Source organism: Takifugu rubripes, chromosome 20 (assembly GCF_901000725.2).
Source record: "Takifugu rubripes chromosome 20, fTakRub1.2, whole genome shotgun sequence".
Classification (NCBI taxonomy): domain Eukaryota; kingdom Metazoa; phylum Chordata; class Actinopteri; order Tetraodontiformes; family Tetraodontidae; genus Takifugu; species Takifugu rubripes.
In genome coordinates this window covers 9,468,546-9,579,282 of record NC_042304.1, presented here as the reverse complement: position 1 = coordinate 9,579,282, position 110,737 = coordinate 9,468,546, and the positions used below count along the sequence as shown (strand labels likewise).

The 110,737-nt window shown below is 47.4% G+C and overlaps 4 protein-coding genes and 3 non-coding genes across 14 annotated transcripts; 1 reads left to right on the top strand and 6 right to left on the bottom strand.

The window, feature by feature from the left end:
* Nucleotides 1-4,601: 4,601 nt before the first annotated feature.
* On the bottom strand, nucleotides 4,602-46,149 carry insrb (insulin receptor b). Of its 2 annotated transcripts, XM_011614866.2 has the most exons (23): nucleotides 44,846-46,149; nucleotides 31,983-32,531; nucleotides 13,791-13,999; nucleotides 13,562-13,695; nucleotides 10,989-11,128; nucleotides 10,700-10,844; nucleotides 10,394-10,608; nucleotides 10,177-10,303; nucleotides 9,803-10,053; nucleotides 9,049-9,216; nucleotides 8,767-8,965; nucleotides 7,880-8,006; nucleotides 7,581-7,731; nucleotides 7,326-7,474; nucleotides 6,813-6,969; nucleotides 6,623-6,719; nucleotides 6,418-6,485; nucleotides 6,107-6,336; nucleotides 5,905-6,015; nucleotides 5,652-5,814; nucleotides 5,436-5,565; nucleotides 5,229-5,363; nucleotides 4,750-5,104 (listed from the first exon to the last, which is right to left on the bottom strand). In XM_011614866.2, the coding sequence occupies exons 1-23, from the start codon at nucleotides 44,937-44,939 to the stop codon at nucleotides 4,750-4,752; spliced, it is 4,104 nt and encodes a 1,367-aa protein (XP_011613168.2). In that variant the 5' UTR covers nucleotides 44,940-46,149. The 2 variants fall into 2 exon arrangements, with proteins under 2 accessions (XP_029683612.1, XP_011613168.2); XM_029827752.1 differs by having other exon boundaries at nucleotides 4,602-5,104; nucleotides 6,107-6,485.
* A 6,868-nt stretch (nucleotides 46,150-53,017) lies between these two features.
* use1 (unconventional SNARE in the ER 1 homolog (S. cerevisiae)) lies at nucleotides 53,018-56,630 on the bottom strand. 2 transcript variants are annotated; one of them, XM_011614865.2, is made up of 8 exons: nucleotides 56,478-56,630; nucleotides 56,178-56,227; nucleotides 55,991-56,069; nucleotides 55,735-55,887; nucleotides 55,611-55,623; nucleotides 55,491-55,512; nucleotides 55,235-55,397; nucleotides 53,018-54,976 (listed from the first exon to the last, which is right to left on the bottom strand). In XM_011614865.2, exons 1-8 carry the CDS (start codon nucleotides 56,598-56,600, stop codon nucleotides 54,794-54,796), a joined length of 786 nt encoding a protein of 261 aa, XP_011613167.1. In that variant the 5' UTR covers nucleotides 56,601-56,630; the 3' UTR covers nucleotides 53,018-54,793. The 2 variants fall into 2 exon arrangements, with proteins under 2 accessions (XP_011613167.1, XP_029683517.1); XM_029827657.1 differs by having other exon boundaries at nucleotides 56,178-56,245; nucleotides 56,478-56,615.
* An 835-nt stretch (nucleotides 56,631-57,465) lies between these two features.
* On the bottom strand, nucleotides 57,466-95,683 carry myo9b (myosin IXB). Of its 6 annotated transcripts, XM_011614864.2 has the most exons (45): nucleotides 95,102-95,683; nucleotides 83,349-83,567; nucleotides 82,922-83,141; nucleotides 82,290-82,799; nucleotides 75,187-75,281; nucleotides 73,981-74,043; nucleotides 72,863-72,962; nucleotides 72,463-72,563; nucleotides 72,200-72,329; nucleotides 72,026-72,115; nucleotides 71,781-71,897; nucleotides 71,512-71,646; nucleotides 71,040-71,161; nucleotides 70,818-70,959; nucleotides 70,533-70,728; nucleotides 70,064-70,139; nucleotides 69,612-69,704; nucleotides 68,357-68,470; nucleotides 67,734-67,773; nucleotides 67,530-67,652; nucleotides 67,372-67,452; nucleotides 67,017-67,127; nucleotides 66,757-66,882; nucleotides 66,534-66,683; nucleotides 65,796-65,956; nucleotides 64,584-65,711; nucleotides 64,398-64,464; nucleotides 64,200-64,318; nucleotides 63,668-63,786; nucleotides 62,999-63,192; nucleotides 62,816-62,923; nucleotides 62,558-62,728; nucleotides 62,441-62,482; nucleotides 62,243-62,354; nucleotides 62,070-62,143; nucleotides 61,752-61,944; nucleotides 61,541-61,669; nucleotides 61,318-61,423; nucleotides 61,075-61,206; nucleotides 60,877-61,000; nucleotides 60,649-60,699; nucleotides 59,924-60,033; nucleotides 59,576-59,715; nucleotides 59,404-59,455; nucleotides 58,698-58,834 (listed from the first exon to the last, which is right to left on the bottom strand). In XM_011614864.2, exons 2-44 carry the CDS (start codon nucleotides 83,504-83,506, stop codon nucleotides 59,442-59,444), a joined length of 6,387 nt encoding a protein of 2,128 aa, XP_011613166.2. In that variant the 5' UTR covers nucleotides 83,507-83,567; nucleotides 95,102-95,683; the 3' UTR covers nucleotides 58,698-58,834; nucleotides 59,404-59,441. The 6 variants fall into 6 exon arrangements, with proteins under 6 accessions (XP_011613162.2, XP_011613163.2, XP_029683516.1 ...); XM_011614860.2 differs by lacking the exon at nucleotides 59,404-59,455 and having other exon boundaries at nucleotides 57,466-58,834; XM_011614861.2 differs by lacking the exons at nucleotides 59,404-59,455; nucleotides 60,649-60,699 and having other exon boundaries at nucleotides 57,466-58,834; nucleotides 95,102-95,682.
* Nucleotides 95,684-98,018: 2,335 nt separating this feature from the next.
* On the top strand, nucleotides 98,019-100,320 carry s1pr4 (sphingosine-1-phosphate receptor 4). Its single transcript, XM_003974200.3, has 2 exons — nucleotides 98,019-98,137; nucleotides 98,590-100,320. Exon 2 carries the CDS (start codon nucleotides 98,707-98,709, stop codon nucleotides 99,943-99,945), a length of 1,239 nt encoding a protein of 412 aa, XP_003974249.1. The 5' UTR covers nucleotides 98,019-98,137; nucleotides 98,590-98,706; the 3' UTR covers nucleotides 99,946-100,320.
* A 5,417-nt stretch (nucleotides 100,321-105,737) lies between these two features.
* On the bottom strand, nucleotides 105,738-105,816 carry mir24-1 (microRNA mir-24-1). Its single transcript, NR_105373.1, has one exon. It is a non-coding gene; the product is annotated as a microRNA mir-24-1 (primary transcript).
* A 1,096-nt stretch (nucleotides 105,817-106,912) lies between these two features.
* Nucleotides 106,913-107,012, bottom strand: mir27e (microRNA mir-27e). Its single transcript, NR_105375.1, has one exon. It is a non-coding gene; the product is annotated as a microRNA mir-27e (primary transcript).
* A 306-nt stretch (nucleotides 107,013-107,318) lies between these two features.
* mir23a-1 (microRNA mir-23a-1) lies at nucleotides 107,319-107,406 on the bottom strand. The gene has a single exon (NR_105374.1). It is a non-coding gene; the product is annotated as a microRNA mir-23a-1 (primary transcript).
* Nucleotides 107,407-110,737: the final 3,331 nt, after the last annotated feature.

Sequence of the window (110,737 nt, the reverse complement as noted above, 5' to 3'; positions counted from 1 at the left end):
TTTAAAGGAGCCTCGTGGCGAACAGTGAAGGAGCGCGAGAAGGTGAATCTTTTCCAATAATTTTATTCATAATTTTAATATAAACAGTTAATTGTTGAATAATTTACACACAGCAAGATTTTTTTTTATTTTCATATCATTGCAACATTTTCTGTACGTCACTACTTGGCTCTCCTTTGAAAACATAGAAAAAATAAATTGTCAAGCGTTCATTGAGTCATGGCACATTTTTGATCCTGTACAATATGCATGTATTCATGTGTGTGTGTGTGTGTGTGTGTGTGTGTGTTGATATACGCGGTACATAAAGATAATGGCACATCCGGATCCAGTGTGAGGGATGTAGCGCTCTCCGTTGGGTTTGGACTGTACATACACACCGCTGGAATCAGCGTTTTCATCGGATTTACATCGATCAGAGGTATCCTGGGGACCGCGCACGGCGTCCTGGGGACCGCGCACGGAGAAGGAAGAGGAAGAGGAGGAGCGATAGGTGAAGAAAGCTGCTGTGAAGAGAGACGGGGCAGCGGTGCAGACCGGAGCAGGTGAGTAAACTGGAGCAGACCACTGGCGAGACAGGTGACATCCTCAGGGTCGCCACCCCCCCCACCCCCCCCCCACCCTGCAGAGGTCAGCACATCCTGGTACAGCTGAAGCCCCCCCCTCCCCAACCCTACAGTTTAAAGACCACTGGCTGCCCAGCCACCAGCTTTTAGCTTATTTACCATTTTATCAGTCGTTTCCTCTTTCAGGAAGAAAAAAAATAGATGTGCAGTGGTCTTTTCCAGTTATTCACATGAAAAAAAACAACCAAAAAAACAAACACATTTGTGAACTAAAAACACACATCTGCCATCAGAACACCACCACGAGTCGGGGGGGGGGGGCGATATGAGAGAAGGCTGCTGTGATCTGAGACTCATGACAGACAGCATTCTGAGCATGCATCGAACTGGGAGCGCGCACAGGGGCCGGGGGGGGGGGGGGGGGGGGTTACTGGTTTTAGGCCACGACAGTTGGGATTAAAGTCCTCAGACTGGAGTTGAACGCAAGTGGGAAAAGTTTACAGCGAGGAAAAGCAGCCGCCCTCAGACTTTGGCTACGACTAAAGGAACCAGCGTGGCTAAAATGTAACGCTTTTCCTTTCCAACAAAAGAACCCAGACCAGGCTTTGTTCTCTCACCGCTTTGATGTGACGCGCCCTCTGCCCCGCCCCCTTTGATCCTGCTCTCCAGAGTCAGAGACCAAAGGAGCTTTGCTTCCATCCAGTCCAGCGCCTTCTATTTTTCTGCCATTTACAGTTGCGATCTTATTTAACCCGTTGATTTCACATCCTTTTTTTTTTTTTTGCATGTGCTTTGGGGCGTCGCTGTCAAAACAGTGACAAATAGAACAAAACAACAACAACAACAAAAAGATTAGCGCATAACAACCGAGCTGATACAATTCATTCCCCGTGCACGGTGCAAGGCAGAGCTTAGCAGAGGAGAGACGCAAGTTCGACATTTTCCTTTGGTTAAAAAAAAAAAGAAAAAAAAGAAAAGAAAATCAGCGTTATAATTTGGAAATTAAATTATCATTACAGTATTTCTGCAAACTAAAAAGACTTGAATTCATACGAACATATCTCCTTGGTTTTTTTGGGGGGGGGTGGGGACACATCAGTCAGGGGTGGGTCTGCTCCGGGGGGGCGGTCAGGAGGGCTTAGTTCCAGCAAGGCACTGTGGGTTCGGGTGGGTTTGCTTTGCCACCCCTGACCTGCCAGTACTCCCATCCGACCGGTAGAGGGCAGTCCAGGCCAAGTCACACATAGAAGAGGTGGGGTAGGGGGGCCCCGGGTATCTTTAGAGGGGGCACAGATTTGAGACTTGGGGCTTTTATTCTATGATTAGTTTTTTTAAGAAAGGGTGGAGGGTAGTCCTTATCTCGCCTTTGCCGTTAAAAGGTACATAGGTAGCTCTTCATCCTCTTCATCCTCCAACCACAACGCATCGGGCCGCCTCCCTGAGACAAAAGTTACAATCTAGAGTTCATGTCTGTTAATATGGCACACGGGATTGTCCTCCTCCCCAGGAGCTCCAAACCAGCCCACACGGACCCAAATCCACGGTGTTGATAGAAAATAAAGGTTATCTGTTGATATTCACAGTAGAAAATATATATATACAAAAAACATCGGACACAATGACGGCTATCTGGAGGGGAACTGTTCAGATCACAAAGGAGAGGAGGGAAAAACGCGTCTGGAGCGGAGCTTTACTGTCGTGTTTGGCGCGTTCAGAAGCAAAATCAAACACTCCCCGTGAAGCCAATTAAGTTCTGAGGTCCCAGAGAAAACCCACAAAGAGAAACAGAACTCACAGGACTGGAACCGAGCTCGTTAAGACGAGATAGGACCGAAATATGATGAGGGGCGCTCCCAGGAAAGAGCTCTCTGAGGACAGAGGAGCTGTGAAAATCAAGCAGGAGCCAGACGGCTTCAGTCAGCAGTGGAGAACGTCAGAGAACAAGATGTTACTTTAAATGGGGGGGGGGACACGGAGCCGCTTCAGGAGACGATTGGAGAGTCTTTGGACTCCTTCCTCCATGAGCACTGAGGTAGACTCTGGCCAAAACACAAAGACGACTAACCAGCTAACTAACCAACCAACCGAGCCGCCAACGACGACACCAGCGGTGCTAAAAACGCCGTAAAAACACGCCACTAAAAACTGCGTTCACCCCACGGCCACCCACTGGATAAATACCCGGGCGTGTGCACGTACGGGCACCGTTTTCATTAAAATTGCATACGCCTGTGAGATGCGTCCCGCTTCCAAACCAACTCTGAAGTGTGTTAGTGTTTCATCTGGGAAGGTTGGAACCACAGATGCGCTAGAAACAGGGAGTCCTGAAACAGAGCTGTGTGTGTGTGTGTGAGTGTGTGTGTGTTTCAGAAGGCACTGAGAGGAGATGGAAGCAGCATCTCGGCCATCTTCCGCTCTGATTCCGTGTTCTCCCTGCTGACGGAAAGCGGTCCAGGATTTTGGCGATGCTACACCGACAACTGCACCCACGCAGCGGTGGAGGATCAGGCCCGTGGGGGGGCCGCTGCCCTCCGAGGGGGGGCCGCTGCCCTCCGAGGGGAGGGCGACCTCTGCAGGAACGGCCGAGAGTCATCGGAAAGTTTCCACGTCTGATCTTTCAAAAGCCGGCGAGGGAACCAGCCGGTCTGACTAAATGCTGGAATGTGGGACCTGAGTAAAAGAGCTGCTGCACGGTGTAGCGGGGGCTGAGAGGATTACCGATGGCTGACACCCCCCCACCCCCACCCCCTGCTCAGGGACACGGTTGGAATTTTCCATATATTCCAAACATCCGCAAAATGTGGAAATTCCCTACAGTGCGTGTTTGAGCGGCGGGGGAGCTTAAGTGGCTTCGGGGTGGCGGACCTCCGAGACCCGGTGCCGGTGCCGCCCTCTGATCAAGCACGAGGTGCTATCAGACGCATCTGAGGACGCCAGGCCACGTCTACCTGCAAAGATCTCACCCCCCCTTCACAAACCTATTCGTTTGCCATCCTGTGTAATGTCGCCCCCTCCTGGTGGGTAACTGAAACAACCGCTGCAGTCTGGGGGTGTGTGTGTGTGGGGGGGGTTCTCCTTTGCCATCCAGACAGAAGCAGGGACACAGAGAGCACTGATGGTAGATTAGTGTGATTTCTGGGGTTATAAAAGTAAGAAAATAAAAACCAGACAGAGGGGGAAAAAACCTGGCAAATAAAATACCAGAAAAGCTCGAGAGGAAAATATTACAAATGTCAACTATGTACAGGAACATCAATATGTCATATATATAAAACATTGGTACAGACGCACCAATATTCCATATATACAATATATATATTATATGTATATATTTCTATTCCCACTAAAATATATCAAAGCAGCAGCTATTGGTCAGTTTGAGGAACTCCAATTGTTTAAATATCCTTCAGGCATGTGGTGAGGACATTGAGGAGAAGAGTGAAACGACATTAAAAGCTAATAAATTAAAACCTCTCACCAAACACCCTCTGAATCTGTGTGTGGTTTGGAATTCTGCAGGAAAAAAACCCAAAACAGAAGCGTTTCTGTAGGAATAGACGTTTGTTCTAAGACCCAGTCTCTTCAGGTCGTCCCACCGCTGGGAACTGGTTGAGCTGTCGTTGTTCAAAAGGGAACGGGTTTAGGCGCTGACAGACACTTCTGTTTGTTTATAGGCCACATACAGGAAGGCCACCATCTGTGTAACAAGATTTACCTTAAAAAACCTCAAATAAAAAAGAGAGCGTGGAGAAATGCAGACTGTTGAGGAGAAGAGGAGGGAGCATAAGCAGCCTTCTTAGTCGTCTAAGGTTTGATGCGTTCACAGGTTTCTCTGTGTTTCTCCGTCTCCCTCGTTAGGAGTCCAGGAAACGTGGCGTTAATGAGACACGCCAGTCAGGTGAGAGCAGGTCCGATGTGTGTGGAGGAAGTTCAGACGGTTACGCCCAGTCTGTATCCGCCGCTTGCCTTTTTTTTTTTAATTTATTCTTTTTTTTTTGGCAGCTGTGAGAAAGAAAATGTCCTGAGATCTGTCGAGGTTTTTTTTTTTTTCCTTTTTTTTGTCTTTTTTTTAAAGGTTTCTCTAAGAAAATAATGAGAAGGATACAGAAAAAATACGGACTGTGGACTAAGAAGCACGGGAATGGGGGGGGGGGGGGGGGGGAGTCCTTTTAGAAAACAAATGTTAGGAAGGGCTGGATCTGGGCAATGATAAGATTCGTCCGTTTTTCTTGCCACCGTTCATGTGTGTGTAGGGGACGTGCTCCTCGTAGTTCCCCCTGAGGGCCACCGAGGGCCCGCTGTCCCTGCCTAAGCTCTCCTCTCTCTGCGAGTAGGACGAGGGGTCCAGGGGGATGCTCTCCATGTTGTCCAGGTCCAGGTCGAACTCCTCCGTCTCCGGGACCTTGTTCTCCTCGCTGTAGAAGAAGGACACCTCGTGGAAGGACGGGTGCAGGTCCTCCCGCAGCATCTCGATGATCTCGTGAAACACCGGCCGCATCTTGGGGTTGTACTGCCAGCACATCTGCATCAGGTTGTGCCTGGAAAAGAAATCACAATCATATCACGATTAGCTTTCAGGATGGATATTTCTGCACCAGAAATCTAATAAACGGTTCAATAAAAAGGTTCCCAGGCGACCTCGGACCGGCCGAATCTACTCACATCCTCTCGGGGCAGTTGTCAGGTCTGTCCAGAGATCCCCCGTCCATCACGAACTTTAGGACCTGTTCGTTGGACAAACCCTGGTACGGCTGCTCTGCTAACGTGCTGATCTCCCACAGCACGACGCCAAACGACCTGAGGACACACGGCCGCGCCGTTAGAGCAGCGGGCACAGAAAAGAACCAGCCCGAACACGCGAACGCTCACCAGCAGTCGGAGTGGGCGGTGAAGACCCCGTCCTTCAGAGACTCCGGCGCCATCCACCTGACGGGAAGCAGGCCCTTCCCTCCCTTGCGGTAGTAGTCGGTCTCGTAAATGTCTCGGGTCATACCGAAGTCTGCAACACAGTGAGGCTCGAATTCAGCCGTGCCAGAACACACGGAGGTCCAAATACCCAGGGGATAAACAAACAAGGTCCGGCACCTCCGATCTTGACGGCGTAGTCTTCGGCCACCATGCAGTTCCTGGCCGCCAGGTCTCTGTGCACGAACTTCTTAGCGTTGAGGTACGCCATGCCGTCGGCGATCTCCGCGGCCATCTGGATCATCTCCTTCAGCGTCGGCGGCGGACGGCCCGTGGGGTTGTTCTGCAAAAGCACGCGCCAGTAGGAGGAGGTCAGAGGTCACCGTCGTGTGTGTGGGAGATGGAAATGCCGCCCACTGTTACCATCACACACCTCAGAGTCTGGCCGGAGGCCACGCAGGTAGCTTTTCAGGTCACCGTGGGTCATCAGCTCCATCACCACCAGGGTCGGCTGACCTTTGGACACCACACCTAACAAACGTACCTGCACAGAACACCAGAGAAAAAGGTTCAGGAGGAGGGCGGGGGCGGGCGGGGGGGCTCCGTTAGCTATGAGAGTCTGTTCTGGGCCGTACCACGTGGTGGCAGCTGAACGCCTTCATCACAGACGCTTCGTTCAAGAACTCGATTCTCTCTCGCAGGCTCGCCGACTCATTGACCGTCTTGACGGCCACCCGTGTCTCTGGGTCTCCCTTGACGATGTCCTTGGCGATTCCCTCGTACACCATGCCGAAGGAGCCTTGCCCGAGCTCTCTGAGCAACGTGATCTTTTCCCGGGGAACCTCCCACTCATCGGGAACATAAACTGCAGCAAGCACACAGCAGGTAAAGAAACGTGAGCTCCGATTACAGCCGTCTGCTGCGTGTGTGCTGACGGTCGTCTTACCGTCGTTGGCACTGAGGTACTCAGGGTTGGAGGAGGCGATGAGAGGTCCGGTTGGGCCTTCGGTCTGCCTGCAGCAGCACCACAGGAAGAGTAAAGAGTCAGTCTTTATGGAACCGAGAACATTTCTGTTTTATAAATGAATCCGACAAAAATGTTCCTTCTAGACGTTCTCCAGTTTGGGCCGAACGAGAGATAAAGGTCTTACTTCTTCTTGAAAATCACAAAGACTCCGATTCCCAAACACAGCAGCAGGATGAAGCAGATGACCGGACCCATGACGATCCAGATGAGACCAGGATCGGCTGTAACACACGCACACGTCGAGTATCAGTGTACCTGAGCAGCAACACCTGATCTGCTGGAAAGACCGAGACGGGCAAGAACCCGGGCCTTACGGCTGGGCATGAAGAAGTAGGTGATGTTTGTGAAGGAGCCGTTTCCTGCCAGGGAGGTAGCGCGGACCCTCAGGCTGTAGTTTCCAGGTTGCACGAGGGACAGTTTTGTTCCGCCTGTTTTCTGGTAGGCTGGCCGTGACACACACGCTGTGTGAACCTGCATAAACACAACAGAAGCGTCAACGTGACAAATAAGAGATAATAGTGACAAATCTATTCGTTCTAAATCCCCCCACGGTAACAAGGGACTGTTTGTATTGCGGTGCACTGGGAATGGTGCACTTCCTGCCTCTGTAACTATGGTAACGGAGTTCCCTAGGTCAGGTAGTGTAGCAATGAATAGTGATGAGGAATGAATTCATACACAGTAAATAAATAACGATAACAAGACAAATGCACATACTGCAGGCATACACACACGTGCACACACACGTGCACACACACCTACACACAAACAGTGGCTGCAGTGTTGGGAAAGGGGCTTTATGCCTCCAGTAGTTAGTCAACACTAACCTCTGCGTCTCCAACCTTCCCGTAAAACACTTCATAGAGGATGATGAGGCCATTAGGGGACTGAGGTTCCTTCCATTTGATCAACACATAGGGGGGCTCAGCTGCCACGATCTCGTGCGTCACCTGATCTGGAATGTCGTCTGCTTTCTCTGTGCACACAATCAATACACATGACATCCTTGTCACACAAATGTGGACCACCCAGAATGTTGTACGCGTCAGGCTGGGAGGCATCGGCCGTGTTACTGTCCGTACCCTCTGGCATGGTTCGAGCGCTGACGTAAGTAGCTATGCTGCAGCGTTTCGGATCGGTGGGATGGTTGCAGGCCATGATCTCTATCTTGTAACTGGTGAAATGATGCAGGTTGGAGATGACAGTCGACTCCTTGTCCACCTTCAACTCCACCTGTGCAACAAAATCAGAGCTCAGTACCCCGAAATACATTCAAATGTAAGAGACTATTTTAGCATCCAGAAGAAAAAAAAAAAAGCTAAAGGTGACTAAACTTGAATTACACAAGAGGATGACACATAAGATGATCAATATTTCTTACCTTTTCATCTTCATCTTGATTTGGAGTGGCAGTGGTGGACCTTAACAGCACATTAGGGACAGTGGGGAGGAAAAACGAGGGCTGCGTGGCATTGGCAACTCCCACAGACCTTCGCCGTCGAGATGGTCTGAAAGAGCAGGGTAGCAGGTGTGGTCAGTAAAAAAGTTCATAGTCAAATGTGGCAAAAACCAGAATAAGATTTGAGTAAATGATTGGTCATCTGGTGGGTAGAAGGCGGAGGAAGGCTGCAGGCCGAGGTATAATGTGCACAATTGCAGAAGGAACCAGATCCAGCAAAAGCACCCTGCAGTTCCAGGTCTGACCACTAGATGGCAGTCGAGCGCTCCTCTTTACCAACGTGTAAAGTTGGACAAATACACCCCAAACACAGGCGACAATGGAGTTCAGTTCTGTGTGAGGCGAGGCTGAATTGCCTTTCTAAACCAATAACCAGATAAATCTACCACAGTCTCTATTATTACATCTTCTTAAAAAAGTCAAAGCAACGCTTTTCCCCACCACAGAGGGAGGAGGAAAACAATGTTTCCTGCCTCTCTTCCGCGTGACTGTTGTCCTTTAGTGCTTGAAGCCAATGCTGGCCTAGCCCCATAAACGGGCCCAAACTGATGCCGAGGTGTGTGAGAGCTGGAATGTTTGTGGAAATGACAGTCCGCATGACTGCACCCCAGATGGGCATGAATGGTAATGGGTACAGCAATCACTGCTCTGGGGAAGCACAAGCAGTCTGTGGGTGTTCGTAAGTGTGTCGGGGGGGCCACTGGGGGTACAGAGGGCCCAAACAATCCCTACTCCCCCTGCCAAAATCAGTGCAACAAGAAGAAGGACGTTCATCTTTACACACACAAAAATGAAAATAGCTTCTATACCTGATCTCAAAGACTTTATTGTGGAGATAATTCTCAAAGGTCTTGCGGTATTCTATCTCCTCCTGCTCCTTCTTCAGCTGGTTGTCAGTCTTGGGGCAGGCACAGCACCTGCCCCCAGAGGTAGGCTCGTCCGTGTGGTTCCACTTCTGTTCTTCTTCGCTGTCCAGGTGCGTCGGTGTGCGAGACGGTAATTTCATTCCTTCAAGAGAGAAATGCGTCTATTAGGGCGGCTGATTTGTTGGCAACGAGGGCAAATGTGATTGAGGCGGCATAGATCAGAACCTTGGAGGCAGTAGTCAAACTTGTACAGGTCGCCGTCCTCAGGCTGTTTCCGACAGATGACCTGGTAGTGGGTGATGTTGCCGTTGGGGCTGGTGGGAGGTTTCCACTTCAAGATGATCTGAGAGGAGGAGTTGGAGGAGGAGATGGGGTCCAGAGGCGCAGAGGGATCTAAGATGGATAAAAGGAGATAATGAGAAGCAAATCGGCATTTTAAAAATCGACTTCAATGAAGAAAGAGTGGCTGAAGACAGGCTACCGCAACTGTACATTGGGATGTGGAGAAGAAAAACAAGAAAAACAAGAACTGACAGCAATAAATAGAACATGTTAGTAAATTCTGTCTATGTTCAGCAGCCTCAGGCTAGAGAGAATGAAGAACGTGGAATCTACGGAGTCTCCTTAAGGGCACATAGAGGCATTAAGGGAACCAGCCAGGATGCACTTAAGGGAACCAGCCAGGATGGTTTTCCCTTTTTCAACCACTCACTTTAACTTCCACTGATGCTTTAACAACCCAAACCAGGAACTACATGTTGATGTGGGTATGAAGCCATAAGAGCTGCATTTCTATATCCCATCAGTACACAAACTAGATGAAATAAAGAACCACTACTGGAGGATCTGGATGTTCAATTACTCGACCAGCAGACACATGGTGCCTCCTGCGAATTTCCTCTAGTAGAATGAAATGATCTCTGTCAATAATATTTTGAAGTGGTAAAAAAACAAGCTGTTTTGAAGCAGCAGGACTTACTGGATGCATTGGTCAAGATGTAGATGATCTCGCTCTTGGCTCCGTGCACCTGGTGTTCGTCAGACGCGGACAGCTGGGTTTTGACCATGATGGCGTACTGGGTCCAAGGCTTCAGTGGTCTAATCAGGTGCTTTGGGTTTTCCGGCTTCTTGCCGTCCGTGGGGCGAGACGGCGGATCGACATCAGCGATGGTCCAGCTGTTCGAGCCGCACGCGTCCTGTCCGTCAAATTCCGTGACGTTCCTGTATGGACTGGAACAGAGAGAAGAGCACAACTGTTAATATCAGCTGACAGAGCTACGTCTCGAGATTTAAATAATACGAGTGATGCTAAAGGGTAAAAATTTCCCTTTGTGCTTTGGCGTGAGCACTTACGCCTCTTTGTAGAGAACCATGAAGCCCAGCAGATCCCTGAAGTCCGAGGGCCAGAAGGTCTCCCACTTCAACATGATCATATTGAAGGTTGTCTTGATCGTTGTGAACTTCAGCAGCTTGGTCTCACCTACGACACACAGCAGAGGGTCACGGTGAACACGGTGAACGCGTGCTTGGACCAGAAGATGCAAAACAAAGCTCCTTCTGCTTAGCTCACAGGATGCTTGGTCCCCGTTGGTGCGTCCGGCAATGTCGTTCTTTTGGTTGCGATTCTCGGCGCCCGTTATCGCTACCATTTTCTTGATTTCCGACATGCAGAGTTTGGAGTTGTAGTGGAAGAACGTGCGGCCGCGTTGGATGGTGAGGTTGTGCTTGGTCCAGTCCCACAGCTCGCGCAGGTTCTGGTTGTCCAATGCGTAGAACGAGTAGGTGCTATCAGAGACAAGAGAGCAATTAAAATACTGCCTACATCATTAGTGATATAAATGCATCGACCTGCAGGGAGGAATAAAAGAAAACTTACTCTGCTTCCAGATGTTCCCCCTTAATGACCCTCAGTTTGCGTAGGAAGGACAGGGAGACGAGGGCGTACGCTCTGCGAACAGTCAGGTAACCTGTGATCTCCTCAATCTGGCCCAAGCTGGCCTCCAACTCAGCTGCAATGTTATCTGCAAGAAAAATACACATTTAATCACGATTACAGACTGCATGGCAGAAAAGCCCTGATAATAGGAGACAGACACCAATCTGGGAAACTCAAGCAGCGGAGAATCAAAAGTCCACCACAGGAGGTGAAGTACGGTAACACTCACTCCCGCCTCGGATCTTGATGATCAAGTTGCCCTGGATGACAGTGCAGCCTCTGAAAGCCTGAGCTGAAGTTACGGAATCAATCGTGTTGTTGCCCAAGCAGAGTTTAGGACACAGGCCTGCACACGGAGAACAGGTCAACCTGCACAGAGAGAGAGGGACAGATCAGGGGAAGATGGTTGCCTCGAAGTGTGATTAGCGGTGATAATTAGTGATACAGAGGAGAGAATTAGCAGCATCATTACAGCAGGATGTGCCGATATGTTCCACACCCTGATGAAGCGTTTAGTGACCCACTGTTGGTGTAGGAAATGTCACGGTCAAATTCCAGAACAATCATTTCATTTTCGTGTTTACGTGTTTGAGAGGGGAACAAAAAAATCCACCAGGAATATTTCTGGGTGCGGATATCAGAGGTGGAATCAGGCAGGACCGTATGGCATGAGGAAGGAATGCGCGCTGACATAATGGCGAGGCGTGGGCCGGAAGACGTGGCGTTTTTGACAATGTTCGATCTATTCTGCTCAACTTCACTGGAAAAAAAAAAACTGTGAAATAATCTCTTCCGATTTTAAACAGGCGGTAGCAGCAGCTGAAGAAGGGTGAGGGAAACAGACGATGTGCTCGAAGGGAAAACGGCTGCGTGTGGAATTTTCAATTGATTAAATGCTTCTTATGCTCGCTTAAACACAACTGGCCCAAACATGAGTTGCATTTGTCAACAGCCTCCCAATTCTCCTCCTCTCGCCTGCACTCAGGCACGTAATCATGCACGCACGCACGCACACTGAGGCCGCGATGGTTTGGCCTTTCAGGAAATTCATTCATAAAAGATGGGCCTCTTTACACACAAAGGCATCACTAACGAGGGCCGTCCTTCCTCTGTGACATAATCCAGCTCTTTAAATCCACCCACCCTGGAATTAAAAACAAATGAAATGCTTCACACGATGCCAGCTACCTCAAGGTCTGAACTCGCTACTCTTACTTTGGAGTCTGCATGCATCACACAGCTGAGATGACTCGTGCTGTTTTGAATCAGCTCTGGTGCCTGGGGAACAGTTAACAAAGGATGCTGTTGTTCACTGCAAAGACCAAGCACGTCTGCCTTCCAAACACACCCTTACAAAACCTTGTTTATGAAACTGTTAATTATTATTGGATTGATGCTCTCTAGGAACCAAAACAACATAGAGACAAATGATGACCTGCCACAGGTTGTATATATATTAATCCAAGACTCCAAATCCTTCTTTTCGCTGTGATTTCAGAGGAAATGGAAACACTGTGATGATCCCTGGAAAGAAGCCTCTCTGGTATGGAAAATCCAAAGTACTGCTCCAGTTACAGAATAAGAGAAAAGTGTTTTGGACCGTGGTACTGAAAGACACAGACAGGCAGGCAGACAGGCAGGGTCGAACAGCAGCTCTTAAACAGGGACAGTGTTTATCTGTCCAGCTGAACTCTGTGACTCCAGCTTCAAGGTCTGCTAGAACCATCCAGAACAGCGGCTGTGGCGAGGCTGTCGGAACCAGATCGAGTGATTTGGCAGTGTTCTCCTAGAGTGGAGAGCCCTGGAATGATGAACACGTGACATGTTTTGAATGGACTGGCTTACACACAACTGTTTACCTGAGGAATTGTGACAAACGAAGAAGCCAATGTGTCGTTTTACACATATTAAACATCACCAGGCTTTGGCGATCCTCATTAGGTTCCGTCTGTCTCACTCTCACATCTGTCTGCCTGTCTGGGTTTAGGTTCAACCTCGGCCAACATTCATGATAGGTTGCCCATGACAAAACCAGAGCAGCAGAAGTGACTCACAAAGTCCCCGATGTTGGAACCGCAACAGAATCCCACTGGAAAAAAGTCTTTTATATCACATCTAAACATTTATATCCAAGCAAACACCAATGATGCCGCTCTACCTAATGCCTCCGGGTGTGTGACTGAGACTTAAAGCAATGTTCTTTTCTGTCTAAGCGCCCCATAATCCCTGCAGGCTGGCAGCATACACGGGAAAGTCAATCACACACACAAATACACACACAAACTCCTGTCAGGCTGAAACGTCCGCCTTGAAGGTAAACTCACATGAAGCGAGCGCGCGTTTACCTCACCATCATATCGACATTCTAAAAATTTTACTCCACGGGATATTTTTCAACAAATTTGTATTTTCAATGAGCAAAAACATTAATAGGCTGCTATTTCATAGGAAATAACCTAAAGTGAATAAAAGTAAACAGGCCTTGGACAGACTGTAAAGAGCCCAGTGAATAATCAATAGGAAACTAACTGCCTATAAAGGAGGCATTAAGATCTAGAGGCATTATAACTCTCCAGTGCACCTTTGAAATAATCAGCAGTTAATTAGAGAATTTGTCTGAAGCCTGTGAAGATAAAAATAGCTCAGCCATCTCTAACCACTCTTATTTATAAATTTAATCCGCATGTGAAAAGGCTGACAAACCGTGTCCGTCTGTGCGAGCACAGAATGTGATGAATTAGCAGTGTTCACTTCCTGTCACGTGTGTGTATGTGTGTGTGTGTGTGTGAGTGTGTGTCTTACGTGGTAGAGTTTACGGTCGTGTATCCAGAGGGACACTCTGGAATACAGGCTCCATCATGGATGACATATTCAAAGCAGCCTGGCTCAATGTCCTGGTTCAAATTTTTCATCCGTTTACACTGGTTGTGGAGGTCCTGGACAAAAAGACACATTAATACAGAGTAATACACACAAACATCTCTGTCAGACATCTATGCTGCCACCTTAAAGAGTTCCAAATTTTACCAACCTGGCAGAAGGAGAAGCTGACACATCGCCAGCCCCTGAAGATGTAGTACCCGGGGGGGCATTTCTCCACACAGGTGTTACTGTGCAGAAGGTTCCTGCAGGCCACGCAGCTGCTGGCGTTCCCTGGCTCAGAACAGCCACCCAGGCACTGGTCATGGCAGCACTGACCCTGGAGGCTACATGTCCCGTGCTTACAGGTCTCCGCGCACACTAGAGAAATAAAAGGGGGGAGAGAGAGGTTAAAATCAGAAGAGAGAGACCTGAGACCGTGACAGTAAGACAACACTGACACTAGAATATGGTTCGCTGGTAACTTGTGTTTTCATCGTGTCGCCATTACAAGGACCCTGCAGGTGAGCGGCCATGTTTGAGTACAGCTCGATGGCACTTGACAGATGGGAAGTGAAATTTTACCGCTGGGGTAATCTCATTTTCCACAATTAGATAAACACCATAACCTGAACTGACAGGCAGAGACAGGTGAAAGAATCCCCAGCTATAGCGCGAGGGCCAACGGGGTCCTCTCTTTAGCCTGGCTAATACATTAATGCAGTGCTAATGAGCTCCAATATCAAGTACGCTATGTGTCCCTGTCTGAGGTGACATTGGATTTATTGTAAACACTGATCATGGTACGATGAGGCGTCGCAACTGAACTGTGCACGAAAACGATTAAATCAACTGCTCCACTTCCTTGTCCGAGTGTCAGGAGAAACTGATTAGAGTTCAGCCTTTACCAGACGCTGACCTTTACTCAACTGCTCATGCTGCCCAGGCGCTCACACATTTGGAAATCACAATAGGTTACCGAATGGTAAACGTCTACTAAAGCCCAAAGCAGCTCTTTGTCGGCACGAAAATGTGCAAACAAGCGAGACTTTTGGAAAGTGTGCACAGATAACCCCTGTGTACATTATTAACTAATGACGTATGCCAGCCGTCCTCGCATGCCACCACTCTGAGGACATCACATGAGCTCCTACTGACAAAGGTATGGCGAGGACGCCGCCCCCCCCGCGGGACAGACGGGGTTGTTGGAACAGCAGAGGAGAACATCGGATAACAAGGGGAAAGAAATTAACAATGAGTGAGGGGACCGGAGGGACAGAACCACAGAGAGGGTGAATGAATGACGTAACAGAAGCAAAAGCCCCACTAATGAGGCGCTCGATGCAGAGCTCGCTTTACAACTCGTGCTAGAACACCCACCGCAGCACAAGCTCTGATCCTGAGAGAAAAACGACCTCTTCTCCAGCCCCCCCTCCCCTTGTGTGTCTGCTGTGTGCGTGCATGCCACGGCCACTACATCACACAACAGAGCAGGATAAGAGGCGATGCCGATCCAGCTCCAGCTGAGAATCCATGCCGGAGTGCAGCTGCAGCCCCAGATCCACCCTCAGCCTCAGCCAATGTGTTGGCTGATAGGGGGAGGCAGCCATTCAATGGCCTCTTCCATGTCTGAGAGGAGAGCCGCCCAGGGTTAACACTCGCCTTGCTGGGGCAGACAGGGGGCAGACAGAGCCAAGTAGCAAACACATCAGGTAAGATGATTTTCCGGCTTCAAGGAGGGGTTTATTACTTGCTAATAGGGGCATCTGGAGCTAATTCAGGTCCGATTTGTTTTGAAAATAAATGGATCCGCTATTCCAATGTTATTGTATTCCATGTATTAGTCTTTATAGTGAATTGTTAAATGACTTGTTCCTTTTCTCTTTTTCACTCTCCCATCCCTGCAGGGAGAACGGCGGTGGCACTGTCGCACCACAGCAACACAAATCTTCATTCTACTCACACCAGCACCAGGCTACACAAGCTAGCTGATATGCCAAACATACTCCAGCCCGCTCACTCATTCATTCTTTCACCCCCCCTCCTCCTCTCCCTCCTGCGCCACTCTTCTGTTCGTCTGTGCCACTGTGCCTCGCCATGCCCTGCACCAATATCTCGATCTATGTGCCGCCTGCCTTTCTAGGCCACTGGGCCCCTCCCACTTTCATTCATACTATGCCTTGTGTTGTTTTCATGCTGGCTCGGTGGGGGGATGGAGTCATAGATGGAGGGATGATTTTATGCTTCAACAACAGAAGTGGGAGGAGCAGGCGGCAACATCCTTGAGAGCTTATCTCTCATTAAACTGAACACACACATCCGCACTCACACACACAAACCTGTCTGTGTCATTCAGTAATTTTCTTGCTATTATCCTACACACATACACGGTTCCAGTAAGTGTTTTAAATGCAAAGCCCGATCAAAGGCGCGTTTACCTTTCATTTGGCCGTGCCAGTGCAGAGTGCAGGCTGCTTAGTCCCCGGGGAGCAACACGGGAGAAGCGGGACAGCCAATAGTGTGCAGCCACACATGGCAACACTTCCTGCTCTTAACACATAAAACCTCCCCTTTAATTGGCAGTGTTGTCTACAGGCAAAATGCTGGGAACAATAACAAACACATTTTTACCCCAGAGCCATTTACTCAGGAGAACACATGAAAGCACACACACCATAACCCTCTTACACACACAGACACACACACAAAGCTGCTGGATTCAGGTTTACTATATTTGGCCACGGTGGGAGACCTAAGCTTCAAAAGCTTTGCTATAAATGCTTCGAGTGATCTGATGTAAGACATTCGCCCTGAGTAAAGAGACGGGGTGATGTAAACAACACGCGCTCGTCGCTGCGAGGGGACGGCGAGACATCGATATACTAGCAAACAAGCACGTAAGCTGACTAACACAAACGTGCACTCAAACAAAGGTGCAGGTCTGTTTGTGTTTGGTGTGAAGGCCGACAGGAGGGTAAGACGGGAAGAACCAGTGGCGAGGGGACAGAACTCAGAAGGCCACATATTTACTCAGGTCTCCCTGCAATTAGCAGGAAAATATGCTTTTACACTGAACACACGATTCCCCTTGATTTGAACCGAGGCCGTCTTTCTTCGTGCGGCCTGGCTTTTCCATCTTAGTTCTGGTTAAAGGGAAGGTTTCACACCTGTAATTTTGGTCTGGATCAGACAAAAGTGCTCCAGACCACAATGATTAGCTCTTAAAGCACGCTGGGTTTCTGAGGTCAACCTGTGCACATCAGACATCTATATATTGCATAAATAGCCAAAGCTCTCTTTTTAATGGATGTGAAGCGCGGATCACCAGCCTGCACGTGTCAGACGGAAAGAGTGTGTGAGCTCATGCAGTCACAGGAGTGTTCACACGACGTGACCTGTGATACAGAGCCTCGGTTATTTTAGGATCAGGGCGCAGTGGTAGTCACGTCTTTTCACCTCTTCTGTCTGATGCATATCTGCTGTCAAAATAACCTGCAACTTTATTTGCGACTATATATGAATGCTTTTTAAAAATGGAGCTGTTTTTGGAAATATCAAATTAAATGCAATGATACGCCGACATTAGCGTTTCATTAGCATTGAGCTAACAGACTAGCAGCACGACAGTAGGGATAAAATGTCAAAATCAACCCATGTGTTTCCTGAAACACTTAAAAAAGCTGTGGTTGAACTTTTCCCAAGCAGGGTGGCAGGTAGAGACGCTCTACTGAACAGTTGCAGCCTCCGTCGCTGCAGGGAAAATGAATTACAGTCCCATTTCTATGGCTTTGGTACTGATGTGGCATCAGTGGCGATGACACTACAATTCGCCGCAGAAGGTCAATAAACAACAGAGCCACACATATAGACACCATTAAAGGGTGGGCCTGGCTTAATTAGCACGGTTTTGCTCCCTTCAATGTCTGCCTGTTCATTGATTTCCTTGTCTGTGTCTGTGTGTGTGTTGGCCAGCTCTGCTGGTCCATCTTGTTACCATGGAGATGAGTCCAGACATAGACAGTCTGTAGTAATTAGTTACACCCTCCCAACAGAATTTCTCTTATATTCCCCACTAGTAATCATCCGTGTCTTGTCTTTTCATCATTACAGGCATACTTCCTCTCTCTCTAAGCTTGAGGTGCTCCTCTCTCCCACTTCACTCCTGACCAGTCACCCTTTCTCATTCCCTCCCAGTGAGCCGTAGAGTCTAGCCTCAGGTGTTTGTTTCAATAGAAAGCTACTAGATCAAATGGCAGATGTTCAAAATGGAGCTACGATCAATATGACCCACCAATGAGCCACCTGGCCACTCCTTTATTATTTGCCCTTGCGAAAGATCAATCGTTATTACCCTCTGCACTCGGCCATCATCGTCTCACCTCCCCAGGCCCTCTCCTGGTCACCCCCCCTTTTCACCACTCTCAGCTCGGTCTCTCATCCCTGTTCTTGTGCCTGCACCATTTCTGAGGTATAATCAGAAATATACGGGCAGAGATCCGATGTGACAGAGCACAGGATGATGCAAACACTTGTGAAAACCTCCCCATACTTTCAGACACGGATGTGGACACACTGCAGATGTGTGCACACACACACGCGCACGCACACAAACACACAGCTCCTGCAGATTTTGCTGACTGGATACGCAGCCGTGCTCTGCGTCATCAGACTCCCCTTCGCTCCAGTGTCCTCTAACCACTTGGATCAGGAAGCCTGCAGCTCACAGATGAAGCTGCCATCGCCAACACGTGTTTGCGTGACCAGGTGACCACCGCGGGCAGACGAGACCTGCTAAAGACACACCGGCGCGCGTTTATCTGAGACGCTCACAGAAAGAGACCAACGTCTGAACGCTTCGGAACCTGATAATGAGAAAATTCCCATTGTAATATAACTTATATTCAAAAAGATTTGCACAGTGATTTGACAGATAATTGCATCCAACATTTCTTTATTTGTGTAATTTAACTGGAGCCAGCCGTGACTAAGGTGCTTCCCTGTCTGCCTCAGTGGTCCATTATCTCCTCATATTAACCGGAGAAAGACAGGCAGAAGTGAACCCAGACTGCTCTCAGTGTCCTCAGATGGCACTCTTAGAATGTTTCTCAAAAGGCTGATTGTAACAGATTCCTTCTTCTCCTCCTCTCCTCTTCCCTTCATTCATCCCTCTCCTCCACCTCTACCTCTGTTGCGCCGCCACAACTCTCATGTTTCAGGGGCTTTGAGTTCAGACAGCCCCTACAATTGTACTCACCCATGCAAATTCCCCTCCTACATCTGTGGCAAGCAAAGCAGATGTTCAGCTAGCTGCTAATGTATATCGCTAAATGGGTTGAAGCTTTTTTGTAGTTTTGTGCATTTGCATATGGACACATGCTTAAATGCTCAAAAAGCATATCCCTTTTTCCTCTAAGGGGACTATTTATGCAAAAAAGAAACTGGATCATGCAAAATGATAGTATAGATTTGCTTTTCTCTGACAAAAAAAAAACTTTTTAAAGAGGTGTTTGTAAAATTAGCATATGTGGTTTTTGATTAGACAAACAATAGAGAATTAGGGGACGATAAATAATGCAGCAACAAGCACCTGGATGCACGGGAATGGACAAAAACGCAACGATAAAAGAGAGTAACAGACAGGAAAACAGAAGTTGTCTCTTAGACACTGAAACCTGGAGATGCTGCACTAGTAAACTTAAGCTTTTCACATTCTAAACACACACACACACACCCACACACACACACGTCTCTGCAGGCTGGCCAGATGCACAGAGAAGTAGGCACAATGAGGGGGCCAGGGAGCTGCAGCTGCAGTGCAGATGCTCATTGCCCTATTTCATATTCACAGCACAGCACAGAGCAGAGCCAGAGTACACAAGCAGGAACAAACACATACATGTAGACACGTGTGTCAGGACAGCGATGAAACGCGGACGCCGAAATAAAATACAGCTTCGGCGTTTCACGCATCTAAGTCCGAGCTCTCACAAAAATCGTAAATACAACTTTAACTATAAAAGCAGGAAGTGTAATCAGATAAATCTGAGTGTCTGTCTGTATCCTGTCTCAATTCAGACGGCTGTTGAAGGCTGTTTATTTTCAGGAGGAAGAAGGGAAGCTCTTCATCATTACTGGGAAACAGCGGCTTGACGTGAGGGGCCACGTTCATGGATCCTCTGATCTGTGCAGAACACACAGAAAACCCAGAAGAGAGGTCGTCGGGACCTCAACACGTGAGCCTCAAGCAGCCCTTCCTGAGGGGCAGCCTCAACCTTTGACCCAGAGAAAACTAAACATCACAGGCAAGAACCAAACTGTACTCACCGATTACGCAATGCAGCGCACCCTGACAACAGACACACATCCAGGTAACCCGCTGTATTCTCTTGATATCAGGGCTTCAGCCCGAGTGACTTTTCCATCCACTCGCACATCTGCGAACGCCGCATGTTTTTTAAATTATCACGATTAAATGTTTTGGTTACTGACAAACTTCTGCTCCACACGTCACCCCAGTAGTTGGCGCTAATGCACCAATTATCTGCCATTAACTCCAAAAGCAGGAGGAGACGGGCCTGTGTGGGGGGGGGGGAGTCTTGGGGTCATTGACTGAACCCACAGGTTTCACAGCTGCTAAACAACGGCCAAGAGGACCGTCACTGACATTCCCCTCAGTGGACCCAATGTGCCAGATGAGACAATTCCTGATAGTAAATCAAGCTCAGATTGCGAGGAAAAGGTGGTAGTGAAGAGGTGGAGGCGAGAAGAAAAAGGCGGGAACTGGTGTTTGTGCGAGGAGGGGCTGCCTGAGTGGACCTGGCTGGGGAACCTCAATGACCCTGCTCTTGATTCCCACAACATGCAGGGAACGCAGAAATCTGCTGATAGTTCTGCTAATGATACCGGAACTACGCAATTAAAACACAACCCACTGACTTGTGTGATAAACCTTCACTCCCAGTTGTGTTTAGGAAACAACACGCTGCCAACAGTGAAGCGAGGAGGCTTAATTGTTACTAAAGTCTAAAAGCCCTATTCTGCTGCCAAAGAAGAAGTGTTTTTTTTACTAAATTTAAAGGCCAAATTGATCTAAGAAGGGTGTAAACCTGAATGCTGTGTCCAATAACTGCACAGTTGGCCGGCGTCATCGCAGACTAACCACTTGCGTAGCTGCTTGTTATCTGTAGTGCAGCCTGAACATTAACCTATTATAGAATTGAATTATTTTGTTGGCAAAGTATGAATCCGTAAAACAGTGGAAATGAGATCGGAATATTTACGTTGCAGGGCGATTTACATGGCGCCCCTAAAGTTAGTGGCCACTGTGCTCCGAGGAAAAAGTTGCTCTGGATCCGACGTTGAACTATTCAGCAGGAACGTTCCACAGACTGGGTGCTTGTTATGAGGGTAAATGTCAGGTACACAATGTTCTGGGGCGGTTAATAACCCCCTGAGACGCCGTCAAATGTGAGTGCCTGGTGTAGCACAGTGGCACCGGTTTCAAAGGCCAGTAGTCACAAGATGCACAAGGTTATAAAATCTAAAACAGGCCTCTGTTATCTGCACCTGAGAATCGTTCTATGGAATTATGGGCGGTGATGCATCTCTGATCTGCTGAAACATCAGAATAAGCTTCTTTTTTTTTTTTAAAAAAAGGAAAAATTGAAATGCTGCAAAGTGACGCTACATTAAATCATCGTGATTTAACGTGATTTCTGTGGAAAGGTGATGTCATTTTCTGCGAGCAGCCCCCGACTGGCTCGCGTCCCAGTCCGCATTCTTCTGTGACTTTACTGTTTTATAGTTGAGGGCGACTCTTGATGAGAGCTCCACCTCACCGCCTGTTTAGATAAAGGATTCCTGCATGTTCTCGCCATTATTGTCTCCAGCGTGGGTTGGTATGCTCCACACACCCAGGAAGAGTTCGAAAATAAAGGTTCACAACAAACGCTGGAGCAGGATCTGACCCCCCCCCCCCCTCATGTTTGAAGTGGTTGCATTTGACTTCAGTTGTGCTAAATACTGGAGCTCCAGGAGCATTTGGTGGACTCAAGAACGTCCCCCTGCCACCTCATCAAAACAGTAGAGAGTCCTTTTCATTAAAATAAAGAAAAAGCTGCTCCGGACGCACGTGAGGGAGTTTCCTTTGGTTGTTGTACAGTAGATGAAGGCTGAACGTTTATTGCCGTAACTTTGGGAGCAGGAAGCGTATATTCCATCCCTCCAGATCGCCGCGCTGGGTTGGCTGCAGACAGGGAATACAGTAGGAAGACCACGCACGACACGTGCATCCATACAGATGCACCAGTGAACGGAGGAGGGGGAGGCATGAGCGAGGAGCGCTGGGAGAAACGGAGGAATTCACTGGGGAAAAAAAACCAGCCGCGGGTGACACGTGCACGACAGTCGAGCACGCCGGCGTGGAGGAAAAAGGGAGGAAATATCTTAGTGTCAATCTGAGAAGGTGGATTTCACAGTCCGGGCCAAAGAGTTCCCCGTTTGTGTCCTCTTGGCTCTCATCCCTCCCTCGCTCTGTCTGATCAGTTCCCGTTGAATAACGCCCCTCCCCCCAGGCCTGTTTTTCTCTCCTGGTACAGGAATTTGTGGGGCGTCTCCTCAAAAACAAGATTAAGCACAGTTACCTACGGAGGGTCATTAGACGGAGGAGTCAAGAGACGCGTATTCTTACACAGCGTTTACTGTTAGAGTGCCATTAGTAGAGTTACTAATGGAAACATTTGTTAGAAATGCAAATATTACTGTATATGATAACAATCCAGTCCAGAGTTCAGAAGCTCTTCCACAGGCTGTGAGAACATAATGATGACAAATAATAACATTAACCATGATGGGCGACTATAGCTGTATTTTGAAGGCTTGCTTAAAGAAAATTAAGCGCAGATGTTCTTTATTTTATGCATGACGCTCGGGCACATGGTGCACCCCTTTGGGGCCTGAGTGAAAAACAAACCAAGACTGTAAATCCCTCTGCCACAGAGAGGAAGGGCCAGCCACAAAAGATACAGTATGTGGCCAGATTTGTTCACGTCTGCACATAGATAATGAGTGCAGTCTATGCCGGGGACAAAAGAGTATAAAAAAAACAATACGTACATTAAGAACAGTGATATAATGAGAGGGTGAGGTTGCTGATGTTGTTGACAGAGGCCCTGCACATGGGTGGCACACGAAGAGAAAATATCCCATTGAAGCAAACTTGAAGTCAATGTAGATGATGAGCTCTCAAAAAACCCCTGAACCCCCAAAGGTTTCACCCCTGAGCTTCATGATGACTAAACCAACACCCCTAATTTAAGCGTAAAGGTTGCCCAATGCTACACAAGCGCTCCTTTATATTGCACTTTGTTTTAGAAGCTAGCAGAATATGTAATGAGTTATTGTTGTATATTCAATGTGGTGGCCTCGGGCAACAAACAAACAAAACACTCCTAGAAAGATTCAAACAAAGTGCAAGAAGACGTCTATCTCTAAAACCTGCCTAAGCAACCATAATGAATGAAAGCCGATGTTGCCTCTGGGTCAGCTAGCTACCAGACAGCTGTTATTCTAAGAACTGCTGCTTCTGCGTGTGTGAGAGCGAAGAGAAAAAGATTAATGAGCATGGAGCTGTTTGTGGATCAGTATCCTTTACACCAAATGCTTTGCATATAACCGGAGTGAGGAAAAATCTGCACTTGCTGAAAGGACGGCGTGTCAAACGGTTCAACGGGTCACAAATGTTGCGCAAAGTGGGGCGATTCTGCGAGTTTCTCCCAAGTATGAGCTGAGCTTTAATGCCGCTCTGAAGAAATGGCCGTCTGCTGTGGAACAATGGACAGCCGAGGTCACGCGTGAGTATTAGTAATAAGATTTCAAAAAGGAGAAGAAGCGACAAATTGAATCAGCGTGGACGGGAAGAGCTTGGCCGTTAAAGGGAAAGCGGCTAACAGGAGACGGTAAACAGGTATTAAGAACCGACGCTATCAGCGGTCGTAGTTGCTTTGAAAATGGGGAAGCGTTCACTGGGGGAACCTTTAATTTCAGGTCAACCGAAACATTCAAAACTAATTTACATTTTAAAATTAGGAAGGACATACCAGGCTGGCAGTCATGTGAAGAGGAGGCTAACAGGAAATTAGCAATAAACACAGCTCTAATTTTGTTCTCTGGTGACATCGTTTTGGTTAAACTAATACCTCTCTGATGACTGTGCTGAAGTCAGTTCAGAGAGGAGAATATGGCAGAGAAACCATCTATTACCAAAGCTATTTTTCCAGTCTAGAAGTGCACAACTGGGGCATTTATCCCTGTGAGTGGCACACATGAGGTGAAGAGCCTCGAGCAACATACTGTCCATAGTATGGAGTCACAGAGTGTCAGACAGTTCCTGCTACAGATATGACTCCAGCCAAGAGGACAGGGAGCTTGGGTTTGTCATCCAAGCTGCTATCTGAATACATTCACAGATTTCCTGCCATCATGGCAATGGACGCACACAATAACTCGATTGTTACCACTGAAAACATTCATTTGGTGCGTTCTTGGAGGCCTTTGTCCTTTTCCGTTATCTCCCAGTGTGTCTTCTCAAGTCAAATTTAGCGTTGCCAGGCGATGCTATTGCCGATGACAGTCGATGATGAAAAATCCCGTTTTTAGTCGATATGATCTTTGACATTCCTACAGAGGACAGCGGGATGTTGCGTAATAAGTGGATGAAATAGTTTAACTGCATCTTTTGTGATGCTTGCTGGTTAAAAACTCAGCGACAACCGGAGAAATCAGACACGTGTCATGTATATCGTAGCACTGCTAACCTCGCATTACTACTACATTACACCTGATCAGTCACACACCTGTGGACAAACAGCATGTTTCAGCTAGAAAGTACATTCCCGAGTTAATCGCACAGAATGAGCGTTTGTTAGCCAGGTTAGCGGTTCTGTTGCTAGATGGTGTCGATGTCATGTGTCTGCTAACGAGCGTGATTGCTGGTCATTACAACTGGGTCACATGCGGGTTGAAGCTGATCTTATTAAACTAATTTAGAGTAGTGTTGAGTCTGACATTGGCACGCTGCCAATCTAAAACAGGAAAATGAGCGTCACATGACGGCAAAATTTCTCAAGGGAAGCCGAGACACAAAGGCGTAAATGCAAAGACGATCGCGCGCAGGTGCGCCGCAGTTTATCAGGCGCGAGCAGTCAACGGTTCCCAGAGCCGTGTGTATCAAGTGAATGCGAGTGTGTGTGAAAGCCACAGGAGAGCGCAGTGCGGTTGGCTGACAGGCCGCGAGCGGAGCGGAGCGCAGCAGCACGACCTTATTTAGTTGCAACAATGCCATCACAGGGCCTGGAACAGGAGACACTGGAGAGAGGAGGCAGCGGCCAAGGCATGCTAAATATTAGCTGGCCTGGACGTCATTCTGCCTGGTGACACAAACAGGAGTCGTAAGAGGGGGGCTCGCTAGCTCATGGTTTATTTTAAGGCTGAGCTACGGGTGCTCAGAGGGTGCAAATATGAGAAGGGCATGTGTTTTGGTAAAGAACGAAAGCTTTTAATATTGTATTTCTTTATATTATATCGGTTTTTATCCAATATTTCAAACTAGGCGAATTGATGCAAAGCACATTTAATAGAAGAGGTACAGAGCAGCGAGCAATAATGCATCCACCAACGACGCGGGACAGAAGAGATGTGCTCCCTCAACTGCCGGCACAAACACAAACTGCCCCACGAAGAAGATTTTTTTTTAAAAAGTGGCGCGGACGAACACGAAAACACCAATCACGCAGAGCGTAACTCAGGCGTTCACCAATGGCAGGCGAGCACAGTGGCGAGGCGGCCATCTTTAGTAACAGGAGCCAGAACTGACAAGTTTGGTCTATCATTTTGAGGCCTAAATTCCTGCATGTCTGCATACCACAGCGTGCAAGAGGAAAGAAGTGGGGGAGAGAGGGAGAGCACACAAAGCAAAAGAACAGAGGGACAGAAAGGAGAGAGTAGAGGGGAGAGCGGAGGGAGGATCTTTCCCATTAGGTGGAGCAACGGAAAGACCCAGGAAAAGGAATGGATTAAAAAAAAAGAAGAAGAAAGCATGTGTTCCCTTTGGTCCGGCCGTTAGGAGGTTTTCACAGATTCTGCCCACACAGGAAGATACGCGAACCCTCTCGGAGGAATGATTAACTGCAGTTATTCCATAATTTAAATAGCACCACTCCAGCTATCCACAAGACAACGGAAGGCCGATGTTTTATAGTTTGCTTTGGTGTCACAGGAAATTGGCGTAATTCCCTGGAAATTCAGATTCAAAAAGGCGTCCTTCAACAACAATAAACATATTACACAATAAGGTCAGGAGAAACATGGAGGACACACACACACACCCCTCTCCACGTAGGTGTTGAGGTTGGAATGTGTGTCTGTGTCCCAGCACTCCTGCTGGGTTCTGCCTCCCCTGGAGCCTCTAACCAGCTGACCTCTGACCTCAGGGGTTCAGCTCAGGGTCACATTCTCCCAATAATGCTCAGCAGTATTTGCCCAACATCGCCCTCTGCCCACCTAGCGTCGCAGGGATTGCCTTAAATAGACAGAGGTCACAGAGGAGGAGCGCTCATCAACGCTCCCGTTTACTGGGAATGCTGCTCTTTTCCCGGACATTTAACAGATTCTGCGCAGGGCGGCGCTCCTGTGAGGTCAACAGCTCTTTTTTGGGACTAAGAGAGACACATTAACTGGTTTTTAACATGACAGGAAGATGATTGGGAATGAACGCTACCACGTGGAAGAATTGGGTTTGGAAGGCACTTCAATGATCGGAAGGTCACGTGAGAAAAAGGTTCGTGCAGGAAGAGTGACTTCGGAAATGTGACGATTCCCAGCGCTGAATCGGAGACGAATGTAATCTTCAATAACTCCTTCTGTCCGTCCTCGCCTGACCCGCGTGCTAACGGCAAGCAGAAGACGTGCGAGTGAACGTTAGATACGAGAACCGAAGCCACAGCTCAACCACTGCGGCAAATTATTTAACTGCGGGAAAGGCTGCGTTTTCTAAGGTGGCGTAATGACAGAATTCCTGGGAATTTTAAATGTCCACACGACTTGTCCCACCCTGACAGCAGAGCCACTGTAACACCTCACGGCTCTGCGGTCCTGCATGGACGTACACACACCTTCCTAATCGTGGTAATACCAACGGACCCGAACACTCTCTCGAGGCTTTGTGGGCTCGGTGTCATGACTGGAAGCAGGAGGCCACCTGATCTGGCCAAATACCTGAAAAACAACCCTCCGTTCCATGCGGGAGGAGGGTAATATTTTCCTGCCTCACACACGCTGTGCGATCTTTAAACTTCACCTCTTGTCTCTGCTAATTTCCGACTACACTGGCTCACGACTGGGGATTACATTTTTGCTAGAGGCTCACGGGATGATTAATGAAATCAGCGTTTGCGGCACTGACGGAGCTTGGTATTTCTGTCACAGGGCTGCGGATCCAGACAGCTGTAATCCATATTTTTCCCCCCAGCATGTAAATAATATCCTCTACACTTCACTCTCTTCATCCATCAGCCGTTCCCCAGGGCCCGGTTCTACAACTTGGCAGTAGGAAGTGCTTTGGACAAAGCCAGGAAGCAATGAGGAAGTCCATTTAGACAGCTCATGCTGCAGCTACAATACACACACACACACACACACACACACACACACGACAGAGAAAACACACAGAACCAACCACGCACGGAGGAATCACTTATCCTTCTCTCCCCTTGTCCTGATATCAGGGTAGAACCTGTGTTTTTCAAAAAGAAGACGGAAAAAAACCGACTTGACGCAAAGCAGCGGGACAGAAGTACCCACGGTATAGTCTGTTTACATCTTTACAAACAGCGGCGTGTGTGTAAACCGCGGCTTGGATGCGGTAGTGCTGGTTCATTCATGAGCTGCAGGAGAGGGAGTGTTTTCCAGATCCCCCGGGGTGCCGGGATCACGCTCCCCGCCTGCAGCAGCAGCAGCAGCACGGGCAGGGTGGGTGGAGGGAAAGGCTGCGTATAAACACGCGCGCCCATGCCAACTCGTCAAAGTTAATTTGGACTTGTTAACAAGGATGCTGGCTTACGCCGGAGAAAACACGTGAGCACAATAGCCCCAACTGTCTTCTCCATCTGTTTCTGCTCATGCACTCCTGTTTTTGGGTGCATGCAGGCATCGATCAATGCGGGACAGAGCTGCATCGGGATCACAACACGTTGCAGCACCATCCCGTCATCCTGAAGGTACTTCTCCAAGTGTAAAACAAGCTCGGGTTATTCCGGTCAGGGAGGAAGTAAAGGATTAGGTCTCATGCTCCTTTCTCCCATCAGATGGCAGTAAACTGTCCATCACAACGTCATTGGATCAGAGTAATGAGGTACTTAGACCCCAGTCAAATTTTCTTTTTTTTTTTTTAAAAGGTCTATTACATATTTCACAAATAAAAATAAGATTGAGATCAAGTATATTTGTCTTCAACAAGAGGGCCAGACAGCAGGAGTGATACAGACTGACCCATTTAGATTAGCCAGAGCAGATTTAACCTGTTAGAAAAGTGGTACACTCCATGGACTTTTCTCTGTTGCCTTTGATGGTAGGTGGGCTGGGGTGTGTGTGTGTGTGTGTGTGTGTGTCTAAACAATTGACGCAAACAACAAAGTACTTAGGCGCAGCAGGGTGAACTTTGACCCGAAAAGCTTGCTGTGGTCCTGCTGGTGTGTGTTTTTGTGTGCGAGTTGTGCAAGCACAGCACTAGCGGTGCTGTGAGGCTGAACACGCTAACACGCTGCCTCGCTAACGCAGCCTCTTATCGAGACACCACATAGAGCGTTAGCTGCCGTTCGCTCTCATATGTGCACATTACACATACGTCGAGATCTACAAATAAAAACTGGAATAACTACACAACATATGACATGCACAGAATTATTAACTATGTGCCTGAGATAAGTCAGGACTTTACAAGAGGGACTTCCTAGATTTCCTGGCAGTTTGGCTCAACCATGAATTAGTAAGGGCTGCAGCATCATTAAACATGACATGACCGTGTACATATAAAGAATGTATGCACACACACACACACACACGGTGGTATTCCTGCATTCTAGAAACACGTGTATGATCACAGGAAAACAAGCTCTCCCTTGGCTCTTTCCTCAGGCGGCTGGAACCCAATAAACACGCAACAAACACAACCCCCCAGTTTCCACTCGCACTTTAATGCTCCATCTAATGTGCTCCGATACGACACGTGTGTTTGTTAACTTTTTATTCACAGAGGCCCCTGGACGCACAGCGCCACCCAGCACGTGTTAAACTGTGTGTTGCCGTGTAACCCCCAGAGAAAAACAGGTTCTCTCTCCAGGTTCAAGTGCGTGAGGGGAAATATGGCGCTATAACTAACCTAAAGCCGGGCGTTCATGGATAACCTGGTGGCATGAGAGTGTGTGGGAATGTGAAGCTGTGGCTTTGGACCCATAGGAGAATGGCACTAAAGTACACGTACATCAAACGCACAAACATTTACACATACTGTACACGTATGTGTAAATGTTTGTGCAGCTCGCAGCCATTGCATCACGCTCTAGAAACGGCTGACGTACGGCTCAACTCGCCCCTGTCACACGGTCAAACCTGTTCCCATGGTCTCGGCACGGCAGGGGCGATACAGGTCGGGAGGCCGGCTCATTTCTACGTTTCTATAAACAGAAAAGCTGTAAATGTTGTCCACTCTATCAAGGCCGACCCTTCAACGTAATATGGGCAGAGCTGGAGGCAGAAACCCAAACAGAGACATGTCATGTTTTATTTTCCCTGCAGGGAGACCTCCTAAAAAAAAACAGAAAAACCACGCAGCAGCCAACGTTACACGGCTGCTGCATTAGTCCATGTTGAGTGCCGTATTTTCACGACTATAAGGCGCACCTAAAACACTGAGATTATCTCAAAAATCGACGGTGCGCCTTGTGTGTGGACCGAGTTCCAAAATCTGCTGTGCGCCTTTGGTGGGTGCACTGCAGTAAACGCTCCGCCCATCGATTAGCGGCACACCTACACGTAAGGATCCCCTAAAATGGCGCCGGTCAAGCAAGACGCGTATGAATGAGGCTTACTTTAAACTGCAGGCCATCGAATATGCGGCTGAAAATGGCAATCAAGCAATCTTAGTGTTTTCGCTTTATGAGGAGGCGGCATCTCTCGATACGTGCGAGGACAACTGTTGCGCAGCGGCTACCCGCGGATTACTTTGGTAGGCAACATTGGAGAGGGCGGCCATCTTCCCTAACCCTAACCAGGAGAGGGTGGCCATCTTCCCTAACCCTAACCAGGAGAGGGTGGCCATCTTCCCTAACCCTAACCAGGAGAGGGCGGCCATCTTCCCTAACCCTAACCAGGAGAGGGTGGCCATCTTCCCTAACCCTAACCAGGAGAGGGCGGCCATCTTCCCTAACCCTAACCAGGAGAGGGCGGCCATCTTCCCTAACCCTAACCCTAACCAGGAGAGGGCGGCCATCTTCCCTAACCCAAACCCTAACCAGGAGAGGGCGGCCATCTTCCCTAACCCTAACCAGGAGAGGGGCGGCCATCTTCCCTAACCCTAACCAGGAGAGGGTGGCCATCTTCCCTAACCCTAACCAGGAGAGGGCGGCCATCTTCCCTAACCCTAACCAGGAGAGGGCGGCCATCTTCCCTAACCCTAACCCTAACCAGGAGAGGGCGGCCATCTTCCCTAACCCAAACCCTAACCAGGAGAGGGCGGCCATCTTCCCTAACCCTAACCAGGAGAGGGCGGCCATCTTCCCTAACCCTAACCAGGAGAGGGTGGCCATCTTCCCTAACCCTAACCAGGAGAGGGCGGCCATCTTCCCTAACCCTAACCAGGAGAGGGCGGCCATCTTCCCTAACCCTAACCAGGAGAGGGCGGCCATCTTCCCTAACCCTAACCAGGAGAGGGTGGCCATCTTCCCTAACCCTAACCAGGAGAGGGCGGCCATCTTCCCTAACCCTAACCAGGAGAGGGCGGCCATCTTCCCTAACCCTAACCAGGAGAGGGCGGCCATCTTCCCTAACCCTAACCAGGAGAGGGTGGCCATCTTCCCTAACCCTAACCAGGAGAGGGCGGCCATCTTCCCTAACCCTAACCAGGAGAGGGCGGCCATTTTCCGCACCTACTGCCACGACAAGATAACCGCGCCCAGCCACATCACCAACATGGATGAGATCCCTCAGACTTTTAACATCCCTTTGACTCACAAAGTGGAGAAAAAGGCACCAGTGCGATACGCACAACGGGGCACGAGAAGTCGTCGTTCACCGTGGTTCTCGGCTGCCACGGAAACGGACAGAGCGCTGGATGACGGAAGGCGAACACTCCTTCACAAAGACTATGGGGCAGCGGCAGGCAAGTTATGCCACCAATGCGGGTGGATTGTAGACGCATGGGCTATGATACCGTCTTCATGTATTGGAAGAGCTTTCACAAAATCAACGCTGAAGCGGAACCGGTCGTTGAGTCCGATTCAGATGATTAAGAAGAGGAATTCGGGATGTTGGACATTGAAATAGTGCAGCTGTTTAATTCAGATACAGAAGATGAAAACTTTGATGGTTTTGTGGCGGAAGAATGAATATTTTGTTCAATAAATGTGTCGAAACTCACTGTTTTACTTCCGTTGTCATTTTTTACTGTATGTTTCAGCATGCGCCTAATAATACGGTGCGCCTTATGTATGTTTTAAATACAGAAATAGCACCCGTAACTGAGACTGCGCCTTTTGATACAGTGCGCCTCTTGGTCGTGAAAATACGGTATAAACATGGCCAAGGCCGTCCACTGACGTGATTGCTTTTCTGTCTGTGAGAGAGACAGCGAGAGTTCTCCAAGAGTCCTCTCTGTCTCACAATAGACGCCATTCTCTGTGTTTACAGTAGCAGAGGAAAGATTGACTGACCAACTGGCCGACACACAGGCAGCTGGCAGCAGCACAAAGCAGAGCCGCAGCGCCCTGTTTACCCAAAAGAGGGGAAAGCTGGAACATTTACACCAAACAGGACCTCTGCACCGTTTGTCCTCATTAACGCACCTTAAACAAAATCTTTTAAAGATGTTTACCTACCTGAAAACGCTGGTGTGGGTCTCTTAACGTTAAAAAGCTACGGGGTCTATACTTACGGATCTTTTATCCATAATGAGCATCATTAAATGCTAATGAAGGAGACATTCTATTTTGATGCATTCCAAAGCACTATTCTGAATATTCCATTTATTTGCTACTTGAATTTGAGCTGTGTTATAGTATCAGGAGATGACGACTACTCGAGTACGAGCACTTACTTCTCTGGCAGTGGTTTTGTGACCAGCACCGTCCCCTGAAGTGTCCGTTGATGGTGTTCTGCGGGCAGATGGTCTGGCCGTGGGCGGTGCCGGGACAAACGTCTCCGCACTCTCTCTCGTTCTTATTGGCCACGATGTAATTATCCTCCACCGAGTCCAGGATCTTGGACCAGTCCAAGGTGGACAGGTAGCAGAGGTCTGGGTTCTTCTCGATTCTCACGGCACCTCGGGTGATGTTCATGAGGCTGTGGAGGCCCACCTCCTTCAGCTGGAGCATCTCATAGAGCACCAGGGCGTAGTTGAAGAAGAGGTTGTTTCCACGGATCACCGTCAGGTTGGGGAAGAGGTCGCCGAGGGTCTCCAGGCCGTAGACCCTGAACAACAGCACGTAGTCGGTCACCACCTGCAGCTTCGGGTAGGTGAGGCCGTGAAAGTCGTCCGGCTTCGTCTTAAACATGAGCAGAATCTTCAGATAGCCTTCGATGATGGTGCAGTTCTCCAGAGACTGGAGGTTGGTCACATCATTGCGGATGTCCTTGCTCTGACAGACTGGAAATCCACAAAACAAAGCAGGCGTTACAAAGCAGATCATGCAACAGGTCAAGCACAGACAAACTCATTTCTTAATTTTTATGGCTGTGTCTAAAAAGAACTTCACTTATTTGCTTCCTCTACATTTAAACTACAAGTGACCCGCATGCAGCGTCCCCACTATAACCCCCCCCCCTCTTCTCATTGGCTCGATGGCGTTACTCCACCGAGGAACGGGTGTACGCCACCGTCTGATTTGAATGAAGCAGACATTAAGGCATTAAAAGGAATAACGTCCGGGAGCAAAAGGCTTTTCCACGCTCATTCATATTCTTTGGGAGCTGCTGCACACGAGCACAGACCAGCAAATGTGCATCCAGCTCAGAGGAGGGGGGAATTCATTAGACGGTGCTGAACTAGATGTACAGACAGAAAAGGTGTGATTCTGCTGCTGAGAAGAAACACCACTGTTATTTCTAACGTTTTCAACTGCAGAACGCAGCAGTTTCATTAGGAGTTTCAGTAGAACACTGCAAGTGTGCTGCTGCAAAGCTGCTCTTAACTATTTAACCTGGTATTAGTTCATCCCTGGGAGCTAGAACACACACAACGCCAGAGTTCAAGTTTCAGATCATGCCTAATATTGTGACTTCTGTGCCATTTTAGTCCTGAATCTGAGGCAGATAGGTGTATTTGTGGCTACGACTCACTACATACAAGGGTAACGTTCAGTTTTGTTTTTTTTAATCATTCCCAACAGAAAAGACATCAACGTGACCACACTTTAAATTTAATCACATGCCAACGGTATGTTTGGTCTGTGTGGGGTCCAATTTCCTCTGGATAAACTCTTCTCCACAGCACTAATTATTAACGCGAGGCTTCGAGGCAATTTAGGACGATTTTTAAGATTTATCATCAGGCTGGCTTGAAAAACTCGAGATATGGAAAATGGAATATAACCTCTTTGGAATAGCAATGATATCACCTGCTCGCGCTCTCCTGCTTCTCAATGAAGGAGATACAAACACAAACTCATCAGGCTATAAAACTCTAAGTGTCTCCAATGTTGTGGCCAGTTTTGCCACTAACGTGTCACCTGAAGACTCACTTTTAGATAAATCCCTCTGCATGACATTCCAAAAACACACTGAGAAATGATATAGTAATTGCAAAGGAGATAATGGTTGAAGTCATTTTCAGGTGCGAGCTAACCATTAACATCTCCTGGAGTTAATGGTTAGTGAGGCGTGCGTGTCAACCATCAGGGTTTAAACTCAGATCAACAGCACATCAGTGGAACACTTTCACCATCTCGATAGGACGGTAAATCTGTAGCAAATGTGTCCGTTCTCAGCGTTGGCTGAAGTCAACTCGTGTCATCAGATAATGGCATTTGGAAACAACAGCCACGAAATCCTGCCAGAGTTGCTGTGCTGGCAGTGTCTTAATGAGATACAAACTGTATCAACCCGTTTGCTCCTCTCTTGTGCGGCAGCTGATGGCATTCCCAGTGATAAGAGCAACCTTACACCGATCTGTCCCTTCGTCTTTATCTGCTGGACACATCACTTCAAGGCCTGCAGGTGGCCCACTGGCTGCCAGCCCGCCGCACTAACTGGACACCTATTGTGCAACACAACACACTATGTAACAACATCAGCAGGCTGAGGAAGAATCTGGCCGACTGTCGACTTCAAGGCAGGCAGAGAGCGGGTTGTTGCTTTATTGATGTGTGGATCAATGTGGAAACCACTCGACCTCTGAAGACAAGACTGGGAAGGTCAAGTTTGAGCCATGTTTTTGGTGGTCCGTGACAGCGGCAGCCTAGTTATTAAACAGGACTGTGCTTTCTTTTCCTCCGTTACACACATAAACACTGTGTGCAGGAGGATTTATTATTAGAGGCATCTTTAGGCCCAAAATGGTTTGTGACCGTACTCCAGCTTTCAAACCAGTCCAGCATTTAGTTGTAAAGGAGTCGTCGGTGCGGGTGGTTTAAAAAGGGGGGGGGGGGACGCTTTCTGGGAAAGCTAAAAAGCTGGCGAGGCAAAAGCTGCATGCAGAAACCAAGCAGAAAAAGGAAGGTGTGGGAGAGAACTGGGCAGGTTCTATCCTGTCCTGTTAGGAGGCTTCTCTGTCTGCAGCGTCGCCACGACCAGTCGGAGCAGCCCCGCTGTCGCTCCTCACGCTCATTTATACAGCTGATCAAAAATAAAGGAAATGTTGATATTTTAGGGCCGGGCTGGAGCTTTTACTCACATTCGCCTGCAAACTGGGATGCTACAGGTATGTTAGAAATGTAAACGTAGCCGGTAGCTTAGCGCAAGTTAGTAGCCTAAGACAAAGAAAAAACGGGGTTAGAGAACCGATTGAAGGTGAGAGCAGGGAGAAACTGTAACCGAAGCCCTGGGAGCAATGCAGAGTGATGTAAGGGACCTTCAGGACGGTTGGCGATCATTTGCATGAATGGAGAGCTACTATGGAACCCTGGAACATGACTGACAACAGACACACAGGCCCACAGGGGGAGGCGGGCTTTGATTCTTGCTGGTCAATTAAAAACAACAGTGAAAAATACAAGAACACTCCAGAAATCTACATCAATGGGTGCACAAGATACTTAGAATAAATATCACACCATAGAGAGGGGGCTGGTAAGTGTGCAGTTAGTTGGGAGAGTTCTGGGGACAATGACTGTGACCCCTCGGCAGACCCACCACCCACTGTGGACCACCCATTAACAGAGAGCGTGATGCTCTCGCTGGCTGCACAGAAGCTCCCGATTAGAATAACACACCAATCAGCCACTAATGAGCCGGGATGGGAAGAAAGAGAGTGAGGTCTTAGGGACAAGATGAGAAAAGAATAACAGGCCACCAACCGAAACATACTGTACTATAGTGCACCTCTATATAGGAGAAATATGGGCCATCCACCCTCCTTTCCACATTGTTTGACACTTAATTTAGCAGCAGGAATTAGAAAAAGGAAAGGAGGACGATGGAGAAAGGAAAGGATAAGAGGAAAAAAACGTGCCAGGCAAATGTAACGGGCTTAAAACGCAAACATCATGTGACAGCGGCCGGATCAATTGCACAATTTTCCTTCACTCTCGCCTGGTCACGTTGGAAGAGTTTAAAAAAAGAAGAAGGTATAACTAGATGTTATCATGATATGATGCAACCGTTTGGATGCTATAAGGGGAAATGTTACAGCTTCCTATATGAAGCAACGTGTTTTGAAATCCACGCTGAATGAATAAATGCATTTAAGTCGATGACGGTTTGAAGAAGTACAGGTGAGTCTCGGAGTTTCGGGCTTCTTTGGTAATTGAATCACACGGTGGTGCAAGAAAAGCACTAAAGGCACAGAACAAACTGTACTGCCAGCCTGGAACGCGAAGTGATCTACTGATATTAAAGCTGCTGAGAGTGAGAATACATTGCCTCAGTGTCAAGAGGAGAAAAAAAAAGAATTTGTCTGTTAGTATAACTGTGGAAAGTCCTGAGAAGTGGAGCCAGCTCCCCAGCGGTCGCTGCCAAACTGCGGCTTCTACAGTGAAGAATCGGGCTGAGAAAACGCACGCGGAACCTTTTGATTTACGTGTACCGACTTGTGGCTCCAAAACAAAGGGCCAAAATAACAGCGTGTGAGCCACAGAGAGACAGAGAGGGGGCAGCTTCCAGAGTGAAAATGAGCCAGCGTGCTATTAAAGCGCACAGGTAACACTTTTAAAAAAAAAGAAATCTTCGGTTGGCAGCGAAAAGGAACGCGATGAGCCAACCCGACGTGCGCGGGAAGGGAAACTGGACAGGAAAAGGGGAGCGCAAGGTTTGAGCAGCTGTTCCCTCAACCTCCTATTGAAAAGCATGATGAAGAGCTGGCTTACACTATTTATACACAATACTGGGTCCTGTTACGGCCGTGGCACAGCGCCAGGCGGTGGCAGATTGAGAGGGCAGAAAGGAGCAACATGCAGGTCCCCTGACAGAGTCACATGCCTGGCTGAGAGAAGACCGAGGCCGGGCTCAGATCACCCTGGCGATCTGGCCTCACCTCGACTAATCACTGCCGTCTGGCGCTGATGAAAAGGTGACAAAAGTATTTATCCAAGTGCAGGCGGGGAGGGTCGCCACGTAAACCAAGGGTGAGCTGAGCTGAAAAGAGGGGCTGGTCTGACCTTGAAAGGGGGGAGAACAGGAGCGGGATACGTGCACGGCCGTGTTTGTCGCCGTCTTACACTGTGTTTACATGCACACAACAACCAGGTCAGTGCCCCTATTCTGAAAGACATCCAGACTGATGTCATTTACACAACTGCAAACAGAGTTTAGTGTTGCCAAACCTGGGAGAAAGGCTCTAATCTAGCAGGTATGCGTTCACACATTCAGGGGCTGTATGGAGACAGATTAAGGGAGCCACCAATAGGACCCGTAACTCTAATAACGTGTTACAGAAAGAGAAGGAGTGCACGTGACCTGCCGCCTAAAGCTGGGCTAGAAATGAGGGACGACCCCGGCACAGAGCGAACCAGGGTTGCTATCAGAAATCAGAAACGTCTACATGGGGGATTTTTACCATCCATGTTCAGGGGCTCAGGATTGAACCCCTACTTTTTGCAGTAGTACAGAGGTCGGTGTTTGTTGTTCCAGAAAAACCCTTTTTAAGAGTGTAAAGACCCGAGAATCATCAACACGCTGCGGTCTGTTGAGGGAAGCATCTTTGAGCTTTGTTCGGGTGAAGTGTTCGGTCCGGACCACAGCCGAGAGGCCATTGCTGAAGGGCGACTTTCCTCCTCACGTCACCATCCAGCCACTCCTGGACACACTCGCCACTGCTAAAACCTCTGCCAGCTGCTGCTGCATAGCTAACCCCCATAACGAAGGAGAATCCCAACACCGCTGACATCTGCACACAACTTTGCAACAACACTCGTAAATAAAAACAATCGTTTTTCACCTTCAAATAACATAAAAAACAATGTTGCCTACCAAAGTACATTGATCCCATACAGCTAGCTAACTGAGGCAGAGGCCTCTCTCAGTTTCCGCATTCCTTCAGCCCTGTTCTCTGCCTTCTTCCCCCTGCCTCACATGACCCTGCAGCAGAGCAGCACTTTAACCTTTAAAGCCACATGCAAGAATTTACAAAATGCAAACCCGCTAATTGGAAAATCTACTTCCACCATCTCGCGGACCCATTACATGGTTCTGACACGCGGAACGTCATAATCTGCAGGAGCAGCCGGCACAGGCGATATCTGGACAGCTGGGAAGGACAGAAAATCTGAAAAATCTGCGCCACGCCTCGCTGCACAGCTAAACCAGGTGGTGCTGCGAAGAAATAAAAAAGCGTGTTGGGGGGGGGGAAGCATTCCTGACATAGTCAAAACGTTCGGGAAGAGACAGAAGACGATGAGACAAGAGCTGGTTATCGACTCCGCTCCAGACGGAGCCAAACGCAGCGCAAGACAGACTGAAACACACACGGGAAATGAGTAATACGCCAAACATCTGACGCTCCTTTTCATCTTCCCACGTTAGCGAGCGCGGCGTCTTGGTGTGGTGAGTGTTGGACTGAGACGGAGGCAGCCGGGGCTCCACTCGCAGCCACATGGCAGCAGCTGTAGGGCTCGGCCCCGCCGGCGCTGCGGCCCACAGACCAGATCCACACGCTCTCCTTACGGCCCCACCAGGCAACGCGCCGTCCTTTCTACTTCCACACCTCACATCTTCCTACACAGGACCGCTAGGCAGCTACCACTCCGAGGCTGCGCTGGGGAGGAGTTCCTTCATCCTGATGCGGCTGCTGTCAAACACAGCCACGTGTTTCCTGCAGAGCCGCTTCAGGGATGAAGCTGAAACGTGTTTGCGAGCGGACGCGCACGGTGGACTCGCGCCGCTGTGGTGAGGATGGGGTCACCACGGTGGGCGCGTTCAATAATTCAACGTGGCATCCAGGGATGGGATAAAAGTTGAAATGCCTCCGTCTAGTAAAATGGTTCTTCCCAACTCTCCGGAGGTGTTCTGTCCTGTAGCATCGGTATTATTCCCTGTGTGATAACTAGATGAGTGGGAGCGTCTCAACCACAGCAAATCCCATCGATTTGATGCGCCACGTTTAATAAAAGTAAGAAAAATGGAGGGAATTCTGACGTGAAAACGTATATTTGAAGTCTGCGTGTGAACAATGGGGAAGGAAGGTGTTGAGGAGCTAGTGGGGAGAGGCGCCGGGTGGGAGAGCTGCCGGGCCGGAATGGAAAAGAAGGAGCAGCGAAGGGGAGGAGTGAGGGATGGAGAGAAGAGAGGCCAGGTCAGTTTAATGGACTGTTTGTCTGTGCTCTTAGACCACCGGCCCTCACTGGCTGCTGCACAAGAAACACACACACACACACACACACACAAAACCTTTCCATGCCCCTCTTTCCATATCTCTCCCTCCCTCTACCGTTTCCATTGCTTAGACCCACAGCTTCAGTTCATTCCATAAAACCTAAATTAAACACTGTTCGTCCATGCCACACACACACACACACACACACACACACACACACACACCCACCCTTGGGGTTTTAATTAATTCCAAGGAATGTCACTTGGATTTATCACATCACAGTGTGACGCTAGCAGGTAAATAAAGACGCTCCACAAAAGAAAAAGGCTTTAAACGCCGACGCCGGGATTCTGGTCGGCAGACGTGCGAGCGGGAGCGCTCGTTTCACTCTGCAACCGTGGCTCGCCGAACAAGTCGCCCGACAAACACTCGCAGGAGAAAAGTGCGGTATCAGTTTACAGACTTTGTCAAACCTCGGGCTTTAACACAAACAAGGCATTGGAGAATATACACAGCGCACCTCTTATTGACGTGATGACATTACACACGAGGCAGCAAAGTACATTGAACGTCACCTGACCCACAAACAGTCAAGGTTTTTTTTTTTTTTTTTTGATAGCGGACAAATATTTGTTTTTCTACAAAAGGCGTGTTTGCAGCGTCACGAGGACTGGCGATAACCGGCATGGACGGAATACTGACGTCACATAGATGTTCAAACGGGGCCCGTGGCCAACAGAGTGCTGGCTGGTAGCTGCTGGGTTCCTGGAGTGGAGGTTCGAGGAGGGGGAGGGGGGGGGACCACAAATATAAGTAAATTAAGTTAGCATGACACGGACTAATAAGCTAACTCTGTCCGGGGTCTCCATAAATCACGGGTCATCCCCAGATCAAGGGTCAGCTTTCATTCCGGTTTGTCCCGTTCCCCTCACGGAGCTAATCATAAAAGACCAGTTAAAGGCGGCTGCAGCAGCAGCTGTCATGTGACGCGCGAGCCAGCGGGCGTCAACAGCCACGGCAGATCCGACCCGACCGCTTCGTGTTTTACCATAACAGATGCGTGCGTCTCGACTCAGACGCTTTGTTTTCACTCCCACAGCGGACAAGCACAGAGAGGAAGATGAGGGGCGGTGCCTGATGTCGACGGGAAACGAGCAAACGCCCACGGAGCCTGCAAACGTTGGACGAGAGGATCCGCCGTGCTAAATATAAAAAGCAGCGCGATTTGGCGATTTGAAGTCAACGGCGGTGATAAAGCGAGCATAAAGTTCTCGGGTGGACGCTCGGTTTGCACGCTCGCCCGATTAGACGCCGGTTTGTTTTGATGGTTTCCTTTGTTTGTTTTCTTTTTAACTGCGGCTTTTGTTGTTAAAAAAAAATAATGAGGAAGCTTGAATTCTGGATGTCGCTTTGACACAAAAGCAGCGTTTAGACACGGGCTGTGCTGCGAGGTCGGATCAGAACGTGTTACACGACGACTGTGTCCCAACAAGCGTCCTTCCCGTTCCCTTGTGCATCGGTGAGTGTGTATAAGGCCTTAATGCAGATATGCTGAGGTGCGTTCTGAGAAGGGAGGGAAGCTCTGTATCCCACTGTGAGCACAGAAAGTGCTGTCACCATAGAAACCCATCTCAGCCAGTTGATCAGGACAAAAACAGAGCACCCCCCCCCCCCACACACACACACACAAATGCACGCCCCTGCCACGACCGAACACGTTACACACACAAGCGTGACTGCTCATAAAAAGGCCACACGGTGCAGAAAACACAACATAATCGTGAAGCTCCGTGTGACCGAGCGCTGCAGGTGCACGTGCGCAGCGTCGCTCGCGATGGTTCGCTCCAGACGGGCCTAATGAGAGGAGGGAAACCAAAAAATAAAGAGGGGGGAGAGGTGTCAAATGGATGCCGCTCACACCTCTGAGAGGCTGGAAACAGGAGGCTTTCCCACCCTGTACATGGGAAGATTAGCAGGTGTGTGTGTGTGTGTGTGTGTGTGTGTGTGTGTGTGTGTGTTCAGGCAGGTCCACAGGCTGTGCAGAGTGGAAGAAAAACAAATCAGTGGAAGAGGGTGAACTCCCTCACCCCCGAACATGAAGGCAAACAAGGCAGCGTAGGAGCCATTATGGCTCCTACGTTGTTTATGACGCTGTAGATCTCCTGTAGATCAGTATGTGACAGGCTATTGGAGCACGGCGGCGTGGAAGTTTATTAACTTTACGGGATTTCAACTCGTGTCTGCGGCTGGAGCCTCAGCCGGCGTGTTGTGATTACCGCCGTGGACGAGTGAGTTGGCTGCGATGTCCAGGAAACGGGTGAAAACAGACCCGCTCGGCTGAAGAACGCTTCTAATCTACACGCATGAAACGGCCCCGGCGCTGCTTTCTGTCCCCCACCAGGATCAGCAGCTCCACAGGCTGTCCCACGCTGGCTAAAATAGGCCATGTCGCAACAGCGAGGAGGGCCGTCATCAGACCGTTGCTACACGGTGTAACGGCTCTGTGTGTGGGATGACCCCCCCCCCCTCCCTCTAATCCCACCCCCCCACACAGCCGAGCCAAACCCAGCTACATTTCTGTGCGGTGAGAAGAGGGTTCGCGCTCAAAAACAAAACACGGGCCTCTATCGAGGAAATACAGTCGGAGAGAACTAAAACAAGAACTCCCCTGCGTTCCCCTAAATTAGAGATTACGCAATGCTGCCCCCCCCCTCCACACACACAACAAAGCCCCCTTACTTTTGAACACTGGCCCACAGGTGTGATTGAAGCTGGAGTTGGGTGCTATAAAACAACACGGCGGCTTGAATGTAATGCAACTGCCCCCCCCCCCCCCCGCTGTGCCGCTCACACCACAGAGCCTTTAAAAACAAGCACCGCGGTAACTGTGTAAAGGCAGTTGATTATCCCACGACCCCTCATTAAGCCGATGTTTCTGCTGCCGCGTGTTCGAGGTGCTTCGACGATCTATGTCCTCCCAACCGTGGTGAAGAGCTCCGTCCGACGGCTTTGGGCTGAATTATGCTACACGAGAACGCTCCTTCTCGCTCCGAGAGCTGCGGCGATTCTATTAAGCGGACGCGGGGAAGCTAAAGGCTAATGCGCTGAATTTCTCCCTTTTGATGGGAATATATCGGTTTGCTGTGTGGAAGAAGCAGATTACCGGGATTAAAGGTCGGCTTCTCCTCCATCTCGTAGGAATACTTGGGCCCAAACGAGCCGTAAAGGGCGCTTGGCTGATAAACGCAGAGGAGGAAGCCTCCGTTTGCTGCACTGTATATATTGTCTTCCTGGCTAACGCTCAAAAAGCAACACGCAGCTGGAAGCCCCTCGGTGCATGAACCCCCCCCCCCCCACCCCCACTGTCTGCAGGCTCTGAAATGATGGCAATCAGCAGTCGGGCTGTATCGGGCAACATTAAATGACTGGCATAAGGGCAACCTGGATAAAATAATGATGGAGTCAGGTCAGGAGCTCAGAGGCGAGGTCAGCAGGTCAGCAGAGGGTGGCTGGGGTACACACCGATGTGACGGACACGCAGACACATGCAGACCCCCCCCGCCCCCCCCCCGATGACGTGCTCCACTACAAACACATTCCACGGCATTGTCAGAAAATTCCCGAGCGCGCCGATGAACGGCGCCCTGCAGACACACACACACACACACACACACACACACACACCCCGACTCTTATCGAAAGAGCCGGAGTTAAACCCTCTCTGTGTGACACAGGTGGCGTAAGCAGGCCGGGGAAGGCGTACATAACAGCACATGCGTGCACACATGCACGCCACCAGTTTCCAAGAGAGCTGTGCTTACAAGCCCAAGAGGAACCGGGGGGGGGGGGGGGGGCAAGGCTCCTGGTTGCACAACTTGTTTTGTCTTTCTTTGTGCAGTTTAGACCAGGATACAGCTCAGCAGTTCCTCCACAATCCTCTCTTCTGATAACCACGACTAACCCCCCCCCTCCCAAATTTGAGGAAAAAACACCTCGCCATCTCCAGCACGCCGTCGGCAGCTCGCCGGCCGAAGCGCCGTTTATGTGTGGATGCAGCTTCCTCTGGACGTCACGCAGCACGAGGATCCGGGACCAAACGCCCCAGAGTCCTTTGGTTGCTCTCCATCGCCACAATGGCCGCCCCGCTCGGGGGGGGGGGGGGGTGCACAGACCGAACGAGTGGCGAACATGGCTGCCTCCCAGGGAATCTGGTGGGTCCCAGACGCGTAGCAGCCAGAGACGTGCGTGTACCTCACGTCCTGGAGGGAGCGGAGGGATAGCAGCAGCCCCCTTCAGAGGCCTCTGCTCGGTCGGCCTGTGTGAAGCAGCCGCAACACCTCAACTCAGAGGAGTCACATTTTAAGCTTTGGCAACACTGGCAGCTCGGGGGGGGGGGGGGGTGTTAGTGGCTTCATCGACATGTATGAACGCAACACTACAGAATGTAACATTAAAGATGCTATGTTTGTCTCCCCGGAGGCTGCTTAAAGGCAACAGCAATGGTTGACATTTAAAGGCGAGGTCGTTTTACACCAGGATCTTTATCTCTGGAGACGCGTCGCGCCGCCGTTTGGGCTACGCGCTTTAATGCAGAGTTTAATCTCAACAACAACAACAACAACAAAAAACACGTTTTCGTCAATGCAACAGGGGGACGTGAGGAGGAGGGAGTCCTCGCTGTTCAGATGTGGCGCTGAACAGCAAAGTAGGCTAATCCTCCGGCTCTGGACCGTCTGCAGCACGAGGATCCGGGACCAAACGCCCCAGAGTCCTTTGGTTGCTCTCCATCGCCACAATGGCCGCCCCGCTCGGGGGGGGGGGGGGGGGGGGGGGGGTTCACAGACCAAACGAGTGGCGAACATGGCTGCCTCCCAGGGAATCTGGTGGGTCCCAGACGCGTAGCAGCCAGAGACGTGCGTGTACCTCACGTCCTGGAGGGAGCGGAGGGATAGCAGCAGCCCCCTTCAGAGGCCTCTGCTCGGTCGGCCTGTGTGAAGCAGCCGCAACACCTCAACTCAGAGGAGTCACATTTTAAGCTTTGGCAACACTGGCAGCTCGGGGGGGGTGTTAGTGGCTTCATCGACATGTATGAACGCAACACTACAGAATGTAATATTAAAGATGCTATGTTTGTCTCCCCGGAGGCTGCTTAAAGGCAACAGCAATGGTTGACATTTAAAGGCGAGGTCGTTTTACACCAGGATCTTTATCTCTGGAGACGCGTCGCGCCGCCGTTTGGGCTGCGCGCTTTAATGCAGAGTTTAATCTCAACAACGACAACAACAACAACAAAAAACACGTTTTCGTCGATGCAACAGGCGGACGTGAGGAGGAGGGAGTCCTCGCTGTTCAGATGTGGCGCTGAACAGCAAAGTAGGCTAATCCTCCGGCTCTGGACCGTCTGCAGCCTGTTTGTTTACGTGCGGGCTGCGTTGTGTCGCCATCACAGGCCGCGCCGCGCTCCCGGGGACGATCCAGCCCCCGCCGCCGCCGCAGAGCGCGCTCTCCCGGCCGCGGCCAGCCAGTGTGGGCCCCGGTGGCTGGGCCGCTCAGAACACCGACCTTAGTGGGACAAGAGGCGGGGAAATACCGAAACGGCCGCTCCACGGGGGGGGGGGGGGGATCGAGTATTAGCGAGCGCGCACATGCGACGGCTGAAATATCAAACCCTTGGATGAGACTCTTTTACGCATGCGCCGAAGGAGGAGGAGAGTCCCCGTGTTTAGAATGTGGTTTTTTTTTAAATTAAGGAATAAAATATCTGGGTAAGATCTCTTCAGATAGTCTTTAAAAATTAAAAAAAAATAATCATAAAGTGAAAAAAAAACCTGTGATGCCTTCATGGCCCGATAATCGCTGCAATAATCTCACACAAATGAAACTCACCCGGTCGTTGAACCATCAGAGGAACACCCCCCCCCCCCCCCCCCCCCCCCCCCCCGCATACAAATATAAAGCTTACAATGCAAAACAATAAGCCTGGAAACAAGACTTACTTTCTCCGTTGATTAATCCACACTGGCAGAGGATACAGGTGCAGATGATAAAAAACACCATCTGCGCTCGCAGCTTCAGCGTCCATCGTCTCATGTTGACTCCTAGTTTCGCTGTCTCGGTGGGGAAGAAACGGGAAGAAACCACCCCGATCCCAGCACAGGCGACCGGACGAGCAAAAGTGACAAAGTCTTAAAAATATAGGTCCGATGAAAGGATTCAACGCTGCCCTCCGTGCGCCGGGGGGGAGGTGGGTGGGTGCGCAATTAACGTGCGTGTATCTTCCCAGCCACGTTTGTGATTATGTCAACACTTGAAAACACGCAAAAGAGCAAAAACAAAGAAAAAAAGAAGGGCGCAGAGCACTAAATAATGTGATCTTGGGTCGCGGAAACACACGTGCGAGTGAAGATCTTCATTTTCCACAAGTGGAGGCGACAGTCGACGTTCATTTGGTGATTGTGGTGCTCCGAAAAATAGAGAAAAACAATAATATTGTTGTTGACTGATACGCAGAGGGCTAGTTCGGAGGTCCCGGGAAGAGGTCCGACTGACCCGGTCTCATTTTTCCCAGGAAAGAACCCGCTCCAGGGGGGGGATATCGATGGAACCAGGCGCAAAGACGCGCAGCCTGGAGCCCCCGGGTCCCTTTTGTGGGTGAAGTCCACCGGTGCTGCTTTTCAACGAGCCGGTTTCCTGCTATCTTCCCAGAAAGTCGCCCTTTTTAAGCCAGATGGGAGCACATCCCAGGAAACTCAGCTACGTGCAGGAAAACCGTGCAGCTTTGCCCACTGCGACCTTCCACTGAACTCCTTCGCCCCCGCTGACCACCGCGCCACGAACGAGCAAATGCCCATAAAACGAGGGGGGGGGGACACAAATCAACGAAAGGGCAAAAACTCGGGCAGAAATTACTTATTCCCCATCCGCTTTAGGAGACTCACGCACGCTGCTCTGAAGGGGGAGAACTCCGCCGCGCCGCCCGCTCCTTTTTCTCGGATTATCGTTAGCTGAAGGGGAAAACAGCTAACGTTAGCTAGCTAATCCAAAACAAACGAGGTTTCATTGTCGGCGGCAACTGAGCGTAAAAAAAACACACGCGGCCACGCGTAAAAGCCCGATCCCGTCTCCGGTGGTCGGAAAACAAAAATCCCCGATGAGGTGAAGCAACATAAAAGGCGAGTCGAGCGTGAAAACTTGGGTTCCCGTTGCGTTTAGCGAGTCGCTCTCCCTCAGGTTCCCCTCGTCCGTCGCTCTTCTCCGCGAGGCTCCACCAGTAAACAAGTCCTGCCAGTCACCTCAGCTGAGCCGCGCGCGGGCGCCCGGAAAACACGGACCGGATCCCGTTGTGAGCAGCGAGCGGGGCGCGGATCCGGACTGTCTGACGCGAGGCTGCCCCGCTGTGAAAACACCGGCGCTCTTTGTCAGGTAAACACGCACACGCACACACACACACACACACACACACACACACACACACACATCTTGACGTTTCCAAACTGGTGACACACATAAATGCAGCAATGCATTTAGAGCTTATAGTTTGTTTGAAACGGGCTGTAGAGTTAGGGTTATATAAACAGCCAAATGAGTTAATCATCAGCTATCATCATTTTTATAGTCTAAGCAGCTCGTTCTAAATCTGCATATCTGCACCGGAAAAACTGTTTTCTTTGACAGGAGAAAGACTATTTGGTCGGTTTGAAAAACATTTAAGTTGAATCATGTAATTACGTTATTAATAAACGTGTAATAGGTGGTTCAATGTTCTTCAAATGAAAACATTTGGGATTGGGAACTGAACTGTTCTGAATGTACCTTCATGCTGAGAACAGGAGCCGAGAGGGAAACGTCGACTACATCTGGACGCTTTCTATATCTTCAACATCTCCTCTGCTCCCAGTCATCGAACAGGGCAAATATTAGTTGCGGTCTTGGCCCTAGCCAGGAAACGGAATAGTCTACCTGCCTGCAGAGAAGACGGTACGCACAGTTCCTTCACATTAGCATAGCAAATATCCCAAAAAAACATTCTTCTGATGGAAATGAAGTCTCCTAAAAGTCTCTGGCAGTGCCGTGTTCCTCACCTCAATAATTGGACTAAAATAGATTAGAAGAGTGGAACATTTGCTTCTTGTTTCTCAGAGGGGAACGTGTGTGTGTGTGTGTGTTGTGGGGGGGTGGATGGGCACACCGTGGTCCGGCGAGAGCTTGTGGAGCAAGACTGTTGTTAATCTGTGGAATGTTGTTGCCCAGTGAACAGAGTAAATGAGGCCTTAGTCAGATTAAATGTCACAGGTGTGAAGGACTAAGGGCTGCGGAATCTAGTCAAAACAGCCGTCTTTGTGGCGGTCACGCCGTCTGACGCCGACCACGCTCCGCTTTCCTCCCCACTGGTCCCCTCTCCTCTCAGATACCTACCTACCCCCCCCCCCCCCCGGCCCGGCTGCACCATGACTTCATTTCAGTAGGTGTCACTAAAAATAACAGCTGGTGAGGACAGATGGAGACGGTGCAGTAGAGGAGGGTCACATCCGACCGGGGGCCCAGAATCCTCCCACTCGTGGCTTTATTTGCTTTTTACGTGAACAGTCTTTGAGACGGCGAGAGGCGCTGAGGCAGAGGTCAGACCTGGCCCCCGCACCAGCGCCACCTCTGACCTTCTCCTCGAGGAGGAGAACTGAAAGATGCGTCCAGAATTAGGTTCCTCCGGACTTTGAGGCTTTTCTATGTTGCTTCTCCTCACATCTGGGGTGACGATGCATTCAGGGACCCGCAACAGTGCCGGAGGGCCGTGTCGCGTCTGTCCTCTTACACTTACAGTTTAATTAGTTTAGATTTAAAGAAACATTCATTTTGCTCATCAAGGTTCGACTTTGCTCACTTCAAAAGTTCCACAAAACAAAAAAACAACAGGAGGGAAAAAACTCCCGTTGCCCCTGGAGACCAACAGTTATCATGTTTACAGTGATTTTAAGTGGAAAAAAACATCATTGCAAATACCGTAAACTTGAGATTAGCAAACGACCTGAAAAACAACTGCGATGCTAATTGAAATGTACTTTAATCAGGATTCTAATTGCACCCTGACAACAGAGGTGAGGCTCCAGCTGCAGGCCTGGGGCAGAGCAGAGTCGGGGATTTCAATTGGTGCAGAATCAAAGTGATTCTTTTCCAGACGGCAGCGCTCATCACGCCATCGGCATCCAGAACCCGACGACCTCGGTCTCTCCGTGGGAGGACGGATGAATACGTCTGGATCAGGAGTCTCCTGAAGGTGCAGGGATGAACTTCCTGGGAAACCAGGAAGCAGAAGCAACTGCATGGCTGTTGCACGTGTGTGTGTGTGTGTGTGTGTGAGTGAGAGAGAGAGAGAGAGAGCTCCACCAAGGTGAGGGCCAGGAGTTTAACGCAGTTCCTTATGATCCTTCCCAAACAGGAGCTCCCTGCGCTCCTGATTTACGCTTTTAGCATCGGCTGCTCCAGACTTTCAAACATTTTGTTCGATTCTTCTAAACTTTGTCCACGTAGCAATCAGGGTCAACCACACCGAAATCCCTCCCAAACCCACACTCCCTTATTACTTCTTAAGTCGGCATGCTCAGAATGCGAAAGCGGCAACAGGAAGACGACGTTTTTCTCCTCCTGGTGCAGAAGATTGTGCGAGTTTCTGGGAACGGCGGAGCCGGCGAGGGAAACCTGCTGACTAACGCGGGTCTAAGCCATCGATGAGGGCGGCTAAAGCTTTGGAAAGAACACCGCGGCCAGCTCAACATGTGATTATGCTCCCGATGATGCATTCACTGATCCGATAAATCTCACGCAGACCACACAACTCATGTCTGTAATCCACGTCGATAGCAGCTGCCTTTCGGGTCGTCTCGTTGAGCCGTGGAGCTTCTGTTTGTCTCAGTTTAGCCTGGTCTTGTCTCAGTTTAGCCTGGTCTTGTCTCAGTTTAGCTTGTCTCAGTTCGGCCTCTTCCGATGATGTCACCGCGACCGAGGGCGCACTGTGGCGTCCGTGAACGCATCACTGGGAGATCAACCGTCCTTTTTCTGACACATTCCGCTTTTTTTCTTTTAATTCCTCCCTCCCCTCCTTTCAAATGCAACCGAACGTGTTAATGTGAATGCAAATGTGATTTCAATAACTGTGTAACAGAATTTTGAAAGAAAAAACCCCAAAAGAAATCGTCAAAATGACCCATTATCGGCCTGATCTGGACACGATCCCTGGGTGGAAACAGACCACACAGATTACCAGGGGTTATTTTTTCCATTCCATTCAGGCGCTGTCGGTGGAAAAGGGGCTAATCAGGAAATGGTTGTTGCCACGTGCCCCCCGCTGCCCCTCCGTGACCTCTGGGGCAGCACAGAAAAGATACAAGAACACTGAAAACTTTTTTGGTGGGGTCAAAAATGGATGTGACCACAACTGGCTCCAGCAGCCCAGATGGTTGCAGTCAGTCAGTAATCAATACTCAAGTTGATATTAGGGTGTAATTGGCCACTCCAGGCTACCGTAGACGGGTTCAAGCACAAAGATTTACCCATAATGCCACGGGAGGGGACACGTGGCAGCATTAGTTGGCCCTGTGGGACATTTGATTTCTAAAACCAGATTATTAAAAGTCTTAGCCATCATCTTGGTACCATCGCACCAGGATCAGGAGCTCTGGAGACCCTCAGCAGTTTGGGACGTCAGGGCGGCCACAGGTTCGGGGGGGGGTTGGCATTTCCAGCAGCGTTGCCATGACTACAGGCGCTGATACTTTCACAGTGTCGCACTGAGGAGTCTCCCAACACGCTGCTGTTTCTGTGTGTGTGTGTGTGTGTGTGTGTGTGTGCGCGTGTGTGTGCGCGTGTGTGTGTGTGTGCGTGTGTGGAGGGTTTTCTGGGATGTCCAGTACCGTGCCGCCAGGCCGACCCAGCAGATTCTGAAGCTAAAGGCCTCGTTCAGCAGGTTATTTGGTGAAGCGAAGGTTCCTCTTCCTCTTTCCGACAGCTCTTCCCTGTCACAACATCCTCCCGCCATGGGCTGAGGTGAGCTTTGACCAGCAGAGGACACTTAACCCGCCCCTCGTTCCTCCCACGGGGGGCATCTGCTGCCCCCCCCCCGGGGCTGTTTCTCACACTGGCGGAGGGTCTGCTGGAAGGGCCCATTAGCTTTATCACCGATAAGGAGCGCCTGGCTTGACCCCGACTGTCTTTCCTGGGAGGAAGTGTGGGTGACAGCTTTATCCACATATTGTTGGAGGCGCCGTAAATACGCACGGGAAGGTCGAGGCGGGCGCCACGGCTCCCGGGGCCGCGGGGACCTCGGGGGTGAAAGGGCGCCGGGCGCAGGAAGACGAGGTGCTGCCAGCGGCCCTCGCGCTTCCCCTCACGCTGGGAATACGGGGACACTGTTGTTTTGTTACTTCCTTTCCCACCTTTAAGCGCCACACACGCAGGTGCACGTCAGGCGCTCGTGCACGCGGCTCTGAGGAGCGTTTCCGCACAGGAGGTTGGGTAAGAGGCGGCCGAGCTTTAGTAAAAGTCTCCGAAAGTTCCGAGCATCGGAGCGAGATTCAACAGGTTCTTCATCCTGGCGATAAGAATTCTAAAAATAAACGGCGACTGAAGCTCGTTTATGGCTCATATTTAATATTTTATGTCCCTTTAGCCAATCAAAAGCTCTGAAACCATCAGGAAAGGGACGGCGAGCCTCTCTTCTACTAGGAAACGTGTCACAGGTTTAGGAAGAGTTCTGTTAAATCTTTCCTTTGATCCACCCTTATCGGGAAGGAGGGGGGATCCCAGGATGGCGGGGCATCAGGGGCTGATATGCCCCCCCCCCCCCACACAGGCTAACATTAAAGCGCCACAAGCGAACAGAAGGTCCAACAAATGCGGCGCCGTCGTGCTGGTGCGAGGAGCACTTCAAACGCGTCAGCCAAGGTGAGAACAACTTCTGAAGCTAGTCTCTGCATTCCCAGCATGCTCGGGGACAGGGCCCCCCCCGCCTGCCCCCCCCCCCCCCCGGAACTGGAGCTTTCCCATAGGCTAAATTAGCAGCAACACGCTTGCCTGGAATCCGCCAAAGCCCTTGATTAGTTTCCACTTCCTGTTGTGTTTTACTGCTGCTGCTGACCCCGTGGAACGGCGCCGTGGCTCCGAGCGCCTGTCAGCTGTTTGACGGAGAGCTTTTCCGTCCGCGGGGGGGGGTCCAAGGTGAGGCACCAGAGGTGGGCCCGCCACACAGCAGCCCTTCGCTCCAACCGGGTCCTATTTTCAGCCTCAACCCCCCCCCCCAAGGCAACATCCTGTGATTCACCCTTGTGCTCCGCGTCCCCCAGGAGCCAACGCTCTGGCATGGGAAGCATGGGGGGGTCGGGGGGGTCCTCTAAGACTTTCCATAAAAAGAAAAAAGGGCATTTGTTTTTATTCTCACGTCAACGAGGGAAGTCCGGAGCAAAGCGAGAAGGTTCAGCGAGGGGGCAACGCACTAAATGTGTGTGTGTGTGTGTGTGTGGGGGGGGTAGTTATAATGTAGGCTGGCTCAGGTGTGTGTGTGTGTGTGTGTTTGGGGGGGGTAGTTATAATGTAGGCTGGCTCAGGTGTGTGTGTGTGGGGGGGGGTAGTTATAATGTAGGCTGGCTCAGGTGTGTGTGTGTTTGGGGGGGTAGTTATAATGTAGGCTGGCTCAGGTGTGTGTGTGTGTTTGGGGGGGTAGTTATAATGTAGGCTGGCTCAGGTGTGTGTGTGTGTGTGGGGGGGTAGTTATAATGTAGGCTGGCTCAGGTGTGTGTGTGTGGGGGGGGTAGTTATAATGTAGGCTGGCTCAGGTGTGTGTGTGTGGCTGTGACGTTAGCGTTAGCACCGGTGTTACAATACGACTATAACGCCTGACCTCTGACCCCTCCCCAAACAGGAAGCATGTGGAGCGTCCTCGGTCAGGACAGAGAGGAACACGAGTATTCCCACCTCGCAAACACTCCCACCAGGAGCAGATCTGCACGTTAAAACCTCAAGATCACGACTAACCACACGGATCCATCCGGTGGATCCAGGAGCTTCTCGGTGGGTGAGGACCCTCCTCCGCTCCGATATCGGCATCGCCGGCACGTGTTGCTGCGCGTCGAGTCGCCGCGATAAAACGAGCCCGGTGGGCCTTGACATGCCGACAGGGAGGACAAAACATGTGACGCAGGAGGCGCCCTTGGGGTGGGGGGGCAACCTTGGTGGCAAACATCCTCACAAATAACAGCCCAGCCAAGGATTCGCTCCTTTTATCAGCACGCACGATGGCGGCATCGGAATTATTGTCATATTTCACTCCAAAACATTTTCAGTTGAGAAGATGCAAACAAGAAGAGAGAGAACCCCCCCCCCCCCCCCAACCAGGCTGTGACCCTGAGGAGCCCCCCTCGTTCCACCGGGGACCCTGCACCCGAGCCCGGGGGCCTCTCTTACTGGGTTCCACCTACGGTCCCGGTCCCAGATCCCACCTTCGTCCTGCCGGACACGCCCCAGTTAGCATTCCTGCTAGGTTTAGCTAGCTGGCCTCGCGTTAAACGGGACCAAAACTCCCTAAAATCTCAGTGTTCCCAGCAGCCACTGGGAGAGAGGTGGGATCACGGGACGATTGTACGCGCTTAACCTGCAGGGGTCAAAGTGTCGCCACGACAACGCTGCTCGCCTGCTTGGAGAGACGCCCTCCTCAGAGGGGGAAGGTGCCGAGACGGCCGCCAACACGCAGAAATCCACAACACCTGGGGCGCCAAGGTCGACAGCGAGGTCGGCGGCGCCATTTTGATTTGTGTTGAACTACCAGCACAGGCCAGATCTCATGAGTGACCCGGTGGAACCGTCCTGGCCCGGGCCAGAACTTGGCAGGAGCCCAACACACGGCCCAGGCTGGAACCCACCATCAGTGGAGCTTCATGACACCTCTACAGGCACACACACACACACACACACGTGTACTCTACTATCGTAGTGGGGACTCTCATTGACCTCCTACATTACCAAACTCTGGCCCCGACTCAAACCTGAACCCTCAAACGGACCTTTGACGTCGTGAGCTCCAGCCACTCATGAAGTGCTCTGGCGCTAATGGTGCAGCTAACTCGCTTATTAATCATTTATAAACTCATTTGTGTTAGAGCTGTGTTGCTAAAACTCAAGACAAATGGTCGGTTATGATTTATTCAGTATTAGGAAATCATTCACCTTGATTTTAAAGGGACGTCTTCAGTTCTGTGATCAGAACTCACCTCGGTGGGCGTTGTTTACAATGATTTACATTAATCCATAGGACACCGAGAGCACCTTTTCACACAGAAGTTCTGATTCACATTCACCGGCACTTTTTTAGCGCAGGCGCTATTTCCAGGGAGCCTCTGTGGGAAACCAGCGCAGGGAGGAATTCATCCAGGTTCCCGGGGTCAGAGGTTAAAAGTGCTGTTAATGAGCCCCGGGCTTCCTCGCTCGCTTCCTCGATTCAGGAACTCAACGCCGGTCTGGAGGAAACGCAGAAGAAACTAATCCAACACGAGGATCAAAGGAAACCACACCGCAGATGAAGTCATGCTGCTGCTGCAGCCCCACAGGAGCAGATCAGAGCCGGAGCCGAGGCCCCAGAATGGAAGCGCGGACCTAAACTGAGGGATGACGATCCTCCGCAGTGACACAACCTCATTTGGTCTCCCGGTGGCCCGCATACCTCGGCTCCAGGCAGGCAAAACACCCCCCAGGGATCCTAAAATACACATCAGGCTTGGCCTTGACCCAGAGAGGTGGTGGGAGAGGGGGTGGGCTGGAGCAGGGGGGTGGGGGGGGGGGGGAACGCAAGCCCGGACAAGCCAGCCAGCTCTGCAGGCCTCAGATGACGGTCGGGCTGACAACACCGCAGGAATGTTAACCTGTCAGAAGCGTCTCCAGCTTGAAGGGGGGAAAAAAAAGCTTCCCACCAAATGTCGTCAGGTTAATTTAAATAGGAACAGGATACCTGCAGAGAGCAGAGTCACATATGGTCAACCCGTTCATTCTCTGCAGCCCGCCGCCTTTATTTAGCAGCACGCCAATCCTCAGATTACTTCTAAATGAGTAGCCGAGTTAATTTAAGATTCCCGGCTTGATCGGGCTCCCGGGAGGGGGTCAATCAGGTCACAGTTCGCTGAGGTTTGAAGAGAGGTGGCGACGCCTGCTGGCGACGCACCGTTACTGCAGCGGTTACTCGCGAGGAAAAAGACAACAAAAGAAAAAGACAAACCGCAGAAACTCGTTTTAAGACGTTCATTGAGTTCGACACAGTGATTAACAAGAGGGGAAAAAAAGATGAACGATCCTGAACATGACGTCCTTCACCAAAACAAAGTAACAAAACAAAAAAACCCAAACCCACCCTAAAACGCTCTTAAGAACAATGGCGACTCGTTAGCAGCTGCTGATTCTCATCCAGGGGGACCGTCGACCATTCATCAAGCATGAATTTAGAGCTCATCAATGCTTCATTGGGGCTGGTAAAGATGTGAGTGTTTTTCTGAAGGGGTGACAGAAACGTGAAGAAACTGCCCTCGGCAGCAGACGGAGGGGGGCAGCAGGAGCTGCAGGGGGGCAGAAAAGGGGGGGGCGAGCCCCACACCGCTGGCAAATACATGTATCACTCACCAGGTTAAAGTATTCGTTCCTGGTGCCTGGGAGACAAGACTAAACTACTGAACTGGGTGCTCGTCGTCTCATGTTCTGCCGTTTATAAAAAGGAACACTGATGCTTCAAACCTCATTTTAAAATTAGCATCGGAAAAGTGCAAATGAGCCAGTTCGACAAACAGATCTGCATCACGCAGATGTGCTGGAAGCATCTAGGTGGTCTACTTATGCACGTGTGACAGACACGGAACAGACTTGGGAGGGTGTGAGCGCTAAGAGTCCACTGTGACTGCTCATCATCATCATCATCATCATCATCGGAGTCTGGGGAAGATTCTGATGAAGAGGATCATGCTGATAAAGATGAAGGAGACCAGGATGAGCATCAGCCACAGCAGCCAGTTGATGGACTTCTTGGTGTGCTGCTCCAAGCGCTCCGACTCGGTCTTCAACTTCTCCAGGTTCACGTCAGCCTGACGCATCGACTGACCCAGAGTCTGTCAAGGACACGAGAATTGATGGTTGAATTATTTGGCTGTTGCTGCCCTCTTGTGGCCATGTGGTGGTAACGCAAGAAAAAAAACCCGGTACAGAATAAACCAACCCAAACCAGCACGACTGGAGTTCTCAGGCTCAAAGGTGGAAAATGGAAGAAATCATGAAAACTTAAAACCGAAATTAACTTTAAGAAAAATTGTCTGCATGCAGGCTCGGTGTCCACAGCTCCAAGGACGCTCTGACATCTGTCCACTCACCTGGTTGTCCTGTTTGATGATGTTCTGCGCCGCCAGCGTGTTGTTCTTCAGATTTCGAGCTAGGTTGAGCATGTCCTCCGCGAGCTTCTCCTGCAGGTTGTGGTGGTGCTGCAGGACCGCCTCCAGCTCTGCTGCCGACTGGCGCTCGTCCAGAGGAAGCCCTCTGCTCGGGGGGGGGGGGGGGGGGCAACAATATCGCCATTCAGAATTGTTAAACTCATAAAACAACCCATCAGAAAAATAAGGAAGACTGTACCTTCTGTTTCGCAAGTCTGTTGCTGTAGATGGGAAGAGCAAAGGAGAACATTTAAGATGCCTAAATGCTGCCTTTGATCACTGTTGTCAATCAGGAATTACTTAAAAACAAATAACTTACATTTGTCTGAGCCCTGCAGAGACGCAAAAATGATTTCATTAGGTTTCTCTCTAAGACTTTGTTATTGCCACAGCGTGCTGGAACCATTAAATTAGCTCCATCATAGAGTTTAGTGACCTCTTACCGTGCTGAGCAGCTCATCCCTCATCTCGGCTGTGCACCGGCCCTTCGTCTGCATGTGGACAGTCTTCGTGGCGGACATCCTCTCGTTGGCTATTGTGGGTGTTCTCCCGGGGGCCAGGAACTGGTTAGCCAAAGCCTTATCTGTCGGTGATGGCTGACAAAGTAGCAGGCAGACTGCAGATCAAATAGCTGTCTAAATGAGTCCAAATGGACCAACTTTCTGAACACAAGCTGTAAAAGTCTGGAAATCCACCGACCAGTTTCTCTGCTTCGAGAAGTCCTTTGAGAAAATCTACTTTCCTGGTGTATTCAGTCAGAACTTCTGCAGTGGGTTTGCTGAAAAGGGATACAACAGGTTGAGTTGTGTTTGCACCAACAGCCAATCAAGGGTGTGTTGATAAGGATTCAAATTGTAAGAGGGAAGGGGGAGAAGAGAGAAGTCACCTGTGACTTTTCCTCAGGGCCGCCAACATCTCCTCCAGGGAACCAACATACTAGAAAACGTTCCGATACCGTGGGATAAAACAGAAATATTGAAACGTGCTGACAGTGGAACCTACAAATAAACTGAATATAATAGTTTTTTGCACTGTTATGTGCAGTTAGTGTAAACAGCACTGTAATGTGCCAGCTGCCTTCGATGACGACGTGGCTAGCAGCTGCAACAAACAACTAAACTGCCTCTAAAGTTAGCAAGCGAAGAGGGATGAGAACAAACCGAACTCCGAGGCCTTCGCGTCTCACCTTTTCTAACCTCCATTCCGTCTCTCCCCGCTTCTCCGATGCGATACTTTCACAGCGGGACAATAATCTGGTAAAATTAATTTCTAACCTGGAAGCCATATTCGAAGCCGACACACGTCGCATGAAAATGACGTCACGTTTAAGCGCGGCCGCAGACGGAACGTTGAGGAAATCATCACTCTCGGCTCATTTTCATTTAATTTGTGTAATTTAATGCAGTAAACAATTAAAACCACACTTTTCACCTTGTTTTCTGTTGTTCACTCTACACTGCCTATTTTCCAATTCGTTTTTCCGAGAACGTGAACATGTTTTTCAAGAGTTTCACCGCTTTATCTACTATGAACTCTGGGCTTAAAGCCAATCAAACCGTGTTTTAGGGTGTGCAGAGCGCTGATATGAAGGGTTTCACATGTCGTGATACACGAATAATAAAAGTAAAAGACGAGAGGTGTTTCAATCTAACTGTAAAACGCTGAAGTAGCAACTTATGACGCGTTTCATGCTGTGTAACAGCATTGTAATAAACGTTCCACGACTACCTTGGAAAATGAAATAGGGGGATATTATATATATATATATATAAGTATTTAGTTGTATCTACCCTGTTTTAATAACATTTCCAATGAACCAGTTTAAAATTTAAATTTCACAGAATGTATCTGTTAATCGCCCACCAAATACATTTTACGAGCTCACCTTTTTGGACAAAATTTATAAATATAAATATATAAAATAAATATATTCCAATATTTAAAACTAAATAAACCTCCATACTATTCTCACTGGAACTTTACTGTGAATCCACACAACTCTTCAGTAATAAAGCACCAGCTGCGACAAGTGATGGAATGCCAGGGAAAGAGGCACCAACTATAACTCTTGTGCTTAGATGTTCCGTCGTTTGCTTTGATGTTTTGATCCTGATATGATTTCCCGTTTTATGTGAGAAACTCTTCCTGATGGAAAAAACCCACAGCGAGACACGTAACAAGCATCACGTTCTGTATTGTCATGTTAACACTAATAACCATTACAGCTCACACCATTCAGTCCCCACCACACACTCCATTACACATCACAACAAGGTCCTGGAGGTCTACACAGAGTAACAGACACCATACAACAGTACTCAGAGGGACACGAGGATTACAGACAAATGGCTGCTACGTTTCCTCAATGTGGCGGGTTCGTACGGTCGAGTTCTTCAGAGGACGAGTTCAAGGACTCGGAGGACATCATAGCATGGCTGTTGTGTCAAGGCTGGGTATGTTTTTGTTGTTTCAGAGAAAATAAAAAGTGGCGTGTGCTGGTCCCATTTCCCTCTGCTGAGTGAGAAATGTCTTCCTATCTGGGCTTTGTGGTGTAGAGATCATGGCCATCTTGTCACCTGAACCACATGCTGTGCCTGCTTGCTGTCCTCGGTTCAAACATGTCTGGCGTCCGGTCAGTACATTAAACACACACAAAAGACATTAAATTCAAGGACAAATGTACCCTTGCCTTCCCCCAAATACCCCATTGATCCCACAACACAACAGGAGTCACTTTTCTGTACAATTCCAAGGCACCAACAAACATTTCAGATAGCACGTTTTCGCTCGCGGCAGAGCTCAACTGAAAAGTGCGACTGGAACCTGCAACGTTTCCTTGAATTAGCATAAACGCGCGCAGAAAAAAGGAGAAAAGACATCGCTGGTACAGTACAACAGAGCAATCAATATTAAAACGGTAGAAAAGGTGCTTGGAAAATTTGAGTCCAGTTATTCTTTTAATTTTATACGATTGGCTCCGATCTGAACAAAGGGCGCATCGTCCTTGTCAGGCATCTTCGCCCATGTAAGGTATGTCCGGGTCAGAAAAGTGTCTCTGGCCCTTTGAGGCTTGTGGATCGTGGTTCTGGTCCACAATAGTGGGGGCTACAATAGAGGTGGAGGAGGAGGAAGTGGAGGGGGGGCAGGATGAGAAATGCAACATCATGTGGCACTCTGATCCGTCTATATAGAGCGACTGCGTGCTGTCTTTGCGGCGACCAGGATGGTCCTTTCTCCTGAAGTAATTAAAGGCCCAGTTGCCAGGAGGGGTCGGTGGGCTGGAGACAGACTGAGAAAGGACGCCTGGGGGGAGTTTAACCGTGTCTGGAATGATGGGACGGCGGCGCTGCAGCGAGCGCCTGGAGTAGGTGTTGGAGGATCCGGAGGTGGAAGAAGCAGAGCTCAACAAAGAGGAGGCGGAGCCGGCGTGGGTGAGGTTCGGCAGGGACACGCGTCCACCTTGGACTTTAGTACGCTGGGACAGGTCTGCTGGTTTTGGAGGACAAACTGGCCTGCATCTCTTCAGCTCGGCGCCACCTCTTCCTGGAAGATAAAGGCAGGAAATAAAAACACTTTCCCTCCCTCTTCTGGCCAAATGACTGAGCTGGTTTGGGGTTTTTGCCTTGCAAAAAGTCTTGCAGGACGAACCAAGGACACCTGAATATGGACACGTCAGCTCGCCACAGTGGAGGAGCTCTCTCCATGTTTACACCCCCCCCCCTTGTTCTCAGTGACTGTTTTAAGCTAAATGTGAAACATCTGTGTCATGTGTGCGTCTTCGCAGCCTGACAGGTGACGAACGTCTCAACATGCTGCAAAAATCCGAGCTGTGATGGGTCAGATCTGCTAAACTTTAGTAGTTGTTACCTCTCAATACCTGGAGGGGCTGGCAGACACACACACGGCAACAGAGGAAGCTCGTGCAACTATGTTATCTCCAAAAATACAGCTTTAATACAACAATTAAACCAACGTTTGATTAAAAATCTCGATCGTTTCATTTTAGTTCGGGCATGCTTCTGTGCCAAACATGCATTTACATCCGTACACGTGTAGACACACACACGCACAAACACACGCACACACACAAATATGGCTGCCGTTCCTCCGACCTGCTTTGTAACAGAGCAGATGTCACCGCCCATCACCATCACTGGTCCAGACCTGCACCACAAAAGACAGGAAGGGCCCCACCCAGCGGCCCCGTGTTCTTGTCAGAAACCCAGAGAGCAGGAGGAAACGGCCAGAAGGAGAGAAATCTTGGCTGTGAAACCTGATACTGACCGTCGGGCTCGGACATGTGGACAGAGGAGCGCTGCAGCTCATCCAAAAGACTCTCGGAGCTCTGAGAGGTCTCAGAGTCCAAGTTCTCCTGGTCCGAACCGGGCTGCTCCATCTCTGGCAGTCGACAGGCCAAATCCTCCCTGTGGAGAAACAGAGGAAGGTGAGCGGCCGAAGGATCTTACACCAGGGCTATAAAAGCTCCATTAAGAGCCTGGTGAGGAGGATTACAATGATCTATCTTTAGAGAAGTATATAAAATACACCACACACGCAAAGTTAAAAGCACATGACTGAATAAATTCCTGTCATTATTTTAGAGTTTTCCTGCAGGCCGGGAAGCGTTCTCACTTCTCCTGTTTGATGGATTTGATGCGTTCCACCAGGTTCTTCTCCGTGTCAGGGTTCAGAGGCTCGTTCTCGGGGACCACGCTCAGGTCAGAACTGGCCTTCTCGTGCATCTGCAGGAAAGACGCCACACAACAAAAATATCACCCAGTTAAATGCAGCGTAGACTGTCCGCACGGCCTTAGATAGTTTCACCTTTTATAGCTCCTATAGAGCAGCACTGTTAAAATCTAACAGCGATTAAGTATAACTATAGGAAACGTTTAAAGAAGTTAAGGAATCAGGGAAATTACCATATAAACCATAAAAGGGGAAAATATCTTCATCGCCGCTATAATAGGAGTTATTCATATACTGTTAAGAACACACGCAGGGTTGTAGACTTTGTTAGTGAGGTTTCTCATGCAACTATAAACGCTTTACAATTGTACCACAACCCAGACGAGTCAACAACATCAACATGCCCGTCACAGCTCCATCAGTAAAAAAAGTAAACCACAAAAAAGTAAACCTCTTCAGAGTTTTCAAAAAATATCAAACCAGGACAACCTTGTCTTCAGTAGGGAGGAAGAATGGAAAAGAGCAACATGCAAACTACAGCACCAGTTAGTAAGGAGGATGAGAGGAAGATAAAACGGCCATCCACGTCCAACATGCCATGCAGAGGCGCTGCTACATGGCACCTTCTTGCTCTACATCTACGGGTCTACTGTGCGAGTCATACATACCACCACTCCTTTGTAAGGAGGTGAGAACCTGAGCGGTAAATGCCAGTAGTGCTACAGAGAAACAAGGAACAGCGGCCATGTTACCAGTGTACTAAAGTAACATGGTACCTGACAATGGGATTTATTTATGCTGCTACGTGTTTGACATCAAAACTCGGGTTCTTAATGGTGCTGACAATGAAACAGGTCCAAGCGCCCGGCGCTTCAGAGCAGCGTCGTGTCTCTTACGGTGTTCTGCCTCTTGAGTTTCAGCTGGTTGACAGCCAGAGCCTCTGCGTACTCCAACTGCTCGATCTCTTCCATTTTCTCATTGTAGCGCCTGATTTGCTCGTTGATGATCATCTCCACACAACTACAGGAGGAGCACGGTGGGAATCAGGATGTGCTCACAACTACTTATTCTGAGGAAGATAAGGGGGTTCTTACATGGTGGTCTTGGCAACATCCTTCATGCTCAGCAGTGGGTCAGCGCTGTCTGGACAGCGCAGGACACAGGGGGCGAAAACGATGGCCAAAGAATTGGGAGACATGCGGTTGTGGTCCTCCACTTTACAAACTCTGCAAGAGCATTCAGATGACATCAGCTTTAGATTTTTTGAACCTGCATTTTAAGTTATGGATTAAAGGTTGAATGATGTTATATAATAATAACAAGGAGGTTTTTTTTACCTGACCAGATGGAAGATTAATCTCTCTAAGGTGTTGAAGTTAGCAGGAGGGAGCTCTTCAAGTACTTTGTATACAGCATGAAGCTGCTCTTGCTTCTCTGGCAGTTCTGTTAGCAGAAGAATACACATCTTTATAAAAGGAAGAATTTACAATATTGTTTAATTTTCACCAAACTGTAAGCGCAGGGAAAATGCTGCCCCTGGCGGGAAAACGTCTTCCTCACCAACAGCATGCAGGAAGTCATTGTAATGCATGAAGGTCATGAGGGGATCTGGCAGCTCCCTCAGCCATTGTTTGACCAGACCCGTCACTGTGTGGATGGGATAATCTTCAAGGCAGACTGCGTGGGGCTCTACACACAGCATGAAACAAACATTACATTTCTATCCAAACTGACAATCAACATGTTAAATGCCCAAAAGAAATTGCCTAACCGGTCTCAAGTCTCTGGTGGAGTTCTTTCATTCGGTTGGCAGAACCAGACTTCCGATAGATGCCCTCGGTGTAGAGGCCCTGCATCTCCACGTGCTCCAGCATCATCTCCAGCACCATGGGCACCGGGCTCTTATCGTTGACCAGGTGACACACTCGCACCCCGAAGTGCTGGCCGGTGGACTCCTCGTCACACTGCGAATTCAAAGCAATAAAGTTAAAATCCTGAAAATGCATCGGAGGGTTACGACTCCATCTTCAGGCTTAATACAAGCAAACACTTATCATCAAGCAGTCTTGAATATAATAATAAAACCTACTTTTTTGGCAGAGAAGGTGGAGCAGTCTGCGGTTATTTTGCAGAGACACTTCTTGTGACACACCATTTTACAATCTAAAATATAAACAAAACGCAAGATGTTAGTACAATAATTTATTCGATAAGTGTTAATTGCATCTATAATACTTCACTTTAAAGAACTGAATCACTCACAGGTGCACATGTAGGCCTTCTCCATGGCCCAGATGTAGGAGTTACACTGGTCACATGACTGCATGATGCTGACCTGGTAGTTGGTGAAACTATGGTCCAGTGGGCTTTCCATCTGACAAGACAAATCAGGATATACAACACACCATTGTTTAAATGTAATAAACATGTCACTAATGTAAGTCTACTATGCAAACTTACACTTTTATCTTTTGACCTCCTCTTCTTCCTGGTTTTAGCAGGCTGAAAACATAGAGAGGAAATAAGAACGGATGCAGTCGTTTTCAGTTTGAAATGTCACAAAGGTCAGAGTCGCACCTTGGCAGGCTCGGCCTCCTCCTTCTTCATCTCTCCTCTGATGAAACCATCTAGCACCGACTGGAAGAGGTTGACCACCAGTTTGACCTCTCCTTTCTGCTTGTCACCCGCCAGGTGGATCACTTTGTTCTGGTAGCCAGTCATCAGACCTTTGTAGCCGATGGTGGGTTTCTGGTAGGGCGCACAAGAGAAATGAGGAAGAGGCTGGAGGGATAGCCTTTCAGATGGTGTGTGTTATGTGCCTGCAGACGGACTCACTGGGAGGGAATACATGGCTTTAATTGTCTCTCTGAACTGCATAGTGGATGTGACAAAGATGGCCTCTGTGGCCGACAGTGACTTCCCTCTCGTACGGAAATCATTGACCTACAAGAGGAAAAATAATTGGTAGAATAATTGAAATAAATAAGATTTACTTTGACTTTTAGCTCTTTTATGCACCTGGTTGCCCAGAAACTCATCGAGGTGCCGCAGCTCATTGGCGTTTGTGATTTCCCGATCCAGCGAGGCGTTCCACTGCTCAGACACCCGCGTGGCGCGACTGATCTTGATGGTTGGGTTGCGGCCTAAGGCTTTACCAGCACGATCTCCCTGGGATTGGGAGGGAGGCCGCGATGGATGCCCAGAGGTTGGAGCTGTTTTAATATGATCGGAGAAATACATAGGAGGTGAATGGCCGCGCTTCTTTTCTCATGCAGAATGTTCAGTATACAGAAGTAACGAGGGGGAAATCAAATCTGGCGTGAAGTTATTCCGTTAGAGCAGAGTGTGAGCCTGCGCGGGTCAGTGTTGTCTCAGAAAGCAAACAGCAGGGCTGTTCAGCCCTGAGAATGAAAACTGTCTGTTTTCTTTACATGCCTCGACTCGGGTGTCCAGCAGTTGTGGTTAAGTTTCTGCTTTGTGATAAAACATCAGTGACTTCAACATTTTTTCTCAAAATAATAACTCTGGGATCAAATATGATCGGTTTGCTTGTTTTCTTGTCAATTAGAGAATGCTGTCCCGATTAGAGCCAGCTAGTGACTGGAGAACCCGATCATTCCTGACGCAGTGACGCTCTTCTGAAGCACGAGTTTAAACCCAGGCTGATTGTTCTCCTGTTTTCTTTACCTTCCCCTCCTGCAGGCCTCTCGTTCAGGATCTGGGCAAGTGTCAACTCTCCATTGTCTGGGGTCTGGGCCTCCTTATGAGGGCGTTTCTTGAAAATTTTGCTAAAGACACCACCTGATCTGTGTAACACAGAAGCACAAAAATGTTCACAAACCAAATGGCAACGCAACAAACAGACGCCTAGTTTTGCATGTCTCATGTTTCTGAATTCTTCATCCTTTGCCTCCCTTATGAAATTGATTCTAAACCAGTTGAAGGCGGCTGTCTCTGTTGGCATAACAACAGAAATCCAAAGCAAAGTGATTCATGCAAATGCTGTGGATGACATCACAACCACTTCAACCCCAGTGACCGTTTCTACTATATAAATCTATTTATGGAAAATGCTTTACTCTTATCCCCACACAAGGACATGAGGATGCACTGATTACACTAGGCAAATAGTTTCCCTCTGAAGTGTCTCTCCTGCAGGTACTGCTCAGTGACCATGTTTTTCCATCCTCAGCATTTCTAAGTCGGGGCTGTGCGGTACCTGTCAGGCGTGGATGGAATCGACTGTGTGGAATCTTGGTGAGCTGAACCCTCTTGGTGTTTCCTCCTGAATGAGCCTCCCTTTGAGCTTTCACTGAGGCTGTCTGAGGGGGAATTCAGCTGCACAGCAGAATCATTTCAGGTGATGTATGTGTGAAGAGTTAGCCAGCAAAGTGTCGTTAAAAGAAAATCACAATACCTGAAGAGCACCAGCTCCTTCTGAGCCGGGAGACAAACTGTCGATTGACGAAGAGGCTGTTTCAGAACTGTAGATAAACCATGAAAAACATGAATAAGATGGGAATCAGTTATTTTATTACGTTTGACTGCACCTGTCAACTAATGTTAATGGCAAAGCATGAGTGGGGGTCTGATCAAGACATACAGTGGGGTTTTTCTCCTGCGTTCTTCCTTGCTGTGAGGCTGTTGCGGGCTGGTACGCTCAGACAGCTCTCCATCACTCCTCCTCCCCCCCCTCCACTTCTCAGGCTTCTCCTTTATCGCCCCAGGACGCCGTTGCAAACTGACCGCTCCCGTACTCTCGCTCACGCCATTTCTGTCAGACACGGGCTGAAGAGGTAATGTAGATGGACGAACGGGACCTGCAGCGGGAGATGTTTTTGTCTCTTTCTTTGCCGCTTTGTCCTCCTTCATTTTCCAGGCCACAAAAGTGTACTGGTCCAGCTCTTTGCTCTCTGCTCGCTCTTTCAACCGTGTCGCCTGGGTTTTGCTCTTCAAAGAGGATGTGTCATCCTTGCTGCCAGCCGAGGAGGAAGCCCGTTCAGTCTCTCTCTGGTTGTGCTCCAGTCCTCTCCGCCTCCTCTGCTCTCTTTTCTCCTGGCTTCTGGATAACTGGCCCTTGTTAACGGCTGAAGGTTTTGCTCTGTTTTGGTCAGCGTCAGAACATACAGAGGTGTCATCGAGAGACTTTTTATCCATTTCCTCCCCTGTAGTTGAAGGCTGAAGTGTGAAGATCCCATCAGAGGAAAGGACAGATGTGGAATCTGACTCTGCTGGTGTGTGGTTCTCTAAATCATCTTCTCCATCCCTCTCTTCTAGCTGAGGGCCAGCCTCAGCCAAGGTACCGTTTAACTCCAGATCCATTTCCATATCATCCAGCTTTTCACCCTTGACCCCTTCGTCCTCTCTGTGTGAGCTTGTGTTGACCTCCTCCTCCGTTTCCGGGGCAGTGAGGTTATCATCCAGCATCTCCTCAGTGATTAGTTCTATATCTGGATCTTCCCGTGTCTGAGGTTCTTTTACCAGTTTATTTTCTGCTTCTTCTGCCATCCTGGCTATTTCCTCCCTCTCTGCTTGCCTCTTTGCCTCCTCTTCTTCGGCTTTTATCCTTGCTTTCTCATCTTCTATCCTCCTCCTTTCTTCTTCCTCCTCTGCTTGTCTCCTGGCTTCCTCCTCTTCTTCCCTTCTCCTCTTTTCCTCCTCTTCTGCCCTTTTCCGAGCTTCTTTTTCCTCTTCCTCTTTTCTTCGCTTCTCCCCACGCAAAGACTGGCACCTAAAAATAAATAAAATATGAATATCATGATAAACAATGTCTGAAAATGCACTTAAATGCTTTCCGATCTCTATGTGCAGTTACCTTTTACGTGCCGAGTGTCCCCTGTAGAGTGCTTGTATCTTGGTAGCAACTTGTTTTTTACGGTGATTCTCTGATCTCTGCCAGTGTCCTCTCCACACGGCCTGAATCAGAGTAGCTGCTCTTCGCTTCTGCTCCTCTTTGAGGTACCTTCGCCATGAACTCTAAATAGGAGAGGGAATATCAGAATCACACTGTATCATTTTCCTCAATTAAAAAAAACAACCTTTTAAACATTCCAAATAAACTCTAATACACCCTGGACTGGTCGCACAACCATCATGGAACACACATATCACTTAGGAGTCATTTAGAGTCTCTAATCAACCTTATATGCAGGTTTATATACTGAGGAAGGAAAACAGACTACCCAGGGAAAAACCCACACAGACACTGAGAGAATGCACAAACTCCTTGATGTTTTCCATGAACAGGAGTAAATGCACCTTGTGCATGTGCCCAAAGTTTCTTTCAAAAGAACACCTAAGATCAGCCTTAACTGTTTTGTTTTTTATTTTGTAATTATTATGCCTTAAATATTCAGAGTTAGCATGAGCTAAAAATAAAACTGAATTGGTACAAAATATATATTTTTTAAAATTTGCAAGCAGTTACATTTGTTCTTGACTTTTCACTGCAATAAAATGCACAAAATTAGTGCAGAAATTCATTTTTAAGAAAAATGCTGGTTGAAAAGTTACAGTTAAAGCAGATAACAAATCATTTCTGCTGTGGGTTTACCTGTATTAAAATGGCAGCCTGCCTCATGTCCAGAAATTCTTTTCTCTGCAGATGAGCTCGGAACCAACGCTGCAGGAAGATGATCTTGCGCATCACATCCTTGTGTAGTGTATCCTGCAGCTTCTGTCTCTCCAACTCCTTCAAGAACACCTGAGCAAAGGACAAACTGTGTCACTTACAAGCACTGACATAATGTGGAGGGAAACATGCAACCTTTAGTTACCTTAGTTTTCCCTATTTGGTATGTAGCTGGGTCTAAGCCCATCTTCTTCTCGAGTAGCTCTGAGATGTCCTCTTTAAAGGACTTGGTGTCCTTTGGAAGCAAAACCCTGAACTGATTTACAAACTCCTGCAAACATGAGAGTTGATGCAAAATTAAAAACTGAGCTGCAGGTTTGAGTGAAATCCTATGTGGTACAGAAGATTGGTCAAATCTTAATACCCAATATTGTAGCGGGATTAAGTGGCGTAACTCTACAGTACCTGGAATGTGTACTTTGCTCCGTAGCCTGACCTCCTGATGCGAACGGTTTCCAGCATTCCTGTATATCTGAGCTGCTGAATCACCAAGACCTCATCCAGATACATCTCCTTCTGCTCAATGACACCAGACCCATCACATATTCTAACCCTCCTACAACCGGCTTTCCTACTACTTATTACACCCACGATGATCTTATTTCATCAAATCACAGCAAAGATTTGCTCTGACCATAAATGTAGTCTAGAAAAGTCAAGTATTTAAGGTTTGAGTAGGAGAAATACAGGAGGGGCAAACAAGCTGAAAATACATATACATGAAATAAGAAATTCTAAGAATAAGCAATAAAGGTTTTACCTTCTGGGCATTGGAGCGGATACAGCGAATAAAGAAAGGCTCTGCTCTGTTAAGAGTCTCCAGTAGTTTTGTCAAAGAGGTCTGTAGAAAATCGAGAACAAGCTAGTTCCAAGTTCAGACGCTGTGTTTGGATTTCTGTGTGACACAGCTGAACGTACCTGGAACTGGGCACTGATGCTGGGAGGCTTCTTCTTCTTGTGAAGGTGGAGAAGAGATTTGGTCGTGCGATCGTGCAGAGTCAGGCCCACGATGAACTTTAGAGAGCGCGAATCCAGCAAACTCTGCACGGCAGAAAAACATTTACATTTATTTCCACCTGGCACTCATCAGCACAGCAGAGTCAGGGTCTTTACTGGTGTTACCTTGGGGATGGCCTGCCTGTGTTTGGCGTTCTTCTGTTTCCTGATGGAGAGCAAATGCAATTTAAGTTAAAGAGGGTAAAATATTAAAATCCTGTGAGGCGTGAAGACAGACTGCGTGATGCCAAGTTAGTACGGTTGGATGATTTCTTCATGCGCTGTCAGTGGATGGAAGAAGCACCTAAATGAAGTGATGGATGGTCTCAAAGAAACAGAAACATGAATCTGAGACAGAAACAGGACTACAGTCAGAAGGAGGAGGAGGAGGAGTTTACTGCAGACAGGGTTTAACTGTAAGATATCAGCCCAGCAAAGACTTCACAGACAGGCATGCTCACTTACTTCATTAAAAAAAACTACATAAAGGACTCTGTGTGTAACTTATCAAACTGCTGAGAAACCCAACATGCTTCAAAGCTGTTGACTTTTAAAATATCCGATCACATGTCAGCAATCTTTTGATTAAGTTCATGCTGCGGTTAATGGAGGTATTCGAGGAAGTTCAGCTATTGTCTTCAATAAAAAGGACGCCATCTATATAAATTAAAGGTTGCATTTTCTGCCTGAGACAACTAAACTGGACTGATCTGGCGCAGAACGGGTGCCAGGTCTGTCTGCACACTCACTGGAGGACGTGACGTGGAAAGCGAAGGCGGCCCCAGGACTGCAGCAGCTTGCGTGGGTCCTCGCCATCCAGCTGCAAGTTCTTAATGGAGCTGATGATCTCGGCATGCATATGTCTAATCACACCAAGCCCACATACCCAGTGTAGAGAGGAAAGAAGAGGGGGAGGAACAGGGAGTGGGAGAAGGGAGGGAGGACAAAATCACAAAGGAAGGAAGGAAAGGAACAAAAATGACAAAACATAAAGCTGGGTGTGACAGAACACCATCGTAAGCACCACCTTAGAAGGAAACACCACCGTGGTTACCTGAGACAAGAATACACACTGCAGGATGGCTGAGGGTCTAAAAACTGGCTCATCTTATCCAGTAAGTACAAAATAGACCACCCAGCCATACTGTCACATCCCTTTTAGCACAGAAACACACATATACACATAACGAATGAAGTAAAAAGGAAATTGTTTGGACACCCTCATTGCCACTGTGGTAGTTAACATGCAACAAGCGGAGACGTTGGGTGTGTTTGACCGTCTTTTTCCATGCTGGAACCGTTACTGGTTTAAAGCTGTTACTCGTGAGGCAGTAAGAAGTGCGGTCCTTTGCTGAGACTGGTGTTACACTGAAAACCGGAAGTGGTGGTGTTAATATGGGACTCCTTGTGCGTCCCAAAACTAGTCCATGCAGTACTTTTCTATACTTACCTTGACTGATTATGACAACAGAGGCCAGGCAGTGAAGGAATGAGGCATTGAGTCACACTAAATCCCCCACCCCTCACTGTTCACGGGTTTATGCATTTAACATCAGTTTGTAACCAGGAGGTGTCAGGTCAAATTCAGAGGAACTACCAATGCCAGATAACTGTAAAAGGTTTGGTTCCTTTCTGAGAATGCTCACCCTACCCTGTCCACACAAGCCTGCTTCAAACCTGGGAGGCTAATCAGAGTAAGCCAGTACAAACACCTTCCTGTGCGATACAGCAAGAATAATAAGCACAAGGAAGGAAAAAGTCTGATCCAGTGCAATCAAAATAGTATGGTATAAAAATAGGAATTATAAAGAGGAGGAAAGAGGAAATGCAAAGTAAAGGGTAACTTTTGACTTTTGATTGCAATGTTTACCTTTAAGATAAGTTTTTTGTGAGCATCCTCAGTATTGAAACAAACCAGTATTTAGTGGATTACCAAAAATCAGTATTCCTTCCTGCTTGGCCTGGTGCTTTCTTTCTTTTGTTCAGTCCACCACACGCACTTACTTCTTATTCTCATAGCTAGCAAAGATGTCTTCAAAAGCCTCTAGAGGGCGCTCCTCTGAATGATCAAAGTAGAAATCGAGCATAGACACTCGTCTGTGGAGGGGAGAGGAGAGAACCGCACACACTGTGGTCACCAAAAGGTGAAGAGGACAAATGAAATGAAGAAGACCTCTAAATCCGTTTGACACACTTCTGAATTCATCTTATCCAGCACCACACGATACACGTGGATGTTGACAGTTGGCTTTAGGTGCTGCAGCTTCATGAGGTCAATAAAAAAAAGCCTTGTTTCATGAAAGAGAAGTCAGTAAAAACATTATAAACAGGATTGAATGCCTGCTTCCGTGTCCAGGGGAAAGAGTCCACCAAAGCAAAGATACCACACAGTTAGAAAACCAGTCCAAATGAAGACCAAGACAGGAATGTATAAGGATTTTAAGTGCATTACTCACTTGTACATTCTGTCTACGGGAGCATTGGATTGCTTGAGCTCTCCTAAAGGAGTTCTGGAGGCTGGACGAACAACACCTAGTAAAAAAAAAAAGAAAAAAAAGTACTAATTACATTAAATATCTGATTGGAATATAAACATCAGTCACGTGACTGCTGGACTTTTGAGGCTTTGTTCTTTGCCTTGATTTAATTTAATCTTCACTAAGCCTCGTGAAAAACCTTCACCGTCATTGGACGTGTGAGGGTATAAAAATAGCGTAGCAGATTGAGATCGTCACTGAAAAAGTTCTGAAAATCTTTTCAAACCTAATTTTTCTTCTATTCTTTTTATGCTTAACTCAAAGGCTTATTCAAAGCCTTATAATGTAGACTATAAAATATTCTTTTTACAGCTAACATTCTGATCTCTTGAGAAGATTTGTGTCTGATTAAGATTATTTTGCTGGAAAATTGACAATAATAATGCACCTGAAGTCTTGGCGGCCCGAGCTCTGCCTGCTTCATTGAAAGCAGCCAGTCCTCTGATAGTGGCACGCAGAATTCCCCATCGAAACATGGCCACTGGGTCCATGCCAATCAGTTGCCGCACATAAGCGCTGTCACTACTCCTCAACAACGCTACAATGTCCGAACGCATGTGGTCTGTGTTCTTTTCCCGAAAATCCTGTTGCGTTGTAACACAATAAAAAGATTAGAATATGCCCAATCACCACAGAGATGAAATAAAAAACAATCTTTGCTCATCATCCTTACCTTTACTTGATATTTCACTCTACCAGCAAAGTGTTGGATGACGAAGGCGGGCTCCATGACTGGGGTGGGGACAAAGTACTTATTCCCTTGGTGCTGCTGCTTGATTTTGGCTAATAATGTCTCATCTGTGGCATGGGGAAAGCTAAGGTGCAGAGATATATATATAAAAAAAAGCTGGTCATCTTTAACCACATAAAAATTCCAATTAAATCATTTTCTTACTTGCTCTCTTCATCCAGCAGGTAAAGCAGACCGGTGGGCTTCTTGCTGATGAGATGAATGCAGCCAACATTGTCTGTGTAGTCTATGTTGTGCCAGGTGATTCCCTCTGCTTGGTACTCCTCCTGAAGGAAGCAAGACAGGACAAAGTAGTTCAGATGATACGACTTTAACAGTCATACTGCCATTGTGCATTTCACATTCCATCTTCTTCTGTCAAGTGGTCAAAAGACTTTTAATTCATCTTAAGTTCAAACTTCACAAACATGCGGCTTGGCTTTATGAAACTTTCCATGTGCAAGGTGTCATCTGGACATGCAAGCATCCAGTGGATTAACTCCAAATGTGATAAAACAAGTACTTTGTATTAGAGTCTTTTGTATAGAGTCAATGCACTAATTTCTAATTTAAAATACGCTTAAAAACTTCAGTGATATTTAGTTGGGTACTGGGCGCACAGAAAACTTGGAGTTACCTGCTCCAGATTGAAAATATGGTGGTTGAAATAATATTGCAGCTGTTCGTTTGCATAGTTGATGCAGAACTGCTCGAAGCTGTTGGTCTCAAAGTCCTCAAAGCCAAAAATGTCCAGAACACCGATGGACAAACACTAAAAAACAACAGTAAGAACAGAAATGAGTACAATTCAGGGAAATTCATTAATTGAAATCCCAAAGATAATGATAAAATGATGTTTTGACAGATCTGTGTTGTTGTGTAGGTTTTTGAGCCATTCTCTCTTACAGGTATTGATTCCTCCATATCTTTCTTGTTAAGCAGTGCGTGATTGATGCGTAGTACAATCCAGTCAAACAAAGCACTGTACAAAGATTTGGCCATGGAGTCTCTGGCTGTGATTGCCTGATTGGAGGGAGAGGACATGTGAGGTCATAAAAACGGATAAATATGGATGGGTTTAGCAAAAGATATATTATCCGGAGGGCCAAATTATGTGAATCTGAAGACCTCTCCAGAAATGAAACCCCTACCTCGGGGTGACTGTAAGGGAGGATCAGCTTGTCATTGACTGTGACCGTTTTCCTCTTTGTCAGTGCTTCAACCAGCAGCTCCTCTTTGACCTTGGGAACCGACCACAGGATTTAAAAATGATGACAAACATGCAGACAAATATGGAGTCACATGGCAGTGAGAGCAGATGTTACCTTCAACAGTTCTGAGAGCCTGGCCAAGACCTCTGGTGGCCCCACTTCCAAACCTTCCTCACGACCATTTGATTTAGTCTTGTAGGTCACGTTGCCCAGATACAAAATGGCCGAAAGAACAGAAAAGATCCTGCAACATGGTCACCAAATTCAGTAAACTGACAGCAGCAGTGCATCTCAGCATCCATGAGGTTTGACAAGGGTATTATGATTAACGTGCTACATCACAAAACTCTCTTAAACACGTTAACAGCTTCACTTACTGTTTCTTTGTGGCGGAGAGGAAGCCAACCATCTCCATCGCCTGTTGTAGTCGTTCAAAATCATGGCACAGGTCTTCTTCATCTTCTATCCTAAAGTTTTGCTACAACAAATACAGTTATATGGATGAATAATGAGGAAAAACGCAAAGGGACAGAAATGCACGTCAACTGGTTTGATCAGAAGTGAATAAAACGCAGGGTGAGAGAAGAAAGGGGTAGAGAACAAAACCTCCTTCATTAATATGCAGCACACCATGTGCGCGGTGTGCTGGGAGTGCATACAGCAGCCTATTCAAAACACGGCACTGCTAATGAATGCAGGGTCAGTGAGCTGCAGCTGTAACTTAAAGGATTATTTACACATAAGGGACTGTTTATATCAAGGAGACAAACTCTGCACCTGCTTGAGGTAGGAGTACTCCTCAAGTGGTAGCAACTTGAACTCCTTCCTCTCTTCCTCTGAAGCACCAAACAAAAGGTAGTAAAAGACGTGGTAGTTCCTGGAAAACAAAAAAAACATCCCTCATATGACTGTAGTATTAAATAACAAATGCAACCATGAGCTGTTTAATGATTTGTCAAACAAGTATAAGTAGATATGAGCTGTTTTGACAGTGACAAAGGGCCAGCGTGATTAAGAGTCAACATAATGGAAAAAGGCAATAACATGATGACTATTTTTGGAAATGATCAATATCAGTTTTCTACTTATCAGTAGACACGCATTCAAATGGCCAGGCTTTGTTGTCAAAGCGCAGGGGGGTAATGAGTTTCCATGCTTATTACTAAGAAACGATGACATCATATATTGCAGCGGCGACTTCATGATTAAACTTGCTACCAATGACAGCAACTGTAGGCAAGGAGATGAGCGGCACATGATGCAGACAGACAGTAGCTAAAACACGACAAGGGTGAGCTCTAAATGCTCTAAAACTATGTAACTTTGGGCATTCACTGATACCAATCTAAATATTAAAGCAATCTAATTAAAGTAAAGGATTTGCTCTAATATTTGAAACTGTACAAGTAGTTATAGACTCCTGTGTCACATGTGTAGCAACAACCACTTAGTCTGCAGTCTGGTAGCTAGTCCGTGTCAGAGTGAGTAACAGGTTATGCAAGACATGGTGAAAAGTAAATGACCATGTGGTGAGTAAGGCTGTCTCTGCTTCCTCCCAGTTGTGTATTTTAGCAACACAACTGCTGAAGTCATAGACAGTCACAATACATTTTTGGTAACCGAAACTGCATTTCTTTATTTAAAGAGTTCGCCAAGCGCTGCCGAATCGGTTAATTCTAATGCTAAATTCAACATAAGCACACAAACATATGCTCAATAACTCAATCTAGGTTAAATTTATTGGTGTAGAGGCAGACACATAAAATCAACAAGTGAAGCCTGAAACCATCACTTGAACTTCATATCCAAACATTAGAGACTCCACATGTTTGCAGAGGGGGCCCCAAAGGGGTCAGCAGAAGTTAGGGGTCAAGACTCCTGCTGTCCCTCCTCACCTCTCATTCTTCTCTCTGGAGACCAGACGAGACTTCTCCAGGAGATACTTCTCTACCACAGCTCTACAGTTCAGGAAAAGAGAAGAAATAGACAAGGAGAAACAAATAAACGTGAATATTCTGTTCGAATCAAAGGTCACTTACTTGTATGTGTGTGTGTGTGTGTGTGTGTGTGTGTGTTAAAGGTCAAATGTGAAAGTGGGCAGACAATATGAGGGGAGAAGCAGAGGGGGTGTGCTGAGCAGATGTTCAGAACAATCAAAGACAGAACAAAGCCTTCAGAAATGGGCTGATGGAGTGTAGCACATCGATACACAAGGTAATGCTCACAAAAACAGCTGTACAACTCAGACATTTATTTATTTAACTGTATAATATAGCTTTGAGGTCATATGATATGCAGCTGTCAATTAGTATTTATTCACTGCACCAGGCCAAAACCATACAAATGTCTAAATCAGAGTTTATAGGCCCGACTAACATTAGTCTGGACACAAAATGGGAAGAGCTGACGGGGTTAGTCATATGCCATTTGGCTGAACGCTCACTTATTTATGCAAAAGACATAAATGAATTTCTGCCTTTAATACTTAATGTCAAGGGCCACCACAGAAATGTGAAAAGTAGAGCTTTGACCATTTAGCGGAAGCATAAAAGAAGAGGCTGAACATAAAGTCTGTGGCTTTCAGGTGATAATCAAACTGGATGCTCACAGGCATTAATTCGGCAGCAAAGACGGACCCTTTCATTAGCTTTCTGCAAGGCCGACAAGCAGCCTTATAGATTTATTACATTTCATTTATTACATTATTACATTTATTGCAGAAGCAGCTAGTGTTTGCATCAGTTCAAGAGACAAAACTCTCCCCTGAGCTTTTAATCTCAAAGATTTCAACTCTATAATTACAGCGCAGCATGTTTTGAGCAGCTTCTCTATTTCCTGAGGAGAGGCGGATGCAACATGAACGATCACACTTTGATGCAGCTTCAGACCAAATTCTGACTACTAAGAAATAGGAAGAACAAGGTTGAGGTCAAGTTTCAGTTTTCACACACTTGCACACACACACACAAACCCAGAGACACCATATTGCAAAAATAGGAATTCACATGACCGTGCATTCGAAAGCACAGATGTGCAGACACGGTTATTAAAAAATAAGTAGAATATGATGCATGCGTGCAAACATGCGAGTGACTACTTACCCTCTGACCACTCCACTCTCCAGGTAATTTACCTGGATAAATTTACCAAAGCGGCTGGAATTGTTGTTGTGGGCTGTTTTGGCATTGCCAAAGGCCTGTCAGAGATAAGAAAAGACAGAAACACACAGTTAATTTCAGCGTATCAGGTTAAAAAAGGGCAAGAAAACTATTGAAAAACTTAAAAGTTCTCCTAAATGCCTATCTACTTGGAACTTAAATGTGATATTTATTGAGGATCAAACCTTACTTGAAGGCATTATTGGGTGAAACACAATCTGGGAGTGCACCTCTAAAGCATCTCATCTATCAGCACCATCAATGAAGTCAACAACAATAATAACAAATCCCTATGACAACAAAGAAACTAGATACTCAAGAGGGCTAAACATTGTTTAGAGAGAGCAGCTGAGGCTGCAGACGGTAATGGGGCCGTGCCTACCAGCATTCGTGTGTGTGAAGGTCATGGGGGGGAGCGTCTGCAGCTCATTGCTGTCCTTTCATCTACCTATATCATCTATCTTTCTATACGACCTTCCATCAAAACATTTTTCACACATTCCCTCTGTGTGTTTATGAGTAACAGAGTAAATGTGCCCACCGGTCAGTAAGGAGGGCCGAGGCTGACAACCGTTGCATGCTACAGCAGGTCTAGAGCTAGGGCCCAGCCAACGGTGGCCCCCCCAGGGGCTCACACATTCATCCGATGTTACACACACAAAAACAAACACGCACTATCACAGTCCTCTGAATTTGTGTGGGTCCGCTAAAATGTCCTAACTTCTTTAAATTGTCCTGAGAATGCATATTTTGGTACTCAAATACAGCAAGAACAAGTGCACGTGCACACACACCTTCTCTCTTTAACTTAAAGACCACTACACATCACACTCACATTGCATTTTTCCCCACATGCAGGACAAATTTTAAACAATGCTCTTGCATCAATTGTCATAATATGGGATGGAGTGAAGGAAATCCTTATTTATCCTTCCAAGTGATTTTTCCACATATATCATTAAGTATAGTCATACAACTAAACTGACAATTTATTAATAGTTAAGAACACGGCTTCAGTATTCATTATCTGATAACAGCTACTCACAATGAGCTTCTGATGTCTTTTCTTCATTATATTATACACACACACAGAAATTTAAATACACTATAAATACAGATAAATATAAGTATAAATGTATAAATACATTTAAATTCCCTTATTTAAAAGGACCATGTATTCAGAATAAAATTAAATCAGGCCACAAAACCAAGTGGACTGTGCAAAGTCCACAAGGCTGCATCTTGGAGAGAATGCTAAACATGTCTCAGCATCTTTCATATCTGAACTTGCCCATGAGCACAACTACCTGATTGGCTGGGAAATCTGGCAGGTATGTGGAAGTGAACTGGCAGCGTTTCAGAAAGAAAGAGTGAAAAGAAAAGAAACCATAAAGCAAAACAAGCAGGCAAGAAAAAGGGTTGTGTCGATTCTATTATGTAGTGTGCACGTCACAGGGATGTTCTAAACATGTATTCTCCCCCACCTGGAGCTGCTGTAAGCTGCTCATTATTGCAGCTCTCAGATTTCACTTTGTAAACTCTGCTGCTGAGCTGCTAGCGCGATTTTTTTTTGTTAAAGACAACACTGTGTGAGTGGCTGAGCAACTCATAGTGTGCAGATGCATTCTGGGTCAGACGTTCTGTAGTGAGGTCAGTGGAATGACCAAGGTGACGCACAAACACTCAACTCCATATACAAATGTGCCTGAATGAAGTCCTCTCTGTGGTGAACTCATCTGGCATCACACGCCCCCGTACATTTCCACCAGAGCCGGACCAGCCCAAATGAATTCACAGTCTTCGTCATCATACAATTAAAAAAAAAAAAAGAAGAAAAAAAGTGGGGCACATGGAAGTACAAACTGTTACAAGAAAAACGCCCCAGAGGACGTCAGAGGATGCTTAAGTTGATTCTAAATTATAACATTTGGGATATCAAATGCGGGCATTGCTGACTGCGGCATTGTGGGCACGGCGCTTAGCAACAGCAAAACAGCCCCGCTGTCATCAGAAATGTACAGCTTGGATACCAGATCTGATGGGTATTAAACCGAGGCACTGCAGCATGACCCACAAAGTTTAGCTGCTCAAAAGAGCTTCAGTTAACTGTTTCCACAGGCGCTGCCAAGACCCAACAGCAGCACCTCACTGCAGCATGGATACACACTGAAAGGACTCCAAACAGCCCCACTGCCACAAAGGCAGTTCCCACATTTTCAGAATAAAAACAGCAGGCTCCCCTGAAAACAAATTCAATCAAGCCTCTACATGGACATGCTCGCTCATTCAGCAACATTAGTCATGCGCATTGAGCCCCGCTTAGGTTCAGAGGGCCTTTGGTTGCAGGCTTAATGTGCAGCTCCCGCTATCATAAGGCACATGTTGCGCTGAACTGGAATTTAGGATGAAAATCAGTACGTTGTATACAAAGTGAATGGGAAAAATTTGAGATGAGAGATCACACGGCGCTGGAAGTGATTAGGTGTAACCACAGCTCTTCTCCGCGAGGCTCCGAGGCACCGCTCCATCCCACCAACTGATCTGAAGCCATGTGAAGTTAAATCATCTGAACTGGAAACAAAGAATTGATTCTTATAGAATGGAAATAAATGGTGCTAACACGAGGACAAAACCTTTCTCTGTGCCTTCCTCACCATACAGGGTAGGTGACTGCAGGGTTTAGGACTATAGAATATGCCTTTATTTGCCATACAAGTGTGTGACTGTCACGGCCAGACGGAGGGCTATTCCTGAGGCCCTGAGGCCCCAGCCGTGCCATCACTGTTAGTTTAGGTACCTAACCTGTCTGTCGACACTCTGGACATTAACTGGACATGACAATCTGTGTGTTTCTGCGTCCAATTCTAAGTAAAGAGACAGTTGTGATTTCCTACAGAACAAATCTTGGATGAAAGAACTCGGCTCTCGTTCCCGGCCGCCGTACCACAGCGAATCAACTATAGTGGAAAACTAACTTAGGCGCGATGACAGCAAACTGGACATAAAATAGCAGCGCTGGTGGCTGGGTGGAAAAAAACTGATGGTTTCAGTATGCAATGGTTCATAATAACAACTCATCATTATTATTAGCTACATCTGGATAACAGTTTAGAACACACAACAGCGTGACACCTCACTGAAAAGACCAGTTGGTGGTTTATTTTTTTACAATTAAAGCAGCAAGAAATCTGATTTTAAGAACAGAATAGAGAAAGATCAAATGTGCCTGGATCCAAGACACTGGCAGACAAAGATACAAGCGGTTCTAGCAGAACATGGGACGTGTTGCTGCTCCTGTCTGCTCTCACCATATATATATATATATATATATATATACACACAACCCGCTATTCTTTTTACTGCCTGTGCTGGTGGTACAAGTAGGGGAACTTGCAAAACTGATTTAGAAATGCGCTGCCTCCAGTTGTACATAAGACAGGTCATGAAATGAAGACACAGGAGGCACGAGGTTGCCATAGTTATTATAAAGTTCTGAGGCACCAATTTTGCTCCTCTTGAGGTTTGGTGTCTTTTAACCAAATTGGAGTCTTTTCAGGCTGTTCCACCCATGTCTAGAGGGTACCACATCAACCATTAACCCTCTTGCTGTGGTCAAAGCGCCATGAATAGAACCTGAGGTGGCACACAGCATGCTGGTACATGCAAACCGGATTTGGCCCGTGAATGTCACCAGTGCGAATGATTACGCAGACATTCTTTTCTAAGCTTGTAAGCCTATCTGTATAATGAACACGTATCTGATTATATTCATTAAGGTGCGAAACTCCACAAATGACTCCTGAGAGATAAGAAGTGTGACTATACACTAAGAGACCAGAGATATGTGCTTATTGAACAATAATTGTATAACATTACTCCGTCCACACCCTCAAAGCTCTGAGCCGACCACAGAATCTTCCGCCATTACTTCCTGTGACGTAGCTGCTTCCTGTTAAATGCTCCTGGATGACAGGAACTTCCCGTGTCAGGAGGAAAGACAGATGGAAGGTTGGAAAATAAGAAAACTTCTTGAAGACTTGAGTTGAGGGCTGACTGAAACACCAGCAAAGTTTGTGATTTTTGTTAAACATCAGTGTTGGGTTTGGAACATTCAGAAAGATTAAGAAAAATGCGGAGTGTGAGGACAGCAAAGGGCCAACCGCTTACATGTGAGTGTGGAATAGAACTTTGGAAAATTCGATTATAATAGGAATTTTTTTTAGATGGAGGGGGCTGGATTCTCCGAGTTGTATTTTCAGTCGTACGACTATAATAATACAGGAAGCAACTTTCAAGCAGTCAAGCGGTGGTTTTATGGTCACTATTCTTGAAACCCACTCAAAGGAAATCACATTGTACAGTTCTGAAAACTACAATATCTCACGTTGGACAACACAGGGAGGGTCCCGTGTGCGACAACAGAAGGCTGGAAAAAAAACGGCAAAAGAAAACAGACTCCAAAGAACCACGTAACAGAGGATCAACCAGTTGGACCAGTTCACCATTAAAATACTCAGAGATTTGCCATCTTCAAATGGAAGAAGGACTTGTGGGCGAGTGTTTCTTTGACTGTTTTCATTGTTTGGACAACATGAACAATAAAGCTAAGTACAGTGGAGCAGGTTTTCCGTGCCATCTGTTTGTGCTATTCGTAGCGCCAGAAAGAGAATACAGTCCTGCAGCGCTAAACAGATGATGTCATCATCTCGAAATGTGTAACGCAGGCACAGCGACTTCCCCTATAGCTTAAGGGCACACACATACTGTAGAGTGCACATTTTACTGTAGCAGAGTTGATTAATGAACACCTGGACTGGATTTAGTTACAGCTAAATTGCAGAACATTGACTGCATGAACATGAACTGTAGAGAACATCATTTCACATCAGAAGAGTTATTGCTTCCTCTATTGAGTAGCATTTGTTCCGTGTCAGCCATCTTACGCATGCTCTGTGAAAAACTATGTGATATAAAATGAAATGCAGCAAGCACAGTGTCTATGCCCTGGGTAATCTGAACATGAAATAATCAATTACGTTTTAACTTTACTGTGTAAAACACTGCATTGCAGCTGTTGGAAACTATGCGGCTGTATATGGCGAGATTGACTGACAGGCCACAGATGAGATTCCACATTCACTTCCTCCTCTGGGAGACTGGTTCCTACTGTGTGGCCAGTCTGTCCCTGCAACCACAATTCAAATCAAACTGCATTCTGGGACATGAGGGCAAATCTTTGGTGTTCCTACCAAAGATTTGCTGACAGGGAAGCTCTTTACATTACACATTGTATGCAGTATCTCAAATTCCAGATTGCATTAGCAATGGAAGCACTCTTATACCACCCACACAGCAACACAGCATTCAAGGTAAATTAGCTGAAAGCGAGCACAGCTGTCTGGAATTCTACAGTTCTAAAAAAAGCAATGTTGTCATGAAGTTGAACCTAACTTAAAAAAAGCCATGAAGCTGCATACAATGTAAGAAAAAACAATCAGTCACTGCCCCGCGCGGAGGTTATACGAATGCTAAAATGGCTTGAAAATAATAGCCACCCTCAAGGTCTGACCAGAGGCAAATTCTTTCACATGTCACAGCCCAGAGATGCAGTTTCTCATTACAAAGAGAAAAGCTAAACAAACGGAAGGCAGCCGTGTTCTTTGCCATCAGAGGCCAATGTTAGGAACGGCAGCAATCTTTGATACTGCTGAGGTTACCTGCCGCGATGCCATCATCTAATGGTAAACTTTGTTGTCTTACTTAAAGCAGAGAACTATACGGGCACAAGCCGTGCGCCCATAGGCAGTTCAAATGTTTCTGGGGGATTTCCAGTCCTGCAACCACTGAAAATGGCTGATGTCAGCAAAACAATAGCACAGTATAATCATTCTAGATGTTCATCAGCAGCTTCTTGCATGTGATGACCCCAGCTATACCCACATCCCTGAATGAAAGCAGAAGAGGCTAAAACATATGCTTACAAACCTTCTTTACATTTAGGTATTGTAAACATCACAACATTTTCTTGGGGATATTAACACTACAAACTAAGAAGATAGATGCTTTCCATCATTCTGGCCAGTTGAAAAGGAATAACTTGTGTTTTCACACAGTTCCCTGAGCTGCTGGCAGAGATGAGCTCAGTGTTAAAGTCAACCAGGGGTTTCTGCCTACAATGTCTGGAAAAATTCACCTGGCTCAGACACACAATGAGGCAGGCATAAAATACGACACCGGCAAGAACCGTAACGGCCCCATGGAGTTTGGGGCTGGCTTGTTTGTACAGGCTGGATGATTTAAAATATCACAAGTTGGCCATAAAGTGGCAGAGGGGAATGAAAAAAGACTTTGTTTTCTCAGTGCAGCGGTGGCGAAACACTTGAGAATATTGGTGAGTTTTCTCCTTGCTATTTAGAAGAAATGAAAATGGGAATCTGGCCGGAGCAAGTCAGTACAGGCATGTAATATTTTCTAAAATGGGGAGGGGAAAAAAGGCCCAGGCAGACATTTAAAACAAAAAGAGATTCGCTTAGGCCAGTAGCAGCCCCAACATTTACTGTCAAACAGAAAATCCTCCTGCTGTCCATTCAAAACAAGACTGTATTCACCCAAAGTGCTTGCATTAACATAGACAGAAATAGAAAGACAACAAGAGTGCTATGCTGTAGGGACTCCAACAAGATCTACACAGCAAGTGGCCCATTGTAACATCAGCACAAGTAGATCCTACTCCTCTTTTTCCATTTCTTCTTTCTCATTAGACATCCATTTAGGCCTCATTTCTAATACACACCCACACCCGCGTGTTGAGGATATGTGCTGTTACTGGTGATCCCATAATTCATAGCTGTTATTCGTAACAATGTAAACACAGACCACTAATCCAGTGCAGAAAATAAGCATGCTTTTTTACTACAACAGCATATCGGTGGAAGAAAATGATTCTGTTTATCTAGAGAAAGGCAAACACCTGATAGTTGTCAGTCAGGGTGACAGTTTAAGTAAACGGAGGCAGATCAATGTAGAATCTGCACACATTTACTCACCTCCAGTACTGGTCCTGCGCCCAGTATGGTCCTCTCCACTCCACTGGCGTAGCCTTTCTGACTGAGCGCCGTCAGACAGTGGATCAGAAAGTTGGTACTCTGGGTTTTTCCTGAGCCACTTTCCCCAGAGATGACGATACACTGGTTGACCTTTTTCCTGAGCATGGCATAGTAGGCCACATCGGCTATAGCGAAAATGTGAGGCTCGAGTTTGCCCAGCTGGTGGTTCTCGTACATCTTCACGTACTTGGGGTTGTAGATGGGCAGGAACATGAAAGGGTTGATGGCAATGAGGATGCTTCCTGCATAGGTGTATATCTTTTTCTTGCAAAAGCGTGTGCGCAGATTGTTTAATATGCTGTCCTCATTGAGGACGGGGAGGTTGCACAGGTCTGCAAAGTCGTCCTGGGGTGGGGGGAGGAAGCCCCTGGCGGTCAGCTGCTGTGCTTCCTGTTCCTTAGCCACAGATGGGAGATGTACATAATGGATGGTGCCATCATGGTTCCTCTCCTGCACACGGGAACGGTAAAAGTAAAATAATCCATAATTAATGCTGGTTTTAAAAAAAAAAGGAATGAGTGAACTTTCTGAAATTCAGAGACCTCAAGGACCTCATGTGGTCAACAACTCACCTGTAGTAAGAAGTAAAACCCAAGGCTCTGAGGGTGTTGCTCCTGGGCTTTCCGTGGCCACAGCAGAAACCTCTGCGCAGGAAGGTCTCCAGGCTCCAGCACCCACTCTTCCCCACCACTTTCCTTCACCTCAGCCAACACATACATGCGGCCGGGGTCCAGCCCCAGCACCGCAGCTGCGTCCGAGATCACCGAGGCGGCTGTTGCATCCTTGTGCACTCTGATGAGTAAAATCACCAAGTTCGCTTAATACTCAACATTCACTTTAGTTCAGGGAAACAGTCAAAGGTTTATTTGGTCATTTCTGGAGTCTGTTCGTGTCCTTATCGGTCAGATTTCAGTCGGCCAGCTGTTGCGCTGTAATTTTCCCAGCTTATCAAAATGCAAAACTTGAACCGTCACTGCTGTTGAGCCACTTCTCACTCACCTGAGGCTGCAGCAGGAGGTGGGCTGAGCCGCCAGCCGTGGGTAGATCTGAAGTAGGTATGAGCGGCCGTCATGGTTGTTGGGGCTCGCCGGCCTGCCTCCCCCTCCTCCTCCAGCGACACTTGTCACCACGGTGGCAGCGCCATCTCTGACACTCATCTTGAGCCTGGGGGAGTGGCCTCAGCATGCCGCACCCACTACTTTCTTCTCACCGCACTACCTGAGAGTGAAACATGGATCAGTGACCAGTTGATAAGAGCAGCATTCTACAACCTTAGGCTGCCGTTCTGAGAAAAGGTTTAAAACTGCTGGAATCATGAGGTAGACACATATTTATATTAAACTCTCTGTAATAGATTAGGCTCATCTAAGTAAATGTGAAAAGCTCATAGGATACATGCTGGAGATAAACCAGAGAGTATCTAAAGCCTCAGGCCCGCTCTGTGGACTTTGATTTGATATCACGGGTCTATCACCCTCCTAACCTTATCAAAAGAACTGTGCCGCATTACACAGCATTCAGCATTCGCTACTGCAATAATATTAATGTTAAGTTGAGTCAAAACACAGTAAACGACTTTGCCACTGAAACCTTTGTGCAGGCTGCAACTGCAGAGTCTGCAGAGAGGAAGACGCCTTTACACAACAGGCACCGACAGAGACAAAACTGTAAACCACTAATCCTTTAATGGTTGCACAATATTCGGCCCATAAACACATCAGAAACAATCATGCACAACAACTAACCTGAAGACTGGAAAAGAGGAAGCAAGCTTTTGCCACAATGATTCATTTTCTCAGCCATGGGGACCAAAGGGCTTCATAACATCTCAAAAAAGGCCATTCTGGCTGAGGTAAGCTGAATATAAGCCTTTACATCTACAGTCAAGTAAATATAATGAGATATTTGCTATTGAAGTATCACATGATCATCGTGGATACCGCGGGATGCGAACAGGCCAAGACATGTACTTTATTAAATGTCGCAATGCAACATTTAGATATTTTTGAGCAAAGGTTGGTGGGTTCACATGAGGGATAACCCATATGCTCTATACGTGAGTGGCATTGCTTTAAGCACAGCTTTAAGCTATAACTCTTTCAGGAATATATATCATACTGCAATGCACACATAAAAGAGATGAAATGCTGGGGTTCTCCCACATACACTGCAGATCACAGTACATGGTAGAGAATGATATAAGGCTGAAAGTCCTCTGTAATTAGCACCAACTCTCATTAAATCATACGTGTCAATACGACAGCTCTTCACCACAATTACTGAGAGCTTTACAAAGTCTCTGTTGAACAGAGTTTTAAGTTGTTATGAGATATTTAAGGATAATCATCTAGGTCAACTGCAACACAACACGCTGCAAACAAGTTTAAATCACACTGACAGCGACTGGATTATATTTTATCTAATGAGCGATCGTGTGTTGTGGCTATGCATTAGTAATGCATGCTGGGTAAGTGCTTAGGTCCATTTGAGGAAACAGAAACCTGGTTTGAATCACTGTACGGGAGGCAGGCTGCACTGCTTTGGTAACCTGATCCCAGGTCAGGCCCTCTTAATTAATCATTCAAGCAGAAGCAGAAACAGGCATGAAAAATAAGAAATATTCCTCTGAAACACACACGTGCAAAACAGCATGTTTAGGAGAAAACAGGGTGAAACGTGGAAGTTCTCGTGCTGCCTTAAAACAGTGCAAACGGGGACACATTAAATGGGACAAATGAAACAATAAAGAAACAATAAATTCCCCAAAAGTCAAAACTCTCTCAGAAATATTTAGGTCACAGAAAAGAATCAGAGGGGAAAATAGAGCAACTTGAGAATCATGAGCTTGTGCTTTTGCCAAAATAGCTGACCACAGTTCTGAAAACAAGCAAGCCTGTAAGATGCCAAGACATGCGAAAGAGCCGGGGCCACAAAAGACAGCGCCGTCATTATCCTCCATCATGGACCATGTCTGCTTTAAATCGCTCACCCAAATCCTCACTTCCAGGACAAAAACAAAACTATAGCTGTCATCATGTTAAAGCCTTCATCATCAACACAATATGAACCACTGCAGTGTAAATATAGGCCATTTATTAAAGAGGAAACATGAAGACGGAAACCAGAATCTACAAGATAGGCAGAAAAGAAAAAATCAAATGGGACAAAGGGGACAGATAATGCAGCTTCCTCCCTGCAGAGGAGCTCCTGACTGGGGATGCCCAGCATTCCATAGATAAGACCCAGGGTTGTCTACTCGGCTTTGGCTTAGCCCCGAACTTTAGCTGTTTACTGCAGGCTGGTGGAAGACGTCAGACCAAAGGTCTACCCTGACAACAGAGCGGGGGTCTCTTTAGCTGCTTACAGTGGGCAAGAGAGGGGCATTAACAACCAACAAGCTCATTAGAGCAGACATTAAAAAGGCGACTCTGCCTCTGCCTAAATGGACTCAGTAACTTTATCCTACCAATGACTCATTATCCACTTAAAGAGCATCGGGAGTAGATTATTTTAAAAAAATGGCCTCAGTGAACCAGCAAAAGGAATCAAATAGAATAATTCAAAGCACATATATCCCTAATTTTAAAATCACATAATAATAGATATTTTACACATTCAAATACTAAACATAAATGGTTACATAGACTGAGAGTCTAGAAGAAAAAAAAATCCTCTGGAAAACTGGAGGGAAACAGAAACACAGATCCTGAGTTGGCAAGGAAAGGAGCAAGAGTTGTTTGACAGATGGAGGGGAAAAAGCCCAACAGGGTCTACGCACTACCTTCTAACTTCCACTTCTTTCACAGGAAGGCCCCTACCAGAAGAGGAGGAAGAGGAGGAGGAGTAGATTGCAAGTGCCAATTAGCACAGAGAGAAAAGAAATATTTTGCCTTTATAAGGACTGTTATAATCCGTATGATCTCACTAGAAAGCTGCAGCGTTAAAGACTCAGTCTGCGTTGCAGACAGTCAGTTTTCTGAGTAATGGCTCTGTGCCTGACAGCGACACCTTCACTGACATGACTGTGTTAACCACACAGATATTCAAGATCTATGACTGCACAGGAAGTGAGTGAGCCAATGACACAGAGGGGGAGGGCAATAAAGCTGAGTTGCACAGCAGCATGAATCTGTTAGCTCCTGCCTCTGGGTGCTCCGGGTTCTGAAACAACTCAAGAGCACAAAAGGCCTGAAAGAAAGCAAGTTCTGATGTCAGCAGTGTGCATGAAGTGTGCACAGAATGAGTCTGAGAAGGCTGCTGCTGTGTCACAGGAGGATGCTTGATAAGTCCAGAAGCAGCTAGCGCTACGGCTAAAACCCCTCATAACAGGACGGAGGACACTAACATGGCGTTATGCTGTCACTTTTAACATCAGGATTATTGTTATTCTAGCATTCGTTTACAGAAGGATATATAATCAGATAAGGTTGATGGGGAACAAACATCGGTGAAGTTTTGATCGTGTCAAACAGCACGCGGAGCCAAACAGCTTGTAGATGTAGCGTGCAGAAAAGTCAGGACAAAGCAGCTTAAAGAGCACAATCTGCACGAGATGAGCCAACTGGAAAAAACACAGGAAACTCAGTGGGATGCTAATTTTACGTCCTTCATATGAAAATTGACTTTAAAGCTGTCCATTCCAAAGCTCTTATTTGGTGTTTAAGAGCTAACTGTGCTAGTTATTTATGTAGGTGTTAACTATTCAGTTCAGTTGATTAACCACCGCCCGCTATGGCTGAAGAAGCAGCTACACTTTTGTTAGAAAATGGAAGTTACAAAGCAGAAACAAAACAACAGAGAAAGCAGAACTACCCAACTGTAGAAAAAGGAAAGCTATGCATTTTCGGTCGTTGCCGTTTCTTTGTCGATCGCGTGGTTTTCCAGGTAAGTGCAGGTATCAAGCAGTGTGGAAATAAAGTCAAGACAGCTTTGCATCTCTGAGCATCTCCAGCTCGCGTTGTCGAGCCGCACTGACGATGTCAAACGAGAACTGGAGAGGGATTAGATTAGCCACAAACTGAGACTCTTCTCCCTTCGATGCAACACTTCACACTTTCCAATACATTTATACATAAAGTTAAAAAAATAGACAAACAATCAAATACAGATCGGTAAACCCAGCTATGATCAATCATGTTTACGCTCCCAGAGGAAGTTATTCTGCTGTTATGCCTGAAAAAAGACTTGGGAAAATGTAACCCATATAGATGCCACCCTGCTGCTTGCTAAATTAAAAAAACCTGTGCTGCTGTTACACATTCTCCACAAAGACTTGTCACTCATTAACCTACGTTAACCTATTTCTGTTTGTTCCAATTGCTCGGTCAATGCCAATACCTTCCTACCAGATAATGCACCTAAACACACACACACACACACACACGCACACACACACACACACACACACAGAGACACACAGAGGGAGAGAGAATTTCAAAATGCAGCTAGACTCCCAGAATGCATCTGTGATCTTTGCGGTAACGGTGTAGACTCTTTCTTCTCTATTCTCCCCAGAGAAAATGGAGCAGGGGCCACAAAACTGTCCATCACATCTACAACTCTCTGGATGAGCTAATGAAGAAGAGAGGGGGCTGGCAACAGGCCAAAATAAGCTCCACGGTCCCCTCGGCAGACTGGGCGATAGAAGTATGGGAAGCAGAGGTCCCCACTGTTTGTGCATGCCTGCCTTTTCAGCCGATATTTTATAATCTCTTGTGGGCTTCTCTAAATGCACTGGTGAAGAATGGTGTAATAAATGAGGTTAGCGCTTGTTCCTGTTAATTCAGCCCCACCGCTGAGGGTCTGCAGCATGTGCAGATGCACCAAACTGTCTGAATGGATCAGAGGCCTCCCACTGGAGACGTGGCCTAATTTAAACATGCAGCCTTTTGGTTCCAATGGGACTAAACTCTTCAATCAAGGAATTAACTCATCTAGTAGCCACCAACATAGCTCCCTATGATATACAGACGTAGAACTGGGAAGACCGTGTTAGAGAGGGAAGAAAAGGGTACTAAAAGCTCATCTCCTCCCCCATGTTTTTGTGTTAGCTCCTAGACTGGTCAGCCATCAACAATAAAACCAGAGCTGAGGAGCATCTGTTGCCTCAATCTAAAGAAGAGGATAAAGGAGAGAGGACCTGCGGGGATCCAGACTTGGCTTGATGATGTTTCCCTATTCGATTACAATGGAGCCCAGGCTCATGGTCAAAATCCCCCTCTCTGACACGGTGGCGCGTCCCAGAGAACAGCATCCACCGTGAAAAAAGTCTTGCATATGATATCTTAGATGAATCCCAATGAAGGTTTGGTTTGAATATACAGTGAAACTTAAGCTCGCCAGCACTCTGTCACAATAAATGACATTAAATGTCACAGATGACGCTAATCAATCACAGCACGGTCATCAGAGTGCAGCCCATTGATCTGCCACTGCCGATATCACATGTCTGAGTCACGTATTGACAAGCTGAGGCGGGCTGCTGTTCGTTCCAAATCCCTCGGAGGTAGGTATGACCCCGCACCGCACACAGGCTTCTGTGAATCGGGGGGGGAACATCCAACGTGCTTTGAAACCATGCGGGGCAACCTACTTTTGAATGAAGGCGACAACCACCCATAAATCTTCTGTGTCTGCCGAGATGTTCCGCCACAGTCCAACAACACATTTATGGACTCCAACTTGATGCAAATGTCCCCACAGGTCTGTAATTCAAGAGGCCTTTTATTCACCCTCTTTCATCTGTCCATCTGCTTTGAGGGTGCCGATTCCTTCCCTCCATCTCTTCTGTCATTGTCTTTCATGGGAGCTCTCCCTCCTTCAACCCCTGCTGGTCACCCCCCCACCCCCCCCACCCGCTTCTGCTCCCCACTGCCTAACATTTGGCACTGCTGTGCTAACTCATTCCAGATGCCAGTCCATACTGGGGAGAGAAGCTCCTCTGCTCAGGATCAAGCTTTTTATTCAGAAAATCCTATTTACCCCTCTGTTCTACACCCAACCAGGTCACAGAGCAGAACATGCTAAATATACCAGAAGGGCTGCTAAAATAAATTAAAATAGCACAGAACTCTTTGTAGGAATACTATACAGGGCTAATAATACCAGTCCTGAAAGGGTTGCTTTTATCTGTGAGGTTAATACTGCCAGGAGCTGACGGAATCTTGCCCAAACAGAACAAAATGTATGTTTTCAATTAGCCTGATGAGCTGAAAGTCGTAAACAGCGTCCACATGAAATCCACAGGGCCAGTGAGGCCACAGTATATCTGACTTAATGCATCCCAGAATGGTCTGCTACATTGATTGGCTGCTCTGGAATTCCACACTGGTTGGTGGTGACGGGGGGCTCCAAACAGCTTTGCAGAGCAGTTGACTCAGCCATACTGGACTAATGGACTAGTTAAAAGCAGCTGGGAATGCTCACGGCTGAGAGACGACATGTTGGGGAAGCGCACGTTGGTTTTCAGTCATGGTGCAACACAAACGTTGAAAGGATTTTCCCCCCTTTTCTATGACCTGCACTGTCCCAAAACCCCTTAAAGCATTATTGATAGTGTCGCCTGCTTCCCTCAGGATCAAAAATATGTGAATAAGGTGCGCGCGGATTTAAAATCGGGGAAGGAGCCGGTGATCAAGAGGGTCACCTGTTACGGAAACGTTTCCTTCCTGTTGCTGTGTGATAGACGACATGATGGGGGGGGGCGGGGGAAGCCCCAACACATACAATGTACAGTATGCCTTTTAAAGATGTGGGGCAGCTGTGAGCAAGAAGAAAAAAAGAAATCAGGAAGGGTAGAAAAGGAAGCAAAGAGGCAGACAGAGGCGACTATTGTACGTGCTCGCTCACGTGGGCTCGCCTGCTCTGAAACACTTCCTAATCTCATGACTCCATTGTGGCACCAAACCAGTCACTTAGGCTGCAGAGATTGTTCACACATTCAAATGAGTGTTGATTATTCAGGCCAAAGCCACTCACACAGCTGTTTATTCCTGTATTGTGACGTTTCCGTCTCAGACATCTTACCTACCGCATGCAAAGGCTTCAGCTCGCTGCCGCCTCAACCTATTTTACTCTAGTAATATTATTTTCCCCCTCTCTCATCCAGACCCAAGAGAGGGATTTCTGACAGATGAAATTTAACTTTCATATGGACTCATTCGTCAGTGACCAGAGTCGGAGCGCAAAGCAAAAATAGACCAAAAACAAATAGAAGGGAGCAGAATCCTGCCAAAATAAAGCATGCGCTAAGGCTTACTGCAGCTGCTCCACATCCCTCCACATCCCTCTCTGTCTTTCCATTTTTCTCCCCCATTTGTGCCTCTGCTTTGCATTTTCTTTCAATCTTGTCACTCTCCCCTCCTCGTCTCCGAAGCTTTATTTGAACAAAACCGAAAGGAGACGGAAACGTAGGTTTGCTCACTTGGGAAAATAGGCACATTTGTTCATTCTAGGAGAGAGAATTCTACCTCCAAACATTCTCATCTGGGGATAAAACGACAATGAAAAATAAAACGTATGGAACATTAACAGTTTAACATGGAAATGGAAAAGTAATCCCCTGAATTCCTCCAAGTATAAGATGCAACAGCACTGTTTAGAACACTTTCTGACAATTCGATGCTTATTGTTCACAAGGGGTGGATTCCAACTTCTGATTTTCAGGTTTCCTGTGGTAACTGTGATGTTTCACTGGTGCAGGTTACTGGAGGGAGGCCAATCTGGGCTGCTTCTACGACCCAAACTCTGCTGTCAGTTTGAAGCGTGTGAAGGGATTAACAACCTCGCTCATCACCTACTCGCCTCACAAGCACTTTGCCGGCGGTGCCAACTGTGCTGTGTTTTAGCCGCTGTTCCGCAGGGGAGGCGCTCGCCAGAGGCCAATCAGGTGCCGACATGAACCACATTAGACAGGGGAGAGCCGGTGACGCCGCAGCTGCATCCAGGAAGTGTTTCGCTCCCTGCTCATCCATTGGACCGCTGACATCTATGGAAAAACTCTTACGATCTGCTGCAACATGCTAAGCAGCGCGGTCTGCATCCGGATTTGATGTTGTGGAACACGCCACCGCAACCGCTTTATCTGGACACGCATTTCATGGAGAAAATGCCAAGTATCAGGCCGGAGGATGGCTGGTGAGGGCCGTGGAGAGAGCGCCAGGTCTTCCCCATCACCTAAAAAACCAAACAATGCACCCTCCGCACACCTCCTAGCAAGCAGCAGAGGGATGAGCAAGAGCTGCCTTTAGCAGTTCTCACAGGTAGAGCTAAAGAAATGGAGAATTGAACACAGATGGAAAATACAGTAAAAGGATTGTAAGGACTCTAGTAAAAGGTTTTTCCCCTAGTTCAATTTTGCACAGTAAAAGGTGTCACTGGAGACCGCTGTCCAACACAGGGTTTACAACTCCAGAAATGGATTAAGAATGCCTTCATGCCTTTTTTCTTTTAAATACCCAATAATATAAATACACCATAAAGACATAAATGCAAGGCAGTATCAGACTTTGCACTCCATAGCCTGGTTCCTGTTGTGTTTGGTTATCATCTTCAGCTGGGCTGAAATACAAAGCAGCAGTATGATCCTCAGGGTGTGCCCTCTCTCTGCTCCCAATCTGGAGCAAAGGGACAGGACCAGTGACCACAGAGAGGATGGAGGGGGAGGTTCCAACACCCACCGCAGCCATCAACAAGCCAGTCCATCTGTATTCATGCGCACACAAGCACACCCTCAAAAGGAGCCTTCCTGCTGCTGATGAGAGCAGCGAGTCCCAGAAAGGCTTCCAAACTCAAAGATGAGGATTTTTGACTTTGTTCAGCCTATGAGAGCGAGTCAATCGTGCCTTCTGTACTAAAATCCTGAAGCCGTATAAATGTCTGGTCTTATAGTCTGAATCTGCTCTGGAGTAATCGCAGCCCGGACAACCAAGCTCCGCTCCACGTGATCTTGGTTTCATGTGTTCGGACCCTCCAACAAAGACTAAGACATTACAAACAAACGTACAGCGAGGCGATCTGGAGCAGTCGGCCTGCCTTTTCCTCACTTATACCCTATCATTACAGCGGGGTCTATTTATAAATCCCATAAATTCAGCTTACCGCACAGAAAGAGCCAAGCTACCGAGGAATTTCTGGTTCAAAACCTCACCGGCCTGTACTTGTGCTGCTTTGAACAGTCGCAAACCTTGCATCCATTGCTCCACAGCAGTCTCTGTGGCGTAGAGGTCACTGGAAAACTCCACTGCACAGCTGGGTCTGCAGCATTCTGGAAGGATGCAAGGCTTTTGCTCCGCACCTTCTGCCCCGGACAGCCACCAAAAATGCACCTGCATTAGTCCCCTCCCTCCTATGGCTGCTTGAAAATATGAAGGAAACACAGGCAGGTTTCAACATATTCCTGCCGGTTATTCAAATCGCCCGTCAACGTCTGTGCGGAGGAGACGTGGAGATAAAGGGCTGGTGTGAGTCTTCATGAAATCGGCAACGTGCGGCCGAGGTGGCCGAAGGTTTAGCAGAGGTTTGAAGCAGCACATGTTAGCATTATTGAGCGGCAGTGCGCGATAAGGTCCACACCAATGCTGATGAGCACACAGAAGACAGAACCACAAGCCTCTACATGTCTGAGCTTCTTTCCAAGTTCTCAGCCTTTAGCAATCACTCAGAATCCCTCAGGTACAATAGTCACCGTGGAAATGCGTCTCAGCACTGCGCGTAGGTTAAAACGCCTTTGATCTGCAGGGCAGAGTTGTGCAGGTTTACATGTGCGATATATCGTTTTTCTTAAGCTTTTCCCACACCACAAGTTGTTAAGAAAAACAGTAGTGAGAAAAAAATGGTTCCTCTCGTGAGTTCCAGTTCATTGTTTAAAACCTCACGAGTACATTAAAAAAAAAAAAAGAGTCAGCGCCCGTCAGAAAACGCACTTCTCAGAGCTTATCAGAGATTAGACCTGTTTACAGTATGTAGGGAAACATGAGGGGCACAACTGTAAATGAAAATAAATGAAAGCTTTTGAGGCCTTCCTCCCGGAAATGTTGCCAGCGGCGATTGGATCAATTATCTCTTCATCTGCCCTCTCGGACAACTGCAGCCACCAGGACGAACGGACCAATTACAGCGGGATGTTGAGCTGCAGATGTAATTATTCATCCCTCCCCCATCCCTTTCTCGTCCCCACGGTGAGCTGCAGCGGGCTCTGCAGAGCTCTAACCATTAGCAGGGGGCCATATGGCCCTTTTCTCTGCTGAGGGTCAGGCACTATTCTGGGGCCTTTTTACAGGGAATGGTGGATCATTTCACAAGGCTTCTGTTTGCAATTACACCAAGAAATATGGACGTTCTGTTAAAAGGATTGCTTTGGTGGCTAAAAATCTGGGAAATTTAGATTCTGCTTGTTCCCATAAATGTAAAAATAGACGCAATAATTGAGATAGAAGATGTGACTAACAATTCCTGACGAGTCCGGATGTTAATTCGATCTGGACCTTTATTAGATAGGACGAGTTGATGTTTGTTCCAGAGCACAGCGAGCTGCTGGCAGGGATCACCAGCAGTGTTCGCCACACAAAGGCTCCGGGACCATCAACAATAAAGGTGACCATTGTTGAATAGCCTTCATCATCAAAAAGCATGATGACGAAGGCTAATGTCCGACGGTCCAACTCAAACTTTGTTCTGTCGCCATCGTGACCGTTATGAAGCATTAAAAATCCGATTGAAAGCTTGAGCGAGTCTCATTTTTATTTGCATACTTGTTGCTATGGCCCAGTTTGAGATGCCGAGAAAAGCTCGAGCTGCCCCACGCAGCTTCAGTCAGCTGTCAGCGTGTTTTGGGAAGTTCAGATTTCACATGAGGAAATAACTTTGCAATTAGCTCAGTGGAAGAGGTGACGGATTACAGCCCAAAGTAATTCAGAGAAATGAAATGAGGGAAACAAAAAGGGTGAGGAACTTCCATTCAAGAGAACTGCATGTGTGTAATTTTAGCATTGTTATTTCAGATGGGTTTTTTTTTTTTTTTCCACGACTCAGATGTTAGTCATATTGCTCCACTTTGGTCCTGCAGGACTGGTAGAAGGTTCTGCTGAGACTACAGGACGCGCATGGTTTCTGTTTAATTCTGAATAGCTAGTCTGGTTTATATTTTAAAAACATGTTGTTAGGGAGGGAGGAGGGGGCATCCCAAGCAAAACCCTTCGCATATGGAGACAACAATCCAAACCTAAACCACTTCAAGCATGATTGACAACCAACATTGGAGACAGTCACATTTAAGATGATTACAATTTTGACACACTGGTGATTTAGTTAAGATGTAGCTTCCTCCTCCTAGCTTGGACCAAGTGTGTGACCTCTGCAACAATGGAGAAACCAACCGAGATTCCAGAGGGTTACACAGTAAAATATGTTCCGCGTTTTAGGCGCATCGGGGAAATTACACAGCAACAAGTTAGCCCACTTCTTAGTCCGGTTCCCACGCCTGGTTCTGGTGCCAGGGCAGCTTCGAGCGTCCGGGGCTCGGCCAAGTGTGTTCGGAGCACTTTCAATGGGTTCGAGTCCGGAGCAGTGAACCAATGTCAACGACTTCATGGTAACTTCCTACAACAGCTCTATCAGCGCGGCACATCTTCAGTGGGCGATCACCGTTTTGTTCATTTCTGCTACAGAAACCGACATTGCAATCTGCTCCGTCAGGTAAACAAACAAACAAACAAACAAACAAACAAACAAACAAACAAACAGGATAGACCCACCTATTCCGGCTGGATTTCTCATCGTCTCGCTGAAGTCCTTGGTCTCATTTCTTGCAGTTCAAGCCAACTCTCGATGAAACGGAATGGGAAAACAACAAACCCCGTTCGCCTACGTGCTCGTTTTGTTTCTCCCCTTCACTTGAGCGAAGACGAGACTTATTGAGCCCGATAAACGGGCTAGCAACAGCGGATCCTCGGACAAAAGCTCCCGGCTGAGTTGGTAGACTGTCACCGGGGCGGAGAGGAAAAGAAAAACCGAACCGACAAAAAAAAGGGCTTAATGTCACAGGCGTATACTAACTCAAGAGAAATAATCTCTGGGTGGGGGGAGAAAAGGCTTGAATTATCCACTTGTTCCTGACAGACCGCGGGTCGGTGTCGGCTAACCAGCTAGCCCGTCGCTACTTCCTTTCTCTTGCCTCCACAGGAGCAGTTTGAGCGGCGGAAAAAAAAGTTGGACGAGAGAGAGAGAGAGAGAAAAAAAGAAGGTCTCGAGCCAGATTGAGCTGAAAAGAGGGCGCCCTGTTGCGCCCACGCGCTCGTTGTTGAGCAGCGCCCCCTGCAGGACCCCCCGGGGCGGTGCAGGGAGGCGCGACACTGACGTCAGCGCCGTGCACATTTATACATAAACCGTGGATCTACCTCAGCAAATATCGCTTCTGCCGTGATTGTATTGTGACACCCACCATTTAACTGCACCCAACAATTTAAATGGTGACTTTTTTCTGTTATTTTAACGTTAATGGTTTACCCCCCTAACCCTAATGCTAATTCTAACCCTAATTTAAGTTTAACCTCTTAACCCTAACCCCCCTTATTTTATACTAGCCTGTACATCAAAGCAATACGAATGTGTAACAGTAAACTTCACACAATAGTTGCCAAGTCCATGTTTGATGCAACTGATTTAGGATTCTTATTTTCTAACTTACAACAGTGCCACAACTGATTTCTTTAAACTCTACATGTCTAGGACATAGAAGTCATGATTTCTCCTCTGCATATTGCTTTAAATGAACGGCTCACTAGTTTGCATTATTGTTTTAATTTTAAAACAGAATCATTAAATAGTTGTTCCTGCCCTTGAATAAAACAAATATTTAAAAGCCCAATGAGTTTAAATTTAAATGTTACACTAAATAGTTTAGCTGTCGTCTAGTAATGTCATTGTCTTATCATAATTAATTATTATAAATATTCTTAATTAGTCTTTGGAAACAACTTAAGTCAGTTCATTTAAAAAAAAAAAATCTTTTCATTAATGTGAATCTTCAATCTAAATGAAGTCAACTAAAGTCCTCAATTTGTCATCAATTGTTTTAACAGAAATTTCTAAAGTTGGTCCAACAGCCCACTGAAGTGCGCTAACCTCTGGGCAGGTCGTTGGTGGCGAACATGTGTGTAATACAGCTGCAGAGCCACCAGATGTGGCCTGCTGAACAAGCGCCAGGGTGCAGCAACCACTCAGGCACACACAAACACTGCAAAACTACCACGAGATATTTAACAAACACAATAAAAGGTTACCGGTTTGTGTTATTATTGATTGATTCATTTATTTGTTCATTTATTTTAAACGAAAAACTCTTTTATGTTCAGTTTTTTATTATAAAGTACATATTTTTTTAAATATTAAATTCATGTTTAAATACATATCGTTCTCTCTTTGTTACACAACTGGCATCCTCATTCATATATTTATGTAAGATCTAATATATATTATGTAAGGACACACTGTCCCCTGTCAGTGAACTTGGGATATTCACAGTAAAACTGAGTAAAGTGACAAAAACACAGAATAAATGTTTGTGTAGGTGTTACTTGCCATTCTTTATTCCTCTTTCAGACCTGAAATCAACCTAACCCATATCGTAATCCTATCTCTCACCCTAACTCCAACCCTAATTTAAGCCTGACCCTTCTTCTAAATCTAATTTTATCCAACAGTCTAATAAAATTAACTGTTGATAAAAACTCTCTTATTGTCTAATAGATTAACCCCCTCCTTCACCAAGTTCATTGTTCATTCAAAGAGAGGAATCTTCCCACTCGCCCACACCTGCCGAGCAAAGTGCAACCCCTAACCCTAACCCTAACACCCACACACACACACACACACACACACACACACGCGCGCACAAACACACACACACACACGCACACACACACACGCACAAACACACACACACACACACACGCACAAACACACACACACGCACACACACAGAACAACACTGAGTTGCGGGAGGGAGAGGCTGCTATTCAGCAGTTATAGGTGTTGTTGACACATAAACTCACATATATCTATTTTCTGACGATTGTTTTTGGCAATTTTACTCGAAACCACTTATGCATGCCCCTTTTTATTTTTATGCATGTCAGTACTGAAAAAGAGAAGTTATGCTAACCAAAGGAGTTATCCGTATCTAAAAATGTTAAAAACAAGGGCATGGTGGCACATGGTGGCCACGCTCTCTCTGTAGGGGGGGGTTTAAAATCTGGCCCGAGTTCCTGTTTTGAACTTGCTGAGAACTATTGGGGGCTATTTGCCAAAGTATTGTAAGTGCAAGTGAATGTGTTGTGACATATCCTAAAAAGAAAAAAAGAAAAGAAAAATAATTGAGTCATATTACGTTACAAAAGTCGTAGAACAAGCTTTGCATGGGGCATTTTGAAAGAGCTTTTTCCCGTATCACAGGGCAGCTTGGGCAATGACACTGAACAAGTCACTGTGGTCAAATCGGTGTCACATCCTGGTGTTATTCTGTAGAATACTCCTGTAACACCAGATAAAACTGAAATATTACCGGTAGATAACCACAGAATCCTACACACCCCCCCCACACACACACACACACACCCCCCACAAACACATACACACACACACACACACACTCCTCTCTGTTACTGCACAGTGTGTAGTGTTTTGGGTGTGGTGCTTTTGTGTGAGACCATATGAGAATTACTTCCCTGTCAAAAGCACGTTGCAAACATCTGCATCTCTTCATACACCTAGCATCTTCACCAGCAGCCAGGGTAAGTACCCCAGAGCTTTCCAGTCACTACTGCCTGTGAAGGACAGATTTACTTTTTTAAGCAACATATAAAACAATCCGTGACACATTCTTGCATTGCAATTTTGTCTGTTGCAGTATCTTGTGGATGCATTGATTTCTCTTTTTTTTTCTTAACATTTGAGATTAATGTTGCACGTGTTAGTACAATTACTAACTATATTATATTAAATATGAATATAAGAGATATTATTATTATAATATTAAGTCAGTGGGGGATTTAATTGAGGAAGGGAGAGGCTTTAAATGCAATCTGCAGCTGCTCGATCATCTGTTAATCACAGAAAGGTGTAGCACACGGGAGGCATTTAAAGGATGTGTTGAAATTGTCTCAAGCGCTGCAATGAGGAGCATTTATCACAGCGGGTTTTGATTTTGTTTTCATTAGTCGTGTGCCTTCTTGTGCTTTCTCAGGAGTGAGCTGTGCAGAGAGTTCAGGTGGGCAAAGTGTGTTGCTAGCCTGTGCAAATCCAGGAATTCCACGCTAGTTCCACAGTAGCTCTGCCTGGCGCGCCCCCGGCAACGGCTGCGATGGCCATCCCAGTCACCCCCACAGACTTCTTCACCTTCCTCGTGTCACCCTCCTCTTGCCCTCACGTCTACGCCTTGCCGGCCAACCTGTCGGACGCCACCAGCCTCAACTACGTGATCCTGCGGCATTACAACCACACCGGCCGTCTTCAAAATAGAATCATGTCGAACGGCCAGACCCAGATCAGCACCACCTCAGCGTTATTTCTCTTTCTGAGCATCTTGATCATTCTGGAGAACCTCCTGGTCCTGGTGGCCATCAGCTCACGCATCCGCCACAGTCGGCGATGGGTTTACGTCTGCATCGCCAACATCACCCTCAGCGACCTCCTCACCGGCACCGCTTACGTGGTCAACATCTGTTTGTCTGGCAGCAAGACGTTCCACCTCACCCTCCCCCTGTGGCTCTTCAGAGAAGGGCTGCTATTTGTGGCACTGGCTGCCTCCATCTTCGGTCTGCTGCTGATTGCTGTGGAGAGGTGCATGACGATGATGAAGCCGCTGCCCCAAAAGTCAGCCGGGAAAAGCTACTGCAGGATCTTCAGCTTTGTGGCCCTCTGCTGGTTCTGGGCTCTGGTGATCGGCTTCCTCCCCCTCCTGGGCTGGAACTGCATTTGCAGTCTGGAGGGATGTTCCACCCTCCTTCCGCTCTACTCCAAATCCTACATCTTTTTCTCTGTCATCATCTTCTTCATCATCCTCCTGACTATTGGCGTGCTGTATGGGGCTATCTACTGCCACGTACACAGGAGTGCGCAGCAGGGTCTTCAGCGTAGCCGCCGTCACTCCTTGTCTCTCCTAAAAACAGTGATCACCATCGTTGGGGTCTTCATCGTCTGCTGGGGGCCTCTGTTCCTGTTGCTACTGGTGGACTTCTTCTGTGTCTCTCGCCAGTGTGGCCTCTTGTTCACTGCTGACGTTTGCATCTCCCTCGCCGTCTTCAACTCCGCCCTGAACCCCATCATCTACGCCCTGGGCAGCAGTGAAATGAGGAAGGCCATGACAGAGTTGCTGTGCTGTTGCTGCCTGCGGTCCGACTTCTGCCACCCAGATACGTTCACGTCCAAGGAGACCAGCAGCACCTCTGAGAGCAGGAGGGACAGCCTGAGGAACAGCTTCAACCGGGTCAGAAATCTGAGCGTAGTGTCCCCACCGCCAACTCCAAAGAAGCTCCAGAAGGCACCGAGAAAGTACCGCCTGAGCTCCACCACGAGCTGTTTGTCAGTTTCAAGTGGTTAGACCACAATCTGCTCCCCTCCCAAACAAACAAGACACACGGGCTGTTTCCTCCCAGTTTTGATATGATGCATGCAGGTGTGCGCACAAACGTTTGCTGTTAAAAATCTTCACAAAATAATACTTCATAATATCGCAAACAGAAATTATTTTGTTATATATATGTTATATATATATATATTATATGTATATTGGATGTTACATGTTCTAGTTATTTTGTATAGTGATTTTGTTTAAAATGAATAAAAGAAACATAGAATCCACAGTGAAAGCATTTTATATGAAAATGAAGAATGCACCCACACTTGTATGCATTGTGATGTAGCTGAATGTATAAATACAACAGAAAACCTGAAAAATAAAGTATATTTTCCTGTATTTGCAGGTGCATGTCATTTCCAGCGAATTCCCTCTAGTGTCCGCTAGAGGGAGATACTCTTTTTCTCTGTAAAGGAGGCAAAAGGAGGCAAATTCACATTTGAGCACAAAAGTATCCACTTACACAGTAAAGCCTGAAATGAAGCGACATTTCCCCACTAGAGGGGCCAAAGGATGAGTGGCATGTGAGAGGTTTTGTGTTTTAAATGAGACTGTAAACTCTGCCAGCTACTTTATATTTGTGAAGTGTGTCAGAGCATTTTCCAAGAGCGAGTTTTAACATTAGTACGGGGACCTGGAAGTGATGATGCTGATGCTGATGATAATGATGATGATGATGACACCGACGACCATGATGATGATGATAAGGACGTTGGCTCCTGGAATCTGGTTCTTAGCTTTGTTTTTGTATAGCAGTAGGAAGTGGTAAAACATCACACATTATTATTCTCTGTAGGTGGCTCATAAACACAAAACAATCTGGGCTCTTCTCTATTGTTTATGATTGCACACACACATGTTCATATGAAAAATCATCCGTGTGTCACATAGAAAACTGTCGTTAATCCTCAGTTTCATCTACAGACGACAATGCAACCGTGTCAGTGCTGTTTGTCTGCATCGGCGTGTCGATTTCTATATAAAAAAACCAAAACAATCAAAGACGCGTCTGCCATAAATGACATTCAAACACCCGATAATACCCATCACCGAACAGGACCGTTCATGCACATCACACATCTGATGTGCGATAAGAAAAAGGAGAAGCTGCAGAAACCACCGTGACTGTGGGCCCATGGGAGCCTCTGCAGCAGCTACTGAAACCAGTTCGTTTCATATCATCAACAAACATCAATCACACAGAAGACGAAGCTCTGTACTAGTTTAGCCAAGACCCATCCTTCCGCTCCTTTTTCAAGCTAGAACATTTTAAATTCTATGGCATGAAGTAGTATAAAACAAGGTGAGAAAAACCTTTAACCTGACATGGCTGCGCAAGGCTCAGCTGAGTCAAACTATGCACAGCATGTGCAGCCAAAACACGCACAAATACACATGACTGCACATACTGTACTGTATGTGTATGTATGTGTGTGTACACACATGCTTGCATTCTTTAGATGCATGCCTCTAAAATGCAGTTACACACAAGTCATAAATCAGGATGGTGTGAGGGGAGAGAGGGAGGAAGAGGGAGTTCTCTTATGAATTGCTCTCTTTATATTTAAGGCGAGGGGATAATCCTCCCTCGTCCTGTTCCTGGCAGGGCTCCAGGTCCGTTGCCCGATGAAAAAGCTGCAGCAGAGTCCAGGTTTTATCAGCTGAGATGTTCCTTGTATCATGTTTGACATGTGCCTCCTCTCTGCTCCAAACGGGCTGCGATCAGTAAAAGATGGTTGCGTGCAGACTGCCTTGGGTAATTACCTCGCTGGGTCTGCGTCCAGGTGTTCAGGAGACAGTTAATGATGTACTGTGTGAGCAGGGGGGAAATTGGTGGGCGAGGAGGTGGAACACAAGCAGCACAACTTTTACTGGGTTTTCCACCAGTTTAAGCTGGGGCCATATGCTGGAATCAGTTTCAAGTGGTGAGGGAACACACCACTAATCGATGATCGCAATGAGCAGCTGGAAAATCTGCCAAAAAGTGAATCTGGAGCTCGAGGGAGCGCCCCCTGGTGGTAGGCAGAGTCCTGCACCCAAAACCCAGACTTTCTCTGTTACTTTCACACAAATAGAAACTTGAAGCTCCGTCTTAAACATGGTTTGTGTTGTACGATTAAAAGCAACAAAGTATTGTGGAGCAAAATAAAAGTCAGCCAAACAATAACCCTGCTGCAAAATGGACGCCAAAATGGAGGCAGCACGCAGGGACGTATTTTATTTATCCGTTTTCGCTCTGATGTTTGGCGAGAGCCGGCAGCTCCTGCTCAGCTTCACCCACAGTGTCTGTTGTCTTTATAAAGGGCCTCAGATTGTGTTTGGAATCACCGTCTCTATACTGTAAGTCATTAAATCCAATTATAGAAATGTGAAATTGAGTTACTGGTTGTGTGCTGGGCCAGGCTGAGCCAAATAAGACTTCTGGAAATTGAGAATACACAACAACATGACCTGACTGACGTCTTTGTGTGAATAAGGTCAATAACAGGATGTGGTTTGACGTTTTTCAGTACTACAGTACTACGGAAAAGTTGATTCTTTGATGTGTAGCACTTACTAAGTTCTGAGAAGCTGAATATTTTCTCCCTTCAAACCAGACACCTCACACTTTTAAAGAGATTTTCAAGGTAAAGTTCCAGGATATTCTCGGCCCCCCCTGTTAAATCCACTTTGCTTCTGCAGTGCTGCTCACATTAACCAAAGTTTTAACAGGATGCAGCACATAAATAGTCAAGGTTGAAGAATGTTACTGGCTAATCACTTGAATCAAGTCTGCTGAATAAACCAAAAGGTCAAAAAGGAAGGACACCGTTGGTAACTCGCCAAACCGAGGTAATTGTTTTGTTTGTACTCTCTGGGAAACTGCAACATCAAAATCCATATTTAAGCCAATTAGAACAGAGGTCTCTCATCAAAGCGTCTTTTTATTTGCAGACCCAGGTCAAGCCGTTTTTATCAGCTCTTTCTCAAACGCACAGAAATATGAAGCTTATTTGTCCCCCCCCCCCCCACTGCTGCTGTCGGGCGTCCTCACATCTGTCCAAACATCCACTTTAGTGGCGACTATCATACCCAGGTGATCAATGGGTTTGCAAAAAACAGAACGGGGCAGGAACCTGTTTGTCCACAGGAGCAAATCAAACATTTGCACAAGACTCTTTGCCCCGCTCACGTCCCTTCCGTCAGCAACAGGCGCCGGTTTACAAATCGAGTTCATCTGCCTCTGAACCGGAGGTGTGTATTAGAGAGGAAACTGCTTTATTTGGTTATTTCATGAGTAGATGTTAATTGCAAGAAATAAACAAACAAATAAAGAGCTGAAAGCAGAACATGTGCTCTGCCCTGGTTCCTAGCTTGATGCTCCAACCATGAGTACGTCCCCAGGCTGAATGGAACGGCTTCTTTCAGGCCGAAACATGTGATATCGATAACCCGTATCCCGAATTGCGTGAGCGTGGCTTTAAATCTCCCTTGACCTTACATGAACCTCCCGTTTCAACAGACTGTCAGCCTTCTTCTCTTCACACTGACGCTCCTCTTGAGTTGATTTGAGCTCCTGGAGGATCTCTGCAGGTTTGGAAGCCAGTGTGTTTTTCCCATGAGGCCAGAGGGATGGAAAAGGCTGGAGGTTGGGAGAACAGATGCTGCTGCTCCCCGCTAAACCAGATAAACTCGCCGCCGCTGGTCAGACGCACATGGACGCATTTTGCAAAGTCAAAAGGGGCGAGTGGAGCAGATTAGGGCCAATAAAATAATCACATTGTGTTGTCTGGTAAGCCTGATGATAAAAATAATACTGACGCAGTTGGAGGGACAGCTGGAGGCCTTTTTCTGGATACCTGGGTCTCTGGATGTCATCAGGGACGGTCAAACAGGATGTGGAAGCAGAAGCGTGTAATTATGTAATTCTTTTGTCAAACTGGATCCAACGAGCTGCAGAGTTGTTCCAAAATAAAATGCGTGCTTTCAAAGCTAGCATAGCTTCGGGTTCTTTTATCCTTACTAATAGAAAAACAGTCAACCTGTGTCAATTTTTTAATAAGGCAAAAGTTCCCTCAGCGTTCCCAAAAGACGGCCGGGCTTGATCAGAACTGTTCGGTCCATTTTAATGGTGCTTTGTGTTCGTTTCATTCGGCCCCTTCCTGCTGCAGCCTGCATGTCTCCTGGGGATCAATTGTGTTTTCCGGAGTAAATCACAACGAGAGATTTCCTTCTCAGGTGAACACAAACTTTATTCCAGTTAATTAATGAAACAGTGATTGAACGAGGAGCAGCTGATCGCAGCTCCGACGGTCGGCGGTGGAAGTGACATTTACAATAATGCCTCTGCGCTGCTGCCTCGTGTTCACTCGGGGTAAATGCTGATGCAAATTAGAGTGAAATTAGAAACTCAATACCACACAGCAGGAATAACAAAATGTGATGACTTTGGTTGCCTGAGGGAGACGAACCACGCTGGGCGTACCGCAGCCTCACCAGGCCCGCTCCTACTCACGTCTGTCAGCAGGGTTCTAGTCGGGGCGATGCGACCCAGGATTAAAGAGTATCAATCCTTCCGCGATAGAGAGCCACATTTCTGATACTTCTGCCACTATAGAGTGCTCAGAAAGACTCTTGAAAACACACGCAACAGACATGTCGCTGTCTGGAGTCGCTGGGAGAGGAGGCTGGTGGTTGGTGGTTGGTGTTGCTCTCCTTTACTGCTGCTGTCACCTGTTCTAAAGTCAAAGCTCTTTAGCAGGGATTCAGGGGTTCGTATTGGTTTAAATACAAACTCCAACCTCTTGTTAGGATCATTTTCTACAGGAGAAAGGGAGTGTTGCAGGGGGTTGGTCATCATTTAACCTCATTTTGTTGCAGCAAAGCAGCTAACAATACGAGCCCTGAAGCTAATTTTAAGGGAGCAGTTAGCATCGCTACAGTTTATCTGCCTCAAAAACATAATGAAAGGGGCCTCGAGTCGGGCCAGACAAGGACACACGAGGCCCCGAATCAATGAGCCCATAATTTTGTCACAGTACTTTGGCAAGAATGCAGCATTTATCTGCCGAGGTTCAAATTACCGGTGATATTGCATTTGTTGTCAAATGATCCGCGGCGTTGTCGGACAAGGGCAGACTCATCGGTCTCACTAATGACTTTCCATTTTGGTGCAAAATCGTCGGGACGGAGCACTTTTCTCCAACTGAGGGCAAATCAAAGTGGGAGTAGGGGAGAAATGCAGCGTTTGAGGACTGCTGGGTGACATTTACCGTATCACTGGGATTACGTGACAGTCGAGTTATATTATCATTGTTGCCTTTAATAGCAAAAAAACACACACAAAAAAGAGAAATGGGTCAAGCAGCAAAAGGGGGAAAAATGTAAATTTGGTTGGAAAAAAAGCGAAACTCTATGAATCTGAAAAGTTTTCTTGTTTAAAGAATCAAGTGAGTGACGTGTTTTGTGTTGAATAATCGACTGTTGAAATAAACATGAACCGAGCCGAACAGAAGACAGACACCCGCCGTATTTGTACGCCTCCGGACCCACCGAATCTGTTTATACATTCAGATTCCTGCAGCGGCTTCAATGCCATCATCTGATGCGCCGGAGCTCTGGGATCAGACTGTCACCGGGGCCTCTGACTCAAGGTTGACGCCCCGCTCTCAGCGTGCGTCTCTGGGTGTCGGGAAAACAGAAGATCTGTGTGGAAAGAGCGCCGAGATAAGCGTGTGTGTGTGTGTGTGTGTGGATGTTGATGGAGAGGAGGCTGCACTCCTGTTCCTGCTGAACTGAGCCAGTTTTCCAGTATGACACTGATACCAGTTCAGTAGGCACAGGAGGGCACAACCCAGACGTCACTGAAGGGCCGAACCGAAGCTTCAATAAAGCTGTTATTAAGAGGCGAATCTGCCCCGAGAGACAGGAAGAATTAAACATTCCCGCTAAAATTTGCGATTTACAACTTAAAGTTATAACTTGTTAATATTATACGGTGGACATCTGTTTTTATTAGGATTTCAGGAAGAGAGGCCTCTTTTTTTTAAATCTAATTCAATTTCTATGTGTACTGCAACTCAGCCTTGGGTTGAGTTGCTCTGTTTTGGTTTTACAAAATGAAATCACCATTTTAAAACTTGGCACCTCTTAACATTTTAATATGGAGCTGGGAAGATATTTTATCAGATCCAGTAAAGCACGTAAAACAGGCAATTATTTGAAAATTCCCCCTCCTTCCTAAGTCTGTGTGTGTGTGGGGGGGGGGAATCCCCGCAGGATTGAGGCTGAACAACCACTAAAGCAAATTTAAGTGGGGAACAAATTTGTTGTTGTCACTCATTCACGAAGATTCGAAGGAAGAAGAACTGAAGCCGCAGGTGATCGACGACCTGCTCTGGACGAATTTACACGTGCTTTGTATTCTCTGAACGACCTCGACCCCCTGGCCTGTTGGGAGCGTTGTTTGGTCTTCGTGGCGTAATTATGTGGCGCTGATTAACCAGCCGCCTGTGCAGACAACGCCTTTAATACAACAGTCACCTGAGACAAAAATCTGCCAAGACCAACAGTCTGGACTTGTTGGCGTGAATGTGCAGTTATTTTTATCAAGCGGCTGGTTTCCGCATGAGCGGCTGGTGCACGAGACTGTCATTACTCCTGAGCAAGCACTGGAATTAAGCCGGGCCTGCCCAGACGGTCGCCCGCACCGCTAAAGTCTCGGCAGAATCCGAGGCACCTTTAAGCCCGGCGACGTGGGGATCGTGTAGACTCTGGGTGGGGGATCCTGCGCTCCGACAGAAGCTGTGCACTCGCCAACACGAAGACTCCATTTGCCTCCCTCCTTCCCTCCCTCAACACCTAATCTCTCCTCACTCCGCCCTTCTCCTCTCTTCATATTCAAGATCATCGAGTTCTTTTCCATTCACCGGACCAAATCCGCTCTGCCGAATCAACTATTTCACCTCAGGCACTGAACTTAGCCACTGTGAACAACACATAGCAGGGATCAATGCTCACCAATTAGCTAAGCTCGGTGCCTTTAGCAAGTGGGTGGTTGAGTTTTGAGGGAACGGTGACTCATGCTGTTTTTTACGTGGCTGCACACTGCGAAGGTTCCGACCAACGCCCGAGATTTCAGGTTTCTTTTCTCAGCCGGAGAGCGCGCCGCCGGAGGAAATCAGAAAAGCGTTGGGCGCTGTAACCTGGGGCATTTGCGTCAGCATCAACAGGCTAAATAGGAAACAGCAGAACGTCTACGGGCAGATCGAAAAAGTGGAGTTAAAAAATAAAAATACAGCAAAGGGGAGGAAGCAAAGACATCCCAGGGTGGAAATATAAGATGATCACCTGCTGAGCTGTGAAAGGGTGGAAATCCCTGGCAATGTGATTTTTGTTTGTCTTTGTGCATCAAATCACGGTGCCAGGAACCCTCCCCGCCACAGCCACAGGGCCCAACGTCACCCAGACACAGGGCCCAACGTCACCCAGCCACAGGGCCCAACGTCACCCAGCCACAGGGCCCAACGTCACCCAGCCACAGGGCCCAACGTCACCCAGCCACAGGGCCCAACGTCACCCCCTCAGGGCCCAACGTCACCCAGCCACAGGGCCCAACGTCACCCAGCCACAGGGCCCAACGTCACCCCCTCAGGGCCCAACGTCACCCCCTCAGGGCCCAACGTCACCCAGCCTGTCCGCCAACTCTCCCACGCAGCTGTGACCTGAAAAACAGAACAGAAAAAGGCAGATGTTAGTTAGAATACCCGTGGAAAAACCTCGTCCCCCCCCCCTGACCTCTGTGAACTGCACCCATCTACATATTCAAGCACGTGTTGAAAGCTGCCACACGCAGAGCCCACGGCTTGACTAGATGGTCCGAAGGAACAGCAAGGAGCCTGCTGGCGGCTCACTGGCCCATTCCCAGGAATTCAGCACCACTCCAGTCTCTGTCAACCATCAGTCTCTCCCAGCAGTCACTGGGAGAGAGGCAGGAATACACCATGGACACCAAGTCCATCACAAGACACACACACACACACAGAGTCATACTCACCAAGTGTTTGGGCTAAACTGGGGAAAACGAGGGCACCAAACAGACGTGCAAATCCAGCCCAGAACCTCCCTGCTGTGAGGCCCCACCACGCTGCCCAGGACCCATTTAAATGTCAGGCATGGACGATTAGCTTTAAGAGGCAATCTGCTGATTTTTATTTAGCGGTTTAATCAGCAAACAGTAAAAAGAGAAAAGGGCCGTTTTGAGGTGTCAGCAGTGGAGCCTGACTCGAGCCAACAGGGGGAAGCAGCGGCTAATATGAAATAATACAAACATGATCCAATCTCCCTTTTCTCATGGTTTTACAACATATCATTGAATTACTGCAGATCCAAAGCTGTTGAGGACAGAAGCAGGATAAGATGGCAGGATGCTTTGCGCCTCAGTGATTAGCCAGATGGCTAATCATGCGTTGGTGTGTGAACACCTTTAAATACAGGGATTTCCCTTTTGCTGATGTCGCTGGAGAAAGTTGAACGTTACTGTGAAACTTGAACATTACCCTGGTTTACCTTGTCAACATGATGGTAGAATCTGTCTTTTAATTTCCCCGTTCTCCTCTGGACCCCTACTTTTGATCAGTGTTATGTCTTTGAACTTGCACAATGCTACAACTGTTTATGCTAAGCTAAGCTATTAGCGAAGAGGCGTTGGTCTTCTCTGCTCTTTTTTTTAATGTATTTCAAAACGCACTCTCCACTAATTGCTGTCCTCTGGCATTTATGACAGTGCATATCATTGACAGATGACACTATAGCTGCATTCCAGTTCCAGTAAGATGAGACAGAGGACAGGCTTTTGTCTCTAATCAACGCTCCAAAACACAGACCCTCTCCCCGAAAGCTCTCATCCGACTATTTTGAAATCTCAATAATTACAAAGATCCACATAACCAGTTTATGGGAGCCAACGTTCCGCTCCTGTCTGCACTTGCACACCCTTAAAACCACCACAGCACAAGCTGACAGGCCTCAGTGAACCGTGCTGCCACGACTGCGTGTCGCCTTAACCCGAGTCTGTCGGTGCAAAACCACGGGACACGTTCAACAAAGGCGTGAAGGAATTTTCTTTCAGACAGAGAAATTTATCTCCTTTGTCGGCCCCTTTTGGCGTTCAGCCCCTCCCTGAGCAGGAATCATGCACACATGCGTTTGTCTTTGTTGTCAGAGGTGGAATGTGGCGTTCAACAGTTGAAGGAAAGCGGAACGTTGTTGGAGGGACAGTTGGAGGTGTGAACAAGACGCGTTAAAGCACAGTTACAAACAAAACAAATGGCGCTAAGTTGATCAAAGGGGGGTTGTCATGAGTAATCACATTAACTCATTACTCTAGATAAAGAGAACCAATGCAGAGGTGCATTCTGGGAACCTTTAAAGATGAGTCAGTGGGACGCTCCTGTCAATGGACAATAACACGCTCGGCTTAAAGCTGAGGGATAATATCTAGTTTATGTGGATCCAGCTAAATGTGATTTATTGTTTAATGGGACCTTTTATGAGACAGACGGAGAGAACAAGGCGCCACGTTTTTGAAATGCGATGTTTGCACTGTCAGCAGAGACGACTGACCTCACTCACGCAAGGAACTGCTGTTCGGGCAAAAGGGCCAGCGGAGACGCAAAAGGGGGGGGGGGGGATCGAGCTCAAGTGGCGTTTGTCAACTTTGAAATGCAACGAGGCAACAAAATATACAACATTCTTTTGCCGGCGCTGACGGTCGCACTATTTTCTGCAGAGCGGCTGAAGACGTGATAGATGCTGTTGTGAGTCGCCGCTGACGTCACCGGAGTGAGTGGAGCCTCGGCATCTGTCTGAAGCGCTGCCTCGGCTGATGTTTCACACACACACACACACACACACACACACACACACACACACACACACACACACACACACACACAGCCATGTTTGTGGCATCAATCAATTAAAACATGCAGGCTTCAAGTATTCTGGCCCACCATTATAAAAGAAACATGAGGAACCATCTTTTGGAACGGCGATTTGAGGAAAACTTCAAAATCAAAGCCCATAAAAAGTGGGTGAAGCCTCCCGGCTTGTTCCAGCCCGCCGACCACACTGCATATTAATTGTTGTCATAGTGCAGCATCCCGGGGAGAAACCTCCTGAGCCGCCTTCATATGCAATTACTGCCAATATATCCCAGGCATCAGCGTCAAGTGTCACTTTCACATATGCGTCTCCATTCCACGGCGTTCCCGTAAGCTGGCTGCCGGAGCGCTCAGACAGCTCAAGCAGCTGTTACCAGAGAGCATCTTGGGAGCAGAGATCTGCTTGGTATATTTTCCTCTAACCTCCTCAGAGGAAGGTTTGGTGTCGCCGGTGCGAGGCCACACAAAGGCCTTCAAGCGACAGAATGCTTCCCTGTAATGTTCATGCGTATGGGAACGGCGCTCGGACGTGGATGTTTGACGGACGGCTCGGTGATTAAGGCAGAGGATTAATAATGTGACGGACGCTGAAGAGTGAAATACGAGTCTCATTTCTCAGCCGAGGAGCGTCAAAGAGTCGCCTCCAATTTATCTGGACTGTATCTAAATTTCAGCAGGATGAACTGGACCTCACACCGGGGCAGGCGGACAGCCCTTTCCCATGTCCCATCAGCAGTAATCCATTTAGCATCGCCTTAATTACATTTATCTGGGGATGAAATTTCAGGCTTAATCAATCATTGCCAACTTTCTTGGAAAAAGAGCAGGAACAA

Coding starts and splice junctions, on each gene's coding strand:
- myo9b (XM_011614860.2), bottom strand. CDS start 83,506: ATGAGTGTCAGAGATGGCGCTGCCACCGTGGTGACAAGTGTCGCTGGA. Junction 64,465..64,583: donor CGCAGGAGAAAAACCCCACT/GTATGTCTTGAT, acceptor GTTTATCTACAG/TTCTGAAACAGCCTCTTCGT. Junction 62,483..62,557: donor AGGAGGCCGAGCCTGCCAAG/GTGCGACTCTGA, acceptor CTATGTTTTCAG/CCTGCTAAAACCAGGAAGAA.
- insrb (XM_029827752.1), bottom strand. CDS start 44,939: ATGAGACGATGGACGCTGAAGCTGCGAGCGCAGATGGTGTTTTTTATC. Junction 13,696..13,790: donor TCAGCTTCTCCTTCTGCCAG/GTTGGTAAAATT, acceptor CTTTTTGTCCAG/GACCTCCACAACCAGTGTAA. Junction 10,304..10,393: donor CAACGGGGACCAAGCATCCT/GTGAGCTAAGCA, acceptor TGTGTGTCGTAG/GTGAGACCAAGCTGCTGAAG.
- use1 (XM_011614865.2), bottom strand. CDS start 56,600: ATGCGACGTGTGTCGGCTTCGAATATGGCTTCCAGGTTAGAAATTAAT. Junction 56,228..56,477: donor CGGAATGGAGGTTAGAAAAG/GTGAGACGCGAA, acceptor AACGTTTTCTAG/TATGTTGGTTCCCTGGAGGA. Junction 56,070..56,177: donor GCCCTGAGGAAAAGTCACAG/GTGACTTCTCTC, acceptor ATCCCTTTTCAG/CAAACCCACTGCAGAAGTTC.
- s1pr4 (XM_003974200.3), top strand. CDS start 98,707: ATGGCCATCCCAGTCACCCCCACAGACTTCTTCACCTTCCTCGTGTCA.